General features: G+C 37.9%; 2 pseudogenes; both read right to left on the bottom strand.

Annotated features, from left to right (window-relative positions):
* Positions 1–51,397: 51,397 nt before the first annotated feature.
* On the bottom strand, positions 51,398–51,986 carry LOC149167201 (putative E3 ubiquitin-protein ligase ATL44; annotated as a pseudogene).
* Positions 51,987–52,070: 84 nt separating this feature from the next.
* Positions 52,071–117,773, bottom strand: LOC149167200 (UDP-glucuronic acid decarboxylase 4 pseudogene; annotated as a pseudogene).
* Between the last annotated feature and the right edge of the window lie 26,406 nt (positions 117,774–144,179).

Genomic DNA, 144,179 nt, shown 5'->3' with positions numbered 1-144,179 from the left:
AATTTTCTTTGTATTGAATTCAAAGGAGAACAAGCTTACAACCTGGTTGCCTTGCTGTCACAAGCCTCTTCTCATGGTCTCCAATCTTCTCCTTGGATGACAAGCCTTCTAGCCCAATTTCAATAGCATAGGTTTACTTTCAGTGGTCCCCCTAACCCTCTAGCCTACGTTTGATTTATAGGCCAAGAGGAGGAGGTTTGAGATCCTCTTCCTAAGGGATGAGATCCTCAAAAGGTGGGATTAGGGATCCAAAAAGAGAGGGAATTAGCTCCATGAAGAGAGGTATCAGGCTTGAGTAAGCATTAACTTGAAGCTTTTAGTTTGGAAATATTCGCCCAACAAAGATTATCGAATTTTATTTTTTATTTTTACTTCCGATGAGTCATGTGCACAACCCACAGTGTAAGACAGAGCACAATTTTGTGCCGAATTTAATGGTCAAGTCTGCATATGCATAGAAACTGGCTAGGGAATCGTGTGGGTGCTCAAAAATAGGTTTTTAGACCATGTAATCCAGAATTATCATTCTCTTTGGGATTTTTTAGCTTATAGCCTTGTAGGGGAATGCTTTGGAACACTTTGATGGATAGTGACAGATCCAGATTGATGGTAATTTTCCTAATGGTGAAAAAATGGCGTGTAACATATTCCCCCCTAAATTGAAAAGTCATAAAATATTTTTGAGGAATGAAGTGCTTTATCGTGCCAAGCTTCAGATTAGAGACCATAGTTGTAGACATGAAACAATCAATCAAAGGTTACAATACACTATATAATCATCACTGAGGTAGGCATTCCCATTCTCAGAGTACAAGTATATCAAAGAATTAGTATGGAAATACATCTGAAAATCCATGTCAACAGAAGACATAATATGGATGCAACCATTAATGGATCTATGTTTAAATCATGAATATTTAATAATTCCATGCACCCTAGATGGATGAAATTAGATCCAGGGTCTTGATCTCCATCTCTTGATCCATAGTATGAATTTAACCATGTGAGTGAATGTCTCGTAGTCGAACATGATATAAACCACTTGATTACAAGTCAATGATGTGAACCATTAACAAGTTCAAGAGAAACCACCAATAATAACAATGGTTCTCAAGGTACTTCCAATAAAATCTATGAATTCTGAAAAGATATCTTGAATTCAATCACTCATAAAATCATTCGATTGAAGGTCAATGATAAGAACCTATCATTTAAGGCGAGAAACCTACCATTAAGGCATGTAGGTTCCAAGGTACTGAAGAAAGTTTCTAGATCAACCTCCTAGATAATGAGTTGAAGTTGATAGGAAGCGACCCATCACTGGAGGGCCTACAACATGAAATGGGTATTAAGCTTTGAAGAAAATATTTGGAGTAATCCAGGAATAACTCATGGATGGACCACTCGATTGAAGGCTATAAATTGCAAGGTAATTTTGACTGAGGTTGGACTTTGCTTGAACATATCCGGTGACATGACATTTTGACTTGGCTACATTTGAATAAAAAATAATACCCAAAACCCACTGAATACTTTCAATGAGATATGGTCAACTGAGAGACAAATGGATTTCCCAACCTGGTGATGAAGTGTCATGTTCAAGAGAGACATTCTGCCTTTTGTAATATAAAAACAAACATTGTTTCCTAACTTTGCCCCATCATTAATGGAAAATATCTCTTTATTTTTGTGCGAGCTTAAGCATGATAACATTGTTTGTCTTGTAAGCTCATGCTTTGGATGAGTCCTTTGGAGTATTTTTAATGAACCCTAGGAAGGAGTGGTTTAGTCTTGTCTTGATTAATGAGTCCTACATTGTTTATGTTTAACGTGTCTAGCGAAGGGGTAACTTGATGTCATTTTCATATTTAAAGAGTTTGAAAAGACATGAAAATAAAACTCTGTTGGACACCTAATCCTCTAAGGGTTGGTGTGGAAGCTGAATAACCAAAAGTAGTCCAAGGGACCACTTGGAATATGAAACCAAGGGTCACTCCTATGTATTATAAATATGTATCATTGTGAATAAGAAATGTACTCTCCTGATTATCATATATATTCTATTGTTGCCATGTCTGTGTTTAACATGGTATCAGAGTAGGCAATCTCCTGCCCTGCTCAACTGTGAGCCACTTGTTTATGTGAGCTTGTTTTTATGTGGCCTTTATGTGCATGTGAGTCTTGCACCTCTACCCATAATCCTGAAATAGTGAAAATTGGCGTCCTAGGTCGGCAAATTCAAATGTTTTATATCAGCCTACGTTACCAGGTTTGTCATATGCTCTATTGAATGTTGAAGTTTTGTTGATACGCTAACGGTCTCTTTGTCCTTGCGTTACCTGTTTGTCAACACAACATCATCTTTGAAATCCATGCATGCTTGGTGCTCTCACTTTATTACAATTTCTCTGCCACACTGCCAATCAGTTATGACCTTCTGGTCCAAATACTCTCCTATTTCATTGCTCTGTAGAGAAACACTCCTTCACTCAGCGTTATTTGTGGCCATTTCTGTCCCGCCATTCTGAATTTGCTAAGTCGTTTCTCTGTAATAATTTGCTCAAAAAAAAAAACGCCATTCTTGTCAGCTTGTCAGCGCTCAATGGGTGTAGGCACTGCTCCTATTCCTTTAATGCTATCTTCTGTGAGTAGAGGTCAAGGTCGTTAAACGCTGGTGTGCATCCAAGGATATTTTCTCCTGTGGCACTACCAAAATCCATAGGCAATCACTGCCATACCTCCTGCAACAGTTATCGATGTCATTCCAATAGACATACCACTTAGGTTGGTTACGCAGACAATTCTTGGTTGGTCATCAAATAAAGGATGCACCCTCGAGGCTGAGATTCTGTCAGCATCCCCTCGCTCGACAACCGATATGCATTCCATCCCAACAAACAGAAAATTGAATGACCGTAACCCCGATGTGCAACCTTCTTCTTGGTCTTCAAAATCTTCATAGCATGCTGGATTAAGCTCACACAATCGGGAAACCTCTTCCCGAGCTTTGCACTGACCGCAATGCAAACCAAGCACTCGAAAACGCCACAATTGCAATTCCGTTCATAGAATTGCCTTAGCTCTTGGTCCTCCTCAAAAAGCTTCACGAAAAAAAGCTCTGGGAATTGGCTTCCTTCCTTATAGCACCGCCACTTGGCACAGAGGAAGACCCCTCGTCAAAAATTCTTTGAAAGCCCTAACAACCTTATGGTGAAGATTGATATTTGCGACATGCAACTGCTCCCCTTCAGTCAAGGGTTCTACCAATTTTCTGTTTGATGAATGTTCCCAAAAATTTGTAGATTGAGTAGGATTGTTGGTGTCCCAATACGAAGCAATCCAATTTTTATTGGCATTTTCAGTATCCTCGAGTTTTTTGGGATCCTGAGGTTTTCAATTTAATCGATCAGCCCACCACCTCATGGCACCTCGCTGAAAGTCCCAAAGACAACAATGTACCAGCTCTCGTTTCCATCATTTATCGATGTGAATGAAGATCGAGACAAATTAAAAGAGCCCCGTGCTGTGAATAGCTCTTAGAGACTACAGTGAGTTTGAATGAAGATATGCTGAAAGGATTGTAGAGGTTGGCTTTCCAGTTAATTCCTAAGTAGAAGCAGCAGACTGCGACCAAAATGAGGGTGAAGGAGTTGCTCAGTCAAGGCTTTGTGACCCAAAATTCAGACGCCATTTTGGAGTTTGAGAGTAGGATTTGTGCATCGATATTAAATTCCCATGGAGAATTTTAATCTTTCATTGAAGTTATTATATGCATTGGCATGTCCCTCAATTATTTAAAATTCCGGCATATGCATTGGTTAGTTGATGTGTTGAATTTAGTGGCATACTCATTGCACAGTTTGTGTAGTAGTATTTAAAGTGTTGTTAGTTGCAACGATAATCCAACAAATTTTGTGCAATTTCTAGCCTAAGGTATTAAGATTGAAGAAAATGGCTAGGATTGATAGAGTTGTTGTTGGTGTAAAACAGTTCTTTTTGGATTATTGACCGCTTTAAAGGGCTATTTCACACTGGTTATTTGTTGCACATTTACAAAATATTTTGCAGTGACATTGTATTGCGAGTGAGTGTTAGTTCTTCTCTACAGGTTCATAATTGTGATAAGTTTTAAGTGTAATTTCGACCATGGATAAAATAACCAAAACTGGTGAGGTATTAGAGTTCTTAAAAACTCTGATACATTCCTTTAATCATGACACAATAAGAATCAACAAAGCTTCTCTTGTTGACATTAGAACCTATTTGCAAAATGCACAAGAGAAGATAGAATTTTTGGAGCTTGAATCTCAGCTTCAACAAAAGGAATTAAAACAGAGTAATCATCATTCTGAACTTGTTTCTGTTCAGAAAATTGAAATAGACTCCCATAAGAAGCAGATTGATTCAGATCCAGTACCCAATGAAGCAGCAGAATTACATGGAGATGCAGAAATTCAGTTTGCACTTCCTAAGCCCATCAGACCTTGGGAAGAGCTTGTCAACAACAAGCATAGAACTGGTCTTGGATATGACAAGGACATGTCCTTTCACAATCCAGACTACTCAAAGCCCATTTATTTTCAGAGTGCTAGATTTCTTCATGATAGTTCATCTTCAGCTGTTCCAGATTCTGCTCCTCTTCCATAGCAACAACAACAGATTGTGAAATGCCAACACTATGACCAAGTTGGCCATCTGAAAGATCACTATTTTTATCTTCATCCATGTAAGCATTGTCATAAAACAATCATTCTTCAAACAGATGCTTCAGAAACAAACCTCCTGCAAGAACAAAGATTCATCTTGGATGGATTGCTTCTTGGCAATGGGCATCAACAACCAAGAAGATATTCTAGTCACATGTCAGAACTTGTTCTAGAGTATTGAATAGTCTTGTAGTTGAGTTTTTTCCATCATCTCACCTTATATCTGACAAGAGGGGAAATGATGGTCATTTAGAAGCTTCAAAGCCACATCAAGCGAGCCTGAGCCACAACTTGCCACACCAGATTCAGAGTTGTAGCCAGAGACAAATATGCCCCTTGAGCATGCCTTTAGTTTGTGACACCTCTTCAAATAATTGGGGACACTTCCTCTAGCAAAAGACTTCAGCTTCTTTCCAGTTTTGGAAGAGTTCCAGGAATTGCATTAAGCATTCCAGAGTTGGTGGTAATCCTTAAACCATCACAGGTTGAGACTTCCCTTTTCAGGTTGAGGTTCTCCCTTTTATGCAGGGTGAGACCTCCCTTTCATGGTTGAAGGTTTCTCTCTTCAAAACATCAGGAGCACTTCCTCTAGTAGAAGCCTTGAGCTTCATGCCAGACTTGGAAGAGTTCTAGGAACTGCACTAAGCATTCCAGTGTTGGTGGTCATCCTTAAACCACCTCCCTTTATACCAACATTTTAGAGAGCACATTCAACCTAGTGCTGCCATGCATTTTTGCGCATTTTGTATTACAGCTCTCTTCTTGGACTCATACATAACCCTTCAGATTAAGGGGGGGAATGTTGGACATCTAATCCTATAAGGTTGGTGTGGAAGTTGAAGAACCAAAAGGAGTCCAAGGGACCACTTGGAATATGAAACCAAGGGTCACTCCTATGTATTATAAATATGTATCATTGTGAATAAGAAATGTACTTTCCCGACTATCATTCATATTTTGTTGCTGCCATGTGTGTGTTTAACAAACTCATTCAATTATTTCAATGTAAATTTTTAATGAGCCTGGAGAAAGTAAAGCTCAATGTTTTTTAGTTTTAGGGAGTCAAGAGAAAAACACAAGTAAAATCCACAGTGTCCATTTTCATAAATTTAGTCTTTCAAACCCAAAAAAGGGTAAAATAATGCAAGAGAGAACTCTATTAACCATGATTAGTCAACATATACCTTTTTCATAAATAGTCTAGTTCATTCCGTAAAAGGATCAAACTTATATTGAATATACCACTGTTCATTTACTTTTACAAGTTCGAATAGTCAAATACTCAACAATCTTTTCATATTAAGGGATTCTAAAAATGACTTAAAGAGAACTCCAGTTTTCCAATTTTTTGTCAATTTTAACAAGTCCGAAAAAGTGATAAAAATGTACTCATTGCCAAAATGATTCATTTTCCAAACTAAACCTGTGTTCTACACGTTTAAACTCAAAAATCATCGTAACTGTTGAAAAATCATAGTAAAAACATTAGAATTTTCAATTTTCAGAAGCTAAAGGAAGAAGAATAATATTTTAATTGGTCTAAAATTCTTATTAAAATCCAAAAAGTAAAAATGTTTTTACCATTTGAGAGCCATTGAGAGTGCATTTTTACTAAAAACTTCAGAGGTGGATTCTGACCAAACTGGTGGACAAAATCGTGAATTGCTTTCTCTAGGTAAGATATATTTCCATTATATTTGCTTTGATTGCTTTTATTTTACATTTCACTGTGAATTTACCATGTTTAGGAGGGTTTTATGAATTTAAAATTCGCCATCGGTGTGCGCAGTACTCCTAATCGAGTCTGCAAACATCGACCCTTTTTATCACACTGAAAAACATGATTTGCATTTCTTTTCAAATAGGAACCGCACAAATTCGCTCTTTTTGTAAAACATGGTCGTGCACAACACAAAGGGTTTTGAAAAACTTGATAAAACAACCAAATATTTTGCAAAATTTATCACATTGTTTTCTGATCATCCTCCATGGTTATTTTCAGGGTTTTGATTTATAAAAATGGAATGGATGGAGAGAGAACATGAATATCAAGATACAACAACTCTAAATAACCCAAAAACACTACAGGCCTTGAGAGATTGTGTTCTATACAAGTTTTTCATGATCCCGAGTTTGAAGGTTCGACTAGATTTGCTAACATGGATGGTAAGAACATGGAATGTTCAGGAAGAGTGTTTCCATATTGGAGATGATAGAATTACCATAGATGCAGATGAAATCTATTTCCTGACTCAGCTTTCACATTATGGGGTTGATATTTATTTATATGGGCATAAATGAGGTGGAGAAACAAAAATAACTTACCTACAACAATTTTTTTTTTGAGGGTGTGAGCTCAAAGATGGATGGATTAACATCAAAATTAGTGAGAGGCTTCCATTGAGGACCATTTCTTTAACTTTTGCATGATTGTGTGGAAGTGAAGTGCTTTATTTTCTTACTAAGTCTCAAATACATATTTCTGTGGAGTGTTTGCAGCCTACCATTTTCAACATGTGTGAGGGGGTTGTTGTCAATCTCAAAGGGAAAATACTAGAGTAAAGACCGACAAACTCAAAAACTTTGGGTATGGTGCCATTGTAGTCTCATTTTCTCTAGAGAGGATTCTTATTCTTTCTCCACATGTATCTATAAATATATGAGGACCTTGAGATCCTCGTATATTAAAGTGGGTTTCGTTGATTGCACGCCACGAAGGTGATGATGGCCCAACTGTGAGATACACTTCTAAATTTTTTGGGTGGCTGGAATGCCAAATCATCACGATCGAGTAATTCCTGTATGCGAGCATGGATTACACTGGTGATCTAGATATACCACTTCCTGTAGGAATGTAGTGGGGTGACATAGGTAAAAAGTTCACATTTTGGTTGTTTTGGGTTTTTTGATTTATTTTTTGACATCCAAAACTAACTATCTAAAGTAATCATGTAGACGTGGGCTCAGTTAGTCGAGAAATATTACTTCAATTTGATAGACGTGGTGAGAAGCCAACAACTCCTGTGGTACAGAACCCTAATGCAGTAGAGGTTTTAGTTGAGCTTGAGTACAACCTGGAGAGGTTGACTCTAGATATCCCAAATGTTGGGATTGATGATTTTTCTCTTCATTACCAGAGGCATACAGTGGGAGTTCCTACGATGATCAGTCGCTTTCTACGATGAGTATCTCACACCATCATCTATTACCATGATCACCATGCTTAGATGCTAGTCATAGGGCTAGGTTTTGTTTTTTGATATATTGATGTCTTCAGATAATAAAGGCCACAAGGCCTTATATGTCTTGGATGACATTTTGTAAAGCCACACATTTTACAAATATTTTGAATAATGGAAAATACTACTATTACCTCAGTTTATCTTGTATAATATGTGGATGGATATTTTTCTTCTTTCTTACACATGTTGCAAATGTCGATTGAACACATAATTAGCCAATGCATAAGTTAATGTTTTTAAATGTCTTGGAATGTGTTGATATTCAATGTAATCAAATTCTTTCTCCAAGAGACGAACCCATAAAAACATCCTTAACATTGTGGAACTTCTTATTAAATAGACACCATTTAAATGTAATACTATGAGTTTACAATCTAACCTAATGATCAATCGACGAATACCAATTAAATGGAGTTAGATAATAGCTCAATAACCACACTATATTCTGTGACGTTATTCATTGGTTGACCAAGGCATATTCCATGAATACTAACTAACTCATTAGTGGGTGGATAAAAATCCCAAGTTGCGGAAGACAAATTCCAAGTACTACGACTTGTGCCGTCGACAAAGCCAATGTAAGCTCAAGGGAGCATCGAAATCTGCAAATCAAGCGTAACACAAGATAAGAAGAAGGAGTAGAACACAATCGTAAAAAGATAAAAATTATTGACACACACAAAACATGATACAACAATTTACAATGTGCCCATGGAGAGGCACATGCCCCCTAGCTTCGTTTGATCTTCTTAAGTAAACGACAAGTTACCAAAAAGAAGATAAAATCAAGGTTCATTGATAAAATCAAATGAAAGACTTGATTTAGAGGGGGATTTGCTTCATTTTTTAACGAGCTTGAGACAAATCTATGCTCATAAATTTCATAGATGGGTTTCATTTTTATGTGATCTTGAAAGGAAAATAACTATGCTCAGACTTTGTTTCATTTTTTTAGTGAGGTTCACATAGTAAAGAACTATCCTCATAGGAACTTGTTTCATTTTTTAATGAGGTTGACATAGTAAAAGAACCATCCTCAGAGGAACTTGTTTCATTTTTTAATGAGGTTGACACAACATTCATTTTAATGTTGTCTACATTTCGAGTATAGAACAAGACTCATCCTTAGGACTGATTCACAAAGAAGAGAAATGGGAGCTATAAATATGATATGGTGTGTTGTCAAGTTGGGGAGCCAACCAACTCAAGATGAATGATCACTTATTATTTAAGCAAATTTTTTGTTATTTCAATTCATTATTATTATCTTGTTATTTAATTAATAAATTATTTAAAGTTCTCATGAGGAAAGATATCAAAACTTCATTCAAATCCATAATGATTATTAAACAAAGAATGAAAACTGTCAAGGACAACTCGGAGCACCTGCAGTAGAAAGGTGTTTATATGATCAATTGTTCTTGTGTGGAACAATTTATTGGGGAAACATGTAGGTCTGTTAAGATCAGGATCAAAGAGCATGGTGCAGATATCCTTAATGAAAGAAATCGTTCTTCAACTTTAGCTGAGCATGCAGGAAAAACAAACCACCATATCTTCCTTGAAGACACAAAGGCCATTGCCAATGAAAAGCATCATTTTAAATGTAAAATGCAGGAGGCACTTGAAATCATCAAGCACCCACACAACCTCAATAGGGATGGAGGCTTGGAAGCTAGCATAAATTGATTTCCCTTCTCCTCGACATTGAATAAAATTCTCTCCCTTTCACATCACCCTTACCATTCTTCATTATTCCTGCCCTCTGCCCCCTATCCCTCACAATGATCTCCTATATCACATCCCCCCTCTCCTCCTAAAATTTCCCTATCACCCTCTCATGCTCCTCCCCCTGTGAATTTTAACCCTCTCCCCATTGAACCCCTCCCTTCTTTGACCCAATCCTTGGTTAAACCAGCTCCACCCCTCTCCTAACCCTAAAAATAATACTAAGCATTATTAAGAGATACTACTTATATAAGCTAGTAACATGATTTGATATTAAGTATAATTAAGATTCATATTAGAATATATTAGCAATAAACTAATAACATAGGCTTAAATAAATAAAAAATCAAAATATTAGTAAAGTAATATATTAACACTTCTCTCCTATAAACAAAAAAACGAAAGAAATTATAATTTAATTAAAATAAAAATAAAAATAAAATATAATTTATTAAAGAATCAAGAAAAAAATTATTACAATAATTTGAAAACATAAAGGTAGTAATGAAATTAATAATATCATGATTTATATTATTAAATATAATATAACTCATATTAAAATATATTAACAATAATTAAAGCATTATTCCATAAATCATTATTAAAATAAAATAGAGTATCATAGAGAGATTTATAAATAAATAATTTATTAATTAAATAACAAGATAATAATAATGAATTGAAATAATAAAAAATTTATTTAAATAATAAGTGATCATTCACTTTGAGTTGGTTGGCTCCCAAACTTGACAACACACTAGATCATATTTATAGCTCCCGTTTCTCTTCTTTGTGAATCAGTCCTGATGATGAGTCTTGTTCTAGACTCGAAATGTAGACAACATGAAAATGAAGATTGTGGAATATCCAAATCGATAATCTCAAAAACCACACCACAGAAATCTACAAACCATTATTGAGGTTGACACAGTAAAAGAACCATCCTCATAGGAACTTGTTTCATTTTTTAACGAGGTTGACATAGTAAAAGAACCATCCTCACAAGAACTTGTTTCATTTTTTAACAAGGTTGACACAGTAAAAGTACCATCATCACAGGAAATTGTTGCAATTTTTAATGAGGTTGACACAGTAAAAGAACCATCCTCACAGGAACTTGTTTCATTTTTTAACGAGGTTGACACAATAAAAGAACCATCCTCACAGGAACTTGTTTCATTTTTTAATGAGGTTGACACAGTAAAAGAACCATCCTCACAAACATTTGTTTCATTTTTTAACGAGGTTGACACAGTAAAAGAACCATCCTCACAGACACTTGTTTCATTTTTTAACGAGATTGACACAGTAAAAGAACCATCCTTACAAGCGCTTGTTTCATTTTTTAATGAGGTTGACACAGTAAAATAATCATTCTCATAGTCTTCTTGATCATGGCTTCCATTTGGAAGAAACACATGTCAAGGGACATATCTCAATCATGGATTCAAAGAGGTCTTCATCAAAAGGAAGAATAGTTCTCTAAAAAGAGCACATGTGAAGAGAATCAAAATGGGTCAGAAAATTGATTTCAAATTCCTCCATAGGGTGCAGCATGTGAATTACTGTATTTAAATCAAAATAAGTTGAGCAAATAGTGAGAGGATCACTTTCATTGGTAACCATAAACATGGGACATGTTGCCACATAATTACTAGTGGTGGGTAGGTACCACTTCCATATAAGGAACATTCAGGGATGTCGGATGACTGGTAGTCGAATCAAGATCAACAAACAAAAGCTGGTCAATAGTCACAATGTTTTCATTATGAGGGAAGGACATCACTTGAAAGGGTGTGGACATGATCGCTTTCATGGCATAAACATAGTCTCGCCCAAGGAGAAAATTTAAATCCAAGGGGCCTTTGATTACCATAAGATCGATACAGACAATTTTTCCTTCCATAGTAATAGGGAAATTAGGAAGGATCCCTAATGGCTCGCTAACAGTTCTATTAAAAGCTAATAAATTCTATGTAATTGGCATAAGATGAGGGGAACCCAAATCTTTCCACTCGATTGAGGATAAAATACTGACAGAAGCACCTTCATCGACGTTTGTGCGATGCACATTATTACCATATGCTTTCACAATGATTTGGAAAGGGCTAGAAGAAGGAAGATGAGGCCCTGTGAGTCTACTCCAAGAAAAGGAAATAACCTCATTACCTGGAGGGGGTTCAATGGAAACAGGTGAAATTCCCCCATGTGTAGAAGAATTTGAACTAACAAGAAGAACCTAAGTGGTGGAATTTCATTCTCTACAAAGAGAGTGGGATCAAATCAATATGGAATTGAGTTGACCACTCGATCAACCAAAGGTTTATCAACTTCAGTTATATGAATTTAACTCTCCAACGGAAGAGTGGGATTTACTGTACTTGGAATTAGATCAATCACTTTGTTAACTAATGGTAGGTTGGGAGAAATTTTACGGTAACTAGTTGGAAGTTGTTTCTTTGAAACAATAAGTTTTCCAACAATTTTGAGGCTTCATCCATATGAGGTAAAAGGTGACTATGATGAATCCCTTTGCATAACCTACAAAGAAACCTAACTTTACCCTTTTTCTATGAAAGCTGACAATCACTAATGGATCAACAATAAGTTGATAATAATTTTTTGACCATACTTCCAAGACCTTAGGAATACCAGGACAATTGATAAGGAAGTGTCACCCTTAAAAAGATTGCAAGGGTATTTGGGCTCGTGATACATGTTAGAAGATTCCTCAACATTACCAATACTTACAACCATGGTTGGTTGGTTCAATTATTTCTTATCTTGCTTCTTCTTCCTCTTCCCTTTCTTCTTCTTCTTAGTCACCCGGCAAGTAGCATCAAGGCTTTTACCAAGTGAAGAAGAAGAAAGGGAGGAGGACATGCTGGGTGAATATGGTAAAGGGTCAACACGAGGTTGGTGATGTTGAGATGGTGAGCTCAGTTGAGGTGAATAACTTGGTTGAGGTGGAACAATTTGGGTATTTGGGATTAAAGAAGTTGAAAACAACCACACTGGTAAACCTATCGCGAATTTGAGAAGTGACAACGTAGCCATATAAGGAGGACTGACATTTGCAAAGTCAGGAAAAGGACTAGGATTCCCATTAAAAGGGGTTTCTTTATCGGTAACTTTCTAGGTTGTTGCTATTAGATTCAACTTAGATAAATTTATTACCAATATTAACAATTCAAAATCACAATCCATGCTTAAAGTCTTGTAAAAAGTAAAAACAAGCAAATAACATTTGCTATAAATCTAAGGAATCAAACCATACAAACAACCTTTTCACATCGAAATCACTAGTTGGTGATGAAATCTAACGTCATTGAGATCAATGTGGAAATTGAATAAAGATAGAGCTGGTGGAACCACATACACTGACAACCTACTTAATGAACACAATCTAGTGCAAGTAACTTCACTTATGCCATCTCAAGTGAAGAATACCCTCTAAAAAGGTCCAAGTGACTCTAGCCAATGTCTGTTCTAGGTACAATAGAGAATTCCCCTTTGTCGTCACCTTGGGTAATAGCCCTAAGTTTTTGGTCTCTAAGGTTACCGCTTAAGACAATTTAACCGCAGGGGACAGTCGTAGATCAGACGTACATGCAAGGGCGGAGTAACAAAGCTCAACCCCCTTGAAAGTTCCTCAACATGGTTAATCTAAGGTTTACCTTCAAGTGACTCCCAAGCACCTTTCAACACCGTTTGTAATACATATAATTCACTTTACCATACTAATGAAGTGGGGTCGATCACTCCACTAGGTCCAATATTATCTCGCACTTAACTCCTTTGTTAGGGGAGCTTCCTAGAGCCAAACTGTGATAAATGGATTTACTCCCTATCACAAGATTTTAGTGTTTGTTTGTAGCTTTGGAAAGTTAACTCACTTCCCTATTCCAAATCTCTACAACCTAATCTAATGTAGGTGGAAAGAGCCCTAAAATAATAAACATTATAATTTATTTTATTAACATTGTTTTTAAGTTGTTGTTTACTTAGTAGGTTGATGGATGTGAAACTGGTGGTGCTATAACTTGACTCAAAGTTAAATGCAACCGAGCATGATAATGTAATCTTTTGACTACAATGAATTCTAACTAAAGTAAGTAAATCAATTTCATTTACTTCTCAACAATACAAGAATCAATGGATCATGTTCAAGATACAAATCAAAGAGAATGAATAATACACGATTCTTGGCCCTTTTTTGAAAAATGCAACCTAGACTATTAAATATTAACTCTAGAAATTATAGATAATATTATAGCAAAATAACTCACAAAATCTACAAGGATTAATTTATTAATTAGAAAGTTAATTAATGAAATTAATTAATTAATCAAATAAAACAAATCAACCAAATAAATAAATAATTAAACAAAGAAATAAATATATATAATTAAATTAATAGACATATTAACAAATAATAAATAATTAAATCTCCCGGATGCGGGTGGTTATACGGCATAGCAGGTTCGTGGCTCGTCATAAGGGCATGTGTCCACCCGGACGAGCCACGTATACCAGAAGGATTCGCATTAGTTGTAGCAGCATGCAACATTTAAGAATGCAGGTAATGGTTCATGGCAGACGAGCCCCTTCGGCATTAACTGCACGTCTTGGTAACTGGAACATGGCGCTTCAAAGCCACAGCTTCTCGGACATTCTCCCGCAATTCGCGTTTGCTCATGCTCTGGTCCTGAGGGAGGTGGTGGTGGCTCACTGTGTGGGCTCCTGTTCGGGTTCTGAGAGCGGATGTGGAGGTTCTGAGGCAGCGAGGGGGTATTCCTTCAATTCGAGCAATTTGGGGAAGTATGACATCCCTGTCATTCACCCGCAGTCTGGTATAAGGATTGGGAACTCGGCGGTTGTGTATACCTGCTACCCGCAGTCTGGTATAAGGATTGGGAGTCTGGTTCCGAGGGAGGCTACGCAAGAGTATACCTGCTACCCGCCCAATTCAAGGATGCAGCGAGAGTGCCAATGAGGGATCAGTAGGCGCGGGAGTTATAGAGGCAGGGTCTCGTCTCAGAGGCAAGCCCCCTCCCCCTCCTCTTCAATCGAGGTTTCTTCTGAACGAAGACGAACCAGGGGAAGGGCTGTGGGCAGAGGAAGAGCAGCGGAACACCAAGAACGGATGGAATGTGGGCACTCTGAGCATCCAATGGTAAGATACCGCATTCCATGTACACTGTCAAATTCCACTTTCTTTGTAACGGTTTCGGTGGAGCACTGCAGCAATCCTCGGGGTCAAGAAGAGGCTCCTCATGCCAGCCCTCCGCGGATTCCTGGGTTGGCTCCCACAGTTGATTTGCAACTTCCCGCCATTGACATGCTGCGCCCTGTTCAAGATAGCTTCTCCCCAGATCCTGGGGCAGGCCCTAGTGAACCTGTGCTGCGCAACGTTCCCACCGAATCGGACATCCACCAACCTCCCAGATGCAAAATGGAGAACGACCCGCACACCACAAATGATGAATAGTTCGCCCAACATTTCGCTACAGGTTTCTAAGCAAGGAATTTTTTCACTGTCTGCTCTCACCGCTATCTTATATGTGTCTGTTCTATGTCATTATATAATTTTGTCCTTCTCTGTTACAGTGTCGGCTATCTATAGCTGTGTCAGACTCCATGTGTTTTAGTCTCGGCCAAATATGTATGTCGGTCTCATGAATGTCGATTTGGTTCAAGTGTCAGTCTTTTGTAATTCTGGAGATGATTATTCCTGAGCTTACTGTCAGTCCTACGACAGGAATCACAGGGCTTCGGCTCTGTTGTAATACTGCTGATGTAATTTTTTCTTTTTTGTAATATAATAGCTTAGTCTTATTCAGAAAAAAATAAATAAATAATTAAATCAATCTATTCTTTTAATTAATTAATCAAACGAATTTGTTAAACATATTAATAAATTAATCAATCAAATTAATTAAAAAAATTAGTTTTACATAAAAATAATACACATAATAATTAATTCAGCAAATAGCAAAATTAAGTAATTAATTTATCCCTTTAATAAATTAATAATTTAATAAATTGATAATCATATTAATAAAAAATAAATAATTAAATTAATTAATTTTATTTATCAAACAAATTAATTAATTTATTAATCAAGGAAACTAATTAATTAAGTAATCAAATCAATGAATCAATTAAACCAATTACTAAAAATAATCAACAAAATTATAAACATAATAATTAATTCTATAAATACTAAAATTAATTAATTAGGTTATCCCTTTATCTTATTAATAAATAAATAAATTAATTTATCCATTAAACTTATTAATAAAAAATATATAGTTATATATAAATATTGAAATTAATTAATTAATATTAAAAAAATAAATAATAATAATAATAATAAATACATAAATAAATAAATAAATAAATCTAGTAGGATAAGAGCCGACCTATTTCTTATTTCTTTTCTTTAATAACATATATATATATATATATATATATATATATATATATATATATATATATATATATATATATACCCTAAATATAGCTCTTGATACATCATTAAGATTTGGAGAATATCTATTGACGCATCCCCTGATGATGGACTCACTTGGTAGTCCGAAATGTTGGGTACAAAAAAAACTCTATAACAGGTCATTCCTACTCTTCTAAAACTATCCTCACCTATATGGATTCATTATTTAACAAAATGCAACCTAATTTCCTCAAAATCTAAGTTACAAAAGGAAAAATTTTAATCTTAACAACTTTTTGCACACCTAAAAACAAACAATGAATTCTTCCTCCAACAGACACAAGCCATAAATTCAACTTCATGTAACGAATTATAAATCAATGTAAGAAAAATATTATGTTGTCTTATAGAGAGAAATAATTAGTATTCACTTTGAAAACAATAAAAATCTCCATATCACAAGTGTTGCCTTGAAAAACCCTAAATTTTTCCTAATACTAATGATTCTTTGCAATTATGAAAAAAAAGTACTTAATCTGATCTTTTGACAGAAAAATGAAAAACTCAAGATATCTCAACAATGACCGATCCTTCTTTTAACTAATCATCAATTCACAAGATCAAATCGTGAACCCTAATTTGCAAATATAAAGAATTATTCAAGAAGGCAATTCAAAACATTGAATCAAAATAGAGAGGACATTTCTAGAATGTAAACATGTCTAACTAAACACAACAATCAAAAGTTCATCGACTTAGCAACTAGAAAACTTAAATTTTAAAAAATTTCTAGCATGTGCGTAGGCAATCAGTGTGATTCAATGTGCATACGCAATGGTGCTAAGGACTAAGTGCACAAATGTGCGCTTTGTTGGTAAAGATAAAATGTGCAGTCTAAGAAAATTTTAGAAAAAATAAAAATAAAACCAAAGAATTCATAAAATCTAAACTTTTAATATCTTTCATACGCTTAGATAATGCTATGAGAAAAGGTTCAAAATTCAAAACAAGGAGATGATGAGGAATGAGATGTTCCCTAGTATGGATGCCAATTTGTTAGGCGAACAAATCACTTCTCACGGACAAGAAGGATCTCCCTAGATTTCCAACAAAACTTAGTAACAAACATCAAAATAATTGTTACCTTTCCTTAGCTTATAACTAAAACATGAAACATGTAGTATGCAAAGAATCACTTACCTATTTAGCGAAGTGCTTATTGAAGTCCTTTCAATTATTTCCACAACGAAATTTTCTTCAATGACTTAGAGGCTTTCCCAATGCTTTCCAAATCTTCTCCATGATGTTCCAAAAGAGATCTTCATAGAAAAAACATTCAAAGGGATCAAAGCATCTTGCATCTAAAATCAAAGGTAAATGAAGTTCTTAACTTACCATACAACATATAGTTGAATCGATAATCAGTTATAAACCATGCGATTGATCAAGGAATATCACAAATAACATTAAAATAGACGCAATTAGGAAATAAAAATTTATTTGTATTGAATTCAAAGGAGAACAAGATTACAACTTGGTTTCCTTTTTGTCACAAACCTCTTCTCATGGTCTTCGATATTCTCCTTGGATGACAAGCCTTCTAGCCTAATTTCAACAACATAGGTTTACTTTCAGTGGGCCCCCCAACCCTCTAGCTTGCGTTTGATTTATAGGCCAATAGGAGGAGGTTTGAGATCCTCTTTGTAAGGGATGAGATCCTCAAAACGTGGGATTAGGGATCCATAAAGAGAGGGAATTAGCTTCATGAAGAGAGGGATCAGGTTTGATTAAGCATCAACTTAAACATTTTATTTGGGAAATATTTATCCAACAAATCTTCTAGAATTTACTTTTTTATTTTTACTTCCGTTGAGTCGTGTGCAATCCACAGTGTAAGACAAAGCACACTTTTATGTTGAATTTAATGGTAAAGTCTGTGTATGGACAGAAATTGGCTAGGGAACCACTTAGGCACTCAAAAATAGGTTTTTATACCATGTAATAAAAAATTCTCATTCTCTTCGGGATTGTTTAGCTTCTAGTCTTGCAGGAGAATGGTTTAGAGCACTTTGATGAATAACGAAAGATCCAGATTGGCGGTCATTTGCTTAACGGTGATAAAATGATGTGTAACAACCCCATTTTGTTGTTTTTGTGCCCATGTATCACCCACGTTGTTATTTTTGTGCCCCATAGAAGACCACTATTTTTATTGTTGTGCCCTTACATTATTATTGTTATGTAGGCTCTAATTATATTGTGACCCCTTAGACTCCTATATATACCAAGCAGGTCTTATCATGTGTATCATCCAATAATGGTTCATTTATGTAATGTAAAGGATGTTTCCCCCTAGAAGATGATTATTTTTAAGTCGTTGATCTATCTTTTCTTCTATTTTGTGAGCTAGTTGCATAACATTTGGTATTAGAGATTTGGATTTTAGGGTTTCAATGCTTCAAACAGGTTTATCTTGGTATTTTCATTATACGGTTTTTTATACGAAGCTTCAACAGAAGAAATTTAGACCACGTGGAGAATAAATCATGGTCAACATCGTGTAATAATTTCAGAGCTTGGTTTGCTATATTTTCGGAGATATGATTTGAGGAAGTTAGGGTTTTTGCAGGCTCTAGAATTCAATTTCAAACAGGTGACCTAGGTAAAATTGTCATAATTTTCTTTTCGATCATCATATTTGAATATTGTAAAAATTTGCTGAAAGTGAAAAGACTTTTTTTTCGTTTGCATCATTTTCAGGGGTGAAGGTTGCAACAGTGACACGTGTCACTCCATACAAGTTCACTCTATTGAACTAGTCTATAATCAGGTCATCGTGGAAGATTGAGCATAACTCTTTCTTAGAGAATCCAATCTCAGTTTGAATAAAAATTTAGAATCTTTAGGATCCATATCATTTTTTCAGTATATTCAATAGACCATAGATCTGAGAGACTTCTGAAAAATAACTTTACTTTCATGTTAGGCAAAGGATATACCTTTACCAGTTCAGCATCTAGGCCTAAAGACATACCCACATTCTTGGATTGCCAGGCTTGGAATTTTCTGATCCAAGTGTTTCTTCTCAGTCTCATTCCCACAACTTTCTTGATTTCTTCTGCAAGATGGCTTACATGTCCTTCAAGTAATCTGAATTTGTCAACAAATGTATGAAAACTATTGTCCTTTGGTCCTTTTCTTGGAATGGTAAAACACGAACCTGAACAAGTAATGAATGCTTTATTCATATCCCTAGTTAATGAATCTGTCAAATAATTTGAATTACCTAGGATCCATTCAACTTCAAAATCAAATTGTTGGAACCAAATCTACTATGCAAGAATTCTTCCTTTTCCAATTTGTCTTGATATCTTGGCAAATAAAAAATATTTAAAATTCTTGGAGTATATTCTTATTAAGAATTTCACAGGTGTAAGGTATAACTCAAACCTTTGTATCCCATTGAATATAGCTAGTGTTTCTTTTCTTCTATGAAATAATTCTTCTGGCTGGGTGTGAATTCACCTGATGCATAGGCATAAAGTCTTTCTTCACCTTTCTCCCTTCATTCAAAAAGAATGGCTACCCAAAAATTTAAAGAAGCATCAGTTTGGAGTATAAGCAGACCATCACCTGGTGGTTGGAGTTTTGGCAGTTGCTAACATTCTACTTTCAACTGTTTAACTGTTGCTGTTGCTTCTAGTGACCATCCCTCTTTGAGATGTTTTCTTATTGGAGCTGATTTCTCTGTCAATCTTGGGATGTACTTGTGAATGTAATTCAGGACTCCTAAGAACCTCTGAATTGTTTTTGTATCTTTCAATTCATCTAGAAATTGGGTTAATTTAGTCAACACATGTGGTTGCATCTGAATTGCACCATTGACTACATGAATTCCTAGAAAATCTATACTGTCTTGAAATAAAGACATTTTTCTTTTCGATAAAACTATGCCATGCTACTGAACTTCTTTTAGAAAAATTTCTAAATACTCTAGATGGGTTTTTACATCTTGACTATGAATAAGAATGTCATCAATATATGTAACAATAAAATCATACTTGGCAAAAATGAAATCCATTCTTCGTTGGAAGAATGCAGGGGCAGTTTTCAAACCAAACGGAACAACTTTCCATTGGTAAAATCCAACAGGACAAATAAAAGCAGTTTTATGCTGGTCCTCTTTCTGTATTTGAATCTGATAGTATCTAGATTTCATATCAAATTTGTTGAATACTTTGCTGTGCTGTATTTTCTGCATTATGGTTTCTGGTCTTGGCAGTGGATAATTAAAACTCTGAGTGATTGCATTTAGAGGTTTGTAATTTATCACCATTCTAGGTTTACCTTTGACTATCTTAGAATGATTTCTTACTAGAAACGTTGAACAAGAAAAATGAGACTCACTTGGCTCGATGAGCTATATTTCTAACAATTCTTTAATTTGTCTCTTTATTTCTTTCTCATCTGAAGGAGTGCAAGGAATCAGTTTACCTTTGACTCCATTATCAGGCAAGGTCACAATCTCTTGCATTGGACTTTCTACTACCAAAAATTGTTGTGGATTTTCTGAACAGCTTTTTATAAGTTTGTTATGGATAGCAGTTTGTTCTGTAGACCAATTGGGATCTATGCATGCCATTTTTTTTGAATTAGATTCTTCTCTTGATTCATAGATTTGCAAAACTTCCTGCCAATCATTAGAATCTTTTAATGGCTTTCTAGCTCCTACTCTTTTCTGGCTATTTTCATGTCTTGCTTCTGAATTTGCAATGAATAATATAGGTACAACAATATCCTTCTTCTTCAGATTTATAATCAACTTATCTTGGCTAATTGTTACTGGAAGCACATAATTTAAGAATTTCATTCCCAACATTAAACTAGCTGAGGGATCAAAATGCTGTATTGCAGAAATCTTAACTATACTCCCCCCAACTTTGAATGGAATATTGTCTACATAATGAGTTAAACTCACAGATCCTCCTATGGTTTCAGACACCAATATATTTTGTAACGGTTTCCACAGAGATTTAAACAGAGATGGTCTAGCCAAATTGCTCGATCCACTGGTATCTATGAATGCATCAACAGATATCCATTCATTTTTTACTTGAACTTGAACTGGGATATAAATAAGGCTATTAGTCTTGACTATCTTCTTTAACAAAGTATTTTCCTCTATTCTATTGATCTCTGGTTTTGGAGGACTGGTCGAGGCTGTGGTTCTTTTCTGAAATGGACAGAAAGAATTTACTTCTGGAAAAGATAACATAGATTGCTTACCCTGCTGCTCTGATCGTGAACTTTTGGATTCGTCTTCTGAAACATCTGATGTTTCGCTAGTGAATTCAATGTCACTTTCTTCTTCACTTTCTTCTTCTTGTTCACTGTAATGGAGCTCTTCTGAAAAATCATCATCTGAACAAGATAAACAGATATTCATCTTCTGAACACACTCTTCTTCTTCTGCATCCGATATTTCAGTCAAAATATATACATCTGAAATATCATCTTTTGATTCTACTATAGACCAATCATCTTGAAATTCTTCTATATCTATACAAGCTTTAAGCTTACTTGATGAATTTTGCAGGCACTTTCATGTGAAATGTCCTTCCTTTATACAAATGAAACAATAATTATTGTTTCTTGGTTATGATATTTTCTTCAAAAAATTTATACTTTCGGAACAACTTTCTTGGATTTGAGACTCTCGTGGTTTTAAATCTACCATACCTCTTTTTTTTCTTTTTCTTTTTGAATGGTGTCTATGGTAGCATGATTTTGCAGACATCTGAACTCGGTGTGATGTCATGCACCTTCTTTTTCCAGCATAAGTATTTAACTTTCTCTGTGATCCTGAAAAGAAGTTCAACCCAATAAACATGATCTAGCCTTTTGTTCTGTACATCTAGATCTTTGATAATGAGGTCTCCTAGATTGCCTGGTAATTTTGACAAAAAAGAAAATTTTTGAGCCACATCATTTGAGAGATTAGCTTTGAAAACCTTAGCCATGAAATCTTTACTAAATTGATCAAAGTACTTCAAATCTTTAAATTCCATTCGACTAAGATCTGTTATCAATTGCTTTTTCTCATCAACTGGTTCTAGCACGAACTGTGTCTTTAGCAATAATTCTAATGTAGACAGTCCGGCTTCCATGACGGCTCTTCTCTCTTCTTCTGATGGTCCCATCCACCAATCATAAACTATACTAGTCATGCACTTTTTTGCTAGGACCATAATGGATACATTATCCAATTTTGTTGTAACCTACATCTGATACAGAGCACCTATCCAAATCCGGATTGATTCTCCATGGTTTGAAGAATTATCAAAATCTAGGATATAGCCACTTGTATTGGCAGCATACAGATCTTCTTCAACACGTGGATATTTATTTGCTTCCTTCAAGATATGAGCCTTGTTCTCGTTATTTATGGATGGCAAGATAAAAGAAGGAAATTTGGAGGCAGCTTGATCAAAGGTCATCACTTATTTCTTTGAAACAAAAGGCTTATTTGTTTTATATGCTTCCTTTTTTCACTGGTTAGTTTTCCAGTGTTCTTTGAAGTGGACTCTTCTGGACTAGTCGCAGTTACTGTTTCTTCTGATTCTTTTTCTTGTTCCTGATCCCAAAAATTGGGTGCACTCATATCTATTTGAAACTTAGGGATTTCTTTGCCCTTTTTCTTCTGTCTCCTTCTTTTTCTTTCTTCCTTTTCTAACTTTTATGATTGTTGCTCATCATAGAGAAATTTCAGATTAGCATTTATCAAATCTACTTGTTTGCCTAAGTCATCTACAACATATTCAGCGTGTGAACACCAAGTGGTTAGATAGTTTCCTATCTGGTATACTTGGTCCATATCATTTGGATTGTGTGAATTTTGTTCCAGTAAAGGAGTGCAGTCAACTCTTGTTGCTGGTTGTCTAGTATTGGATGAAGAAGTACTAAATTTTGTTTTAGGCGGCCATTTACCTCCTTTTACAAATCTACGATTTGCAAACTGGAATTCATCAACAGGTGGAGTATTACTAACATATGTTTGGAACATCTTATTTACAACAAAGAAGGGTTTTTCTTCTGGTATGTACAATTGATTTGTAGGCAGCTGTATAGTAGCAGAAGAAATGGCCTCATCTAGTGAAGGAATATGACGATAAAAATATTTTCTATCACTGACAAGAGGTTCATTTTCTTGAATGGCTGGTAACACATGTTTTTCTGACATGACTATAGGTCGAGGTACTTTTGGTCGGTGTGGAAGAATTCTAACACGACCATCTGATACAAACATTCTTTTAATATTGCTCTTTGAACTGTTTGCGGATGCCAGAGATTTATATTGGATATACCAATCATTAGGCAAAGCTTCTTTGTCATAATGAACACCTTCTACTTGAGCATTTCTCACACCTACAGCAACACAATCTTTTAAAACTGGCTGTCTTAGTTTAGGATGTACAGTATTGGTCAGCTGGAAAGAGGTTTGGATGTACACAGATAAATATTCATTGTCTTGAACCATTTCTAGACCTTGTACTCCAACTAATGCTTTCCAACAATCTTTTAAGTGAACATTAAACAAACTAATGGCATAATCTGGATAGATAATGCCATATTGACATCCGGAGGATAGATTTCCAAGTATTGTTCCGATTCGGGCATGCTCATATATATTATGTCTGGTGTCGAAGACTTCTGCTATACAAGGAGTATTGAGACCATGATGGAATAATGGAGCTAATCCAATTCTAATTCCCCCAAAATGAGAATAGGAGAATTTATTTTCAGCAACATATTTTCGGAATTTTTTAATTTCATCTTCAGAAAACAAATTGAGACCAACAATTTGTATAGAGGGACCTGATATTTTTATCTTTAGTTCAACCTCTTTTAGCCAAACTTTTTTGGATAGACTAAACAAAGATGGAACAGGATAAACTTCTTTAGAGCTCAAAACTGGCGGGTTCCAACTTTCTGGATCTTCAACCTTTTCATGTTCTACACTGTCAGATTCAAGGGATCTACAATCTACTTCAGATACAGATCGTCTATCGATATTTGAGAATGATCTTAAGAAATTGGCCATGTTGAACTTTTACAATCTATTTCAGAGATTGACTGAAGCAGCTTTTATCTACACAGCACTTGTATTACAAATGCTTTTCGAAGGCTTCCTGGCTAACTTCAGACTCTGTCTATAGAATGTTTCGTGTCCAAGGAGCGAGCTAAGAGGGTAGGGTAGAGAGGTGACAGGGTAGTGCGTGGAGTGCGTGGAGCGCGCGGAACTGTAGCAGCACTATAGCAGGCTTTACTAGACTCAGCGCAAATTATAGAACCACTTAACTGGAGACTAAGCACAATGCAGCAATAGAAAGCCTTGATATTGAAACTTACTTCTGATCCAAATCGAAGACTATTAAACAGTAGATCTGAAGTGGGTTACTCCTCCTCAACCGAACATGCACGTGCAACTATGACCTCTCTCCACGGGTCTTCAAACACCTTCGCCTTATAGTTCCAAGTTCTTTTGGATGAAAGAAACTGTCCTCAGACAGGTGGCCCAGTAGGCTTCGATATTAATAAAGACAAGAAAAATACATAAGGCTTATTACAACATGAGATCTCAGAGTTCTCCATCAAGCGATGTCTTGAACATCTGCTGATCTCTCTTTTTATAGACTCTCTAACTCTACACCTCTAAACTATAATGAAAAAGCAGAAATAATTGAGGGTCCTTTTGGCATATTTTCGCCGATGGTGTCTACTCAACTTTTCTGGTACATACATACAAAAGATTCTACCATGGTTCTTTCGGAGTTCTATCTGAATCATAGTCATTATCAAAATCAAATTCTTCTGAAGAATCATGTTCTGGCCTGGACTCATTGAGCATCTTTTGGTAGTGATGTTCAATCAACTTAGAGTACTCTTCATCCCAATCTATATCTGCTGGGTCCTGGGCATCCGGATGCTCGTCCTGTAAAGTAGATTCTTTTTCTATTCCTTTTCCTTTGGCATCTTCATCTAAAATTATTGTCCTTCTTGATGATGCTCTTGATGACTCTCCCCTTTCTGTATTCGTCTTTATTTGGTGGAGACCCTGTTGCTGAGGTGTGTACCTAGCCGATTGTTTTCCCCACTTGGTAAGGAAAGATAGAGGACTGATCTCGATATCTAGGAAAGAATCTTTAAAGACATTTCTGATCGTGGGTGACCTTTGTACTGCCAATTCGATGCCGTTTAAAAGTTCCCATTTAAAAATTTGAAACATATTAGTGGAACTTTCAATTGCATGCTGAACCCATTCTCTGCAATTATTACTCATAAAATCTTTGTTTTTCCAACCTAATTCAAAAATCATAGATGTACAGATTCTATTTGAAATCATCAGACTAATAATATGGATTACATTGTTATTCCAATTACTTGAAATAACGCTGATAGTTACCAAAGCCTTTTGATTAATTATAAATCTTAATGCCTTTGGCTCTCCTTGTAAATCATCCATTTTTTGTAGAATCTGTAATTTTTCTATTAACCTTAGATTTCCGAATTCATTGAACCATCCAGCATGTTGCTTAATAATTTCTTCATTATTGCTGGTGTGGATTTCCCCGATCCGCTCATGACTAAAAACCTGTGCAAAAGGATTAGGAGTAATACTTTCCCTTAGTCTGAGACTATGATAATCCCATGGAGATGAGAAAGTTATGAGATATTGTAACGTCCTTTGAATGCACTGAGATATCCTAGTGGTTGGCTTTTTTCTGCAGAAACCATCTTTTATCTCCCAATTAGCAAATCCTTCAAAAATTTCATATTGAGGAAAAGTGTCATTTGGTGCATAATTCTCGTCAAACCTTTGCAGAAAGGCTGCTTCTAATTCCTCAAAAATGTCTGGGATTTTTAGAGATAGAATGTATTTCTCTATTTCAGGCTTAAAAGGAATGGTTTCAAGATCTAAAATTTTTTCTCTTGTGAAAATGCTGAGACAAAAATCAATTCCTCCAATAAGTTGATAAAAATTTAGAATCTTTAGGATCCATATCATTTTTTCAGTATATTCACTAGACCATAGATCTGAGAGACTTCTGAAAAATAAATTTACTTTCATGTTAGGCAAAGGATATACCTTTACCAGTTCAGCATCTAGGCCTAAAGACATACCCACATTCTTGGATTGCCAGGCTTGGCATTTTCTGATCCAAGTGTTTCTTCTCAGTCTCATTCCCACAACTTTCTTGATTTCTTCTGCAAGATGGCTTTCATTTCCTTCAAGTAATCGGAATTTGTCAACAAATGTATGAAAACTATTGTCCTGTGGTCCTTTTCCTAGAATGGTAAAACACGAACCTGAACAAGTAATGAATGCTTTATTCATATCCCTCGTTAATGACTCTGTCAAATAATTTGAATTACCTGGGATCCATTCAACTTCAAAATCAAACTGTTGGAACCAAATCCGCCATGGAAGAATTCTTCCTTTTGCAATTTGTCTTGATATCTTGGTAGATAAAAAATATTTGAAATTCTTGGAGTCTGTTCTTATTAAGAATTTCACAGGTGTAAGGTATAACTCAAACCTTTGTATCCCATTGAATATATCCAGTGTTTCTTTTTCTGCTATGAAATAATTCTTCTGGTTGGGTGTGAATTCACCTTATGCATAGGCACAGAGTCTTTCTTCACCTTTCTCCCTTCGTTCAAAAAGAACGACTACCCAAAAATTTAAAGAAGCATCAGTTTGGAGTATAAGCAGACCATCACCTGGTGGTTGGAGTTTTGGCAGTTGCTGACATTCTGCTTTCAGCTGTTTAACTACTGCTATTGCTTCTAGTGACCATCCCTCTTTGAGATGTTTTCTGATTGGCGTTGTTTTCTCTATCAATCTTGGGATGTACTTGTGAATGTAATTCAGGACTCCTAAGAACCTCTTAATTGTTTTTGTATCTTTCAATCCATCTGGAAATTGGGTTAATTTAGTCAACACATGTGGTTGCATCTGAATTGCACCATTGACTACATGAATTCCCAGAAAATCTATACTGTCATGAAATAAAGACATTTTTCTTTTTGATAAAACTATGCCATGCTGCTGAACTTATTTTAGAAAAATTTCTAAATACTCTAGATGGGTTCTTACATCTGGACTATGAATAAGAATGTCATCAATATATGTAACAATAAAATCATACTTGGCAAAAATGAAATCCATTCTTCGCTGGAAGAATGCAGGGGCGTTTTTCAAACTAAACGGAACAACTTTCCATTGGTAAAATCCAGCAAGACAAATAAAAGTAGTTTTATGCCGGTCCTCTTTCTGTATTTGAATCTGATAGTATCTAGACTTCATATCAAATTTGTTGAACACTTTTATGTGCTATATTTTCTGCATTATGGTTTCTGGTCTTGGCAGTGGATAATTAAAAATCTGAGTGATTGCATTTAGAGGTTTGTAATTTATCACCATTCTAGGTTTACCTTTGACTATCTTAGAATTATTTCTTACTAGAAACACTGAACAAGAATAATGAGACTCACATGGCTCGATGAGCTGCATTTCTAACAATTCTTTAATTTGTCTCTTTATTTCTTGCTCGTCTGAATGAGTGCAAGGAATCAGTTTACCTTTGACTCCATTATCATGCAAGTTCACAATCTCTTTCATTGGACTTTCTACTACCCAAAACTATTGTGGATTTTCTGAACAGCTTTTTATAAGTTTGTTATGGATAGTAGTTTGTTCTATAGACCAATTGGGATCTATGCATGCCATTTGTTTTGATTTAGATTCTGCTCTTGATTCATAGATTTGTAGAACTTCCTGCCAATCATCAGAATCTTTTAATGGCTTTCTAGCTCCTACTCTTTTCTGGCTATTTTCATGTCTTTCTTCTGAATTTGCAATGAACAATCTAGGTACAGCAATAGCCTTCTTCTTCAGATTTATAATTAGATTATCTTGGCTGATTGTTACTGGAAGCACAGAATTTAAGAATGGCATTCCCAACATTAAACTAGCTGAGGGATAAAAATGCTATATTGCAAAAATCTTAACTATACTCCCCCCAACTTTTAATGGAATATTTTCTACATAATGAGTTAAACTCACAGATCCTCCTATGGTTTCAGACACCAATATATCTTGCAACGGTTTCCATAAAGATTTAAACAGAGATGGTCTAGCCAGATTGTTCGATCCACTGGTATCTATGAATGCATCAACAGATATCCATTCATTTTTTACTTGAACGTGAACCAGGATATAAATAAGGCTATTAGTCTTGACTATCTATTTTAACAAAGTATTTTCCTCTATTCTATTGATCTATGGTTTTGTAAGACTGGTTGAGGCTGTGGTTCTTTTCTGAAATGGACAGAAAGAATTTACTTCTGGAAAAGGTAACGCAGATTGCTTACCCTGCTACTTTGATCATGAACTTTCGGATTCGTCTTCTGAAACATATGTTGTTTCGCTAGTGACTTCAATGTCACATTCTTCTTCACTTTATTCTTCTTGTTTACTGTAATGGAGCTCTTCTAAAAATCATCATATGAATAGGATAAATAGATATTCATCTTCTGAACACACTCTTCTTCTTCTGCATCTGATATTTCAGTCAAAATATATACATCTGAAATATCATCTTCTGATTCTACTATAGACCAATCATCTTGAAATTCTTCTATATCTATACAAGCTATAGGTTTACTTGATGAATTTTGTGAGCACTTTCGTGCGAAATGTCCTTCCTTTTTACAAATGAAACAACAATTCTTGTTTCTTGGTTTTGATCTTTTCTTCAAAAATTTATACTTTCGGAACGACTTTCTTGGATTTGAGACTCTCTTGGGTTTAAATCTACCATACCTCTTTGTTTTCTTTTTCTTTTTGAATGGTGTCCATGGTAGCATGATTTTGCAGACATCTGAACTCGGTGTGATGTCATGCTCCTTCTTTTGCTAGCATAAGTATTTAACTTTCTCTGTGATCCTGAAAATAAGGTCAACCCAATAAACTTGATCTAGTCTTTTGTTCTGTACATATAGATCTTTGATAATGAGGTCTCCTAGATTGCCTGGTAATTTTGACAAAAAAGAAAATTTTTGAGCCACATCATTTGAGAGATTAGCTTTGAAAACCTTAGACATGAAATCTTTACTGAATGGATCAAAGTACTTCAAATCTTTTAATTCCATTCGACTAAGATCTGTTATCAATTGCTTTTTCTCATCAACTGGTTCTGTCACGAACTGTGTCTTTAGCAATAATTCTAATGTAGACAGTTCGGCTTCCATGACGTCTCTTCTCTCTTCTTTTGATGGTCCCATCCACCAATCATAAACTATACTAGTCATGCGCTTTTCTGCTAGGACCATAATGGATACATTATCCAATTTTGTTGTAACCTGCATATGGTACAAAGCACCTATCCAAATCCGGATTGATTCTCCAGGGTTTGAAGAATTATCCAAATCTAGGATATAGCCACTTGTATTGGCAGCATACAGATCTTCTTCAACACGTGGATATTTATTTACTTCTTTCAAGATATGAGCCTTGTTCTGGTTATTTATGGATGGCAAGATAAAAGAAGGAAATTTGGAGGCAGCTTGATCAAGGGTCATCACTTATTTCTTTGAAACAAAAGGTTTATCTGTTTTATATGCTTCCTTTTTTTCACTGGTTAGTTTTCCAGTGTTCTTTGAAGTGGACTCTTCTGGACTAGTCACAGTTACTGCTTCTTCTGATTCTTCTTCTTCTTCCTGATCCCAAAAATTGGGTGCACTCATATCTATTTGAAACTTAGGGATTTCTTTGGCCTTTTTCTTCTATCTCCTTCTTCTTCTTTCTTCCTTTTCTAACTTTTCTGATTGTTTCTCATCATAGAGCAATTTTAGATTAGCATTTATCAGATCTGCTTGTTTTCCTAAGTCATCTAGAACATCTTCAGCATGTGAACACCAAGTGGTTAGATAGTTTCCTATCTGGTATACTTGGTCCATATCATTTGGATTGTGTGAATTTTGTTCCAGTAAAGGAGCGCAGTCAGCTCTTGTTGCTGGCTATCTAGTATTAGATGAAGAAGTACTGAATTTTGTTTTAGGTGGCCATTTAGCTCCTTTTACAAATCTACGATTTGCAAACTGGAATTCTTCAACAGGTGGAGTATTACTAACATATGTTCGAAACATCTTATTTACAGCAAAGAAAGGTTTTTCTTCTGGTATGTACAATTGATTTGTAGGCAGCGGTATACTAGTGGAAGAACTGGCTTCATCTAGTGAAGGAATATGACGATAAAAAGATTTTCTACCATTGAAAAGAGGTTGTTCATTTTCTTGAATCGCTGGTAACACATGTTTTTCTGACATGACTATAGGCTGAGGTACTTTTGGTCAGTTTGGAAGAATTCTAACGCGACCATCTGATATAGACATTCTTTTAATATTGCTCTTTGAATTGTCTACAGATGCCAGAGATTTATATTGGATATACCAATCATTAGGCAAAGCTTCTTTGTCATAATGAACACCTTCTACTTGAGCATTGCCACACCTACAGTAGAACAATCTTTTAAAATTGGCTATGTTAGTTTAGGATGTACAGTATTGGTTAGCTGGAAAGAGGTTTGGATGTACACAGATAAATATTCATTGTCTTGAACCATTTCTATACCTTGTACTCCAACTAATGCTTTCCAACAATCTTTTAAGTGAACATTAGACAAACTAATGGCATAATCTGGAAAGCTAGTGCCATATTGACATCCCGAGGATAGATTTCCAAGTATTTTTTTGATCCGGGCATGCTCATATATATTATGTCTGGTTTCAAAGACTTCTGCTATACAAGGAGTATTGAGACCATGACGGAATAATGGAGCTAATCCAATTCTAATTCCCCCAAAATGCAAATAGGAGAATTTCTTTTCAGCAACATATTTTCAGAATTTTTTAATTTCATCTCCAGAAAACAAATTGAGACCAACAATTTGTACAAAGGGACCTGATATTTTTTCTTTAGTTCAATCTCTTTTAGCCAAACTTTTTTGGATAGACTAAACAAAGATGGAACAGGATAAACTTCTTTAGAGCTCAAAACTAGCAGGTTCCAACTTTCTGGATCTTCAACATTTTCATGTTCTACACTGTCAGATTCAAGGGATCTACAGTCTACTTTAGATACAGATCGTCTATCGATATTTGAGAATGATCTTAAGAAATTGGCCATGTTGGACTTTTACAATCTATTTTAGAGATTGACTAAAGCAGCTTTTATCTACACAGCACTTGTATTACAAATGCTTTTCGAAGGCTTCCTGGCTAACTTTAGACTCTGTCTATAGAATGTTTTGTGTCCAAGGAGCGAGCCCCATGGGAAGATTACAGGTGGTGACAGTTGATATTGAAGGTGCGAGCATGTTGGTCGATTTTGAAGTGATAGAGATTGTGGATGACAACAATCCCTACCCTACGCTCCTTGGGATCGACTGGGCTATCAACATGAATGAGGTGATCAGTTTGAAGAAGCGGATGATGTCATTTGAAAGAAAATCGCTCCACATAGTAGTACCGTTGGACCTTGCAGAAGGCCGCGTTACATTGAACCCCTCCATGATCATGAAAGTGATGATGATTTGGATGAGCTTTGTAAGATAACAACGCGAGATCAAGATTGGGTGAATTCGACACCTGATGGACATCTTGAATGGGACCGCGAAATCTCCTACACATTAGATTCGGACGAGGAATTGGAACATTGGCATAATAGATTGCATGAAGTGTCTATGCTATGATGTAACATGATGACGAAATCACTATGCTGCATATCATTGGAGGTAAGAACCATGCCTTACTATGATGGTTTAACTGACATTGATAAATTTATGGATGCATTTGAAAGGGAAGTGCCGAAGAAGCATCTCTTCCAAGCCTTGGACTTGGCACTGCGCGATACGCCAACAAGATGGTGGGGTATGCATAAAGGAAACTTCGATGGATGGCGCGAATATAGAAGAATGATGAGGGTGTGGTTTGGTCACCCAAAGGTTCGATTGACAGAGAAATATGATGGAAGGAGTAACCCACACTATCACTTAGCCAAATGGATCGATGCTTATGGAGCAGAACTGAAACCGGAGTGGGTGCATTTGTTCTGTCACACCTTGGATGTAATACATATGAATTGGTACTTGGAGATAGAGCTCCACCATGGCATGGACGAATGGGATATTTTGAGACAGGGATTCTTGATGACATTCAGCTTTGAAGATGGATTTGAGTGCATTGATGAAGTACTGTAGGAGGTCAAAGTAGCGATATTCAGAATACTGCGGGATCCCTTGGATTTGATTCAACCGAATTGGACCACCCAGCTATGCCACGCGTTGGAGTGCTACAATGTGACCACTGAAGAGGAAGACAAGGATTCGAGGAACATTAATATCCCAGAAACAAAAGGACACCGTGAAGTTGAGGGACTGCAGATAGAAAACCCAGATATCACCGCACCACTGAAAGCAAGACAAGTGAACATTGGGACAGAGGTAAAGCTGAAGTTTACAAAGATAGGGGACTACTGAGATAATGCTACTTGGATAAGGTCACTGAATTGCTCTGCGAATACTAGGAATTGTTCCCTACAAAGTTCTTAGACTTAAAGGGGATAATAGGGAACGTGGGAGCTATGAAAATTATGTTGAAACTGTACGGAAGCTAATCAAGCAAAGGCCTTACCGCCTTAATCCAAAGTATAAAGAAAAGGTCCACTTAGAGTTGGATAAAATGCTTGCAGTAGGTATTATTGAACCGGTGGAAGAATCTGATTGGGTGATCCCAATAGTAGTTCAGGAAAAGAAACAGAAGGATGAAATAAGGATATGCGTAGATCTCAGGAAGTTGAATAACTCTTGTGTACATGATCCTTTACTCCATTCACCGATGAAGTTTTGGATAATGTAGGAGGACAGGAAGCATATTCATTCACTGATGTGTTCTCAGGGTACCATCAGATCGAGATCGCATCAGAGGATAGAAGTAATATGACCTTCGCAACCAAATGAGGATGATTTTAGTATACTGTAATGCCTTTTGCACTGAAGAACGTGCCGACTATATTTTTCGCACATAGTCATCGCGACAATCAAGGACTTCATTCACAAGTTTCTGGAGGTATATTTTGATGATTGGACAATGTTTGGGTTGGTGAAGTGCCATGTAGCTAGCCTACACTTGATGTTGGATACACGCTGGAAGTATCATATCATGCTCAATTAGAAGAAATGTTTGTTCTATGTTCCTTTCAGAATCTGGTCGGCCATGTTGTATGTAGACAAGGATTAATGGTGGAGCCAGCTAAGATAGCAGTTATAATTAATTTGGAGGTGCCAAAAAGGTGTGAAACAGCTACACACAACATTGGGGCATACAGGATACTCTAGAAAGTTCATCAAGAGTTATGCCCAGATTAAGCGCCGATGGAGAAGCTACTAAAGAGGGATGCTACATTATGTTAGAATGAGGAATGCTAGCAGAGCTTGGATGTGTTAAAGGAAAATATGGTCACCACACCAATCCTAGTCTTTTCGAATTGGAAGAAGGAATTTCATGTGCATGTGGATGCGTCATGTATTGCGCTCGAAGAAGTGATGACACAGGCTGGTGAGGGAGAGTTGGATCACCCTATAGAGTTTGCAAGTAGGAAGTTGTCTAAAGATGAGAAGAATAATTCAACAATAAAGCACGAAGGTTTGGCTATGGTGTACGCATGCCCGAAGTTCAGACACTACTTGCTAGGTGGGCACTTTAAGATGTATACAGACCATTCTGCATTGAAGTACCTGGTTAACAAGCTTGTGTTGGGGGGAAGATATGGAGATGGCTATTGTTATTTCAGGAATATGATTTCAAAGTCATTATGAAGCAGGGACGATTGAATGCAGGACCAGATCATCTGTCGCACATTGAAATAGGAGAGGAGCCTACTAATTTGGAGGAAGGATTGCCTGATGCGCAACTCTTTTTGGTGCGTTTAGCTGACAATCACTTTGCAGATATCATACACTTATTGACAACGATAATGGCTCTAGAAGGGTATAATAGTCAACAAAATAAGGAGTTGGTGGTGCGCGCGGTAGAATTTTCTGTCATTATAGGACATTTATATAAAATGGGCTTGGATAAAATTCTACAACGTTATGTACCTGAGTTTGAATGAAACAATATCCTCGCTGAAGCTCATGGAGGAGCTGTGGGAGGAAATTATGAAGGAAAAGAAACAATGCAAAAGATTTTGCGAGCTAGGTTGTGGTGGTTGACACTGCATAAGGATTCCAAGACTTATTCTAAGGCATATGATGCATGTTAGAGGATGGGCATGCCATCGTGGAGGGATGAGATTCCTTTGAATCCACAAGTGTCGTTACAGCCATTCAAGAAATGGTAAATTGATTTTGTAGGACTGATTCAGCGTCCAGGAAAGAAGATGAGTGCACGTATATCATCACCGCGATGGAGTATTTGACCAAATGGGCAGAGGCGCAGTATGTAAAGGATTGTACAAGGGTAACAATAGCGAAGTTCCTTTTTGAATATGTGATGACTAGGTTTGGTTTCCCAAATATTTTGATGAGCGATCGCAGTACACATTTCCTTAATGAAACGATCAGCGCGTTGATGGAGGAATTCCAGGTTTATCATCAAAAAAGCGTGCCATATCACCCACAGGATAATGGGATGGTTGAAGCATTTAATAAGATATTGGAGAACGCGATAACAAAGGTTTTCAATGCACAAAGGAATTATTGGGATATGCACGTACTCGCGGTGCTATGGGCTTACATAACTACTTGTAAGAAGCTAACTGGATAGACACCCTTCAGGCTGGTCTATGGCATAGAAGCTGTGATACCAATGGAGTATATTGTACCCAGTCTATGTATAGCGGTGTTCATAGGATTGTAGGATCACGGAGCCCTGGAATAGAGGCTTGCACATCTGACAGAGCTTGAAGAAGATAGATTTTTGGTTGGATTCCATCAGCAAGTTCAGAAGGAGCGCGAAAAGGCACGACACGATCAACACATCAAATTGCGCACCTTCAAGGTAAACGATTTGGTTTTATTATATGACAGCAAGTTTGATAAATTTCTAGGAAAATTTCAGATGCATTAGTTGGGGCCATATGTCATCAAATAGATTACCGATGGTGGAGCAGTTCAACTGGTGAAATTTAATGGAGATCCATTTCCCAAAAAGGTAAATGGCAGCTGGTTGAAGCCATACATTGTGGATCTGACCAGACGACTATATGATGGAAGCACAGTATTAGCACTCTAGGTACTAAAAGGAGGCGCGGGACTATAAACTACTCTGCCTGGGTTGTAGAGTTGCGTGACCGGGGGACTGTGCGGGATGGAAGAATGTCCCAACATCAACATAAGCACAACGGGAGTTGCGCTGTAGAAGGAGAGATCATGCAATGCAGCCAGAAAGTGACCGTTACGGTCGCTGTTCATGATTTGACATTGATAAATGGCTAAGAGGAGCAGGGGGTGGCATTTAAGGCTGAAATTAAGAGCGATATCTTTGAAAATCTGCCCCCAATCTAACATTTATGAGTGGATTTTGGTGGGAACGGTTGAATTTGAATTCAAATTTACCTATAAATTACAGATGGTTGCCCAACGGAAAACACTTTACATGTTGAAAGCTTTTGTGTCATGCTATTGATTGTGCATGCATCCTGCAGTTTTTGAGGATTTGGTGGCTAGTTTAGTGTTTGACAAGTTGCCTAAGGAAACCCAAGGGCTCCTGAATAGGCTCATGTCAATGCTCATAGAAACTGCAAGTGATGGTGAATCTATGGCCTTTTAGGGATCTGCTCGTAAGGTCGTAAGTGTGGAGATGCCCGCCGTAGTGCCAAAATTTCCGAGGTCACCTAAGCCGAAGCCTACGCTAGTAGGACAGGCTCAAAAGATTAAGAAGGAAAAACAGAAAGCGACACAACCGATGCGTGAGTCGCCAAGGAAGCACCAGAAGAAATAGAAGCCCACCACACAGGAGAAAGGCAAGGTGGTAAACCTAGAATCCAATGAGGGCGCAAAAGAAATTGGTCTGGGCGCAAAGGATATTGATATAGAGGGCGTAGACCCTATCTCAAAGCTACCAGAATACATCCCTCCACGTCGGGGTAAGGTGAAGGTCCCAAAGGACCTAGATGAGGGAAAGTTTCTTCTTAATACATCCCTGATGCAAGAGAAGATCACGTTTGAAGGACCGTGCTTGGCGCGCATCCCCCATCTAAAGCTTGAAGATTGGGACTTGGCGGACATGGAGTAGTCCCCCCACCTAGCTACTGATAATTTCATGTAGAGGGTATTCTATAAGGATTTGGGTGTCACCGCGCTAGAGCCGATGAAGTGGATCTGTGGGGTGGAAAAGGCAATATTTCCAAACCTGTTATGGGTGCCGCATTACCACCGCACACCCATAAATTTGATAGTTATCAAATAGTTGTTGTGCCTGGTGCACGATGGGTGCCTTTGGATGGAGGAGCTGATCCCTATAACTAACATATTGATCCATAGGATCACCCTACTACCCCATTCGGGGCTGAATCTAGCCATGACATTTGGTGGAATGGTGGGTGAACGTGACCTCGTCGAGAGAATGAAGGACAAGTTTAAGCTTGTCAAGAAGCCATGCAGATATTCAATTTCAAGCATAACTGACCCCGCAATGAAGGTAGCCACCTAGATCTTGGCTGGGAAGGTAATGTGTAAGTGTCGCGCAGATGAGGTGCCGACACCAGTTATTTCATTAGCATCCCAGTGTGTGGAGGGCATACACTTCAATTGGGCGTGCTACTTGTGCAGCGCGTTCCTCGCAAGTTGTGAGGAGGCACCAAACCATAGCAAAAAATTCCACTATTCATGGTTGTTGTTGTTGAATGTGTTGGTCGCTTGGAAATTACCGGAGGAGATTCAGTTTCCTCTTATCATGACAAATTTTCTAGAAGCAGCGAAGTTTGCTTCGTTATGGGCCACGAAGGACGCTGAACGGTTCCGTGAGAGCAAGGTATTTTGGGTATTAATGGAGATGATCATAAATATGACCATCAACTACAAGCCAAGACTATCACCAACTGTCTTCGAGCAGTTGTCAGGATACGTGGAGTTTAAAGAGGACCTCCACTGTATCTCCATCCAGGCGCGGAAGGACCCAGAACATAAGTGGTATGATCTCCCATAGTTTGTGACAGGCGATGCCATAGCAGTGGTCCTAGATCATTGGCCATCTGAGTGGCATACAACCTTAGATTTGTCAATCGGGTCTAGTAAGTCCACAGGAAAGCAGAGGAAGGAAGAGGCCCTATCGAAAATGTAGCAGTTGGTTGAAAAACGGAAAAAGGAGGCTAAGGAAAAAGAAAGAGCAGAAGTGGAGCACACCATGAAGGAACAGGGGGAAAGAGAAGGACTCTAAAAGAAGTCAGAAGTCTCCTTCACCGCAGATGGAGGAAGAGGAGCAATCTAAACAGGGTGGTGGAGACCAGGAGAGCACCCCCTTTCGGGTGAAGCGAAATTGGGAGAAGGAGAAAGAAGGGCCGCAGAAGAAGACCAAGGCTACTAAGTCGTCACTCGACCTGATCACCTTGACAAAAGGTGACTTAGATGACATTGGGGATAAGGTCAGGGACGCGATTGCGGAACTACTGCAGCAGTTTGAGCAACAGCAGAAGCAAGCCTTGGTGGCCATTCAGATGGGTCTGCGCAAGCCGCAGATCCAAACTACTCAACTATAGGTCAGTGTAGGGCGGAGCAGCGCAGTGTCAACTATTTTGGCACTGGGGACCTCTCGAGCAGTGGAGATGGTTCGCTCTTTGGATCCTTGGGCCATCGCGGTGCCTGATGGAGCCCTAAGCGCAGAGATAGATGCTGACAAGGATGTTTTAAGGAACATTGGTCTCAACTTGGCCACACTCCCAAGTGAATTCCTTCACACACTGCAAGTAGGTGTGATCGCAGAACTTAGGGCCTGAGAGCAGTGCACGTTGAATGTGATCAGTGAGTAGAAGGTTAACAATGAACAATTGTTCGTTGAGAAAACAACAGCGATAGAAACCTGGAAGAAGGTTCAAGAGAAGAATGAGCACACCGTAGCAGTGGTAGCGGAAGCATGCAAAACTGTTCCGGAACTGCACATCCCCTGAAGAGGCACCTGTGGAGGCCAAGATTCGGAAGTTGGCTGCAGGTGTGCGCACCATCGCCATCACACAGAGATTGGTCAAGATGCAGGAGGTAAAGGAACTGAAAGAACAGGCGGAAGCAGCGTAGCGAAAAGAGGCAGCCCTCAAGGCTAGATTGGCACCTTGGCTAGATGAGGCCTATGTACTCTCCACCACTGTTGGGTAAAAGTTGGTCAGCCTACAGACAACAAAATAGAAGATCCAGACAGATAACGCAGGACCAGCAACAAAGCAATTGGTGGAGTAGGTCAAGCAGGCGGCTACGCAGTGTATAGCGGAAGTTATAGTGGTAAAAGTGGAGTTGGGAGGTCTTCACAACAAGATCTCCATGCCAGCAGAGTGACTCGGGGGTGAGTCACCACATTTGTGTTGGGGATCTGTTGGGACAGGGTCCCCTAGGGTTGATTTTAGGGTTAAAAGCCCAACTTTTGGGGTAGAAATCCCAAGTTTTTGTACGTAAAGTATAAAGTCTCCGCAATTTGTGGTCGTGGAGCGCGTAGATGTAAAGAGTCATAAAGGGCTTCTACCCTTCCTTTATGTAAGTTGTGTAGGCTTTAGAAGATCCACCCATGGTCCACAGACCATGGGATTGTATAAAAAAGGAGAGTCTTAGAAGATTCTAAGGCAGCAGTGGAAGTTAGATGATGAATGTAATGGGTCATTAGAGAAAAGTGTGAAGAGTCTTAGATTAGAAGAAATTCTCTGCAACTATGTGTGCAGAGGCCTAGGGTAGAAGTCCGCAATCTTGAAGCTGCCCTTGCCTGTCATTGATGCCGAGTATCAATATATATGGAGAAACCATTGCCTCTGTCCCAACTGAGTGCGCGGACCCCTGCAGCTGAGTGTGTAGGGTAGTTAGAGTCTATAAGAAGATCTGAAGTACTAATAAAGAAGATTACTCTAGAAATATCTATGTTTTGATCTATTTACTTCTGTTATGAATAAATACGATTATGTTATGTTGAATAATGGTTTCATGATTTAATGCTATATTGATGCGCAAATTTGTATGTTTTACATTGTTATCTGAATGTACGGGATAATATCTGTTTACAAAAAGAACATATTAATGCATATTGAAGTTATCAGATACTTAAGCTGACTTGGGTAAATATAAAAGTAAGATTAATTATAGAAGCATGTAAGTGGTTGATTCCCCTGCTTAGGGTTCGTGAACAGTAGTTGTAGACCTTCGCAAATGTCTAGAGGCTGATTAAGAGAAGTATATCAATAAGACATAAAAGGCTTATCAATTTGCGCGAAGGTAGAGTTAGGGCATAAAACGACATCACTACCATATATGGGTGCAGAAACTTGGTTCGAGCACCCCCCGATACTTCTTCGGGTGAAACTTCAGTTTGTGCTCGGCGGATTGATGCTAAAAGGGCCAGTATTGTAGGGGTTTGCTTGGCTAAATTAACGTTGAACCTAGGTCAGGGCCCACTAAGCCAACATTAAGACAAAAAGTTTCCTTCTTAGGATTTTGTGACAGGAATGAAGTCCCCTCGAATGACATTGCCTTGGCATTGTTCGCTTACACATTCTAAGGGAATGTTAAGAAATGGTGTTTCACATTTATTGCAACCTCTATTCACTCTTTTAATCACATCATCAGAGAGTTAGGTAGTGCTTTCCTTCTTTATGATCGTAAAGCACTTAATAAAAAAATCTAGAATTAAGAAAAGCATCTGATGAATCTATTATGCAATTTTAGGATTGCTTCTATAATATTGCTTTTCAAATCCCTGAAGATGAAATTGATTGGAAATTTCTCAAAGAAAGATTTCAGTATCTTCTTCACATATATGAAAATACACATGAGTAAGAATCATTCGAACACCTCCCAACATACCTCGGTGTTAGAGCTTCCAAATATAAGGCAGAGAAGGTTGTTGTCACAAGTGACCCTCCATACTCTTCTCATAAAACAACTCTAGCTCCATAAGATGAGGTGGGAGAAGATGCGAACCAATCTATTGAACTGTCAGCTCCCCCCACCCCACCTTCTCTGGATATCTCCGCAGATTTGGAATAAAACCTTGATGGTTGTCACATGATCTCGTTCTCTCAACCTCCATCCTCTAGTTCCTATGATCATATGGATTTTACTGTGTTGTGTTCATCCATTCCAGACTCCACATCTATTGTTCATAAGGATCAAGTTATGGACAGAGTTGGTGTTGAGAAGCCAACCTGTGTTGTCATTTTTGATGAGTATGTGTGGGAATCTAAAGAAGAGAATGTAGTGAAGGATGACCTCCTTCCTTCCACACCTTATCTTCTCTATTCTCACATCTTCTGTGATTTTTCTATTTCTATTTTTCCTTGTGAAAATTTATACCTGGATGTTTCTACTTCCGATCATTCATAGGACACACAAGATGTTAGTCCATCATTTGATTATTAAGAGGACAAATATTTCTCCAGAAATCTACCCAATCTGCATCTTTCATTTATAGAAATTCATAGGGTGAAATTTTTTATTTCTCATCAACCCCTCTATATGATTTGTCAGATCATGAGGATGTCGATGCACATCTCGAATTTTCTGATCATGGCTGTTGTGATATTTTTACTCATTCATTTGATCACAATTCTGATTCACTTGTTGTTGATCTTTCTAAGCCACTGGTCTTTGATGATACATCTAATGAAGTGGATAACCCTCAAGCTATCGAGGCACTTTAGCCCGAGTTGATGGTTATGACAGGTTCTCGCTTTCCTGAGGTCAGTTCCACTTCTGATCAGAAATCTATTGAAACACCTTAGGCTCCTAATCATTCTCTTGTTTGCATTGAAAATCAATCTCATCTACAGAAATTCACATCCTCCACCAAAATCACATGATCCTATCACTCATGCATTGGAGGAGTCATCCATAGCAAGTGATCTTGTGAAACAAAAATTTTCTTCTTTTTACTTGTTTTCTTGTTTTTCAAGATCGAAAGAGTGTACATGTTTGTTGTTTGAGCACAATGTGATGCGACACCGTGGTACCTCTACATAGTGTCTTTCATGTGATTTTTCTCTTTTATTTTATATGGGTGCATTCAAACTTCGAACATGTTGGGTCTCATTTTTTTTTATCTTTCTTGCTTGCTAGTTTGCCTAAATATCTTTCTTTTCAATCATGCCTTTGGTTACATGGGCCAACCAATGTGCCAGTGGATGCATTGGAAATATCATTTCACCTAAGAAGGCTCATGTATTGTTTAGCTTACAAGTAGGAGTAGTGTTTTATTTCTTGTTTTCTTTCACTTGTTTTTTTTTCGTGTTGCTACTTTCCTTTGCTTGTTTTTTTGTTTATGCACTCGCAGGATTAGTTTCCCATGAAACCGTGTTTGGCTTCTTGAGACAAGTTGAGTTAAATACAAGAGGACTTGTACAAATACCAAAATTTGGTCATATTTCTATTCCATATCCTTATGAAGATCATGCATTATTTTAGTCAATGATACCTTGATGGAAAATACATTCATTTCAGAGTGAGTCTTGGTGAAAACACAACACTTGCACTTTTAACTAGTTCCACCTACTCTAATTGGTTTTCTATATTCGTTTAACCCTTTTCAACTAAGCCAAGTAGAGTAAGGTGAGGGGGAAACCTCAACAAGTATGTCAGGGGTATATATAAACATCCTTCTCTGAAGGGATAGCCTCTTCTTCTCTCTATAAGTTGGGATCCCTCTTTTGCCTAATGAATAAATAAGTGCCTATGCACAGTTATTTGAAAAATGAAAAAATAAAATAAAGGCGAAAGAAGAGAAAGGCTTCCTGCACAGGGAGGTGAAGCAGGTAACTTTGCCAGGGTAGTGTCCTGGCTTGCAAGTAGCGGAGCAATTCTTGTGTTCCTGAAGTGAATTCACTGAGCTACTTTCCAGGCCTGCTGGTAGAAGAGAAACTTCAGAGATGAAACTTAAAATATGTCAGTCTATATTACTTGTGTATCAATATACCCCTCATTCCCAATCGAAACAAATTAGTTGACTTTGCTTGGTATGTGTGATGATTGATCAAGAGAATGGAAGTGACTATATCTTTAACTTAGCTAGTGAAGGAGCCACGATGATCAAAGAATCGAATAATATTTTTGGAGGAAGTAGACTCACTTTACACGAGACAAGGTCCATATAGAGAGTTGGAGTTCTAGAAATGTGTTGCCAATGTTGTAGCAACTACAACCACCCTCCAAAATTTTTCATTATCTTCATGTTGGAGCTTACCTACTAAATTCCAAACAGCTTACCTTACACTACCCAGGTACTTATTCTTTCATTTGAGTTTATATTTCACTTTACAACTTGTGTTGCTTACTTGTTATGTTGTCTAACCACAACATGACCCTATGTTCTAGCATTGCCTTGATGATCTGTGTAATCCTAGAGGGAAACCAACCTTGCTCTCAGGAAATGTGCATTTCAACCCAGTACTGAGCTTTGGCTCCAGAAATGTGCAGACCCAGCTGGAAGCCTGTCTTCAGCTAGGAAACTATGTAGAGAATGAGAGGCATCTAGAGCCACTCAGCCCATGAATTTTGCATAACCTACTATGCTTAGAAATTTCTCAGTGCATGAACTAGAGAGTTGCCTGATCCTTCCCAGAACAGTGTAATCTTTCCAGGCAGTGCATGGCAGATTTCTCGAAAATAAAGAAGCTAAAAGGAAAAGCATCCCTAGGAGGTAGGGATCTATTACTAGTTTCCCGAAGGTGACACATTTCCCTCTTTAGAAGTTTCTTCCAAGTGTCGTTGTTTTCATTGATCTCAAGCATAAGCGTCATGAATTCCATTTTTCTCAACTCTATGTAATGGATGCCTCTAGAGCTCACTTATATAGTCAATGATCAACCTCTAGCATTTCGTAGGAGATCAAGGAGCCTTCAGAGCATTACCATAGCTTTTTAGGGTGTTTTTTTCTTTTATCGCCTTTTGCTACTTTTTCTGTCTCTTTTGTCTATTTAGCTTGTGAGAGTGTGGTTTCACTCATTTTTTTGAATGACCGTTGGTGTTTAACTTGTTTTAGATTGTAGAAGTTTTGTTTCAAGTTATAGATTTCCTTTCTCAAGTGTCACTTGAGTTTTCCAAAAATTTTCACCAACGCTCGCCATTGCGATGACTCTCTTCATATGCTTCATGTTCCTTGTTTTACATGAATACATATATGCTTAGTTATATCTACACTCATCCTTCATATTTGCTTGTTTTCACACTCCCCATGGACAGGTATGGGCTCCTCCTGCCTGGATCTCACACTTCAATGCATGCACTGCATAATCTAGGAGCTCAAGGCCTTTGACTTGGCTTCTGTAATTGCACAGAGCCTATCTTGGGCTGGCTCCAACTGTGCACTATGCAATTCGAGGTGCCATTTTCTCAGCCTGGTCACTGAGACTATGCAATGTGCAGTCTCTTCCAGGCCTTGAACCAGATTGAACTTCACATTGCACAGTTCTAATCATAGAACTTCCACACTGTCTGTTGGGACTGTGCAGTGCACAATTCCCACAGTTAGTCAGTCACACCTGTCAGAAAAAATCGCACAATTCCTCTCATCAGATGCCCTGGTTGCTTCTTGATCATGATGTGAAGTTATATTTGTAAGAGATAATTTTTTCTTGCCATGAGTGTCATTTATGTCCCACAGGTACCACACTCATGAAGCACTTCTCTCCAGCAGTCATTATACGATGGAACTAAACAAACCTACTTCAAGAGAGACCACTGAAGGAAGTACTGGGGAAGCAGTTGAACAAGCACCAATTTACTTGCCAATATATGCAGATGCCCAACTAATTATAGAAAAGGAATCAACACTAACATGGAAACAAGATCAACAATAGTGGCAGAAGGAAGCAATCCAGTATAAGATTAGGGAAAGAGGAAATTGCTGACACAATAAAGGGAGAACAAATATGCAGAGCAAAATAGAATTCAATATTCATGCAAGAAAATTTGAAAACATAAGCAAAAGGAAGAAGAGGACACATACAATAGAGCAGAGGAAGAGACAAGTGCAGATCTTGCAGGTAGTGGAATTGAGATTGCATCAAGCATAATAAGAACATAAGGAAGAACGAGAGACAAGAAGGAAAGAATATGAAAAGAAGCAGAAATAGGAAGAAAGAACAAGGAAAAGGTGCAGTGACAAAGAAAACAATGCCAATACAGTTTGATGAACCGAAACAGGCAACAACTGAGGAAGAGAGTGTACAGATGTAGGTTCCATTGCCAAAGCTAAGCACAAGAAACAGGTCTGTTTAGAGGTTGATAGGTACATGGAGAAACTAACAAGAGGCCACCAGGGGTGACTTGGAGCTGAGCGCACCAAACTTGCAGAAGCACACTGGTAGTCCTGTCATGATCTACACCATGTTGTACATGCTTCAAGACAATATGGACACAGGTTCCAATAAAATATACCTAGATGCTATGGAGGCAAGAGTTTTCCATCAGGAAGACACCATCAAATAGTTTGGGGACATCATATCATAGTACCAAGCTTGGCATTAGTACATGACCAAGAATCATCAAGTGGAGGTTGCCAAGTTGGTCTTGCCCCAAACTTCAGAGTCACACTGTTTTATCTTGTTAGGCTATCTCTAGCATATTTTGTCTCACATGGGTTATGTGAAAAATGTATATTATTTTTAAATATGTTTTAAGTGAAATTCCAGGTGTCATTAGTGGAATGTGAACAATCACTATGTAATGTAAAGAGTTATTTGTAAAGAATTTGGAGAGTCATTAGGGTAGTCAAAGAGTCACAAAGGGGAATGTCAAGGGCCATCGAACCCTTTGTTATAAATAGAACTTCATACCTTATAGAACAAGCTTTTGGGAGCCAATATTTTGGCTAGGAATTACTTAGAGAAGGTTTGGAGAGTATTGTGACAAGCCTTAGATTCTCTACAGTGTAGAGCGAGTATATCTCTTTGGAGGAGCAAGCGGTGTTGACTGTAATGTTCCACTATTGGGGCTAGTGGTTGTCAATGGTGTATGTATGGATGGAACTTTCACTTAATAATATAACTCAACCAACACATTTTCATGCATATGTTGTTATTGTAGTTGGACTATTCTGGTTGCTTTAACAATATAAGTTATTCAACTTAGACATTTGTGTATGAACTATTTTGTATGCAATTGTACGAGTCTTGTTGGAGATGTGTTGTTGGATTAGCCCGTCACTTTGGATTGTGGACTATTCTGCTTCCAACTTGTGATGTCATTCCGCTCATGTGTTCCTTTCAGGATGTGTACTATTACAGGATTCTATGGAGTACACTTCCTTTCCCCTCCATATGTTAGAACCCCCATGCATCTTACTTGAATCATTGCAAGGTCACACACTTGCTTCCAATAAATTTATGATACTTACCTCTTCGCGCTACCACAGTCAAGGAAATACTTTACTACCCACTTTTGGGACTCCTACTCCAAACGGTTTGAGGTCTAGTTGGGACTTCTTACCAGGGAGATCCATTGACATGTTGGTGGATCAAACACCGTCAAAAACACCCTTTTATGCAACTAGGCTTTTCCTGCATAGTTATAACCATTCTCACTAATGTAGGTTCCTTATTACCCTATAAGATTCTCCTTTCTCCATCATCTTCGACGCACTCAATAGCCTTATCATAGAAATCTACCTTAGTCTTGTGAATGAACAACCAATCCATCCCCAAAAGCATATTGTATGATCCCAAAGGAAGCACATTTATATGTGATGATGTACGCATACTATTCAACTCAAATGCACAAGTTCTCACCCAATGATGAACTCTTTTCTTTGTCCCTGTGGCCAACTGCACAAACCAAGATTTTACATGCACTTATTTATTCAAGCACCACTTATCCACCAAGTCATGACTGATATAACTATAGTTATATCTAGGTTTAATATAAATAGAAAGAGATTGATCAAAAAGATTACCTTCCATCTCAATAATGGATGCCTGATGATCAACATGTTTGTTATCCACTATTGCATAAATATGAGGAATACTTTGCCCAACATTGCCAACTATTTTTGCCTTTTGAGCACTGTTATTATGAGGTCTACTACCCTGATGCTATGGACAATCTCTCCTATTCTCTCTGCCACAAATCCATAATTGTAAAGGATTCCTACCATCACCTTTTTTCTATTCCTGATAATGAAATCCATGTCCTTTATCAACTAAATTGAACTTCCTATGCATTGCTATAATCTCCTTGTCACCTACATCCTTAGGTCTTCCTCGCTTATTAACCCACTTTCATTTAGTCTTTTCATTACATTCCTAATCCCACTTAGGCTCACTACTCATAAAAATTCTTCAACTTTCCAATGACTTCCCCAAATTATTGAGGCTCATCATACTCAATCCGATCCTTAAATGCTAATGGAGGTCCACTGATGAACCTTTGAACCTTTTTATTCTCATCCTTAAGATATGGAACATATCTCAACAACTCCATAAACTTAGTTGGGTATTCTTCATCTATCATAGACCCCACCTTAATCTCATAGAACTCCTTGGCTTTTACATTGTAATATCTATCAGACAAGTACTTATTTCTGAAGGACCTTTTAAACTCATGCCAACTCAACTTTGTCTTGATGCCTCTAACATGCTTCACGTCTTCCCACTATATCTTTTATTTTCCCTTGAAACTAAAAATAGTTATATTGGCTTTCATATTCTCTGTATAATCATGCAATTCAAAGAACTTCTTCATCCCAAGTATCCATGATTTTGCATCTTCCAGTTTCTTCATCTCTCCATCAAATGTAGGAGGCTTAGATCTATTGAACTCATCTGGAAAGTACTACGTCTCACTCCTCGTATAAGGATGATGATGGTGATGACCACGATGTCTCTCTGATAGCACCATGTAACCACCTCCTCCCACATTACCCAATTTTACAAGCTCACTAAGGTAAACATGAGACGAGTGTCACTATGACACGACACAACCTCCAAGTTCTAGTTATGGAAGTGGGGATGACACACTGACACTTACAAACATCCTACATGGACTATAGATCACTCAAGAGTTGAGAAACCACCCCAAGTGATCAATCCTTGAGCTGGAACCCTCCTTCAATGACCCAACACCCCAACTAGATGCATAACAAGGGAAGAGTGTGGTTATGAGGCCCCAGCCACACACATAAGCATGCGTCCATGTGGTTATGACCTAAATTCTCTAGTTCGGTGCTAGCAGTTCTGAGATCTGAGCCACTTTTTCAAGCTAGCCTCTAGAATACTACCCATAACTGCTTGTAAATTTCAAAAATTAAATCAAAGGAAATGAAAATGCTGATAAATCAAAACTCTAACAAGAACTCAGCCTAGAATTGCCTAGTCCATGACATACATTTCATCAAACATATGGAAAACATGTAAGCTATAGGTCATGAATTCATATCTGATCATAAAATGATAGCCTTCATCTGAGAATCACCAAGAAGGCTCTAAACCCTCTCTAGCTAGTTGAAATAACACTTGTTAGTCTATGCATTCATCAACCATTCAATAATTTCTAAAAATATGATAGGAGCCATCGATAAAATACATCATATAATCAACACATAACCAACAAATAATGTAAACTTTGAAACAAGAACTGATACTGTCACCCGTTTCGTAGAGATAGCAAAAAAGTGACCCGATTTTGAAAAGGGGTAATGCAAAACACATATTTTTTTTAGAGCATAGTTTTTGGCACTTTAATTTTTTTATGTATATTAAGTTTTAGAATGTTAGTGATTTGCATGTTGTTTTAAAAAAGTGGTGATTCTCCATCATGCCCTTTTTTTTACTTTATATTTTCTAATGTATGAAATGTAAATAATTATTTTCTTAATTTAACCATTTTTGACACTTTAAATTTGTTAATGTATTAAGTGTAGATATTTTTTTTAAAGTTCCATTTTTTATACAAAAAAATATTTATGTCAATTTTTTTTTACATAAAAAAACAAATATAAAAATATATATAAAAAGACAAAAAAAAACATAAAAAATGTAATATATATATATATATATCGTAAAAAACAAAAAAAAAATTAGAAAAAAATAAAACAAATTTAAAAAAACTATAAAATCAAGTAAGTAAAAATAGGAAAATTATAAAAACAATAACAAAAAAAATAATAAAAAGTAGTTAAATTAAGATTAAAAACAAATATATACTCCAATAAAAGAAAAACAAAAAACAATTAATATATATATATATATATTCGAATTTAAAAGTGAAAAAAAAAAAAAAAAAAAAAAAAAAAAAAAACATTTAGAATTAAAAAAATATATCTATTTTTGATTAAAAAAAAATTTAAATTTTTTTATAGAACCATATATCTTTTATTAAAAGATATTAAAATTAAAAATATATATATTTTTTATTTTTAGAAACACAAATACATTTAATTTTTTGTTTTAAAATAAATATTTTTTATTAAAAAAAAAAAAAACCTTTGAGCATTTTTTTGATTTTTTTTTAAAGAAACATTTAATATTTTTTTTAAATATAAATTTCATAATTAAAACATTAAATTCTTTTTAAAAATAAATATTTTTTGTTTATGAAAATTATAGTTTTTTTTGAAATAATTTTTTATTTAAAAAAAAGCGTCACTCGAACCGCTGTCTGACCGCCGATGGGAGCGCCGAGGGTCGGGCCCCCATAAGGGGGTGGGTCCGCCTAACCGCCGGTGGGAGCGCCGAGAGCCATACCCCATAAAAAGGTGGGTGACAGCTGAGCAATTCCAAGAATCCCTAATATTTCTATCACACTACTTAGCCTAGCCTAGATACATCAAAAACAGATTTAGTGATGCACTTTCCACATATCTCCTCCTCTATATACAAAAGTCACACAAAAAGCCAAGCCACACATTTACTTTAAAATAATTATAAATATCAAAATAAAATAATTGAATGGGAATATATGGTTAAGACGAAATGATATTTTTAAGACAATAATTATTTCATCTTCAACAAATGTCTTAAATACTCGCTTCATGTAGTAGTGTTACTACTAAGAGATGCTTTTGAATATAAAAATCATTCTTTTATTGCAATGATGAAAGGGTAGTTTGGCTCGACCAACGCTTACAATAATTTTGATCGTTTTAGTATCATATTTTTTTAGTTTTTATGGGAGGACTTTTTTATTTATTTAATCATAATAATGAAAGTTGGTAAATTTTATAATTTTAAATAGTTATTTTTTTAATAAATGTTAAAAATGAAATATTAGATTTTTTGAAGTTTAAATTTATTATTAATATATAGGTTAATAAATTAATTTTAGAAGTTAATTATTTTCTAAAAATAATATTTTTTTTAATGAATAATATGATGATGATGGTTAATGTCCACTGAGACCAAACATTGGTCTATTGGACTTAAAGAAACAAATTATTTATTTTGATTTAAGATTTTATCCCTATGCTCAAAAAGCTTGGAGAGAAGCCTCCCGAGCTCACTATAATTTTGACATTGTAAAATGCTAGGAAGGTCAGTGTTGTAACAAAAATTGTGAAACTGAGATCTAATGTCGTTGTACATGGGGCACTCTGAGAGGAAGTGGTTTTCTTCCTCGATGTTCCTATTCCCACATATATGGCAGATCCTTTCCATCCATGGCATTTTAGGAACTGCCCAATGACCTGTTTCACTATGGAGCTCATGAGAATTAGTTCTAATCTTTGCTATATTAATTTTCTTCTTTGAGCTAGTTAAAATAGAGAGATACTTTTGATCTTCTAGAGGCTATATAAACTTATTAGAATTTTAAGTATTTTTATAAAAATATGTTTTAACGTTTTAAATAACAAAGTTTGAAATAATTAAAAAAAAAATATTCCAAACCCTAACTTGATTATAAATATAAAGATTAACACTAACATTAATACATTTAGTGATCCATTAACTCTTTATTTTTGTAACACGTTAGGGATGATTACTTCTGCTATTAAGATATCGACAAACCCGTAATTAGGAAGAGCCCATGTTAGGTTCAAATTTTATACCCAACATATAATTAGACTATAGGATCAACAGGGTGCCCAGACTGATACATTATGCAACATGGTTGAAACATCTGTTCGATCCAGAGGTTGGTGGCCAACTTATAACTAACAGTGGAGCTTAGATTGTCCAGACTGATACATCATGCAACATGGCCGAAACATCTCTACGATCCATAGGTTGGAGGCAAGACCATAACTGGCAGTGGAGCTTTGACAGAGATCAAATAGCCTTCCATATCGAGCTTGAGCTTGCGGTTGTATCGTTGGGAAGCCAAGGACGTTGACAAGAGCAGAAGAACTCTGCGTTTGATAGATTGGGCATCACAATCACCAAATCTTAAAGTATATTAAACAATCTACTGTGGTTATTGATCGCCATGCAAAATTAGCTTATCATACAATTACTGACTTAATCACCTGTGAGATTTGTATTTAAAAATCTACATACGAGTATCGATTAATGAAGGGTAAGATTTGTATTTAAAAATGAGAGCATGATTATTAAAAGTTTTGGTTTTTTTCATTAAATTAGTAAGAATTTTTTCAATAATAAGTTAAATTTTGATTATTAAAAAGGAAGTTTTGAACGTATATATATGAATTCAATGTATATATGCTAGGTGCTCTTACTCTTAAACATTTAAATTCTACCTATTATATAATTAAAATTCAGTTTTCCAGAAAAACTACCAAAAATGGTCTTGCAAAAACATCAAACAGGTAGACTACAAATAAAAAAAAATCAATTTAAACAATGCATATTGAATCGTATAAAGATAAACACATCTCGCAGTGACAAATTCCTCACGTTTTTAACGAGCGATATAATTTTATTCTATATTAATCTAGAGTGGCTTGTGACCTTAATTAAATAAATCTGAAGCATTTCTTTGACGACAATCATGTCTATAATCTTGGTAACCACAGGTTGATATGCTTTCAAACTGTCTGGACCAATGCCGCCCTTTCCATTAATAGTATACTCAAACACAGGTTGCCCTTTCAGGCAAAATAACATAACTATCCATGTCGATGATTTCGCTAGATTCATAAGCTCTAGCTTGATGAATCTGCACTCCCAGACTGTCCGATTTGTTGGGCATAATGTTGTTTTCCACCCTTTTACAGCTACGGTCAACAACATAATGCCTACAAGTAGGGCATGAAGAACGAGATCGAATCCATTTATCTACACATTCCATGTGAAAGCCATGGTTGCAGATAGGCAAGATTGTCACACCATCTCCTTCCACGAGTTCTGCGAAGCGAATAGCGCAATCCGTTGCAAACCTTGACATTGATTTTCCATAGATGATGGAGGGGAGTGCTTTTATGGATTTCGACTTCATACCGGCCTTAAGCTCATCTAGTGGCCATGTAATCGTGGCATGGCCTCCAAATGTAGTCCCGTGGAATGATTATAGCCAGTCCCGTGAGAAATATCATTGTGCACAGCAATGCAAGAAGACCAACTGTCACACGTTCAGCCATATGGGGACTAACCATCACTTGTGGACTTTCAAATGACAGCTCTACTGGCGCTAGCATATCGGTTGCGCCATCTAAAACCATTCTCCTCTCAGGAATCAAAAGAGCATCGAAATTCTTCAGAGTTTGTTGCTTAATGGACCATAAAAGACTTGTCAGATAAGGATTTCATATAACGCTTACTCTCTCACTGCAAGAAGCTGCGTGGCCTGCAAGCAGTAGCGTCGCCCAGGGCCGCACCCCAATGGGCGGCCGGCACCTTTTTTTTTAAATAAAAATTTAATTTTAAAATATTTTTTTTAATTATATGTATATATTTCTAAAATATAAATTTTTGAAATATTTTAAAGATATATTTTTTATAAATGAAAATTATATATATATTTTTTTATTTTAGATTTTTTTTTTTTTAAATCAAAAATATATTTTAAAGATATAACTCTCAATTTTGTCATGTATAGAGTTTTCACAAAAAATAATATTTACAGCCAAAATAACTTAATATTTGATAGAAATAAAAATGATTTCTTTCTAAATGAATTAAAAACTAATTTGCTTCTTTTATTTAGTATAGACAACACAGAAGACCTCTATCATAATTTTACTACAACCTTATCATATTCTATTAACAAGTTCTCAATTGAAGTTTCAAATAATAAAAGAAATAGCAAAACCAATCCATGGTATGACAAAGATTGTAAAAGTGCGAGGAGAGCAATTAAAGAAGCTGTTGATGAATCTCTTAAAATGGACAAGATAAAAATATATAAAACCCTAACTAAAAGGAAAAAGAGGTAGTACATTCGTCAAAGATAGGATAATCTCTTACTCTTCTCTAAGGTAGCTCCTATGAAATTTTGGAGGGAGATTCTGACTAGGAAAACTAAAGATAATAATAAAATTTCTCTTCACAATTGAAATTCCTATCTTAAAAAGCTTTATGAATCTCCAAATGTCATGGATAATTTGGAAACCCTGCTCACAACGAAAGAAGTTTTCTCTTTAGAAGACATTAAGTTTAGGGTTAATCGCCTCGCTAATGGGAAAGCTAAGGACATTGAAGGTTACCAGGTGGAAATCTTAAAAATTGGAGGTCCTGTCCTCATCCCCTACATCCACAAACTTTTCAATCAAGCAGTCAAGCAAGGGTTCCCTAAACCTTGGACTAAGAGCCTCATTATCCCTATTTTTAAAAGGGGGGATACAAATAACCCCTCTAATTATCGGACAATTATGATTATCCCTTTCTTATCCAAGTTATATGGTAGTATTTTGGAAAAGAAGTTAAGCATATGGCTTGAAAGTGAAGGTAAGCAAGCTAAAGGCCAAGCATGTTTCAAAATGCATCACTCAACAATAGACCACCTCGTTATGCTTAGGATGATTGCGGAGGAATGTTGTAATGATAAATCCAATTTATTTTGTTGCTTTGTGGACTTTAGAAAAGCTTTCGATACAGTTCCTAGATACAACCTTTGGAATAGATTAGAAGAGCTAAAGGTTCCTCTCGAGTTGAGAGCTGCTGCTATAAGGTTATACGAGAATGTAATTGCCAAGCTAAAGAGCAATGAGGGGTGGTCGAAAGATATTAAGTGTAACATCGGGGTTAAACAAGGTTGCGCCCACTCCCCTACCCTATTAGGCATTTACATCAATAAGATCGAAGACTATTTAGAGGAAGCAGGATGTAATGGCACGATCTTAGCTGGGATAGTCGTCATCCTTCTTCTCTATGCTGACGATATTGTTCTTTTGGCAAGGTGCCCATCTAATCTTGATAAGCAACTCAGGCTTCTTAAGGATTTCTGCTCTACCATGGTATGACTGTTAACACTCACAAAACAAAAGTTATGATTATCAAATCCAAGAAGGACACTTACGCCAATTTTATGTATGACAATAATAACTTGGAGGAAGTGTATTCTTACAAGTACCTAGTAATTGATATTCATCACAAGCTCAACTGGAACCATAGCATTGAGAAAATGATTAATGGGGGGTGGAAAGCTTATTTTGGTCTTGAAAATAATTGTAAAACAACAAACCTTGTAATGTGGGATAAAAAGAAGTTCCTCTTTGAAACTTTAGTCACTCCTGTTATCTTATATGGTTGTGAGGTTTGGAGTTGCAGCATCTCTAGAGAATCATGGAGAAAGATTGAGAAAATCCAGAAGCGTTTTATAACTTATAACCTGAGAATTAAAAGTAATATATCCTATCATATTCTCCTTATAGAAGCAGGTATTTCCCCTATTGAGATTCTAGCTATGATTAGGTTTCTGCTGTACAAGCACAAACTCAATAACATAGACGATCAGAGACTTCCTAAGCTAGCTTTAAATTTCAGCCAAAACCACCTAAGGCTCAATCGGGGGTGGCATAAAAACACAAGGGCCTGGTTAAAATATTGGGAGATCAATGAGAATGATGCATTGCAAAACATAAATAACATTAAAGATATTGTTACTTCTAAGTTCAAAGAAAAAATGTGGTGTGAGAAAGATTTAGCGGCTAAAAGAAAATTAAGTTATTATAAGAAGGTCATTAACCCCACCCTAGAAGATCAAAAGTATCTCTCTATTTCAACTAGCTCAAAGAAGAAAATTAATATAGCAAAGATTAGAATGAATTTTCATGAGCTCCAAAGTGAAACAGGTCGTTGGGAAATTCCTAAGACGCCATGGATGGAAAGGCTCTGCCATATATGTGAGAATAGGAACATCGAGGATGAAAACCACTTCCTCTTAGAGTGCCCCACGTACAACCACATTAGATCTCAGTTTCACAATCTTTGTTACAATACTAACCTTCCTACCCTTTTACAATGTCAAAATTATAGTGAGCTCGAGAGGTTTCTCTCCAAGCTTTTTGAGCATAGGAATAAAATCTTAAATCAAAATAAATAATTTGTTTCTGTAGGTCCCATAGACCAATTTTTGGTCTCAGTGGATGTTAACCATCATCATCATCATCATATTGTTTTTTTTATAAATTTGAAAATAGGTATGCTTTTTTTTTTTTTTTTTAAATTTGAAAATAGGTATGTTTTTTAAAATTTTAAATGGTTTTTGGTTTTTTTTTTTTTTTTTTTCAATGTTGATTTTAGTAGTTTTTTTATTTATTTTTTGTTAATTTTCTATTTTTTAATCTAGTTAAAAAAAAAAAAATTCTTAGTTTTTGTATATGCTTTTTAAATTTTTTCTATTTTTACTTTTAAAATTTTATAGTCTTTTAAATTAAAAAGTCTTCTGTGGAAATCACATGAGAGATTTTTTTGGTGGACCCTTTTTGAACCAACAAGCGTCGTTCATCATGAAGACTAGATGAAGAGCCACACCATGGCAAAGGCTTAAATAGAGAGCAATGTAGAAACATAATTCCAAGTAACGGCGATATTTGAACAATAATGTTTAAATTATAATATTAATTTATTAATATATTAAAAACAAATATTATTAACGAATATATTAAACGGCAAATTTTTGAAAAAAAATATTTAAATAATAATATTATCTCATTAATTTATTAAAAATATTAATAGGTAACAATGGCTAGTCTTTTGAAAAATAAAATTTAAATTAATTTATTAAAACCAAATATTACTAGTTTTTGAAAAATAATATTAAATTGTGATATTAATTTATTAAAAACAAATATTAATAAGTAACTGCTATATTAAACAGCGAGTTTTTAAAGAGTTTAGACTTCTGTGATCCATACTAGATTGTGAGAATGATTTCAGCAAAATCATTCTCACAAGCTAGTTTTTAAATTAAATAAATAAATAATCAAAGTCAAACTTTAAAAGAGGTGAGTCAATTTTTTTTTTCACATAAAAAATGTAAATTTTTTTTTTTAAATATGTTTTTCTTATTATTTAATTTTTTTTTTTTTTTTTTTTTTTAATTCTTATCTTTTATAAGGGTAATTTGTTTTTTTTTGTTTTTTTTTCTACATTTTTATGATTGATTTTTTTTTTTGTTAATTTTTTTTTTTTAATGTTTGCTGCATTTTATTTATTTTTTATATTTGATTTTTTATTTTTTATTTTATGTTTTGTTTTTAATATATATTTTTATTTACGTTTTGTTATTTATTTATTTTTCATTATTTTAATTTTTGTTTTTATTTTTAATTTTATGTTTTCATTATTCTTTTGAAATTTTAATGTTTTTCGGAGTCATAATAAAATCTTTTACACCATTATTTGAAAATGTTCTAAATTTACCCTAGAAAAAAAAAGTGTTATTCCAACATCAACACTTTTCGTTTTGAGGGTGTTTTTTGCACAATTTTTGCACATAAAAATTCGGTTTTACTGGCATTTTTTAAAAATGTTGAAAATTGACCCTAAAAAAGAAGTCGTCATTCCAATATCAACACTTTTCATTTTCAGGGTGTTTTTTGCACAATTTTTGCACGAAAAAATGATTTTCATTGCCATTTTTAAAACATGTTCAAAATTGACTCTAAAAGAAAACCATTGTTCGAGTATACACACTTTTCATTTTTAGCACTGTTTTTCATGTTTTTTCGGGGTTTTTTTGGCCAGAGTTCCTGTTTTGAGTTTATAGTTCCTGTTTCAAAGTTTACATTGTTGATAATACAGATAGTGGAATTTTTAGCTGAGACTTTCCCCTGAGTATTTTCTATGTTTCATGTGCATTGATTCTTCTTATAGTTATATGTGTTCAGCTCTGATTCAACTAGATCTTTAAGCTTTCACAAGTTTGATAGTAAAAGTAAACTATAGTATTTTGCTTTGGTATATTTCATTATCGAGTTAATCTACAGTCAGATTTTCTACATAGATCTCACAGGTAGATTTGTAGAGATTTTGCAGGAAATTCTACATGGTATTAGAACAAAGGTGATCAAAACTGTGAATAGCATATTGAAAAGGGAAAATTCGAAGTTTTAAGTTCGGGGTTGTAGGTACAAAACGAATTCATCTCATACTTCAGGTTGGTCAATTGCGTTCTATGGCTTGAGACTCGAGTATGCCTTGGATGGCAGCTTGAATTACATAGCATGGAAAGATCGCATGGAAGCTGTATGAGAAGATAATGGTTTGAAGGATTTCATTGATCAAGAAATCCCAAAGCCAGCTTTAACTAATGCACAAGAGTTGGCTGAGTGGAAGAAGTGTGTGGCGAGGGCGAGATTGATCATCCTTGAGGGAATTCGAGACCATATTGTCTCGAGTCTCCATGGGAAGGATACTACATATTCAATGTGGAAGACATTGAAGGACCTCTACCAGAACAGTAGCGACCAGAGGAAACTGGCGCTCAAGGGCAAGCTTCGAAGAATCAAGATGGAGAATGGTGATACTATTTCCACATATTTGAACAAGCTCACCACCTGCAGAGATGAGCTTGGTAGTGTGGGAATAACTATTGTCAATGATGATATGGTGAGCCTTGCTCTTCTCGACCTTCCAAGAGTTGGCATAGTTACCAGGACTCTATGAATGGAAGGGAGAAACTGCCAGATTGGGAACGACTGTGGTCGGATCTCATGTAGGAGGAGATCAGGAGGATCATAGGAGATGGTTCTTCATCCAAGGAGGATAAAGAAAATTTGGCCTTAGCGAGTAAGGCAAGGAAAGGGAAGGAGAAGGATTCTCATCCCAAATCGAATTCATCTCATGGAAGGAAGAAGGTTGACAAGTCTAAAGTGAGATGCTTTAATTTTCATGAGGTGGGACATTATGCAACTAATTTCCCATCGAAGAAATCCAAGAAGGGATCCTCGGAAGGATCTGAAGGTGAGGCATTAGCCTCTCAGTTCGAGATGGACTTCACCCTCATCGCTTGCATGGTGTCATTGATGATGTGTTGTGGTTGGTTTCTTGACAGTGGAGCCTCATTCCATATGACCAATAATAAAAGTTTATTCAGTGCCTTGGAGGAGAAAAACATCAAGGTTCGCATAGAGTTGGGTGACGATGAAATGTATAGTGTTTCAGGAGTGGGCATGATTGCTTTTCAGAGGGAGCATGGAGCTCCTATCATCTTGACAGATGTGAAGTATGTTCCTGGATTGAAGAAGAACTTGGTATCGATCGCGGTATTAGAAGACCGAGGCTATGATGTGTTTTTTAGTAAGGGAAAGGTTTTCCTTAGACACATCACCACGAGATAGGTGAAACAGATCGGTTCACAGGTTAAAAACCCGTATGCTCTTGAGGTTCAAGATGCATGTAAAGCCTTAAGGAACAAGGAAATTGTTAGAGACTTGGTGGTTGAGAGGGAGAGTAAATTACCTCTCAACATGCAGTCCCAGAAGAAGTCTTAGACAATTGTAGAGGAACCACAATTGGAGAAGCAACTTCAGGGAGTTGTGGAGCATCCACAACTAGAGAAGTTGAGAGGAGACTAGGCGGAGACATCCAGTCATGCAGAGACCTCCAGTAGGGGGAAATTTCGAGCCACGTGGGTAGAGGGATCACATGTAGCCATACCTCCAGGTGTGAAGTGGGGCGATATGGTGTGATAGTCCAAGAAGGTTGAAATTGGGCAGGGTCCATTCAGAGGTTTTATATCATGGATCGTACCTTGCTACAGGAAGCTAAAGTACATAGTAGCAGGAGCAATCAGTGGGATTGATGCAGTCAGAGATCAAAGTGACAGAGGCTATAGCAGTTAGATATTGAAGAGCACAGAGGCGGTGAATTTTCAGTCGACAGAGGCAATATCAGTCAGAAACTTTGATGACAGAGGCATCATTCTGATTCAGGTTGGATGTTTTTTTTGTTTCTGGAGTTGCTACAGCAACAACACTAGAGATAAGTGTTGCATGCAGGACATTCCAAAGGTTCAGGATTGGGATCGAGTTGAGTTCCTTTCTTGTTAAGAGGGAGTGTTGAAAATAGCAACAAGAAATGCTAAAAATAGAAATGCCAGAAATAGAATATTCCAATTTTAATTTGTCCTTGAATTAAAATTGAGAATTAAAATTCGAATTTAGTCTCACCAGCTACTTGAAAATAATTAATTAATTCATCTTGGATTAATTAGTTGGAGAAATTCAAGCTAGAAGTCTTTGTGAAGTCATGCAATAATTATCCCTTAAATTAAGGAAGTTATCCATTAATTAAGGAGATAAGATTAAGTTATATTTGAGTTGTAATTAGTTAACTCAGTTTACTGAGTTAAGTCCAGTTAAATTAGTTCCAAATTGTTTGTGGAATTAATAGAGAATTATCATTCAATTGATGCATGCATGCATGCAACTAGTGCTACTTAGTTAACTAAAGATTCTCTCATGAGAAACTCATGCATGTCTATTCTGAGAAAGACCCAGTTGAGATTAAAAATAAAGACAGTGTACTATCAATTGCTTATGTTTACCTATAAAGGAAACCAAAGAATGCAGTCAAGGCAAGGTTCCTTAAGGATTGTGCAGCTTTACAGGGTGTGAGATTAGTGTGAGTGATCAGTGTTACACTTGCTAACATGAGGATCACCCAGGAGAAATTGCGCAAGGAAATAGGAGGCTTGGAGGGTAGAGGAGAAGGTTTGTGAGAAGCCTTGTTTGCGTGTGAGCATCTAGGAAGATTGTACTCAGATCTAGCTGGCTATGAGAGCTAAGGCTTTGTATAATCTCTATGTACTTCCACCTTCATCTGTGAGGATTGTACTGAGAGCTGGCTAGTTATGTAAGAGCTAAGGCTTTGTATAAATCCTATCTATGATAATGCAGATAGTTGGGTTTTTTGCTGAGGCTTTCCCCTAAGTATTTTCCGTGTTTCATGTGCATTGATTCTTCTTATGGTTATATGTGTTCAACTCTGATTCAGCTAGAGTTATAGTATTTTGCTTTGCTATATTTCATTATCGAGTTAATATATAGTCAGATTTTCTACATAGATCTCAGAGGTAGATTTGTAGAGAATTTGCAAGAAATTCTACAGATTCTAGAGAACCTCTATAGTGAACTCTACATGCTTTGCCTTCATGAAGAAACTCCCATTGTGCCTCTCTTCATGAGTAGATCATTTCCCTTTTGCACCATTTCCCCTGAAACTTTTGTTTTGCCTTGTTTACAAGACCTGCACTAATGGCCTTTGTCTTCCCCGTGTTGATCTGCATATATTAGCACTACTCCTTGCACCAACTGGAGTGACTGAGCTATGTTCCAGTTGCGCTGGTCCTGTTATGGATTTTTTTTTAAATTAGAGCTGAAGCTTCCAGCTCTATAAGCTTTGTAACGAAAGTCTGGTTTATGGTTTGGCCAGATGGGGTTGAGGATTACAGTTTGGGCTCATTTCCCCTATAATGATGGAACTACCTCAAGGGATAAGTCCTTCTCCCATGAGAAGAGGATCCATCTCCCATCCATATTTCCTATATAAACCTCCCTTCTTCCCAAGCACAAACTAGTGTTGGTGTTATAGTTGCAGAGTTTTGGTTGAGTGTTGATGTTATTTTGGCTGTGTGTGAGTATAATATTTTGATTAGACAAGAAAGTTATTACTAGTTGTAGCCACATAGTTGCATGAGGGAGAAGTGCGTTTGGTTTGGAGTGAAGCCTAAAGGGAAGAGCCTTTAAACTATTGTTGTTTGAAGCCATCATGAAGTGCTAGCAAAAGTGTGTGGGAACCTGGTCTTGTTAGAGGAAGACTGCAATGTCAAGACGAATGGTTGTAATCTCTCTTTGATATTAATATATACAACTATTGAATGATTTCCTACATGTTTTGTAATATTACATATTCATGTCTTAATGTTTCTTGACTTATTAAGTAGGTTGAATTGCAATTTGTCTATTGTTATGTTTGTGTGTTGTTGTTGTTTACTTGTTTTAGGAGCTTGAAGAAGGAAGTAAGAGATTGTTGGAGCAAGCAAGCGAGGACATCATCAAGTAGGATAAGCGACCAAGAGGTAGGCCCTCTTGATTGATTCTAACCCAAGGAAATCTTCCATAGAATATATCTGTTGTGGCTATACCCATTATCGGGCTAGAGGAATTCATTCGTGTCCGCACTTACAATTTTACTTCACCACAAATTGGTGACTCCGCTGGGGATCCTAATCCTTTTGTTTGTTTTGGATTTCATGATTTCATGGGAACTTTTCTAGTTCCACTTTTTCACTCTAGTTTTGTTTTTTGCCTCCTGCTTACTGGCCTAAGTCTAAAATTCATAGTAGCAGATCTGGTCCCTGTTTTGATTTTTTTTTTTTTTTTCCTTAGCTACATCATCAGTGCACTTAATCCACTGATAGTCATGCTGACCAATGTGAATTGCTGAGAAACAGTCGTGCCGACCAGCCTCTGGTGCTTGTTGTCAGTTAGGTAGTTACGTTAATGCCTGTAAGTCAAGATTAGGGCTTGACCCCAATCTTGGACAGTGTGTTCTGCTTTTATGATTCTAATCCCGTAAGCCTTTTAGACAATTTTCTCCCTAACTGGAAAGCTTCATTTAGCTTGCTTTGTGTGCTTGCTTGGTTTAGCCCACCCTCTAATGTGTTAAGTCTAGCTCTGTGTGAAGTTCTTTTTTATTTTTTCTTTGAATCCCTCGATCGGCGCTATTTTTGGCCAAAATGTCATGTCAATCAGCCATTAATGCTAGTTGTAGTACTAGTCAATCATGGCGATCGGCACTAATTTGGCCCAAAAGTCTCTGTGGTCTCAGGGGTAAGAAAAAATTAGAATTTCTCCCATTACAGTGCCAGTGTGTCTTGACCCCCAGACTCTCTTCTTCCTCCCAAAAGTGACTAAGATGCTTTGTTTTTAATTAAATGAGTAAAAGAGTCTCGTTTGTTCTCTTATTTCGAGTGCCTCTTTTCTTTTTCCAAGCATAGATTACATTTCTTGGTTTGTCGATTGAAATGTTTATGTGTTTGGTTTGTTCAATTCAGGGAAGAAGTTGCTTTTAGTTTCATTTATCATGCTTTGGGTTTGATTGATGCTTGTTTGTTCGGAATTGTGAAAACTTTCATTTAAAGTGCTTTATTTGAAAGATTCATTTTTCATTTTATGAAAATAAGAACATCATTCTAGTTTACTTAAGTGCACATATTGCATTAGTAGCATTATTGAGAAGCTATAATTGCATCATCATAAGAATTGGAAATGAAATGAAACTTCTTTTGTTGTTAAATGAAGATTAAGTGCATTTAGGAGATTTATTATAGAAATGTTTGAATATTTGATTGTTGCATTGATTTTGAGTTCCCTATCTCTCAATTAGTGTTAAATTTCATTGAACAAAAATCTCTTTTCTCATATAGTTGCATGTAGGAGTTTTGTCAGATGATAATGGTAGGGCCTTGTAATTGAAACCTAATTCAATATCAACTGTTAAAATCTATTGAATTCACCTAAGGAAGCCTTGAAACTTAACGCTCACATTTAATGGTCTAGGCTAGAGACGTGTTTCGATGTCTTTAAACCTAGCAGATGTCATTTGCTTCAGCATTAGACATCACTAGTATGGACTTGTGATCCCCATACCATCATGTATATAATTGGAGACCCCTCTAGGCTGCAATCCTTTATCCATAGGAAGCCAAGTCAGCCACCTTGCAAACGTGATACACTAAACACAGCATTCGGGGAGTTTGCCTACTCGTACTCGATTCACCGAAAGCTATTCTGCAGTTCACGGTTGCTTGGTAATCATGTTTACCTAGATCATCAAGAGCAGTCATTTGATATTTTTGATCATTAAATTTAAAAGATCATTCGAATGCTTGTCCTTTTGAGCTCGTTTCCAATTGAAAGTGATAGAGTCACCTTTCATCATTTTCTCGACTCTTAAAACATGAAAAGTCAAAGTTTTGTTTTTCCAGTTTCTTGAAATTAACTTCCCACGAAGTATTCCTGGTTAAAGTTATCTTCCTTAGTGATTCTTTAGGGTCGATTCCAATGGAAACATTCCCATAGTCTACGAGTCAAAGGATCCCCTCGGATGGGAATCTCGGTTCTTTTCCTTCTTTTGGAAATGTTGGTTCTGATTATATGGTGACATTGTCCCCCCCTGGGTTAACCATTGGTCTACCTATCTGTTTGTTTTCAACCTCGATGGTCTCAAGCATCCTGACTCCTGTCCAATTGTCACTTTCATTTGAGTAATGTCACGATGATTCTGAGGTTGACCCCTTGCCTTCTTCCCATATTTCTTCACCCTATTCTTCTACTTCGCCTAATGAAAGTTTGAAATCCAGTAACTAGGAGGCTAAGAAGAAGAAGAAGAAGACGAAGTAGAAGAAGTCAGATAAGCGAGAGGACAACCATGTAGTTGTTACTCCAAATGGAACTCCCATAGAAAAACCTTCCGATCCTCCACAAAAGTTCAAATTCCCTTGCAATCTATGTAAGGGTGACCATCTCCTTCGAGACTATCTTGGCATTCCTAGAGTCTTAGAGGTATGGTCTCAAAACCTACACTGACCATCCCCATCGACCTCTGGAGATCATATCGATGTTATGCCTTCAACTAATGATCATAAGAATAAGGGAAAGATTAGATTCCCCTGTAGGTTATTTGAAGGAGAACATCTTCTTCACCTTTGTCCTCTTATGGATAAAGCTTCCAAATTTTTGGAAAACCTTGCAGCTCCTCAATCCCAGCTTCCTGTTGGTTATCGAAGGATTTCTTCTGACCCTATCCCAGTTGGTAAAGAGATTGACTTAGATTCATATCTGACCCATCATGTTCTTCCCAAGAAAGAATCTCTTGTGTCTATTCTTGACCAACCATTGGTGGAAAAGAGTGTTGACTTGGATCTCCCTTTATTTGTTCACTCTGTTCCCAAAGAGAGTAGTGATCATACTGCTCATGTTCTTCTTGTCTCCTTAGATTCTAATGAATCGAAGAGTGACTCTCCCATCCCAGTTGTTCAGGAGATTACTTCTCCTATTCCTGTACAACATGGGGGCAATCATATGATATCCCCACCAAGTAGTTCTGTTGTCTCTTTCGATTGGGGTCCATTGTCTACTTTCCGCCTCCCATCTTATGTGCCTTTCTAGATCACAGTAGAAGCCTATAATATGGTAGTACTTGACACTATATTAGATGAAGGTGCATTTGTTAGCATCATGTCTTCTACCACTTGGCAAGCTTTGGGTTCCCTGTAGCTTGTGCCTGTCACCCAAAATTTGTTGGCTTTTAATGGAGGAACCAGCCAACCCTTAGGGATCCTTCCAAAGTTCCCTATTACTTTGGGAGGAAAGACATCTATATAGCTGTGATGGTAGTCCAAGGTCCTTTAGATTTCAATCTTCTCCTTGGACACAACTATGTTTATGTCATGGGAGCTTTTTTTTCTTCACTTTTCCGTGTTGTTTGTTTTCCACACAAAGAGAGAATTGTGACCATTCATCAATTGCCATTCATTGGTCACCAGGCACCTCCTTTGCAACCATCATCCCATATCAGCTCTTGTTTGCAAGCAATACTTTCCCTACCACAGGTCAATTATGTAGCTACCTATTCCATCTCCACATCTGTTGATGATCTCACAGATGGTATGGTACATTATCTACTGGGGGCATTAGAACCCAATCTATATTTCATAACAAATGACATGTTTTCCTCCTAGAGCCTGGTCCTTCCATCTAGTGAAGACCTCTTGGGATCCATGTTCTCGTACGGTCCATGAACAAATGTGTGAGCATAGTTCCTTGTCTTTTGTAAAGCTTGTTAAAAAAATGAAACAAGGAGTCATGAGGATATTTCTTGGTCTTGTGTCAAACTCATTAAAAAATAAAACAAAGGGTGTGAGCATAGTTCCTTGTCTTCTGTCAAGCTCATTAAAAAAGTGAAACATGGATTCATGAGGATAGTTCATGGTCTTGTGTCAACCTCATTAAAAAATGAAACAAAGGGTGTGAGCATAGTTCCTTGTCTTCTGTGAAGCTCGTTAAAAAATGAATTAAGGAGTCCTGAGGACAGTTTCTTCCTGTATCAACCTCAATAGAAAATGAAACTGATGTCTGAGGATGGTTCTTTTACTATGTCAACCTCGTTAAAAAATGAAACAACTCCCATTTCAAAATCGAGTATTTGATTAAGTTCTCGTAAAATCCTATTCAAGTCTTTCCAAGATCTTGTAAGTGAATCTTCATTCCATCTGTTATCACTCAGGATTTCCCAAAAGTTGTAAGAAAGGGAAAAGAGGCCGAGGTAACCACAAACCAATCTTTTAGATACAGAATCTAGCCAATCTGTATCCAGAGAGGGCTCCCTCTTTATGATTTAGCTTTGTTTTTAAAGGTATTAGGCTAGTTATGAGGTTTAGGAGTTTTGTTTGAGTTTGGGTGGTGAGATTCAATACAATAGAGAGGTAAATAGAGTAGTTCAGTCCATTTGGCTAATGGAGTCAAAGAATATGGCTTTCTAGATTTGGTTTCTTAACAGAGGATGGTTTCACAGAGCAAGGTGGTCAAATAGGGAGCAAATAAAGACTAGAAACAGATGGAGTGGCTCAAATTGGGTGAAAGGCAGTTAAGGATCCTTCAACCTATTTAAAGAGGGAAATTGGATGATTACTGATAAGGAGCAGTTAAGTTTTCTTTAACAAATAATCAACATGAAAGAATTAGCAAACAGGAGCAACTAAGATTTCACTGCTTACCCTAATTCTGAAGAAAAACACAGAGAACAATAATGACTAAAAATAGAGTGCAATCAGGCATATTCTAAAATTAATCCTTTAACATTCAGATTGTGAAACACAAATAATATAATAAACTAAGAAAACTTTAAAACATAAGATATAGAGGACTTATTGATCCAGTGGTCGATTCAAGAAGTTTGTGACGAGTCCTCTGCTTCAATTCTTCATCCAGTAAGCCATGCAACAATTGATTCCAACATCTCTTTATTCCAAAAAATCAATATTACTGCAAATTTTAGGAATCCACACTCAATACTCCATTTGAGGGGGTATTTATGTAGAAAATTATACAACAAATGTCTCAGTGAGATAATATCTAGGATGACTAAAAATAGTTTACAAAAAATAGAAACAGGTAGCCTTGAAAGAAGGGAAAAGATGAACTGATGTTGTGCTGGTCCTGTTTTTGTTGAATGTGTTGGAGGCAGGCCCTAGGATTCGGCTTGCAGCTGTCTTCTTCAGTTACTCTGCGTTGGCTGCTTGTCTTAACTAATACTCTTTGACTGTGATCTGATACTCTTTGACTTGTTTTGACCCCTGTTCATCCTGCTCTGGTAAAAATCTCTGTCTGGTCATCTTTCCTCTGTCAATTTGTGCCTTTGAAGGTCCACTGGTTAGGGTAGCAATCTCCCGGTATCTCTCTTTATTTCTTTCTTTTGCAAGCTTGGAAGTCCCTTGGTGTTGGTTTAAACTACGTTAAAGAGGAAGAAACTGTAATTGCAAGTTGAATGGCCGGCACGGAGCTCGTTGCTAGAGTCTTTGTGGTCGGGCGCCGATTTGTAACTGAATTGTTGGCTCGAAAGTTTATTATTATGCCTGGAGCGCTATATGCAGCAAACTACAACAAAAATGGCAATTTTTTCGGTTTTATTTGAAAAAATGAAGGTTTGGTGGGACTTTTTGATTTGATTGGGTAGATGACGTAAGCGATACCAGAGTGATGTCAGCGGAGTGGAGGGTGGTAAGCGGTTTGATTGCACCGCTTTTGGGGCTGAGCAATTTCGGGCCGGGAGGGAGTGAGCACACAGAGCGGTCGACACGTGGCAGAGGTATGGCGGAAAACCACCGGGCGGTCGTGAGTTATCACGCGGTCAAAAGGGGGTCACGATATCATTTTCGGTCGTTGGATGAGCGGGGAATGATCGGACGACTAACGGGCTTTGGAGACAGCGGGGAGTTATGCTGCGAGGCCGACACAATAAACAACGTTTTAATTATTTTGGGTGCAATTCTATTGGTCAGGGTAATGGTTAGGGATGGTTATTAATTAACCCAGATGGTTAATTAACTCCAAGGTTGCATGGCGGGGAAAGGTTATTAATGAATTTATAATAAATCCGTTAATTCTTGTTAAACAGTGCTATGATTATAGTCGTAATCGACCGAGGGTGGGAAATGTATTATATCAGGGTTTTTAAATATATTTATATAATAGGGGAATAGGTAAATGTTTATCTAGGTGTTACATAAAAATATCGTCACCATGATTATTTGCAGTCAGTATGGGTCTATCATCACTTGTACTGTCCTCCTAAGCAAGTCTAAGACCTTAACTCTTCAAATCAAGCTTTAGAAGTGGGAGAAAGACATTAAATATCAATGTAACTATGGTTCCGCACTTTCTCTCATGGTCACCTACGGTCCCGCACCTTCTGTGTACAAAAGCTGCGTACCTACCCGCTCTGTTCCTAACGGTGTAGGTGCGGACCCCTGTGAAAGTGAAAAGGCGCAAGTTTTATCTTAAAAAACTCACTTTGGGTTAATTCAAGAGTTTTCTAGAAGGAATTTTGACGTGGATTGTTCACTCTGAGGTGGTTCATGCATCCCAAAAGAGAAGGAGCTAATCCCTTGACTAAAGGAGCTATCCCTTTGAAGGAGGGCTTTATCCCTTTGAAGGAGGACCTAGTAATTTCCCTCCATTGCACTATAAATACAGGCATTGGGGTGAGGACTAAGGAGGTTAGAAGCTGAACATTTTGAGCGTAAATGCTGGTGAAATTGAGACTCTTTGGTTGAGCTTGAGAGGAGAGATCACATACCTCTTGGTTCCATTGGAGAGTGAGTGAAACTTGTCAAAGTAGAGGAGACATCTTGTTGGACCCTGGGAGGAGCTTGTACAGCGTCAAGGCAAAGGTTGTAAGGTTCTTCTTCTTTTGAATTAATACAATCAAACTCATTTTTCTCAACAAGTATCTTATGTTATTTGTTTCATGGACTCCTTGACTTTCATGTTAAATATGTTTTATGTAATTGGCTTTTCAGGTGCTATTTAATTTGTTTGCCTTGTTTGTGTTTGCAGATTCGCGAAGAGGAGCTCATTTGGATCAAAGGAGCGAGGGCATCCACAAGCTTGCGTTGGATCAAAGGTAGGCCCTAAAAACACTTGTTTGCTATTGTTTATTAAAGCATATTTAGAGAAAGATAGTGTCTGGTTGGTTTGCTTGTCGTTAGGTCTTCTTTAGATTCTAGGAAGGTCTATCTTGTCCGCAAGATCGACACTTTCCGTGCGACAAAATGGCGACTCCACTGGGGACTTGATTGTTTTCTTTGTCTATACTTTGACCTGAGAAACTATATTTTTTGCTTCTGTTTTTGACTTGATGATTGTGGGATTGGGTGAATTTAGTTAATTTTGAGTTAGTTTTCATTTTTCATAATTTTGGGAGAGGTACGCACCCTCTGAGTTAAGCACAGTGCATACTTGTACGCACTTTTGCTTTGTGCACCGAGCGTAGATGCACCTGTGTAAACAGGTTTCCTGCGTACCCTGTCAAAAATTTGAAAAATTTTAAATTTTTCTCTTTTTTATCAGTTTAGAATTTGTTTATAGGTTTTAGCCATTGCCCAGACCTACTTGTTCCCTGTCAAAAACTTTCCTTGGTTTAATTTCATTAGCATTAGGGTTTTAGGTGGAATTCCTAGGAATTTTGCTTGTTGGGTTTGTTTTTCGTTTTTGGTTGTGTAGTGGCTCTGAGCTTAGAAGCCCTAGGGACCTCAGGTTACCTTGGTGTCTACCAGTCTTCTTATGAGTCTGACCATTGATGAAATCTCCCCTTGTTGAGGAATTCGCTTTGAGTTTTCTCATTTCAAAATTTCGAAAAGCTTGTAGTTGAAAGTTTGGAATTTTCATTTTTTAAAAAAGAAAATGAAAGATTGGTTGTTTTTTGACTAATTGTGATTCTGCATAAATTAGTCCTTAGCTCACATTTAGCTAAGTAAAACATCCTCAAAAAGACTTTTAGTAAGTTTTGACTTCAAGTAGCTTTTTATATAGTTTGTAGCTCTCAAAGTTAGTCGTTTTCATTAGTTTTGAGTGTTTTATTTACAAAATAAAAAAATCTCTTTTGGAAAAGTTTGTTTTTTGCAGTGATTGAGCGCTTTGAAAAGAAAAGGGAAAAGTGTGTGAAATAGCTAGTTGTCTCGTCATTGAGTGCTTTGGAAAGGAAAGGCTCTTCTTTAAATTTGTTTAATTGAGAAAGATATGTGTTTACAAATTATTTGCATTCTCAAACTCTTTCTTAGTTGAGAAGTTCATCGAAGAGAAAAGATTGTTTAAATCATCTTAGGTGCATCTTTTTAGTGATTTCGAGTCGAGTCTTTACACCACGAGTTTCATCTCCGCCACCTCTTGACTTAAACAACAACCACTAAAATTAACGCTTAAAGTAAAATTCACCTAGTAACATTTTATTTCTAGGGCTCTGATACACCAACTTAGCATAGGCTAGTGTCTTGGAGTAGGAGAGTAATTAACTCTCCAAGACAGTAAAAACAAACAAGTAGCTGTATCTTATGGTAGGAAGAAATCCAATTGTTGCATTTATGCTCTGGGAAAGCTCCTCTTAAAGGAGAAGCACGAGATCGTGTCCGAACCAGTGTGGGAATCAATCCTTCCTCATTGGGAACGACGCCAGATATTCACGTATTAAAAACGGTAAACCTCGGATTAACCATTGTCGAGGAGCCTGGGGTCACTTGTTGGTAAACCTTGGATTATGTCAAGGAGCCTTCAAGGGGATTGAGCTTGCTACTCTGCCCTTGCGTGCGTATCGGATCGTAGATTGTTCCCCCAGGTGTATTTGTCTCAGTTGGTAACCTTAGTGGCCATATTCTTTAGGATTCTTCCAAAGGTGATAGTGGTGGGAAGATCCCACTGTACCTAGAGCAGACGTCGGCTAGACTCACTTGGATTTTATGGGGGGTTCACTTCACTCGAGACGGTTAAGTGGAGGAACTTGGTCCAGTCTATTCATTAAGCAAGTTGCCGGGTAACTGTTCCAACCGCCATTTCTGTACTGAATTCTGCGACGTTGGATTTCATCACCAACTAGTGTTTTCGGTCTGGAAAGTTACTGTTTGTGTGTGTTTGATCTCTAGATTCTTTAGGTGTGTGATTCAAATTTGTTTGGTTCTTTAGAGGCTTTAGGTGTTTTTCATTGAGATTTTACTTTGTTTGCGTGTGAAGTGGTTAAAAGTTTTTAACTGTGGCTGAATTACCAAGACAGTCCCGTAGACTTCGGGGCCAGTCTCCTGAGTTTGTAACCGTGGCTGATTTATTGAGGAAGTCCCGTAGACTTCGGGACCAACCTCCTGAAGAAGTCCCGAGCCATCTTGAAGGCTTGAAAGTCCTCGTAACTCCTAGTGGCAGTAAAGTTGGGTCACCTGAAGAAGGAGAGTCTTCGTTGGTTATACATCTTGATTACCAAACTCTAGTAATAGGTTATAATCCTGAATCTATTTCGGTTTCCGAACCTGCTAGTAGCTTTTCATCTACTAGTGATATAGGTGAAGAACCTGAGATATCTGAACCTGTGACTCCAACATCGGGTTTGTCTCTCCAACTTCTAGTGGTCCTAATTCACCTAGGGTAGAAAGAGTAATCACCGAAAATCTTCCTTCTGGTTTGATAGCTATTGAAGAACTTGCTCCAGAAGAAGAAGTAGGCATCCCTATCCCTGAAAATCAACTGGTTATTGATCTAAGGGAGCGTGAATCAATTTTTTACAGTCCACCTAGAAGTACTACTTGGTATCTTTCTTTGACTAATTATTTGGAAAACCCAGTGTTAAGTTTTTCACCACCTCGTGCTCCTTATCACCCTAGAGGTTTTTATACTACCGTAAATATGTCAGGTCAGTTGTCCATGTTTAATCAATCGCCTGATTCAATCTTTTTTGTATGGCGATCCTTCTATTCCCTCTGGGTATCAGTCACTTTCTGGTACTTTTTCGGGAGCATCTCTTCAACCCATTGAACAAGGGTTATTTACTGGAAACAATGGTGCAAAGCCGTTGAGCGTAGAAGACATTCTTATGATGTCAGGTTCTATTCCCAATTCTCAACCTCAAGGTGGCCAGTTATCGCCTGGGGAGCAGCCTCAATTAATGCCTGTTGGGCAACCTCAAGGTACACAATTTGCATCTGGGGGGCAACCTCAAGGTACACAATTTGCATCTGGGGGGAAACCTCAAGGACAGTACGTACCTACGGTACAATACGTTCCTCAAGGTCAACCCCAGACTCAATATGTACCCCAAGGTCAACCCCAGTATCAATTTATACCTCAAGGTCAACCCCAGTATCAGTACGTGCCTCAGGGGTATCTACCCCAAGGTCAGTACTCGAACCAAGGTTTCCAACCACCCCAATGTTAATCTTATGTTCAAGGAACGAGAAATGTACCTTTCAATTATCAATCCTACCCTCAACCTGGTTATGGTCCTCAATATTCTCAACATGTTATGGGTCAGTACCCCGGAATGAAAATAGTGTGGGATCCATCGCAAACTCAACAGGTGTTGCAGCCAAATGTACAGTTGTCATCTCAAACTGGACAACCCTTAGTTTCTGGTTCACCCCAGCAACCAGTCCAGTCTAATATTCAAACTTCTGTACCTTCGGTAGTTTCTCAGTCCGGGCCTACTGCGCCTCGTACTCTATCTCAAATGACTGTTGCAACTGCTGCAACATCTGTTCAATCTACCCCACCTACTTCTAGAGTATCGACCGCTCTGGTTTCTACTGTTCCTGTATCTACTGCTGAGACATCTTTACCACCATCTGGATCCACGATTCAAACTACGGTTCAGATGCCTGTAGGACAACCTGGTTTAAGTATGGTTGTCACAAGTCAACCACAATTCACCTATCAACCGTACCAGGGACAGTACCAATTTAGTTCTGCTGTCCAACAGCCAGTTTATCAGTATCAACTGTATCCTGGGTACACTTATCAACAACCTCAACAACCCCAGTACGGTCCGGTTAATCCTGGTTTTCCAGGAGGATACAATATCTCGAACGCGATTCCTATTCCTAGTTATCCTGGATATCCTCCTCCTGGGGCTGGTCTCATGACCCAGAGTTTTAGGGATCCTAATCGGCAGTTACCGTTTATCGCAACTTTGGACTTACCAGACTTGTCGCGCCTAACGAACGATCTGATTAATTATCTTCCGTTTTGGCCGCCAATGCCGAATAAGTTGCCTAGTGAAATTCCCAAGTTCGAAGGTAAATCTGGAGAGGACCCGTTGAACCATGTGATGACTTACCACCTCTGGTGTGCGTCTAACTCCATCACAGATGATTCAATCCGTCTTAGACTTTTCTAGTGCACTCTAATTGGTCTCGCGGCCAAGTGGTACATTGAGTTACCGCGAGGAACTTTTTATAATTTTAGTCAGTTAGCTACCTCGTTTTTAACTCTTTTCCAGTTGCCAGTCCGATATGACAATGGCACGGAATTGTTAACTTCGCTAAAACAATCAACATCCACGTATATTTCAGATCATATCCATGAGTGGAGACGTCGACGACGTTTAGTGAAGGTATTTATTCCGGATCAAATCTTGGCTGAGTGGTTTGTAAAATCTTTGTTGCCAAGGATCACTGAAGATGTTGCTAAAGTCGGAGTTGTTACTGAGGAGCAAGTGATTGCTCAAGCACAGTACCTTGACTTGGTCTATACTCAGTCAGGTACGTTACACGAAAAGATCCCCGATCTTCCCAAGTCAAATCAAATCACTGCAGCTCCTTCGGGATCTCATGCCGCTGACAGTATGATTGGTATGATTAACACTAAAAGTAAGAAGAAGTCTTCCAAGAATTCTTCTCCTATCATAACCTTGCTTGATTCCCCGACAGGAGATTCTTCTGCAGAGGTTTCCGCTAATATTCACGTTGTAGAGTCATCTACGGCTAAATCAAAATCCAGTGGGAAGAAGAAAGGAAAGAAGAAGAATAAAACGGACAAAAGTTCAAAGGAGAAACCTGAAAAGGCGGAATCCAATGATGAAAAGCGCAAACCTCGTTATCCATGTCTCATTTGTGACGAAGAACATTTTACAAGAGACTGCCCTCATCGAGCAGAGGTTGCGAAGATCGTCAAAGGTTCCTAAACTCCTGCTGTCTTGAAGGATCCATTTCCAAGTCACGACAGTAAGATGATAGGTTCTTCCTCGAGTGCCAATGAAGAACCCATATTGATGATGTCCCATGTAAGGATTGCGACTCGATCGCAAGATTATGGCAGTAAAAGTCCTGTTGATGGTAAAGAAGCAGAATCTTCTCATTCTAATCCATCAACCTCAGCTCCCGGTTCCGATCCACTACAGATCGAGAAACCTAATCCAGACTTAGCAATCAAACCGCCCGCCAAGGGTATACTTCGAAAGTCAGCTTTCAATCCACATGCGAGAGCGGCTTAGAATTATAACATTGTTGAGGATTTAGCTGTTTCACCCTCAGCAATGTCAGCTTTGGAAGTGCTGCAATCATGCCCAGCACAGTGTAAATTACTTTTGTCGGCTATAGGAGCTATTGATGTTCAGGACCCGAACCTAATAATCTTTGATCTAGAAAATAGTACACCGCGTTTGCCTCATCAAATGGCTTTCTAGATCCCAGTGATAGTCAAAAACAGTCCTATTCATCGGACTGTAATTGATGAGGGAGCCTCAACGTGTATTATGTCGATACAGTGTTGGAGATCGCTTGGTTCTCCTTCACTAAATCAATCCTCGACAATTCTTAAGGCCTTTGATGGCCGTGGGTTTCATCCTTTTGGCATTCTACAGGATTTACCTATAGGGGTTGAAAGAAAAATCGTTAGTCTAGATGTGGAGGTGGTTGATGCCCCTCTAGACTACAACCTTCTCTTGGGTCAAAGTTGGTCATACGCTATGACAGCGGTCGTTTCATCGGTCTTTAGAGTCATAAAGTTTTCACATAATGGAAAGATCGTAACAATAGACCAGCTGGCTTACTTTTCATCCGACCCATCCTCTTCGGAGAGTATTCAGCATGTCGGTAAAACGATTATCCCATATAAGGATGTTGGAGTGGGATTAGTTAAAGATGCCGGTTTACTGGGAACTTTTCCTTTTCTTGCAATCAACGCATCATCTTCATTTGCAACCATTCATATGATTACATCAGACACTATTTTTTATGATGATCCTTGGATCGTTGTTTTTGAATCTGAAATAGACTCATTTGGTAATTCCATGCCTTTGAGTCCATATGAAATTGCCTATGAAGCCGTGCAGTCTTTTGCCGACCCATGTTCAACCGAAAATGACTTAATGAATGTGGTCCGTGAGGAATCACTTTTCACATCAACCTCGGATTTAACTACGTTTTCTGAATATGTTCACTCTGATGAGCAAATTCGTGAAATCCTATGTGTAGATGATTTACCATGGGAAGATCTCCATCACAGATCTTCGTTTCTACCTGAGGATGATCGTTTTGAAAATGATTTCTCATCAATCTTTACGACTGAATATGTCAAGGAACCTCAGAATACAATGAAACATCCTGATTCAGAGTTAAATTTGGGAAACATCTCTCGAACTATTCCCATTGACATTTCGGTTAAGCCTGGAATTGTTGAGAACATTCATATAGGTGCCTCGTGTACAGATGACGAAATTAAATTATATAAGGCCCTATTTCAAGAATTCTGCGACGTGTTTGCCTGGTCCTATGAGGAAACGCCAGGAATTGATCCCGCGATTGTTGTTCATGAGATCAAGACTTACCCGGACGCTAAACCCGTCCGGCAACGTTTGCATCAAATTCACCCACGAAAAGCTGCTGCAATTAAAGCAGAAGTTGAAAAACTGTTGAAAGGAGGTTTCATTTATCCGATCCCGTTAACGGATTGGGTATCGAATATTGTTCTGGTTAACAAAAAATAGGGGACAATAAGAATATGTATCGATTATAGGGACATTAATCAAGCCTGTCCAAAGGACAATTACCCAACTCCCTATATCGATCAAATCATTGATGATTGTGCCGACAGCGAAATATTTTCCTTTATGGACGATTTTTCCGGATACAATCAAATCAACATTCTACCTGCCGATCAACCAAAAACGGCTTTCATTTGTCCATGGGGGACATTTGCTTATTGCAAATTACCTTTTGGGCTTAAGAATGCTGGAGCAACTTTTCAGAGGGCGATGTCTTATGCGTTTCATGACATCAAGCACATTGTGCAACCCTATCTCGATGACTTGCCTGCTCATTCATTACATCGAGCTGATCACCTCGTCCATTTACGAGCAATCTTTATGAGGTGTAGGCATTATCGTATTCGGTTGAACCCACACAAATGTGTCTTCTGTATAGAAACGGGTCGATTGCTGGGATTTGTAGTTTCGAAAGCCAGCATTCACGTTGATCCCTCGAAGGTCAAAGCTATCATCAATTTGCCTCCTCCTTTGAGTCTTCGCCAACTCCAAAGTTTGCAGGGGAAAGCAAACTTTTTACGACGATTCATTCCTAACTACGCCGAGGTTACAAAGGGTTTTACACGGTTGTTAAAATAGAACACTCAATTCTCTTGGGATGAGATAGCTCAGAAATCTTTTGATGCACTCAAACACGCGTTGACCCATGCACCGTTGTTGCATCCTCCCAACTACAACCAGGATTACTTTTTGTATCTCGCCACCTCCCATTCCACTATTGGAATGGTCTTAGTTCAGGAAGATGAATTCGGAACGGAACATGTGATATATTACCTTAGTCGAACATTAAATCCAACTGAGCTAAAATACTCACATGTGGAGAAATTGGCATTGGCAGCCGTTCAAGCTATCCAACGTTTTCGTCACTACATTTTACTACGTAAAACTACGGTAATTTCGGATTGCAACACTATGATCTACATTTTGACCAAACAATTGCTAGGGGGCAAGTACTCTAAATGGATCGTTATCCTGCAGGAGTTCGACTTGGAGTTTGAGAAATCTAAGTCTAAGAAATCTTTAGTTTTTGCAGAGTTAATGTGTGACTTCCTGCGTGCTGACACAGAAACTGTGGCAGAGGAGCCCATTGCGGACGAATCTTTGTTTCTAATCAGCACTTTAGATCCGTGGTATGGGGATATCATCGTCTATCTCCAAACCCAATCCTTTCGGCTAGAAATTTCAAGGTCGGAACGTCGGAAAATTTGCTTCCAGTCCTAACATTTCAAAATTATTGGAGATACTCTTTATCGCCGTGGGGCGGACTCTATTTTTCGACGTTGCTTAACTCACGAAGAAGCTGAAAGGGTTCTAAATGACTGTCACTCTAGAGCATGTGGCGGTCATATGTATGGGTATGCCACAGCCCAAAAGATATTGCGCGCTGGCTATTTCTGGCCGTCCTTGTTTAAAGATTGTATTACGGCGGTCCGAAAATGCCACAACTGCCAGATTTTTGATCGTAAGATGCGCCCTCCACCTACTCCTCTCCACCCTATAATTGCCGTTGGTCCTTTTGCCAAATGGGGTATCGATTTTATTACATGTAACCCTCACTCGGCCGGGGGGCATGCGTATATCATCCTTGCGGTAGATTATTTTACTAAGTGGGCCGAGGCGATGCCTACATTCAAGGCAGATGGCAAGACCGCTGCAATTTTCGTGTTCAATCATATAATTGCTAGGTTTGGTGTCCCACAAGCAATAATCACTGATCATGGGCATCATTTTCGAAAGGTTATGATGACCGAACTTACAGGCCAGCTTGGTTTACATCACGATAGTTCAACTCCTTATTATCCACAAGCGAACGGTCTGGTTGAATCCATCAACAAAGTTTTAGTTATCATGATCCAACGAATCATTAAGATTCATCGGTCGAATTGGCACAACATGCTATTTTCAGCGCTTTGGGCGTACCGAACTTCAGTAAAAACATCAACAGGGTTCACTCCTTTCCAACTAGTCTATGGTTTGGAAGCTATGTTACCCATTGAGTGCGAAATCCCGTCACTGCAAATGGCCATCGAGTTACTTCCAGCTACTTCCGAAGAGGAAAAGCGTTTGTTATACTTAGCTCAATTAGATGAGAATCGACATGATGCTGCATTGGCGATCGAGACTCACGCAAAACGTATGAAAGCTCAGTATGATCGGAATGTGACCCCTCGAAATTTTTCGGAAGGAGACCTAGTGTTATTGTATGATCAAGCTAATGATAAATTAGGCATTGGGAAATTCGTTCCTATGTGGCATGGTCCCTATATTGTTAAGCGAAAGCTAGCAAAAGGGGCCTATGAATTGGTAGACTTTGATGGGGACTCTTTGGGTAAACCCATAAATGGCCTTTACTTGAAGAGGTACTATGCTTAAAAGAATGGGGTATGGAGATTTTTAGTTCGGATAGTTTTTCTTTCTAGCTAGTGTGTTTTAGTTTACAAAGTGTGCTTAGTTTAGAGAGTGTTTTTCCGTCATTATTCCTGCTTATCTTGGTTTTACTCTTGATATTGCAGATGTCGATGCCTCTCCAAACATACATTGGATTTGCTGATGGTGCTTGTCGTAATACACGAAACATCTCTTCTGCAACTTGGGTTATCTATTCGCCCTCTGACGAGTTAGTTTCTATGCATGGGGTAAGTCTCGGTCAAACAACAAACAACATTGCAGAGTACAGTGCAGTGATTGAGTTATTGTCTGAATCTATTTCATTTGGGATTCAGAGTTTGATAGTGAGGTTAGATTCTGAACTCGTTGTGTTACAGCTTAATAGAGTGTATGCCATTAGAAATCCAGTGTTATTAAGATTATTTTTGAGAGTGCGTCTCTTGGAACGTGAGTTTGATTACATTGAATATCAGCATATTCCAAGGTCTTTAAATACATTAGCAGATGCAATTGCTTCTCGAATGTTAAATAGACATTCGCAATAATCATACATGTAAATTTAAAACCATTCCATAATATGATTTACAAGATAAGCCGGTAATAGTGATATATATATATATATATATATATATATATATATATATATAGGAGTGTGTCAAAAAATACATCGTCTTCGATCATAGGTTGAAAAACACCTTATGATCGGCAAAAATGATAAGTACAAAAAACAAAAATGTCACATGTGCCCACAAAAGGCGATCATCCTATCACTGGTGATGATCTCTATAAGAAACCACTGCCCGGGCCACCTTGCAAAGGAACCTCCTAAAAGGTCCCGAGACTCCAATCACATAGCGCTGAAGTCGACGAGGAATGTCGTCTATAGTGGTCTCAGGAATATCCCCTGTCAAGCGCTCAAGATGACCCTCCAACTCGGCCAAAACCTCTGTTGATTCGTCCTGTGGGGTTGGCGCGGGTGCAACTGGTTGCCTCCTCTCGAAAGGCCGGAGAGCGGCTGATTGCTGTGGACCCACATCTGCATTTGAAATTTTTACTATCAGTTTTGAGACGATGAAAAATATAAAAAAAATTAAAATAGGAAAAGTTGAAAAGGATTTTACCTGACTCATCCCACTGCTCTCCTAGTGGAAGAGCCATGTCTGGGTCACCACAGAAATCTATCCCAGTGTAAGGGAAATCCTGAATGGAAAAGACTTGGTTTTCCAACCATTGGAAATACTCAGGTTTGAACCGAGCAACTTCTGTCCTCTCGTCCGGGTGACGGGCCATGACTGCAACCCATCGCATCAGTTTGGGCTCTCGAGGAAGCCCAACTCCAACAGTAAGGTGCTGTGGGATCAGCATAGGAACCCTCTCCAGGCCAAAACTCACGACCAAAGCCCCATAACCAAAGGTCTTTAGTCGTCCGCTCTTGGCCCTGGTTAGTTGGCCTTTCACATTGGCCAGCACAGCATTGCACCAGTTGAAGATGGTGCCTCGAAAGCAATCAACTGCCATACGCATCTGGGATCCGGTGGCAACATGTAATGCGGCAGCTCCGCAAAGTCTGGTGACGGTAAACGCAATTACCATGAGCTCAGGACGGGATATGGTCTTTATGTCTATCCCTTTGTCTTTAGCCTGGCTATTGCAGTACTCTAATCGGAGGCTATCGATAGACTAGCCACCTGGCCTAGTCCCGAATAGAGTCAAGTCTTTGCCTCTCTTAGGCAAACCAGTCAAGAAATAAATGTCCTCCGGCTCAATTTCGAGCCGGTGCCCGCCAATGAAGAAAAACTGGTCCTGTATGCTCCATCTGTCAACCAGCCACTGCAAAAAATCTACCTGAGCCCTCATGCAAGGAATGGTCCAGAATTTGTACAGTCCACATGCCCTCAAAGCATCAAGTGAAGGTTGATGATTCCATGCGGCAGTATCCACGTCCTCATGCTCCTGTTCACGCCAATCTAGCATGATATACTCTCTGCATCAAGTATAAAGATTAATTAGATTGCTAGAAAACATTTTGATTGGTCCATTTTTGAGAAATTTTGGGTTCAAAACCCTTGTTGCGGGGTACGCACCCTCCACGTTAGACACAGTGCATGGGTCTGCACTTTTTCTACACGGAAGGTGCGGACCCCGAGCTTTTTCCCAATGGAGAAAAAGTCGGGGTCCGCAATGGTAAACCTGCGGACCCCCACGCGCGGGTTTTGCGCCTAAAAACCCTCCCAAAAAATGAAATGAGGGACTAAATCAAAAAACTAAACGGTTGAAAATGAAGAGTAGGATGATGTGGATTACTTGGAGAAGGCGGCGCTCGATTCCGACGGTTGGATTTTCCACAATCTTCACGGGAAGTTTTCTAAGCAAAAGCACTATTTTCTCACCCAAACTCGAACGGTAAAAATGAATTGACAAAGGCCCTTTTTATAAGTTTTTTGAGTAAATAAATCACAAATTTGTTTATGTTTCACTTTGAAAAGGTATTTTGCAATGCTTTTATCCATTTCAAATAGGTATGAGTAATGTTTGTGTTTCTGTGCAGAATAAAGGATTATTCAGGTGAAATCTATCATTTTCAACGAAAAAACAAGTAGAGTCATCTTTAAGCCCTTTTCTGACTCCTAAAATATGAAAAGATTGCCGAGCGTTTCTTTTACACTCGTTAAAATGGAATTAAAAGACCGTCTACTTATAGCTCTTTTTCGACCATAAAAATACGAAAAGATTGCCGTATTTTTGTCGTTTCAAATTCGATATTGGTTATAAAACGACGTTTCGTTGATCGCTTTTTTACTTTTTCGGATCAGTGACACTAATAACGAAAAGTACTCCTTGGTCGTAAAAGATCAAGCGGTTCTCTCAAGTATTATTTTATACTTTTTCGGGCTTGGGAGACACAAATTTACGAAAAAGGTCAACCCTGGAGTCTTCTTAAGTTTTTTCAGACTCTCTAAAATTGAAAAACGCCGAGTTTCTCCTATACTGGACTCGTTAAAATTTCACAGTAAAGGACTTGTTCAATTACAAACAGGAACGAACCACTCCTTCTTAGGGTTCGAATCTAAACTAAGTTGGACTCATCCGAAGGATGAACTTATAATCAAGAAAATGTTATCCTCCTCAAGCTTGTCAAAAATAAAGAGGTACTTGCCAGAAATGGTGGGGGAAAAGAGAGAAAAATAAGTTTGTTTGTCATACCGTGTAACCACTCTTGAACACTACACTTTTATTCACCTGGGTTGGGAAATCCTTTGCCTAACAGTTGATCAAACCACATTGAAAGTCTTCAGCCGGTTTCTGGGTATTAACTTTGGGTCAATTGTCACCAAGCCGTCTGTCGTGTCGTTATGTGTTCAAGAGGTCACTGCCAGTAAGCCATTCTTATGTAAAAATATCTGTCATCCATCTTGACCATCCCTGAGTCAGTCCTTGCAACTAAATTTCTTCAAACTTGATCTATGATTTCGTTTGGTGGGCTTGCCTACGATGGATCGCTTTCTATCGACATCAGCTCATTATCTAGAAAGATGATCTAGAAATCGTCAGTACCTTGAGATCTGCATGCCTCAATGGTAGGTTTCTCGCCTTTGATGACAATTTACATCATTGACTTTCGATCGAAGGATTCCGTGATATGTTCAACATCAACACATTTACTCACATCTCATGGATTGTACTGGGTACTTTGAGAGCCATTGACATCACTGGTGGTTTCTCTTACACTTGTTAACAGTTTACATCATTGACTGGTAATCAAGTGGTTTCTACCATGTTCGACATCAACATATTTATTCGCATGGATAGAATCGTACTATTTCGAGAAGTAGAAATGAAGACCCTGGATCTAGTTTCCACCATCCAGGCTGCGAGGAATTTTGTATTCATTATGTTGTGGACTATTCATAAATAAATGGCTGCGTCCATACTGTGTTCACACGAGTCTATACTTATGATGTTACAAGATCATTCCTATATCAGAGCAGTAGATAGTTTTCTAGTTAGTTTTGATCTGAGTATGGGAAGGCCTACCTCAGCGATGATATGATCTCATATATATATCTTGCATTGAATGTTTTTACAGGTTCCGACCGGGCTCTCCACAAGATGATCCTCGAAATGATAAAGTACTTCACTCTTCCTATATGATAAATGAAATCCTCATCTACTACAGACTTCGCACTTTAGGGGGCAATCTGTTACATAAAAATGTCGTCACCATGATTAATTGCAGTCAGTATGGGTCTATCATCACTTGTACTGTCCTCCTAAGCAAGTCTAAGACCTCAGCTCTTCAAATCAAGCTTTAGAAGTGGGAGAAAGACATTAAATATCAATGTAACTCTGGTTCCGCACTTTCTCTCTTGCTCACCTGTGGTCTCGCACCTTCTGTGTACAAAAGTTGCGTACCTACCGGCTCTATTCCTAACGGTGTAGGTGCGGATCCCTGTGAAAGTCAAAAGGCGCAAGTTTTATCTTAAAAAACTCACTTTGGGTTAATTCTAGAGTTTTCTAGAAGGAATTTTGACGTGGATTGTTCGCTTTGAGGTGGTTCATGCATCCCAAAAGAGAAGGAGCTAATCCCTTGACTAAAGGAGCTATCCCTTTGAAGGATGGATTTATCCCTTTGAAGGAGGACCTAGTAACTTCCCTCCATTGCACTATAAATACAGGCATTGGGGTGAGGACTAGGGAGGTTAGAAGATGAACATTTTGAGGGTAAATGCTGGTGAAATTGAGACTCTTTGGTTGAGCTTGAGAGGAGAGATCACATACCTCTTGGTTCCATTGGAGAGTGAGTGAAACTTGTCAAAGTAGAGGAGACATTTTGTTGGACCCTGGGAGGAGCTTGTACAGCGCCAAGGCAAAGGTTGTAAGGTTATTCTTCTTTTGAATTAATACAATCAAACTCATTTTTCTCAACAAGTATCTTATGTTATTTGTTTCATGGACTCCTTGACTTTCATGTTAAATATGTTTTATGCAATTTGCTTTTCAGGTGCTATTTAATTTGTTTGCCTTGTTTGTGTTTGCAGATTCGCGAAGAGGAGCTCATTTGGATCAAAGGAGCGAGGGCATCCACAAGCTTGCGTTGGATCAAAGGTAGGCCCTAAAAACACTTGTTTGCTATTGTTTATTAAAGCATATTTAGAGAAAGATAGTGTCTGGTTGGTTTGCTTGTTGTTAGGTCTTCTTTAGATTCTAGGAAGGTCTATCTTGTCTGCAAGAACGACACTTTCCGTGCGACACCAGGATTTATATAATAAAAGTTAGATTTAATATGAAAATGAATTGAAATGAAAACTGCCAAATTTTATGTTAAAATTTTTTACATTAAAACTTAGGCTAAAGGGAAAAAGGGGTTTATATGAGAAATGCTTGCCATTTTCCTAAGTAAAATAGGGTTTTACTTAGGCAATCTTTATGAAATGGAATGAGTGGTTTATGAGTGATATTAAGAACATATCTTAATATTTTAGGGGGAATTAGTGAATGATTAGGGAAAAATATGAAGGGGAGTTAGTTATTCAACCTTGCCTCACCTCAGCTGCACCAAATATAATGTCTGCCATTGCACTAGTGATAGAGATAAATATTAACATTTTTAGAGATATAATCTATCACAAGTATCATTTTGCAACACCATCTACCTACCTTGCCTACTTTGGCCTAGCATTTTTTCTTCTTTATTCGGGTGCACTTAGACTGGAAAACCCTTATCAATCTTCTTTTCTTTTCATAGCAAGCCTACCTAAGTCTGCACTTATTACATCCAAGGGCTCAGATTTAATTGTTGAGCTCCTTTTTATTTATTCTACCGATCTACTTATCTGCAAAGATTAAACAGTTTGGTCAAATTTTATTCTCTATTTCTAAAACAGGAAATTCAAATATGAACTAGCCAAGATTAAGTTGTTTGGCCATTCATCAATTGTGGCATAAATTAACAAGCTACACACAATGCTTTATTACAGAAAATGAAAAAGTAGTGGCATTTCGGACTTCCACACTTTCCTGGTCTATTTTTGTTTGGGGTTCATTTCTTTCACTTTTTTGACCATTTTATTCTTTTTTTACCCTTTGGATTTTCTTTTAGGGCATACCCTCTTTACATTTTTTTTATTTTTTTAGTTTTTTGATAATATGGAAAAACTTTTCAACAAGGAAAGGGATGAACATATTACAGAGCTCATCAAGTCAATCATGAAATATGAGACCTATTGGTATAGGAGTATAATAGTGGCTCCACTTAGGGATGGATTTTCCTGGTGGAAAGTCATGAACAACAGGTCAGATGACCTTCTGAATAACTTATACTATGCTCTAAAATCTCCTTTTGCTGGTTGCTTTATTGTATATATGACAGCACACTTGTGAAGCTTAGGGCCTTTTCTTCGGGCTTCAACTGCAGCAAGTTACTATCCAATCCAAACTTTGACATTATCAAGGATATAGTATGTACATGTTAGAGTTAGAATACATTAAAAAACTGAAACAAATTAACGTTTCAGCATTTGACCATTCATTGGTACTTCTTTTGTTTCTGTACCATCTAGGCTCTTCAGAAAGTAAGTGTTATTCCCTTGCAATGCGTGGATGATAAATGGTCCTTTCCACAAGAAGTCAAACTTCCCATGTTTTCCTTTGTCTTCTCTCCTGGAATCCCACCTTAGAACTTTGTCTCCAAGGTAGAAGTCTTCTGCTTTGGTCCTTTTATCAAATATTTTCTTGAGTTTTTCTTGTAACACTTGGGATCTTTGGTGCACTTCCTCTTTGGTCTGCTGCAAATGGATGGTCTGATTTATTCTCCTTTGAATGTCATTGGGTTCCACCTGAGCTTCTTGCAGTAATTTCATTACAGTAACTCCTAAAGATGAAGGAAATACAACCTCCATACCATAAACTAACTCATAAGGGCTAGTTCCAATAGATCTTTTTGTAGTAAGCCTGTCTGCCCATAGTGCATTTATGAGTTTCTTGTGCCAGTTTTTCTTGTTCTCTTCCAACAATTTCTTAATAATATTAATCAAGATTTTATTGGAAGACTCAGCTAGACCATTACCTTGAGGGTAATAGGCTATGGAATGGCCTAAAGTGATATGGTATTTGTTATAGAAATTAATCATTTTCTTGGACTTGAAGGCAACAACATTATCGGTTATGATTTTTTTTGGATAGCCAAATCTAGACAATATGTTGGTTTCTAAGAATCTTATAATCACTGTATCATTGGCTTGTCTAGAAGAAATGGCTTCTATCCATTTGGTGAAATAGTCTGTGGCAGTGAGGATCCATTTATGCTGGCCAGAAGAGGGAGGGTGTATTTCTCCAATGAAGTCCAAACCCCATTGTTGAAAGGGCTTTTTAGTGGAAATTGGTCTCAAGGGTAAGGGTAACAGTTTCCTTTTTCCTTCAAAAATTTGGCATTTGTGGCAAGTAGTGACAAACTTCTTTACATCAGCGAATAAGGTTGGCCAATGAAATCCAGCCCTTAGGATTTTGTCTGCAGTTGATTTCTAGTAAAGTTGTCTACCACAGTCCCCTGTATGAAATTCTTTGAGAACCTTGTCAGCTTCTTCTTTTATTAAACAATTCAATAGAATACCTTCATGATTTTTCCAGAAGAGAGCATTATCTAAAATATAGAATTTTGAAGCTTTCATCTTTAAAAACCTTTTCTTTGTTCTGGATAACCTTGGAGGAGCCTGCAGGTTTAATAATACTTGAGTTATATCAGCATACCAAGGTGATTCTAAGAAGGCTTGGCTGATTTGTGGAGTCATCATCTCCTATTCATTATCCAGTTCATTAATATCTAGGGCTTGAAAGCTTGTTTCAGTCATGAGTTTAGCCAATCCCTGTCCTTTTATAAGCTTTGTAGGTTTTATCTCAATATCATACTCCAATATATTAGCTATCCATTTACCTTGTTTGCCTTCAATTCCATCCTGAGTCAGGATGTCTTTGACAACAACATTTGGTACATAGGCTATTACATGGGAGTAAAATATACAGACTTTGAAGTCTTTAATAGCTTTCACCAGTGCAAAAGCCTGTTTTTCTATGATTTTGCAATTTAGAGGGGCATCTTTAAGTGCTTTACTGAAAAATGCTATGGGTTTTTCACATCCTTGATCATCTTTTGGCAGTAAAACAGCTGCTATAGTGTGTTCTGATGCAAATGAAAAAATTATGAAGTCTCTATCGAACTTTGGACTTGTAAGGACTGGTTTTCTAGTCAAAGCCATTTTAATTTCTTCAAATGCTTGTTTGGCTTTTACTGTCCATTTAACATTTGAATCCTTTTTTAACATATTTTTCAACAATCTACTTAATTCAGCCAAATTAGATATGAATATTCTTAAAAATTTAATCTTTCCTAGGAAAGCTTGAAGTTCTTTAACATTTCTTGGGTGGGGTATTTGCAGAATAGCTTCTATTCTAGCAGGATCAATTCTGATGCCATCTTTGGAGATGATATGGCCTAACAGTTTGCCTTCTTCTAGACCAAACAAAGATTTTTTAAGATTTAATGAAATACCATACTTTCTGCATTTTAAAAACACTTGTTTGAGATTATCTAAATGTTGTTGATCTGATTCGGAAAATACAGTCAGGTCATCTAGATATATAACCAGAAAATCATGAATTTATTTTGCAAAACCTATGTCCATTGCTCGTTGAAAGGTTGCCCCTGCATTCTTAAGTCCAAATGGAATTTTAACATATTTGAATGTACCCCATGGCGTTGTAAAGGCAGTCTTTTCCTGGTCATCAGGATGAACCAGAATCTGATTATAACCTGAAAACCCATCCACAGTGAAATCCTAGAAGCACCTACTACCCTTTGTAAAATATGATCCATCTTAGGTAAAGGGTAATTGTCTTTCAAAGAAACCTTGTTTACATTTCTTAAGTCAACACATAATCTGATTTCTCATGTTTTCTTCCTGGTAGGCACTAAATTAGACACCCACTCTGAAAATCTGATTGGAGCAATTATCCCTACATCATGCATTCGTTTGATTTCTTTTTCAATTAAAGGAAGCAGTACAGGGTTAATTCTTCTGAGCTTTTGTTTGAATGGTTTTTGATTTTCCTTGAGGGGTATTGTATGTTGAATTACAGAGGTGTCATAAGACTTCAGGTCTTCATAGCTCCAGGCAAAAACATCCTGGAATTCTTTGATTAGTTCAACATACTTAAGTTTTTGATCAGGGGGCAAAGATTTGGATAATTTTACCATTTTTGGCTTTTCTTCAGTTCCTATGTTATAGTCTTCAATGTCTACTTTTAGAGGTTCCATCTTGGGTTTCTTTGGAATATCGTTGAAATCAAAGAGATCTTCCAAAGGAGTTAATCCTTTGGGAAAATGATTGTCTTTCAAATTGATAACTTCAGATTCTCCTTCAATAATCTCATCAATGTCTATTTCTTTAAGATCCTATATTTCCTTTTTGGTAAATTTCGTTGGATGAAGCATTTGAGTTGCATTTTCTGTTGAAATGTCTGTTTCTATCTAATTTGTTGGATCAGACTCACTAACTGTATCTATATCTATGTTAGTGCTAGAAAATTCTTCTTCTAGGGTTAAAAAATTGTTGATCTGATTATCACTGTCAAACACTTGCTAGTTCTTTACATTATCAGGTATGGCTGGCCTGTGTCTAATTTCAGCTGTGAATTGATGATTTCGTTCAAATGGTAATTTACAGGTGCTGGAAAACGTTGCCAGGCTATGAGCTTACAAGTTATGTTTTCTCGGGATTTTGGCAAGCTGAGTTTCTAGAAATGTATTAAGGATCTCTATAGCTGTTCCTCTGTACTCTCTTAATCTGGGATCATTTGTTAAGAACTTCCCTTTTATCTGTTGAATGATCAAATCATAATCTCCCAGGACTGACACTCTAGTTGCTCCCAATTTCTTGACCAGTTTAAGACCTAGCAATAGAGCTTCATATTCAACCATATTATTAGTGCACCTAAAGTTTAATCTATAGGCATGGCCTTCAACATGATTGTTTTCAAGATTGTGCACCCAAACTCCTGCTCCTGCTCCTAATTTGTTCACAGAACCATCAAATTCTAAGTACCAAAGGATTTCATGTTCATAATTAGTATCTGGAGTTTTAGGGATCTGTTTAATAGGGAGATCTGGTTTTTTGGTTTCTTCTGGTTTATCTCTTGTTTTATGATTTTCAGAAATTTCTTGGATTCAGACACTAGACTTTTGCCTTGTAATTTTTTCTGTTTCATCTGCTAAAACTTTTATTTCATGTGGGGGATCAATTTCAGCATTGTAAAGGATAAAAGAATCCATATCTGAATGTATTGAGCGGACAGGGAAATTTTGAGGTTTCTCTTGACTACTTACTACATACTTCATTAAGGTTTCTCTGTATAGTCTCTTGGGTTGACCAAACACTGAAATAGTAGTGTAAGACATGTCTAACTGTAGAGATCCTTGAAGATTTGCACCCCAAGATCTAGACAATAGCATGCCATAATTTGGTGGAATTTCAGCTACTATTATGTCCATTAAGATGGTTTTGGCAGGATATTGGACTAGTGACACACATAAGTCTTTGATTAAACCTAAACATCTGACCTGACTTGAATCAAAAGAGAAAAGGTATTTACATGGCCTATTGTCAAGGTCTAGTCTCTCCATTACAGATTTAACCATTAAGTTATGAGAAGCACCAGAATCAAACATGGCATTATGAAGTATTTTATCATGTATATTTAAACTTACATAGAAAGGAAGAACTTCTCCCTCTACTATTTTTCCATTTACTCCACGGCCAAATATCAATTCAGGCTGGTCATCAAAAACATTTACTGAACCTTCGTTCACAGAAATTTTGAGTGATCTGCTGATTTGACTTCTGTAGACATCATGCCTAGCTAATTCTGATAATGGAATAGCTATCTTTAGTTTGCCTACTTCTGTCTCAATATTAAAAGGTTTTTCGGTCTGAGTCCTTGTATTTCAGACAGATGGATTTTTTGCATTTCTCTCCTCTTCAAGAGTGGGATTATGGGCTGAAGTTGTTTCCAAATCAAGTTCTAGAGGCTCTTCTATGTTTCCTTTAGAAGGAATAGAAGTGGAAGGTTGTCCGTTAGGTGGTTGATTATCTGATACATCTTCAACAATTGGGTTATAGGGTTAGGATCGGTTCTAGAAAGAATATGTACAGGGGGGCACTAATCTTACCTTTGTTAGGCTGCTTGGTATCTTTCTGTTTACTAGTTTCAGGGATATCTATTATTCTGCTCCTCAGATTGTATTGTTTGTGGACTTTATAAATGGCTGTATCATATCCCTCCCTAAAGTCAAATGATTCACCTGAGTGGGTTTGGAATTGTTTAAGAATGTGAGCTTCTTGATCCTCTTGGGTCAAGAAAACTTGTTTTTCATTGTTGAGTCCCATCAAATTAATTTGAGTGTCTTATGTTGGTTCATCAGAAGTTGAGGCTTCAACATAATTTTCTTGAAATGGGGGCCTAATATTTTGGTCAGGCCCTATCTTTCCAGTGTTAGGATTTTGGTTTTTCCTGAAATTTGGATTTCTCCCAGTATTGCCTGGCTCACCATCCCAAGGGGATTTTTCTCTTGATTGTTTCTACTCTATCTCCAAGTCTATCCATTCCTTTAATAATAGCATCTAATTTCTGTTCAAAGGTAGACGGTTCTTCTTTGGAAGGTGTCCTCCTTTCAGCTCTGGCTCTAGATCATTTAGATATCAGGTTGGCCTCAACACTGAGAGCTATACTTTACATCTCTTCTAAGTTTCAAGGAGCTCTTTCCCTAAGTTGGTATTCCATATAAGAATCAAATACATCAGGGAATTTGATCAAGGCCAAATCTAGAGGAGGTCTGAGATATTGAGGAATAGCATTGTAGACATTATTGAATCTGATACAGTAATCTTGGACAGTTTCTTGTGTGCCTCTTCTTAGGTTTTCATATTCTGATAAAATGTGGAGAGGATCTTTCTTCTTTTCCCATCTGTTCAAGAAGGTCTGATAAAGAGCTTGTGGGTCATTGATACTATTTGTAGGGAGGGCTCTAAACCAGGTTCTAACATCTCTAGTCAAACTTTGAACAAATACTTTCATTCTAACATCATCAACATAAACCTCATATATTTCAAAATAGTCAGTCATTTTCTTGGTATGTTGTTGAGCTATGTAAGTCCCAGTACCTTCAAAAGAAGTGATTTTACTTTGATAGTCTTGGGGCATAGCCCCTGGATTGGTAGGTAAGTGCAAGGGAGTATATCGGTTTTCCATGGTTGCAGAAATAGATATGACAACTGGAGGAGTAGGGATAACAATGGGAATGTGTGTTGTAGATGGAGGAGTGGAAAGGGTGGTTGATTGTGAACTTGGAGAAGCTGTAGTAATCACAGAAAGGTTTGCTGTTCTTTCAGAGGTAAGCTCAGATTGAATGGAGTTCTACAAATGTCTATCAAGGTGTGCAGTAACAAATTCAATTTGCAAATTTTCAATGAATATTGGATTTTGAACTATGTGGGTTAACCCAGATTCTGAAAAGGTCTCAAATAAAAAGTTTTCAAAATACTCATCAAAAGTTTCGTCCTCAGGGTAGATCCATCTCACAAGACAGGATCTTGATCTGTATAGAGGTCGAGAACTAGCAGAATTTTCTTGGCTCTCTTCTCTTCTAAGAATCCTAGGAATTAGATTAGGATTTTCAAACATAGGTGGGGGATTAGGATCAGGATTTGATTTGATGTAATAAATCCTTTTTGAAGCCAGGTTTCTAGATGTGTTTTTGGTTTTTTTTTTTTCTCTTGAAATAGGTTTGACAATACAACTTTAACAGTCTCTTCTAAGAAGTTTTAGATGTGGGAATTTTGAATTTTCTTAAAGACTTATTTGAAAAGAGGAACTGATCAAGTATCTGAAACCAACTATCCAATCTATAAGCTGGATCGGAGATAGAATGAAGTAGCATTCATTTACTTCTGCAATTGCAAAGAAAAAGCATTTCAAAGGGTACCTGGCTAACTTCAGGCTCCGTCTGTAGCTTATACAGAAAACAGTAGTAACAAACAAATTATTCAGGTCCCCAGCGGAGTCGCCATTGATGTTATCACTCAAGTTCTCCCAAAAGTTGTAAGAAAGGGAAAGGAGGCCGAGGTAACCATAGACCAATCTTTTAGATAGATAATCTAGCCAATCTGTATCCAGATAGGGCTCTCTCTTTATGATTTAGCTTTGTTTTTAAAGGTATTAGGCTAGTTATGAGGTTTAGGAGTTTTGTTTGAGTTTGGGTGGTGAGATTCAATAGAGCAGAGAGGTAAAATAGAGTAGTTCTATCCATTGGGCTAATGGAGTCAAAGAAGATGGCTTTCTGGATTTGGTTTCTTAACAGAGGATGGTTTCACAGAGCAAGGTGGTCAAACAGGGAGCAAATAAAGATTAGAACATATGGAATGGGATCAAATTGGTGAAAGGAAGTTAAGGATCCTTCAACCTATTTAAAGAGGGAAATTGGATGATTACTAATAAGGAGCAGTTAAGTATTCTTTAACAAATAATAAACATGAAAGAATTAGGAAACAAGAGCAATTAAGATTTCATTGCTTACCCTAATTCTGAAGAAAAACACAGAGAACAATAATGACTGAAAATAGAGTGCAATGAGGCATATTCTGAAATTAATCCTTTCTTTAACATTCATATTGTGAAACACAGATGATATAATAAACTAAGAAAACTTTAAAACACAAGATATAGAGGACTTATTGATCCAGTGGTTGATTCAAGAAGTTTGTGAAAAGTCCTCTGCTTCAATTCTTCATCCAGTAAGCCATGAAACAGTTGATTCCGATAGCTCTTTATTCCAAAAAATCAATATTACAACAAAGTTTAGGAATCCACACTCAATACTCCATTTGAGGGGGTATTTATGTAGAAAATTATACAACAAATATCTCAGTGAGATAATATCTAGGATGACTAAAAATAGTTTACAAAAAATAGAAATAGCTAGCCTTGAAAATAGGGAAAAGATGAATTGATGTTGTGCTGGTCCTGTTTTTGTTGAATGTGCTGGAGGCAGGCCCTAGGATTCGGCTTGCAGCTGTCTTCTTCAGTTACTCTGCGCTGGCTGCCTGTCTTAATTGATACTCTTTTACTGTGATATGATACTCTTTGACCTGTTTTGACCCCTGTTCATCCTGCTCTGGTAAAAAGCTCTGTCTGGTCATCTTTCCTCTGTCAATTTGTGTCTCTGAAGGTCCACTGGTTAGGGTAGCAATCTCCCAGTATCTCTCTTTATTTCTTTCTTCTGCAAGCTTGGAAGTCCCTCGGTGTTGGTTTAAACTGTGTTAAAGAGGAAGAAACTGTAATGGCAGGTTGAATGGCCGGCACGGAGCTCGTTGCTGGAGTCTTTGTGGTCGGGCGCTGGTTTGTAACTGAACTGCTGGCTCGGAAGTTTATTATTATGCCCGGAGCGCTGTATGCAGCAAACTACAACGAAAATGGCAATTTTTTCGGTTTTATTTGACAAAATGAAGGTTTGGCGGGACTTTTTGATTTGATTGGGCAGATGACGTAAGCGGTACCAGAGTAAGCGGTGGAGGGCCGTAAGCGGTTTGATCACACCACTTCTGGGGCTGAGCGGTTTCAGGCCGGGAGGGAGCGAGCACACAGAGCGGTCAACATGCGGCAGAGGTATGGAGGAAAACCGCCGAGCAATTGCAAGTTATCACGCGATAAAAAGGGGGGTCGCGATATCCTTTTTGACTGTTGGATGAGCGGGGAATGATCGGACGGCTGACGAGCTTTGGAGATGGCGGGGAGTTATGCTGCGGGGCCGACACAATAAACAACATTTTAATTATTTCGGGCACAATTCTATTGGTCGGGGTAATGGTTAGGGACAGTTATTAATTAACCCGGACGGTTAATTAACTCCAAGGTTGCACGGCGGGGAAAGGTTATTAACGAATTTATAATAAATCCGTTAATTCCTATTAAACAGTGCTATGATTATGGTCGTAATCGACCGGGGGCGAGAAATGTATTATATCGGGGTTTTTAAATATATTTATATAATACGGGAATAGGTAAATGTTTATCCGGGATTTATATAATAAAAGTTAGAGTTAATATGAAAATGAATCGAAATGAAAAGTGCCAAGTTTTATGTTAAATTTTTTTACATTAAAACTTAGGTTAAAGGGAAAAAGGGGTTTATATGAGAAATGCTTGCCATTTTCCTAAGTAAAATAGGGTTTTACTTAGGCAATCTTTATGAAATGGATTGAGTGGTTTATGAGTGATATTAAGAACAGATCTTAATATTTTATGGGGAATTAGTGAATGATTAGGGAAAAATATGAAAGGGAGTTAGTTATTCAACCTTGCCTCGCCTGAGCTGCACCAAGTATAATGTCCGCCATTGCATTAGTGATAGAGATAAAGATTAACATTTTTAGAGATATAATCTATCACAAGTATCATTCTACAACACCATGTACCTACCTTGCCTACTTTGGCCTAGCGTTTTTTGTTCTTTATTCGGGTGCACTTAGACTGGCAAACCCTTATCAATCTTCTTTTCTTTTCATAGAAAGCCTACCGAAGTCTGCACTTATTACATCCAAGGGCTCAGATTTAACTATTGAGCTCCTTTTTTTTTACTCTACCTATCTACTTATCTGCCAAGATTAAATAGTTTGGTCAGATTTTATTCTCTATCTCTTAAACAGGAAATTCAAATATGAACTAGCCAAGATTAAGCTGTTTGGCCATTCATCAATTGTGGCATAAATTAACAAGTTGCACACAATGCTTTATTATAGAAAATGAAAAAGTAGTGGCATTTTGGAATTGCATACTTTCCTGGTCTATTTTTGTTTCGGGTTTATTTCTTTTACTTTTTTTTTACCATTTTATTCTTTTTTTACCCTTTGATTTTTCTTTTAGGGCATACCCTCTTTACATTTTTACATTTTTTTATATTTTTTATATTTTTTGATAATATGGAAAACCTTTGCAACAAGGAAAGGGATGAACATATTACAGAGCTCATCAAGTCAATCATGAAATATGACACCTATTGGTATAGGAGTATAACACCGTCCAACCAGTTGACTGAAATGAAGCTTGGGGAGCATTTACCTCGATCAAGTCATTATGCTAGGGGTGTGCAAACTTATAACAAGCATAGTTTTTCATTTCAAGCTTGTGTAAACATGAAATCAAATCCAAGAAGAGTTCTCCATGGTTTAAGCTTGTGTAAAAAATGAACCCATACTTGATTTACATCTCGTGATTGTCATTTTAATCAACTTATTTATGCTAGATGATTTTGGTTGTTTCATTCTGTTGCCACCATCTCTTTGGTTGATCATATGCTTTCACTTGGTTGTTTTTCCTTTCTCGAGGGACCACATCGATGAGTGGTTTTATTAGCCAGCCCCTTGAACATTACATGTTTTGAGTAGTTCCACCATTGTTGGAATCAGTTGCTACCCTTTATACCACTCGTTCCTCCAAGACGAGTCACCTTTAAGCTCTTTTCTGACTTGTAAAAACTAAAAATATTGCTGAGTATTTTTCCCTTTTTGACTTGTTAAAGAGAACAAAAATGGGGGGTCCACTTTCACTTCTTTTCTGACCCTTTAAAAATGAAAAGATGGATGAGCCCTTGTCATTTCGAACTCATTAACGGATGAGAAGCATCGTGCGACCAGTATAAGTTTACCCCTTTTTCGGGCTAGGAGGCACTATTGACGAAAAAGGTACTCCTTGATTGAAATGGTCAAGCGGCTCTCTCAAGTATTGTTTTCTACCTTTTCGGTCTCGAGAGACACAAATGTATGAAAAGGGACCATGTGGAGTTTTCTTTTACGTGTCTTTTTCAAACTCTCTAAACATGAAAAATATGTTGAGTTACACCTTTGTCGGACTCGTTAAAATATTAAATGACATCGGATTTGTCACCATGATGAACATGGGCTTCTCCCTCCTAGGGCTAGTTAAACTTACTAGGTTGGATTTATCTGAAGTATGAACTTATCGTGCAAGAATATGTTATCCCCTTCAAGCTTGCGATTAAAAAATAATTGGGCTACTCGCCAGAAATGGTGGGGAAAAAATTTGGAAATCTATTAGTCGTGTCGGCAGCTCACTCTTGAACATGACACTCTTTGCTTCGTGTTGGGTTGGAACATTGTCCTTTGTATCATTGAACTTCCCAGGTTTGGGCCGTTCATTTTTGCCTTCCATTTTATCTCTGCCATGTCATCATGACCATTGATCCCATAGATCCAAAAGCTGCCAAACTTCTAGTTGTGTCATTGATATGTTTAAGAGTTGTCCTTCTGCAGTTATACTTACCTTTGATTCTTTGTATCATCCAAAATCATTTTGCATCCTCTCATCTCGCGCTGATGATGTGGGATTCATCATGGCCCTCCTTTGACATGATCACTTTCCATCGACTTCAACTCATTATATGAGAAGTTGACCGAGAGACTCCCTTCGAGTACCTTAGAGCTTGCACGCCCTACTGGCAAGTTCTTCACACTCAACTAAAAGTTCACATCATTGGCTTTCGATCAAGTGATTTCGCAGGTGTTTGACTTTAGTTCCTGTATTCATATTCCGTGGATTGTACTAATAGTACCCTAAGGACTATTGTCATTATTGGTGGTTTCTCTCATGCTTGTTAACATTTTACATCATTGACTGGTAATCAAGAAACTTCTAGCGTGTTCGATGTCAAAACATCTATTTGCATGCTAGGATCTGTGCTTTGATCGGGTCGTTTTGGAGCGCAAGACCCTGGACTCAGATGACAAAAGTCCCGGTTGGTAAGTGATGTGACATGGTTATGATGATATGCATGTCTCTTTCAAATGGCTGGCTACGACTAGACCGTGAGTTATCATATGTGATCCTTCTAATTATTGGATGGCTGTGACCATACCTTGGTTTCATTATGATCCTATTTAATGGATGGCTGCGGCCATACTTGGATCCATTTAGAGGATCATTCTTTGGATGGTTACGTCCATACCATGATTCATGTATCATTTGATAGAGATCTTAGTTTATGCATATGTATCTGTACTTTCTTACAGGTTTTCCGACGGGAGACTGGTTCCCTGCACTGATTTATAAACCATTTCATCCCTCACTCCAGCTCGACCTTCACGCTTTAGGGGGCATCTATTACACAACATTCTGTCACTATCCCTATACTCCCCGTTCCTTGATCCTGGAGAACCTTTACATTGAACCCCACATTCTTTGCCTTCATGAAGAAACTCCCATTGTGTCCCTCTTCATGAGAATATCATTTCCCTATTGCACCATTTCCCCTGAAACTTTTGTTTTGCCCAGTTTACAAGACTAGCGCTAATGGCCTTTTTCTTCCCTGGGTCGATGTGCAGATATTAGCACTACTCCTCGTGCCGACTGGAGCGACTGATTTGTATTCCAGTCACATTGGTCCTGTTATGGGAATTTTTTAAAATTAAAGCCGAAGCTTCTAGCTCTAAAAGCTCTGTAACGAAAGTCTGGTAAATGGTTTGGCCAGATGGGGTCAAGGATGACAGTTTGGGCTCCTTTCCCCTATAATGATGGAACTACCTAAACGAATAAGTCCTTCTCCCAAGAGAAGAGGATCCATCTCCCATCCATATTTCCTATATAAGCCTCCCTTCTTCCCAAGCACAAACTAGTGTTGGTGTTATAGTTGCAGAGTTTTGGTTGAGTGTTGATGCCATTTTGATTAGACAAGAAAGTTATTACTAGCTGTAGCCATCTAGTTATGTGAGGGAGAAGTGTGTTTGGTTTAGGGTGAAGCCTAAAGGGAAGAGCATTTAAACTATTGTTGTTTGAAGCCATCATTAAGTGCTAGCAAAAGTGTGTGGGAACCTGGTCTTGTCAGAGGAAGACTGCAACGTCAAGATGAATGGTTGTAATCTCTCTTTGATATTAATATATGCAACTATCGATTGATTTAATACATTTTTTGTAATATTACATATTCATGTTTTAATGTTTCCGGACTTATTAAGTAGGCTAAATTGCAATTTGTCTATTATTATGTTTGGGTGTTGTTGTTGTTTACTTGTTTTAGGAGCTTGGAGATGGAAGTGAGAGATTGCTGGAGTGAGCAAGTGAGGACATCATCAAGCAGGATAAGTGACCAAGAGGTAGGCCCTCTTGATTGATTTTAACCTAAGGAAATATTCCATAGAATGTATCTGTTGTGGCTAGACCCATTATCGGGCTAGAGGAATTCGTTCGTGTCTGCACTTATAATTTTACTTCACCACTTATAAAGGATTTTTGTGTTCAAAACTTGTTTCTACGTGATTTTTTATTATCTTATTTGGTTTTGTTGATTCTTTAAATCGTAGGTTGAATCCTCTGTTAAATACAGGAAATTGTGTGTGAAATTAAAACCTTTGGTGGAGTCTGGCGTTTGAGGATTACCTAGACAAAGGCTTTAATTTGTTGACCACTGATTGAAAGCGGACAAAGATTGAATGAACTGATAAATCATTGTTGATCACAAGGTGGATCAATAATAATCTATTTGGGAGAAGATGGACGGTGTTTTCTTGTGAATGTGCACACACTTTAATACAAGAAACGGACCCGATAACATTATAAAATTGAGTTAATTGATAAATCTATCATGACCATTGGAGTGATCCAATGGTCATCACATCAGAAGATGAACACAATTTAATCCAGCTTTTAGACGTGATATTTTATGGACTATGATTTAATCCAGCTGAATTCCGGATCGATCATAGCCGTTCATTATGAAGGGACAAGATCCGATGGATATCTCTCTGGAAGATGCATGTTGGTTAACATTTGACTCATATGCAATAAGGTTTGAACTGGACTTTAATTTGTTTGGGATCCATGCAAGAGATCGGGGTCTGATAGTTTGGTAAGCATGGATTTTAATTGTTTAAATTCTAGATTTGTGTATCAGTGCAACTTCACTTCATCAAATCTAGAGTACAACATCTGCATGACTGCCTTGAGTGATGATACTTCATCCGGTATCTCTCTCCTCAAGTCTTCTCTGGAAGATGTTGTAATGTTTTCTCCTCCTTGCTTGGCTGCTTGTAACTCCTTAGCAATATGCTCATTCTTTGCTATCAAGAATCGAACACTCAAGCTGGTGGCTTCAACATATGCTATGGTAGCATCAACAGATGCTACTGGATGCTTGCGCAAATCGGATATGATCACTCATTCTTCAAACTACACAAGAGATATATGGACATCCAAGGTGGAAACTCTGCACAACTGCACAACTCTATGTTTTGACTTGTCGAAAGATATGTTCTGCATCTCTACTTCCATATTATCTTGAAGGATCTTTGTGTCTCCTTAATTACTTGGGACTTGCTCTGCTTTCAGATCTAGTGAAGTTGGTGGGGTGACCTCTTGGTTTTGAGGTGTGAGGTCAATATCCTAATCTAGCTCTAGATGAACCATATTTGTGTCCATCTGTTCTAGCATTTGTTCAATTTCTTGAGAAAAGTCCTGCTCCTGCAACTGCTCACCCTGTCTCCTCTATGCCAGCTACTCGGATGAGTTTATAACCTGTATGGTTGTAGTTTCATCAATCTGTACATGTTGTGCCTCCTGTTGTACTTATGTATGTTGCACTTCCTTCTCTCTTCTGCACAATTCTTGTTCTTCCCTAAATTGCTGCTTCAACTACCATAAATCCTTTTATGTTTCCTCCATCCTTTATTTTTCTCTTTGCCTTTGTGCGATCCTCCTATCGTGTTGTCACCTCTTAGTGTCAATATCCCAAGCTTCTTTCAATACAAATGGATATGATTTGAACTTGCAACTTTGCTCTACCTCTACATTGTCAACAACCTTTCTCTTTCCTTTTTCACGTGCAGGTCTACCTCCCTCTGCTGCTGATGATGATGCTACTCTTTGAGATGCTACTTCCCTCTGATTTGCTAACCACTCTACAACTACATTGACCGGTTCATTGATCTTGGAGAAGTGATAACAATATCTCCATGGGTCTTCCTTAGGCCAATGACATGCCCCATGGATCAAAGGATGTTGCACTCTCGTACAGTGGTCCTTCACTAGGCAATGTGGGTCATACAGGTTGAAACTTTTAGTGTTGTAGGTGAATATTTTGAATTCCTCTATCTCAGCCTCAACAAGCTTGAGATTTCATATCTCATACAATCTGATCCACAAAGGAAGAGTGGGACAAGGTGCCTTCTTCTTCCTATGCAGTCTTGCCGACAACCCTGTCGAGATGTGATACGACACTTCTTGCATGACGCACTTGTCCATGGAAAACTTCGGTAAAACATGTGGAGCCTTCTCCATGTTGTGCATCTGTATGAAGGTGCCAAGGGGTGAGGCATACCAATCTTCTATGTCGATCAATGCCTCCATCACTACCTGTAGCATGCAAGGCAGATCCTGCTCAAATATCATTTTATACATCGGGGTGACAAACTGGTCTAACAACTATATGATAACTCCATGGAAGCTGCGTTCAGATAGCAATCTACAATAAGTGTGCACGTAGGTTTTTGAAGGTGTCCATGCCCAACCTAAGCCTGGGAACTACTGACGGGCATAAACTGCATCCAGTATGTAAGTATACATGTATATCTTTGCTTGCTACCCCTTGGGAAAATGTCAGTTCCTTCAACCTGAGATCCAAGATGTTAGACCTGTTGCAAGGTCTTCCTTCGTTGGAAAGTTCACCTAGTTCTTCAAGATATCTCTTGAGTTTGTACTGTTGTTGGGTCTGCTAAAGGGTTTCTCCATTATGATAATCGATTGTGGCAAGTGATACATCTGCTGAAAGTCGTTTTCCCTGAAGGTAGCAAGCTATGTTCCACTGGCACTTCTCAACACCATTGTCATGGGATTAGTATGTGATACAATCCAATGGATCATGTCTGTGCATGGAAATGTGGGAAACCTACATGCAATCCAGTACAAGCCAGACTTGTGAATGTTGACATAGGCCCTGCGATCTTCTAGATTTTCTTGATGTGTTTGAGAATGTATCATTGATGTCCTATCATTTCATCTTGATATATTTGTATATGAACAACTTGGTGTCTTCATAGATAGGCAATCTCATAGACACTTACTCAACTGCATCTCTAGTTGCACTTTCAATGATGTCCTTTGACCCTGCTCTCTTGGAAGCCATTGTACTTGTAGTGCTGAGAGATGGATGAACACCTATGATACTTGGAGACATAGAAACAATCATGGAAAGCAATATTTCAGTCGAAAACCAAAACAACTTTGAGGACTGACATGCAACATACCCGGGTGACTAACTGGGAAGATTGCACAATTTTCACCGGGAGGCTGGGAGACTTATTGTCAAAAATGTGCAAGGAACAGTCTGGGCTTTTAGGAGACTGACTAACTACTATAAATATGCAATGCATAGTCCATCCTAGTCTACTAAAGATTGAAACTGTGCAATACACAATTTCAGTCAGCAAGGACTGCAAACTAGCAACTGCATTTCTGCAGTTTCTAGGGCCAACAAGCCACTACCTCTTAGAATTACACAGAGCAAGATGAGAGGCTAGTGTTGGGCCATATTTGTGCAATTAATAGGAGGAATTCTGAGCCTTCACTCTCATAAATGTGCATTGCCATCCAGGCAAGGCAAGGTCTGGAAGGCAACCTAGACCCGTCGACAAGCGACTGAAAACATGAAAAGTTTTGAATTCCTGGCAAAGCTGAGTGAAAACAAGAGTAAATGATAATTCATGCAAATAGTGAGTGCAAGATTAAAAAAAATGGAAAATAAGCATGTGTGTGAAGCGAGTCGCTGCAATGGCAACCATTAGTGCAAAAACATTGTCATGCATGCGACAACAATGAGATGTAATGAAAAACTTAAAACTGTGCTTCTACAAGCTAACATGCATTAAAACAATAGGAAATGTTCAACCAAACCAAGTAAACAACATTCACACAAAGTGAAATATAAAGAATGACAGAAAAGCAACAAGAGACATGAAAAGCAGACTTTCCCAAAAAAAGTTGAGATGAATGTGCCGAATTATCCTAGATGTGATGTGGGATGTCAGAGCTCCAAGGTCGATGTGAGGAATGAGCTCTAAAGCATTGAATAAATAAATTTGGTAAGATCGAGGCTTATGACGTGCGTTCCACAAATCTAAGAAACAATGACACTTGGTGGGAGGTTTCTAAAACGACTTTTGCATGTAACTTCCATCTCCTAAAAATAGATCCATAAAATCTAGGGATGCTTTTTTGGTTTTTTTCCTTTTCGGGAAAAATAACCCATGCATGCAAATCAAGATTGGTTAGTCCTGGAGGGGACCGGTAAACCTGAAAGAACATGCAACAACCTGCAAACCTAGGAATGAAACTTTCACAGTTTCTGGGCTGAGCAAGTCTGGTTTTCCCTCATTCATTATGAAATTTCTAGACTCAAGCCCTGGCTGATAGTCAAAATTGCGCAATTTTTGAGCTGAAGCCTAGCACTGGGCTGAATTTCACATTTTTTAGAGGGAAGGTTTCCTGACTGGATTGCACATTTCTGGAGCTCATCAGGTAGCCCAAATAGATTACACAATTTTTGGAGGGAAGTTTGATTCCCCTCTAGAATTACGGAATTTCCTAAGCAAGCATCACAACCAGTAAATGGTTAAATCTTGGAGTGTTATCCTGCGGGTGGGAGACAAACAAGTTGAACAACATAAGCCGACAAGCCATTGAAACTCAACTAAAGCATTTGTACTTAGACAATGCAAGACATGTTGCTGAGGATCGTTGGTAGGGAGGCTCCAAAATGAAGCTAAGAAAAACTTTTGGAGGGTGGTTGTAGCTGCTACAAAATATGGTTTCTAACCTCTGAGGTCTATACATCTTCCAAGTGACACCAACCAATGTCATCCATGCCACTTATCAAACTATGAGAGGTCCACATGTCACCTATATGTGTCTCCTATGTTTACTCGAAAATTCCCAAACTACTTGCCACGTGTCCTTGAAGGTGTCATGCTAACATCATCTCCACTTTGATGATGAGTTGTCATTTTTCTAGGTTAAGGAGAGAATTTTCCCTCGGAGACTAGATTCACACTTGGTTTCACTTCATAAAATAGGGACCCTTGACCCTGTAACCCTTTAAGAAACAATTCACCCAACACTCTTGGGTATCATCCCTCTGATCTTCCAGGCTAGCCACCTTCAGTAGCTTCTCCACCTGATGGATCCCAGTGACAGAAGAAGTATCCATCATCGTCTCTCAAAAGAAACCTAATGCCTTTGATGTTAAGTCTCTGATTCTAATTTAAATTATCTTCTAGGATTCAAACTCTACGGCCTTTTTGCCTCATCATTCTAACCAATCACATGAGGGGAATCTTGTTCCACCAATCAGAAGCCTTCCTTGAGTAGGTTTTTGACCATCCATATGATAAGGTTAGACAAAAATGATCCTATAAGTTCATGGGGTCACTCCACTACTCTGGAACAAGTCCTTCATCCTTATTCTCACCATGATGTAATCAAAGGATCTCGACTTTGCATCATGCACTGTCTTAGGCCGAGAGCTCTACAACCTCCCAGGCTACAAGCTTTGTTGCCAAACAATATTCTTTGAGCTAGTCTTGTTGACTATGGCACCAGCTTAAGTGTAATATTCTCAAATAACTCACAAGTATTCCCTTCCCACAAGGATGGAATTCTACCTAGGGCAGCATAGGCACTCCTATATGGTTTTACCTACCATGGGATTGGCGAAAAGTCTTGAGAGATTCCTACCTCTCCTGCAACACATCAATGGTAATAGACCCTACATCGATCTTATAAGTAGCTACATGACAATTTGTAGAGCCTTCGAGTTACTTGACAACCACCCTAAGATGCCAACAACAAGAATCCGACCTACTAAAAATGTAAGGTTGAAGGACATTAAGGTAAATATGGCGGCTCAACTAGTTCCAAGGAGAAACTCCCTTAACATTAATGTGTTGCCTACCATATAACAACACAAGTTGTAACTTGGCCAACGATGATGCACAAGCAAATACAGACCCTAATATGTAGAGGGTATTCTATGTAATTCTTCATACTAATAAGAAGGGTATCAGAACCAACTATTCATTCTCAAGTTTACTCCAAGCTCTCATGGTTTGACCATGACATGAGCAAGTTTTGTCTCTTTCTTAATAAGTTATTTATGTGCTACTTCTCACACTATTAAACATGTTTTTCAATCTAGACTCAGCAAAGTATTGTGGTTGAATCTTTATTACCATGTAGTTTGACATGCCTCTTATGCATTAGATATTATGTGTCTACCATTAGCAATCATTACACTTATTTTTTCTTTCAACTTTCACAGACATGCATCTATATTTTCCACACACACACACACACACACACACATATATATCACATAGGCAAGAATAATCAACACAATGCAGTTTCAGAATCTAGAACCATTATCTTCAGCACAATGCCATGATTCAATATAAGATAAACAACATAAAAAGATACTTATGTTTGAACTTGTAGGGAAATTGATTTCAGGACAAGGAATCTCACCCAACCATAAACAGTTGTAGCTATATATATGTGTGTGTGTGTACCACATATGCAAGCATAATCAACATAATGTAGTTTCAGAATCTAGAACCATTATCTTCAACACATCGACATGATTCAATATAAGATAAACAACATAAGCAGATATTTATGTTTGAACTTGTAGGGAAATTGATTTTGGGACAAGGAATCTCCACCCAACCATAGACAATTGCAGCTACACTCACTTGCAGTCATCACCCCTCAGCCAGCTTCTAGATTCTAGGGATTGCTTGCTTCAAGGACTAGCAGACCACCTGTTGTTGATTCAGGGGTTCTAGAGTACTTCCTTCCTCAACCTCACCCCCGAGTGTGCACATTGTGATTCACCCACTTATAGGCAGTATAGAATGCATTGTAACATGCATTTTGTAACCACAAGCCTTTATTCTAATCTTCTTTTGCTTCTACTTAAGGATGGTCTCTTACCAAGTTGTTACAAGGCTCTAGAGTCTGATATCTCACCCACAACCTCTAAAGGACCCAAGCTATTACAGGTCTCCATAGATGCCATCCCAACCCACAACCTCTAAGGACCCAAGCTATTACAGAGCTCTAGAGACGTATGCCTTAACCCATAGTATTTAGGGACCCAAGCTATTATAGCGCTCCAGGGATGCTATCTCAAACCATAGCCTCCAAGGACCCCAAGTTGTTATACATCTCCAAAGACTGCCAAGTTACCCCATAGCCTCCAAGGACTTTGTTGGCATTATGACATAGGTTTGGCACTATGAAAAGGTGTTGTCCTTGATGGTAACTCACTCAAATGATAGATCATAGTTCAGGCTCTCAGAATAAAGGAAAAGGAGGTATACACAGGTTCCCATTGATGAAGCCGCGTATACACACAAGTTCACAGACCAAAAGGTGCGTATGCGTATACATGCACTTTCATGCACAGAAAATTGTGTACAGTTTGGAAAACTTGGTTTTCGTCCATGGTATTTGGTCCGAAGTATTGACCCCAGGTATTGGGTCCAAGATATTGATTCTATATGGTTTTGGACCATGGTATTAAGGCGTAAGACTATAAAAGGGAAGGAGATCATTAGGAAAACTCACTCAAGTATTAGATATCTTATGAAGAACAAGATCTAGAATACTGGTCATTGGGTGATGGTGCATAGCTGGATCTGAATCAAGGAGGAACTTAAGTGCTAGAAGAAGGATAAGTTCTATTGATGGGTCAAGATCTCAAGGCTTGAAGAGAAGTATATTTGTGTGATTTTAATCTGTTATATTTAGCGCATGACTTGATCTATAAATCTGATGATCTGGGTATAACTGATGTCTGAATATTTGAAAAAGGGTAAATTATCTTTTATAGATCTGTACACAGGTTCCGCATAGAAAAGGCGCGTATGTACGCTAGTTAGGTATATCAAAACTGTGTATACGTAGGTTTGCCTTAATATAACAGTGTATGCACACAGGTTATACATATTGAAGTAGCGTACGTATCTTGAAATATGTTTTAGCTACTTCTGTTTATTGCTACAATGTTCTGGGTTCAGGATTGGTTTCTGGTTGCAATTACTATATTCTGGTTACAACTTTCAAAGAAGTGATTGTTTGATTCAATTTTGGTTGGTACAAAGGAGATTGGTTGATGCATATGTATTTGATGGTTGATTAATGTTATTGATGGATCTAGTCTAAAAATTTATGAAATGTGGTCCCTGAAAGAAAAAGAGAAGGTTGTAGCCTTTTGTAGGTTAGCACCTACGTACTAGTACATCAGTTAGAACAAGAGCTAAGGGGGTTGTAGCTCCCTTCCAGGAGAAGCTGGAGAACAAGAGAAGGTTGTAGCCTTCTGCAGGTAGAAGCCTGTGTACTGGTATAAGACTGCACCGGTACAGAAATATTGTAAAAAGAAGTTTCTTATTTAAAAAGGATATAGACAAATTGTAGCAGGTGGTTTTCACCCACACTGGGTTTCCACCTTATGTCTTGTGTTCATGTGTGTGATTTCCTGTACTGTTTACTGGACTTGATAACTATTTTTATGGTTCTGAAACACAGATTAAGATCAGCTAACTAAATTAGAAGTCTGCAAGATATACGCGAGTTTCTCTAAACACAGTTGCGTATATAGGCAGGTTTAATTAACAGAAGTAGCGTATATCAATTTGTTTATGGAAATGAAAAATTATTAAATTGCTAATACTGATTCCACCCCCCCCCCTTCTCAGTATTATTTCCAACAATTGGAATCACAGCAGGTCCTTCAGAAGAAGCTTGATCGCTTGAAGGAAGATCTATCATCATGAGCAACTACGAAAAAGAGGCATATATCAGGCCACCAATCTTTTATGGGAGCAAATTTGTCTATTGGAAGGTAAGAATCACAACCTACCTTCAATCTCTTGGTACAGAAGTTTGGGATATCATGGAAGGAGGATACACATTTCCATCAGCAACTCCTACAGATACGGTTGGTAAGAAGCAATATGAAACAAATGCAAAGGCTATCAATACTCTATTAGGGAGTTTATCTCAATCAGAATTCGTCAAGGTTATGCAGCTCAAAACCGCCAAAGAATTATGGGACAAGATTGTTCTGAGCTATGAAGGATACGATCAGGTAAAATGTGCAAAACTACGATCTCTTAGAGTTCAATATGAAACTCTTAGAATGCACAATGATGAAAGTGTGGCTAATTATTTCTTACGTATAGATGAGATCGTTAATCGTATGAAAAACTTGAGTGAAGAGATAAAAGAAGTTACTTTGGTTGAAAAGGTTATAAGATCTTTGTCTTCTAAGTTTGAATCAAAAGTTTCTGCCATAGAAGAAAAGCAGAATCGACAAAGTATTACCATGTCACAGCAGCATGGAATCCTAACTGCTTTTGTAATGAGAAAAGGGGGTCCATCAGACATGAAAGAAGCCACATTCAAAGCTTCAAGAAAAGGAGAAATCAATGAGTCAGGACATAAGTTAGAAGGAGAGGAAGAATCAAACTTTGTCAAGAACCTTCAATGGGGTTCTGGAAGATTCAGAGGTAAGCTACCTTTCAAATGCTTTGACTGTGGAAGAGTCGGTCACTATGCAGCCAAATGTCCTCCTAAAGACAAGTTTGATAAACGTAAGGAGCCAGTTAAATGGAACATAAAACAGAACATAAGTAAGAAAAACTATTATACACATGAAGACAATGATGGATTATCAAATAGTGATGAAGATGAACATGGTAATGATTATAGAATTTTGATGGCTTTTGAAGATGATGATTTCTTGGATGCTATAGATGAAGATGATCTCTGTGAAGAAATTTCTAAACTTAAAATCTGTTTAGAAGAAAAGAGTATGATCATAGATACTCTGACATTCCAACTTGCTAAAAGGGAAAAACAAAATGAAAAGTTAGAATGTGAAATTGTGGGACTTAGAAAAGATATTGAGAAAACAAAAGCTCTTAATCTTAGATTTGCTAAAGGATCTGAAACTTTAGATGAAATTATCAAAGTATAGTGTTCTCCTCTAATCAAGATAGGTCTTGGATATACTGAAGAAGCATCTGAAGCATAGAAGCCATCCACCTCCAAAAGTTATCTTGATGCAGCAAGGAGAAGTGAACAGGTTGACAATCGTCAGCAAAGGCATAAAGCAGATCACCAGGTAAATCGGGGTCAATCTACTTCTAGGATGAACAGAAGCTACAACCAACCACAGGTAAATCATTCTCAATTTGCCTCAAGAATGAATGTCAATGGAAACTACAATCATTTGGTTGGTAGGTTTGATAATTGTGGGGATTTCTTCAATGGCCAATGTTTCTCTTGTCATAACTTTGGACACAAAGCTGCTCAATGTGTTTCCTATAAGACCATCATGACTAGAGAAGCACGAAATCAAAGGATGTGACTGGGATCACGAAAGGGACCTGCAATAAATTTTCGGCTCTTGAAAATGAAATAGAATGTTCTATTTGTAACAGCTTCGATCATGAATATTCTGAATGCAGGAGTAGGTTTCGGAAAACATCTCAGAAGGAGAAAGATTCATTGGGTCCCAAAACATGGAGAAAGAAAGAACCACAATCAGAAAGATCTGGTATAGCCTTATATGTGGAAGGATAGGAAAATCAGTGGTACATCGACAATGGATGCTCAAAACATATGACAGGTGATAAGGAAAAGCTTTAGTCATATAGTGCCTTAGAAAAGGAAAGGAAGGTCTCATTTGGAAATGACACCCCTGCACTCATAAAAGGTAAAGGTTGTGTTATTTTGAAAGAAAAAGTCAAAGATGGAAATTATATGTATGTTGATGGCTTAAAGTATAATCTATTGATTGTTAGCCAAATGTGTGATCAAGGAAATGAGGTAATATTTTGATCAAATGGATGTATTGTTCATGAGCTTGATACAAGAGAAACAATGATCAAAGGCATAAGAACTCCAAATAATTTATACATACTCAAGGGAGGACAACAATAATGCTATCTAAGCAAGAATGATGAACACTGGCTATGGCATAGAAGATTGGGGCATCTAAGCTTCCCTCAGATAAGGAAAGCATGCAAATATCAGGCCGTTCACGATCTTCCCAACATCAAAATTCTGGACAATACAATATGCAAATCACGTCAGTTTGGTAAGCAAACCAGAACACACTTCCCTGAGAAGGAAGGCTTAGCTAGTAAGCCACTTGAACTTGTCCATACTGATTTATGTGGTCCATCAAGGAAAAAGTCACCTCATGGAGAAGAATACTTTATATTGTTCATTGATGACCTTTCCAGGATGTGCTAGATAGGAATTCTGAAGCATAAAGATGAAGCTTTCGAAAAGTTCAAAGCTTTCAAAGCCTTGGTTGAAAATGAATCAGATCGCAGAATCAAATGCCTCAGGTCTGATTGAGGAGGGGAATTTACCTCGGATGAATTTTTTGACTTTTGTGAAGAACATGGAATAAGAAAGGAATTCTCTACTGCAAGGACTCCTCAAAAAAATGGAGTAGTGGAAAGGATGAATTTGAAAAATGGCTCGTGCTATGCTTGATGAGTCTGGAACTCCCACAACCTTCTAGGGTGAAGCTACATTTGCTGCTGTTACTATTCTCAACAAAACAAATGTCTAGGTGAACAACACTCAAACTCCATATGAACTTTGGTATGGTAAGACTCCTATGGTAAAATACTTCAAATTTTTTGGAAGCAAATGTTACATCAAAAGGATTGATGAAAAACTTGGAAAGTTTGAACCTAGAGCAAATGAGGGCATTCTCCTTGGTTACTCTTCTCGAAGTAAAGGATATATGTGTTACAATAAAAGACTTGGAAAAATTGTTGAAAGTATTGATGGGGTGGTTGATGAAGCAAGAAACAATCCAAGGCAGATAAAATCTGAAGATTTCAAAGATGATGAGGAATATCCTTCAACATCAAATCAGATTAATGATGAAGAAGAAATCTATGAGGCACTAGAAGAACAGATAAGGGTAGAAGAAAAGACTCCATCCAGGTACATCCAGAAGAATCATCTAGAGACTCAAATTTTGGGGCAAAAAGAGGCAGGTGTACAAACAAGAAGAACTATTTCAGAAACTTCAAGCTATCTAGCATTGCTCTCCTTCATTGAACCACGAAATGTAAGTGAAGCATGCAAAGATGAATGCTGGGTCAAGGCCATGAATGAAGAACTTGAGCAGATTGAAAAGAATAACACTTGGGAGTTGGTTCCTAGACCAAATGATAAGAATGTCATAGGGACAAAATGAATATTCAAAAACAAGCTAAACGGAAATGGAGATGTTATTAGAAACAAGGCCACACTTGTTTGTAAAGGGTATGATCAACAAGAAGGTATAGATTTTGAAGAAACTTTTGCACCAGTTGCTAGACTTGATGCCATAAGAATGTTCCTTTCTCTTTTGAGCTTTCAGGATTATAAAGTATATCAAATGGATGTGAAATCTACCTTTCTAAATGGAGACTTAGAAGAAGAAGTGTACATTGAGCAACCAGATGGATTCATCCTTGGAAATGATCCAAAACTTCTATGCATACTCAAAAAGGCTCTCTATGGCCTTAAACAGTCTCCAAGGGCTTGGTATCTTCAAGGAACACAAAACTATGGCTTATGGTATCCTAGAGACACAGATCTCACACTTCATGCATATACAGATGCAGATTGGGCAGGAAGCGTGGATGACAGAAAAACCATTAGTGGTGGTGCATTCTTTATGGGTTCTAGACTAGTATCTTGGTTCAACAAGAAATAAAGTTCAATTGCATTATCTACAGCTGAAGTAGAATATGTGGTTGCTGCATCTTGCTGCACATAACTCCTTTGGATCATGCAAACACTATAAGACATTCAAATCACTTGCACTCCACTTGTATCCATTCTATGTGATAATACAAGTGCAATTAGCATTTCAAAGAATCCTGTCATGCATTCCAAGACCAAGCACATACCTATTAAATATCATTTTCTCCGGGAAGAATTGCTTGAACAAAAGGTCAAATTGGAGTATGTCCCCTCCAAGGAACAGGTTGCTGATATATTCACCAAACCACTGCCCAGGGAGACATTTGAATACCTCAGACAGAAGCTGGGAGTAGTTGATGCATCATCTTGCTATTGACACTTATCTGTTTCAGAAGAAAGTGGGTGCACACAAGTTTGATGAAGAGTATCCACGTGCATACGCATGTTTCTATGGATACAGTCGCGTATATGTTGGTTTGAAGACAAACAGTGGGCCAGACTCAGGATGAGAAAGTCTGATATGGGTCTAACAGAGACCATCTGGCACAGGTTTAGGGGGAGCATATACTTCTAATAATGCATTGTTGGCATTATCTTAGAAGATCTTGGTTCAATTTCACAGTTGTTTTTGATTCAGGAGGAATAGGTGCAGAGGGAGAACTTGGTTATTGGTCTGGATGGTGATACTTGCTGATGACTATCATAATATTGTCTTATATATTTAAGTCTCTATGTCATGTATTTATTTTATTATGGTCATGTAATGACCTATCTTGTTTCCCCACTATTCCTGGGATGGATGATGTAATGTTCTTGTTTTTATCATGTATAAGCTTTTGGTATATCCCCACTTGGTTGGGAGATGGAAGGTCATTTATGATGTATAATGTCATGTTCTTCTTATAGAACATCTTTTTGCAGACCTTGACTACAGTTAGGGGGAGCATGGACAACACAGTAGAGCAGAGAATTCAACATGTGCTCAAGGGGAGCATAACACTTTGCCCTTGATTACAAAGGGGGAGAATGACTTTGAGTGACTTGGGGTTGCCATCATGTCCAAAGGGGGAGATTGTTGGCATTATGACACAAGTTTTGCACTATCACATAGGTGTTGTCCTTGATGGCAACTCACTCAAATGACAGATCACAGTTCAAGCTCTCAGAATAAAGGAAAATGAGGTATACGCAGGTTCCTGTTGATGAAGCCGCATATAGATGCAAGTTCACAGACCAAAAGGCGCATATGCATATACATGCACTTTCATGCACAAAAAAGCGCGTACAGTTTGGAAAACTTGGTTTTGGTCCATGGTACTTGGTCCATGGTATTTTGGTATTGGTCCATGGTATTTGGTCTGAAGTATTGACCCTAGGTATTGGGTCCAAGGTATTGATTCTATATGGTTTTGGACCATGGTATTGAGTAAGGCCTAAGACTATAAAAAGGGAAGGAGATCATTAGGCAAAGTCACTCAAGTATTGGATATCTTATGAAGAACAAGATCTAGAATACTGGTCATTGGGTAATGGTGCATAGCTAGATCTGAATCAAGGAGGAACTTGAGTGCTATAAGAAGGATAAGTTCTATTGATGGGTCAAGATCTCAAGGTTTGAAGAGAAGTATCGTTGTGTGATTTTAATCTGCTATATTTGGCGCATGACTTGATCTATAAATCTGATGATCTAGGTATAACTGATGTCTGAATATTTGAAAAAGGGTAAATTATATTTTATAGATCTGTATGCAGGTTCTGCATAGAAAAGGTATGTATGTACGCTGGTTAGGTATATCAAAACTACGTATACACAGGTTTGCCTTACTGTAACAGCGTATGCACACAGGTTATACATATTGAAGTAGCGTATGTCTCTTGAAATATGTTTTAGCTACTTCTGTTTATTGCTATAGTGTTCTCGGTTCAGGATTGGTTTCTGGTTGCAATTATTATATTCAGGTTACAGTTTTCAAAGAAGTGATTGTTTGATTCAATTTTGGTTGGTACAAAGGAGATTGGTTGATGCAAATGTATTTGATTGTTGATTAATGTTATTGATGGATCCAGTCTGAAAATTTATGAAATGTGGTCCTTGGATGAAAAAGAGAAGGTTGTAGTCTTCTGTAGGTCAGCACCTACGTACTAGTACATCAGGTAGTACAAGAGCTAAGGGGGTTGTAGCTCCCTTCCATGAGAAGCTGGGGAATGAGAGAAGGTTGTAGCCTTCTGCAGGTAGAAGCCTGCATACTGGTATAAGACTGCACTAGTACAGAAATATTGTAAAAATAAGTTTCTTATTTAAAAAGGATAGAGATGAATTGCAGCAGGTGGTTTTCACCCACATTAGGTTTCCACCTTATATCTTGTGTTCATGTGTGTGATTTCCTGTACTGTTTACTGCACTTGATAACTATCTTTATGGTTCTGAAACACAAATTAAGATTAGCTAACTAAATTAGAAGTCTGCAAGATATACACGAGTTTCTCTAAACACAGTTGCATATATATGTAGGTTTAATTAACAAAAGTAGCGTATATCAATTTGTTTATGGAAGTGAAAAATTGTTAAATTGCTAATAGTGATTCACCCCCCCCCCCCTCAGTATTATTTCCAATAGAATTAAGTTGTCCAGGGACTTAATTTGTTATAGGAATTATGAATAATTTTCATGATTGTAGACAAAGGTGAATTCCATAGATCTAGTGGTATGATCTATAACAAGAGAAAACAAAGAGATACAAATTTTCCTTAGAGAAATTAGAAAATGAGAAAGAAGACTACCTGGAATCTGTAGCAAGCCTTCATTTCCTCCCTTCTTATAAGAACTAACTCTATCTCCAAGTGTTATAATTAGAACTTGTATACATGACTAAAACAGGCAAATGAATCAAAATCCACATAGCATAATCTAAAATCTCTATTCAATGAGTCAACATGGAATTGAAATACATGATTAAAAACATAACACAACAAATATAGGAAAACAAGATGCTCTTGGTATTAACAAATATAGGAGAGAGTTACAACCAAAAATAGAAGTCTGACTTTGTAGATGTGGCCACAAAGCACACCTCAACATCAACCCTAATGCATAAATGTGATGACTCCTTAGGCTCAAAGTAGTAGCATAAGGGTATTATCAATCTCCAAAAGCCAACCCTGAAGCTATGGAAGGCAGTAAATATATAGGGTAAGAGTGGTAATTTAGGATTTACTATTCTATGCCAGAGATCCACATATGATGGGAGAATGAGCTCAAGGGATAATAGATAGGTCCATTAGAGTAGGATTAGATAGGAATTCAATATCTCTATCCATGGTAAATAGTTAAAACCACTTTGGAAGATTATAGAAGGAGAGGCTTCGAAAATATATTTTAATTTTCCTAAAATTCTAGAATGAGAATAGTTGTTCAGTTAAGCAAGGTTCCCTGTAGTGCACACTTAGAGAAGGAGAAGTTGCATTGCAATGCAATTTCTCAGTTATGAAGAGTACATTCGGCCCAAAATTAGGGTTTAGGGCCCTATAATATCAGTTTTTAAGTGTTTAAAGTCAATGAGAGGCTTAGCGATTTGCAAAGGGATAATGATAAACTGTTCAATGATGTTGATTGATATATTTTTCAATCCTATTGAACAGATGTGATGAAATTTCATGTAATAGATTGCCCCCGTAAATTACAAAGTTAGAAGAAATAACTGAGGTTTGAAACACTTTACTTTGTGACAAGTCTGGATCAAGAACAATTTGTCGATATCATCATCTGTTAGAATACTTTTTATCTTTACGATATCATTGCTGTGGGAGGCATACCCATACTCAAAGTATAAGCCATATTTCATGTACAATGATTAAAAAAATTTGTCCATTGATGAAACTGTGTGGGCCCATACTTGGATAATATCTTGTATGATCATAGCCGTCATACTCTGTGATCTCCTATGAATCATGAAAAAGCAGCCCAGATGGATAAAACTAGATCTGGGGTCTTCTATCTCCTTCACTCAATCGTTCGATAGTATGAGACTAACCATGTAATTAAATGAGTTGAAGAAATGGTAGACACCATCTTATTATCAGAAAATGATGTAACTCGTTAATAGATGTGAGAGAAACCATTGATGTTGTTAATGGCTCTCAATGTACTATAGTACAATCTATGTGGTATGAGTAGATGAACTAAAGTCAAACACCACACAAAACCTTTCATTCAAAGGCCAATGATGAGGATGTATCACCAAGAGAAAGGAAACTTTCCATTGATGTATGCAAGCTTCAAGTTACTACTGTGGCCAGCAACAACCTCCCATTTTTTATTTAACATTAGTAATAAAACTAAATAAATGGGGACCCTTATCTAAAAAACTAAAAAGCTAACACTTATATTTCCTTTTCAATAAAACACACTATCATAAACTTAGAAAAAAACATCCGCATAACCCAAAAACTTAATTTTTATGATAATTTTTGAATAAAATCATTCTCTTAACAATAAAATATCGCATCGCAAAGGGTAATGGAGGATATCATATAAACAAGCTTTCGACATTGTGAACATGCGAGATCACGCGCCTTAAAGACTCATCGCACATCACATATTTCATATGCTGCAAGTATCACCTAAGATAAACTATCCCAATTTGGCGATATGCGATAAGGCATCTCGCAAAATTCATCTCGCAGATGCATAAGGTAATAAGTGATTGTTAACAAAAAGGATTAGCGATATTGCAATGTGCGATATTGCGATCTGCAATATTGCGAAGCAAATCACAAAATCGATTTATCACAGATTGGTAGGGCTCATTGTTCAATAAAGTATTTCTCGTAATCTGATATCGATTTATGGGTATTAATGTCAATTTAGTGGTTAGTTGATCGTCATTTATGAGATAAGATTTAGATCTGATCGAAAGATTGTTTCACGTAGGGTGATATATTTGATATGATTTTGGAATTAAGAGCTTTTCCATCACCTTATCTCTTACCATTATTCTTTCCTCACTTGTAAATTTGCAGGAGCGACAAGTAGAATAATATACGCAGTAGCGTGCAAAACGTAATGAGAAAGAAGGGAAAAGCTCCAATTGCTGAGGACAAAGAGATGACGCCCTTATTCACAGACACCACCTATACCAGAGATGCTGGCATAACCACTTGGGAAGGCATGTATAGTCTGCTCGAAGAAGAAAATCCCAGAGTTATGGAAATTAAAGCAACAACAGACTCACACGGGTCATCTGAGGCATCAATTATTGAATTTGCATGTTCATTCCTTCATCGAATAGCGGCAAGGCCTAAAATACTTTGATACACAAGCATGGTCAAGTGAGTGTTGGACAGTGCCAATATAACATATAAACAATTCAAGTCTCAGAGCCAAGACCTCATTGGGTCATTCACCCCACAAGATTTAAGGCTTATGTATCATCTACCAGAGCCACAGGCAAGCTACAACAAATAGTACATGGAGAACTTCACCAAAGAAAATGAAGATTTAGCGGAGTGCACCAAGAACTGGTCGGCAAGGGAAGAACCATTAAAAAAGGACAAACATGGTATGTATAATACTGGTTCCCTCTCCTCCCCTTATTGTTTTGCTTTTGCTATGCTATGTAGGCTATTTGGAAGGCCCGATATCAACAAATTTTCATCCAAGTGGCTACCCCTATTAGATGTAGCCACTAATGCCACTATTATGGATTGGGCTCAAATATTGTCTGATAATTTAGCTTTAGCTATTTTGAACTGCCGGTCTAAAATAACTCCCTCTCAGAAGATTTATCCTCCTTTATTTTTAGTTTCTTATGTTATGGATGTAATCTGTTATGTTTCCAAATTTCCTTTAATAGGTTGGAAGTGGACTATACAGAATCCCTTGCCCATTCACATTTATCATAAAGAATTGTGGGATTCCAAGTTCATCCTATATTTTTACAGAATTTGTCATGGAATTATGTTACCTCTTCACAAAATGTTGTATAATAGGGATGCCCCAAGATTTTCCCCCGAAGTGGAAGTTGATATTCTCCTTGTCAGAAGATGTTTTGGGGAAGAATTTTTCACCTATGTCAGAGTATTTGGAAGCATTGCTTCCCCTCATGTGTTATCCTTATATGTTCATGATATGTTATTGGCTCGAGAAATTTCCTACCAGACCTGCGGGGTGGGATAAATGAGCAAAGAGTTGAAAGACAAGAAGGCCATCTGGCTACAATTTCCTGTGGCCTGTGGGGCCTTTTCACTGTTTGATTTAAGTCATGCATTCAAAGAAGTAGACCATATGTTGAGTCTATGACTGTTCAAGTTTCCAGGGAGAAAATTCGACCCCTTTGATGTCGTTAATAATTTTACTACTGTTGTCAAGATAAAAGTATTTTTCTAAAGAAGATGATCTTTTTGATGATATCTTCCAACAGAAAAGCACACTGAAATAATTTTTGCATATGGCTCAAATTAAATTCCCCCCAGTGGAATTCCAAGAATTCAAATTGTACAGAGAAAGGAGACTTTCTAACACCCCCTTGGATAAGTTGTGCTTAGAACCAATAAGGGAGACAACTCCCAGTATCAGTTTATGTGGAAGTTCGGGTACAAACAAGTCCAGGTCTAAGTCTAGGAAAGAATCACCAAAACGCTCTAAGCAGTCCGATAGCAACCATAATAAAAGTGAAAATGAGTTACAGCTCACAGGTGAGTATAGCACCTGGAGACTGCACTCAAACAAAGAGAAATCTCTCCATACACTCTACTTACATCAAATGAGCAATTACACCATTAAGTACTTTACTAGAACTCAGGAAGTTGCAACCAAACTCCTAAACTCTAGGAACAAATCCTAAACTAAGGCGATACGTTACAACTTGTGTAACCATTTCTCCATTAATACAAAATAATATTAATTATTTCAACTCCCCCCCTTAATGGAGAAAGGATTATCCTGATCTGCTAGCATCCCTCTAAACAATTCAAACTTTACACGCCCAAGAGGCTTAGTAAACATATCAGCCATGTTATCACAAGTTTTACAATATGCAACACATATCTCTTTTGACTGTAGTTTCTCTCGATGAAGCAGAGCTACAGTGCTCTGCTTTTTGCTGCTCCATGCTATGACCCCGGATCCAATGCTGAATGCGTAACCTGTGATAGATCTTCGATCATCCAAGTTACCTACCCAATCAGAATCTGAAAAACCTGCTAGAATAACCATTCTGAACCTTTCCAACAAGCTTCTGGCATACTTCCCTTGAGTAAGAAAGGTTTGTCCAGAGTCTTTCCATCTCATACACTTGTGACATTTGATTTCTTTGATCAGATTGTTAGCATTCCCTGTTACAATCATATCATCTACATACAAAGAAATCAAACTAATTTGCCTCTGTTTATTAAACTTGGTATACAGATTTGGATCATTCAAGCTCCTATGAAAGCCATGTTGTACAAAAAATGAGTCAGTTTTCTCATACCACAACCTGGGTTCCTGTTTTAAACCATAAAGTACCTTTTTCAATTTACACACAGGATGTTCCTGCCCCTTTTTCACAAAACCTTTAGGCTGTACTAAATAAATTTTTTCCTTCAAGTCACCATTCAGAAATGCAGACTTAACATCTAGCTCGTGTCGCTGCCATTTGTGTTTTGTTGCTAAGGAAATTAACATTCTAATGGTGTTTAATTTGGCTACAGGAGCAAAGGTGTCATTGAAATCTATTCCCTCTTTCTGTGAGTAACCCTTTGCTACCAGTCTAGCTTTAAGTTTCTCTATACTCCCATCTGCATTTATTTTTGGTTTATACAGCCATTTGCATCCTATGGGGGTTTTACCTTCAGGAAATTCAACCAAATCCCAAGTATGGTTTCTGTTTATTGATTCTATTTCCTCATACATTGCAACCCTCCATGCATCAGAATTACTTGCTTCCTCATAATTTGCAGGTTCTACAATGTTTAAAAACTTTGACATTAATGCATAGTCTTTCAATTTAGAAGGTAATCGAGTATTCCTACTTGATCTCCTTGGTAGGGGACTTACCTCAAATCTGTCTATTTCAGCCTTTTCTGGGCTTGCATTATTGATTACATTTCTTGTTACTTCTTCTTTTTGTTTCTGCTCCTGCTCTTCATCTTCTTCATTGTTTTCTCCCATTAGCAATGGAATGTCCCAATCACTGTTAGAGTCATCCTTTTCTTCTTCATTATGTTCTAGTTCTAACATTGTAAATTCCCTAGGATTCCCAAGATTGAAAGGACCAACATGTTCGCCCTCCATTAGTCGCATAAGGCCTTCAACTTGATCAGAAACGAACTGGAAGCTCCGTGTTTGTTTCCCATTTCCAAAGACTGTCAAAAGCTCCTTGCGCAAAGCCTGAGCAACAAAATTATTTAAAACCCAACCATCATCACGACACATTCGCAGATTAAAAATTCGAGCACTTCGAACCTCAACATTTGCTCCCATAGTCAGAGTTTCGGCTGTTCTCTTACCCTCATAATCAACCTCCAACAATAAGGGTTTCACAACATCATGTTCAAACCTCAGATTGCAAAAATGATGCAAAACATTCTCCTTCCTTCCTGTGAAGAAATTGTCAACAACAATAACATTGTCACCTCTTGTCATGAGCCTGTCAGCTCCACTCGTCACGACAACTCGCAGGGACTTTCTCTTCAAACCTAGGAGTACTTTAGCCCCCGAATTCACCATCGAACCCAAATGATACTGAGCACACCGAGAAACAGGTGTCTCATAAACAACCCGATGAGGTTTTTTGGGCACAAACCTTCCATTTTCATTAACATTAGAAGCCAAAAAACCATGCTGAAGGATAAATAAAGTCGATGCGATGGCGATTCCTATCAAAATTAACAACAACCGTTGCTCCCTAAGAAAATAATCTACTAGCCTGATAATAGACCACGTCTTTTCTGGCTTAAGAGACTACTAATCACTGTTATTCATATTGGACTGATAAATTTCTGATCCTCTGATGAATCAGTCTTCAATGAGCCACCACCGGGCAAGTCTAATTTGCTGCCATCAAACAGATCAGAAACTCCAATGCGCCACCACTGGGCAAATCTGATCTGCTACCACCGAACAGATCAGGAACTCCAATGCGCCACCACTGGGAAAGTCTGATCTGCTACCACCGAACAGATCAGGAACTCCAATGCGCCACCACCAGGCAAGTTCGATCTGTTGCCACCGAACAGATCAGGAACTCCAATGCGCCACCACCGGGAAAGTCCGATCTGTTGCCACCGAACAGATCAGGAACTCCAATGCACCACCACCGGGCAAGTCTAATCTGCTACCACCAAGTAGATCAGGAACTTCAATGCGCCACCACCGGGCAAGTCCGATCTGCTGCCACCGAGTAGATCAGGAACTTCAATGTGCCACCACCTGGCTACTCCTATATGTTGCCACCGAACAGATCCAAAAATTCAAAGTGCCACCATCGGGCAACTTTGATCTACAAAAAATTGCAGTTTTTTCAAAGAGAAAGAGGTTGGCACTCTTCGACAGCGAAATACCCACGCCAGAAACAAAAACCACGCGTCTTACGAAATTGGCGCGATTAAAGCTTGATTTTCCGCGCCAATAGGACTTTCTGGTGCGCTGGCGTGCTTATCACCCTCAAAACCACACCAAGTGGTGCGTCTATTCCTTAAAAAACCGTGCCAGCTCTTCCTTCCGCTCAAAAATGGCGCGACTGTTCGCGACGAAACCACGCCAACACTTTCTTGCACTCAGAGATGATCAGTCATCTGAGACCTATGCTCCAGGTGTTACTACAGTCCACCTGATCCTACGAATGCTTTTGTACACTCCACTACCACTACAGTTCTGTAATCAATGATGCATCCTAAAAAAAATTAAGGCTATCCCTACTCTGTGCTCTGATACAAAGATAAAAATCAGACTTGAATTGAAAAAGAAGGAGTTATAGCTCACAGGTGAGTACAACACCTAGAGACTCAAACAAAGAGAAATCTCTCTGTACACTCTACTTACATCAAATGAGCAATTACACCATTAAGTACTTTACTAGAACTCAAGAAGTTGCAACCAAACTCCTAAACTCTAGGAACAAATCCTAAACTAAGGAGATATGTTACAACTTGTGTAACCATTTCTCCATTAATACAAAATAATATTAATTATTTTCAACTTAGTTAGAGATATTGCCCAATCTAAAGGGCACCTAGAGCAATAGGTCTTGACTACACCATAGGTAAAGGTTCCCCCTCCCCTCATCCAGCCACCAAAGCCAGTGAGAAATGAGCTGGATAAAGAGTGGGAAACATGCAATGAATTGATTAATACTGAGGAGCAGAACACTAAGACACCTGAGAATATAGTGTAGACAATGACATGTATGGTCATTTGAATAGTCATCAATGCTTCAGAAATGGAGCATATTCCCATTACCCCATCATCCAAAATCATGCTCAAGATAGAGGAGATTCCTCCTCTAGATGTATTTTATAGTCCGCAGCACAAGGCAGTGGTAAGAAGACAAAGAAAGAAAAGGAAATTGGACAGCGTGCTCTCACCTGAGGCAGAGCAGCTAGATGTCCTTTGGGGAGACCCTACTACCAACCCTACTGAAAATATTACTAAGTTATCCCAAATCGCAGGAGCCTGTGCTTCTGCTACCATTGATAAATCATCTGAGGTACAACAATTACTTAAGGATAGAGAGGAACAAATCCAAGTTTTGCAGCAACAGCTATAGCAGGCTAGTGCCAATTGAGAAGTAGAGGAGAAGTTAGAAAAATTACAACAAGATTTTAAATAGATGCAATTGGGGTATCAAAACAATTTGGCTGAAAAGGAAAATCAATTACAAACTATGCTAGAATTGCATAGAGATGACCCAAAAATTACAAATTTTGTCTCAGAAGCCCTTGCCTTAAACGAAAAAATCTTGCAACAGCAAGAGGCATTATGCCAAATAATATCACAATGGAGTTCCCACTGCGAGATGAGTGATAAAATTATAAATCAAGTCATGGATTTGTGACTCGATTATGATTTGATTGATAAAAGAATTTCTGATTATTTGAAATGGCAGGAATCAGAGGAAGGGAAGAAAGTAGGCTTGCTTAGAATCAATGAAGCCCACAAAGAAATGCTTTTCCATAAGTGGGATGCACAGATTAAAAAGGCAGAACAGGTAGTGGATGAAGCAACGACAATGGCTAACAATGTCATTGACTATGTCAATGAGAATCTTCATAGAGCAAACCTGATATAAGAAACCGCTTCAGGATTTCTCCCAAAGGCACAACAACTGGAAACAAGCCAGAGACAGAAAGATGAGGAAAAGGCAGAGTCCATCAAGAAGTTAACCAAGTTGAATTGGGACACTTCCTGGAAATACTTGGTTAAACCACATAGTCAATGCATGACTCTCAAATTCCTTACAAACTCTACCGAGAAGATAGTGCCAGCACTTGTCGATTCTATTTTCGTAAGACAACTGAAATCGAAGGTTGGCCAACCGATGCTCCTCGAGTCGATGCTGAATGCTTGTGATCTCAGAGAATAGATACATAGATAGTTAATTTCTAGATACAGTTTTAGTTTTATTTTTGATTTATTTTTGCCTTAGATGAGGATGGTCATTTAAACCTCCTCCTATATTTTTGTAATAAACTATTTTTAGTATTTAGGTAGTAGTATTTTAACCCCTCTCATGCATTTAGAGAGGGGTCCTAAAATTTGTCAAAAACATTTCCTCAAAACATGCACTTCTACACCCTCAGAGGAGGTTTTGATGAATGAATGGAACAAGATTTATTGATATCTGTGTTTAATGTCTGCTACTGAAATGCATTTTTGTACTCTTAGTAGATATTGAATTAGGAAGAGATAAATCTATATTGTTGAAGCTCATGAGTAGAACTTGTTATCAATGGTACTTTTATCTCTTAATAATTTCTGCTTATGTGTCAAAGTAATATTTTATGTTCAGTTATTTATATATGAAGCCTTGAATGTTTGAGTTATCATTTGGCACTTTTGTATAGTGATGACTATTCTATTTATGCTTAATGTATGAATGACTTATTATGCGATATGCTTCTCACAATTGTTTCAGCTAATTTCTTATACGAAACAATTCATTTTTAATGAATTCTTTTCTTGTAGTGATTGAATGATCTTTATTACCAATTGCTGTTAGAAACTATTTTAGATCACATAAGTGAAACGTTAAATTCCGGGTTAGTTTTAGAATTAGATGTTTCTATTCATTAGAATATAATTGCATGTTTTAAATTAGACATAGATTAAATGCATTTTATTTAGAAATCTTTAGAAAGGGAAACATCAACTCTTATCACACACACACAAATTGGGAAACTGGTCCCATTATCCCCAGACGGACCCACCATCCCAAACGGAAAAGGAGCTGCTTTCAAGGTCCAGATCGGGTGGGTATTCCCCTTGTTGTAGACCTGATTTTTGGGGCTTCAACAGGTACCAAAATGGAGTTTTTAAGTCAAATTCCTAGATAATGTGCTAATGTCAATAAGAAGTGACCCATAGTAGGAGGGCCTTAATATATCCCCCATCAAAAACTTGAAATGGGTATCAATATTTGAGACAAAATGATGCTGATGAAAATTTGGTCCAAGAACAACAAACATGAAACGAAGGCTTAGGAGTATCATAGTAGACATTAACTTAGGGAATGCTCTTGAACATATCAACGACACTTTATGGAGTTGGAAGCATTGACACAAACTAATGATGGAGGCTTTTGATATGGTGTAATTAACCAAAGCGGCAAGCAGATTACCTGAACCAATAGTCACAAAGATGAACTAAAAGAATGTCATGTTCAATAGTGACTCGCTGCCATTAATAGGTTAAGTACACTATTTTTCCAATTTCCCCAACCATTTCTAGTAGTACCTCTTTATTTTTTATAATCTTGAGTAAGACAACATATGCTTGATCTATAAGTTCATCCTTTGAGTGAATCCTTTTGAGTATTTTTAATGTAACTTGAGAAGGAGTGGTTGGAACTCATCATGTTCCATGAGTCCAACACTGTTTGATGCTTTTATGAGTCTAGTAAAGGTATAACTTGGCCCCTTTTTCATATTTAGAGAGTTTGAAAAAGAGGCAAAAAAGAAAAATCTAAAGGCTCCTTTTCATAGAATTGTCTCTTAAGTTCGAAAAGGCAGAAAATTATACTTAGGAGAATCTCTTAGCCATGCTTGACTAAGGTATTCCTTTTTCATAAATAGTCTATCCCATTCTAGAAAAGGGTTAAACTTAAACTGGGTAGACATATTTTAATTTACTTTAACAAGTTTGAAAAGACAAGTGCTTGGCAATATTTTCATTTTTTGGATCTGAAAAGAGCTCAAAGAGGACTCCTCCTAGAGGAATGTGTTGTATCAAGGTTATGTTGGAAATAATACTGAGAGGGGGGGTGAATCAGTATTATTAAGTCAAATATTCCTTTTTCAAAATCAACTGCTATACGCTACTTCAGTTAATTAAACCTGCGTATATACGCAACAATGCAGAAGAAAACCCGCGTATACAATGAAAACTTTTAATTTACTTTATATTTCTGATGTTGATTGTTAATTTGAGATTCAGAAGCAAATAACAAGTAACCAAAAACAGTAAAGCAGAGTAGAAAGACAATCGCACACAAGAACACAAGATATAAGGTGGAAACCCAATGTGGGTGAAAACCACCTGTTGCAATTCGTCTCTATCTTTTCTTTAATTAGAAAATTATTTTTACAAATGTACTAGTGCAGTCCTTTTACTAGTACACAGGCTGCAACCTGTAGAGAGCTACAACTCTCTCTCATTTTTCCAGCTTCTCCTGGAAGGGAGCTACAACCCCCTTAGCTCTTGCACTAGCCAAGATACTAGTACGTAGGTGCTGGCCTACAGAAGGCTACAACCTTCTCTTTCTTTCAAGGACCACGTTTCATAAATTTTCAGACTGGATCCCCAAATAACATCAATCAACCATCAAGAATTTCTGCATCAACCAATCACCTTTTCACCAAAAACTAAATCAACGTAAACACCTCTCTGACGACTGTACCTAGATCACAGTAACAGTACCACACACCAAAACTGAACCCAGAACACTGCAGCAATAAACAGAAGTAGCAAAAACACAACTCAAAATGTATACGCTACTTTAATGGCCTGAAACCTGCGTGCATACGCTTCTGCGTATGGAACAACCTGCGTATACGCTGTTTTCCTTCATTGAACCTGCGTATATACGCGCCTTAGCTGAACTGAACCTGCGTACAGATCTACAAACATAATTCACTCTTTCAAGTATTCAGATTAACCCAGATTATTAGATTTATAGATCACGCATGTGCCAGATATAACAGATCAAAATCATGCAAGGATATTATCATTCAAGCGAAGAGATTATGACCCATCAATAGAACTTATCCTTCCTTTCGCTAAGGTTCCTCCTTCATTCATATCCAGATCTTCTCCACAATGCTAATCACCAATATTTCAAATCTTGAACATTATCAGATATTCAATAATAATTCAGATGATACCTTGTCACATGATCTCCTTCCTCTTTTATAGTTTTAGGCCTTCCACAATACCACGGTCCAAAACCATAATAAACCAATACCAAGGGCCCAAAACCTGGGGTCAACACTTCTGACGAGATACCTTGGTCCAAAACCATAGGTTCAAATTCCAAGGACTAACAACCATGGACCAAAAATAAGTTTCCCACCATGTACGCGCTTTTCTGTGCATAAAAGTGCGTGTATACGTATACGCGACTTTTGAACGTATAACCCATGTGTATACGCGTCTTCGGCAAGGTGAACCTGCGTATACAAGATTTCCTTCATTATGAGCACCTGAACGGAGGTCTGACACCAAAGTGAGTTGCCATCAAGGACAAAACCTGTACCATAATGCCACACCTGTGCCAAAATGCCAACAATCTCCCTCTTTGGACTTGATGGCAACCCCACAATCCTCAAAGTCATTCTCCCCCTTTGTCATCAAGGGCAAAGGGCTGTGCTCCCCCTGAGTACATGCTGATATCTCTGCTCTGCTATGCTGAACATGCTCCCCCTGTAGGCGAGATCTGCAAAAATACGTTCTTCAAGAAGAACCATATACATCATAAAAGACCTTCCTATCACCAAAAGACTCAATACATACAACCATCACCCAACCAAGTGGGGATACATCAGAATTTTACATATGAAAACCAATCACATCAATCATCCCAGGCATAGTGGGGAAACCAAAATAGGCCGTTACATGACCTTGATAAAATAATATACATGACATAGAGACGAAATATCAAGACTTATGCAAATGACCAATAACTACTATCAGCAGCTTCTGACAATCACTGTATATATCAGCAACCATGTTCTCCTTCTGATCTCCTTTCTGCAGCTGATCTACATGAACCAAAAACATATTGAGTACTAGAACTAAGAGCTTCTAAGGTAATGCCAACAATGCATTATTAGAAGATTATCTGCTCCCCCTGAACCCATGCCTCATGGTTTCTGACAGACCCATATCAGACTCTCTTCAACCAGAGTCTGTCCTTGCTGATTTTCTCCAGATACGCGACTGCACCTGCATAAATCGGCGTATGTACGCATATTCCCCTCATCCAATTCGTGTACACCAATTTTACTTTGATACAGACAAGCTTCAACAGCAGGATGAAGCATCAACTACTCCCAGCTTCTGTCTGAGATATTCAAAAGTTTCCCTAGGCAGAGGTTTGGTGAGGATATCGGCAATTTGTTCCTTAGAAGGAACATACTCCAACTTGACTTTTTGCTCAAGCACTTGTTCCCGAAGAAAGTGATATTTGATAGGTATGTGCTTGGTCTTTGAATGCATGACAGGATTCTTTGAAATGCTTATTGCACTTGTATTATCACATAAGATAGAGACAGGTGGAGTACATGTGATTTGAAAATCCTACAAGGTTTGCATCATCCAAAGAAGTTGAGTGCAACAAGATGTAGAAGCCACATATTCCGCTTCAGCTGTAGATAAAGTAATCGAGCTCTATTTCTTGCTGAACCAAGATACTAATCTGGAACCCATAAAGAATGCACCACCACTTGTGCTCTTCCTGTCATCCACGCTTCCGGCCCAATCCGCATCTGTGTAAGCATGAAGTGTGAGATCTGTATCTCTAGGATACCATAAGCCATAGTTTTGAGTTCCTTGAAGGTACTTGAAGATTCTCTTGACTGCCTGAAGATGAGTTTCCTTTAGATTTTCCTGAAATCTTCCAACTATTCCCACTGCATGCATGATGTCTGGTTGTGTGCCTGTCAAATAAAGTAGACTTCCAATCATCGATCTATAGGTTGGTTGATGTACTGCTGCTGATTCATCATTTGCACTGAGACTGCATCCTGTAACCATAGGGGTACATACTGGTTTCAAATCTTCCATGCCATATTTCTTCAGAATCTGCTTGAGGTACTTGGTTTGAGACAAGAAGATACCGCCCTCATTTTGTTGGATTTGCAATCCAAGAAAGTATGTCAGTTCTCCAATCAAAGACATTTCGAATTCTTTCTGCATTACCAAGGCAAAGCTTTGACTCATAGCTTCTTCGTTGCTGCCAAAGATAATATCATCTACATACACAACAAGTATTAGCAATTTGTCATTTTCAATTTTTATATAAAGATTTCTATCTGCTGATCCTTTTGAAAAACCTTGTTGATGAAGGTATTTGTCCAAGCGGTAGTACCAAGCCCTTGGAGCTTGTTTAAGCCCATAGAGAGCCTTTTTTAGTCTACATACAAGATTTGGATCATTCCCAAGGATAAAGCCATCTGGTTGCTCTATGTACACTTCTTCTTCTAAGTCTCCATTCAGAAAGGCTAATTTTACGTCCATTTGAAATACTTTGAACTTCTGGAAGCTAGAGAGAGCAAGGAACATTCTGATGGCCTCAAGTCTCGTCACAGGAGCAAAAGTTTCTTCAAAGTCTATTCCTTCCTGTTGAGCATACCCTTTACAAACAATTCTTGCCTTGTTTCTAATCACTTCCCCATTTTCATTCAACTTATTTTTGAAGATCCATTTTGTTCCTATGACATTTTTGTCTTTTGGTCTAGGAACCAATTCCCAAGTGTTATTCTTTTCAATCTGCTCAAGCTCTTCATCCATTGCCTTAACCCAACACTCATCTTTGCATGCTTCTTTTACATTTTGCGGTTCAATGGAGGAGAGCAATGCCAAATAGCTTGAAGCTTCTGCTATTGTTCTTCTTGTTTGTATACTTGCTTCTTTCTGCCCCAAAATTTGAGATTCGGGATGATTCTTCTGAACGTACCTGGATGGAGTCTTTTCTTCTATCCTTATCTGTTCCTCTGGTGCCTCTTGGGGTTCTTCTTCATCATCTGTCTGATTTGGAGAGTAGTCTTCATCCTCATCAATATTTTCATGATTCACTTGCCTAGGGATGTATCCTTTTTCATCAACCACTACATCAATGCTGTCAACAATTCTTCCAAGTCTTTTATTGTAACACTCATATGCTTTGCTGTAGGGAGAATAACCAAGGAGAATGCCTTCATCTGCTATAGGTTCAAGTTTTCCAAGTTGCTCATCAGTATTCTTAATATAGCATTTGCTCCCAAAAATTTTGAAATGCTTTACCGAAGGAGTCTCACCATACCAGAGCTCATGAGGAGTTTGAGTGCTGTTCACTCGGACATTTGTTTTGTTGAGAATAACAACCGCAGCATATGCAGCTTCACCCCAGAAGGTTGCCGGAGTTCCAGACTCATCAAGCATAGCATGAGCCATTTGTTGGACTGTTCTGTTCATCCTTTCTGCCACTCCATTTTGTTGAGGAGTCCTAGCTGTAGAGAATTCCCTTCTTATTCCATGTTCTTCACAGAAATCAAAAAATTCATTTGAGGTAAATTCCCCACCTCTGTCGGACCTGAGGCACTTAATTTTGTAATCTGATTCATTTTCAGCCAAGGCTTTGAAGGATTTGAATTTTTCGAATGCTTCGTCTTTGTGCTTCATAAGTCCTAACCAAACAAACCTGGAGAAGTCGTCAATGAATAATATAAGGTATTCTTCTCCTCGAGGTGACCTTGTCCTAAATGGACCACATACATCTATGTGGACTAGCTCAAGAGGCCTGCTAGCTGATCCTTCCTTCTCAAGAAAGTTAGTTCTGGTTTTCTTACCAAACTGACATGATTTGAATATGGTGTTGTCTAGAATTTTGATGTCTAGAAGACCACGAACTTCCTGGTATTTGCATGCTTTCCTTATTTGTGAAAAGCTTAGATGCTCCAACCTCTGGTGCCATAACCAGTGTTCATCATCCTTGCTTAAATAGCATTGTTGTTGTCCTTCTTCAAATATGTATAGATTATTTGGAGTTCTTCTGCCTTTGATCACTGTTTCTCCTGTATCAAGGTCACGAACACTACATCCAGTTGATCGAAATATTACCTCGGTTCCTTGATCGCACATCTGACTAACACTCAGTAGATTATGCTTCAAGCCATCAACATACAAAACATTTCCAGCCTTGACCCTTTCTTTCAACTGAGCAGTGCCTTTTCCTTTTATGGCTGCAGGGGTATCATTTCCAAAAGAAACCTTCTTTCCCTTTTCTAATGCAGTATATGATTCAAGTTTTTCTTTATCACCTGTCATATGCTTTGAATATCCGCTGTCGATATACCATAGATTTTCTTGTCCTTCTGCATAAAAGGCTATCCCACATCTTTCTAGTTGTGGTTCCTTCATTCTCCATGTTCTGGCACTTGAGGTTTGTTCCTTCTGAGTTGTCTTCCAAAACCTGCTCCTGCATTCAGAATCTTAATGACCAAGGTTATTACAAATAGAACATTCAACTTCATTTTCAAGGGCTGAAAAGTTGTTATAAGTCCTTTTCGTGATCCCAGTCATATTCCTTTGTTTTTTAGCTTCTCTAGTCACGATTGTCTTATAGGCAACACATTGGGCTGCTTTGTGACCAAAGTTATGGCAAGAGAAGCATTGGCCATTGAAGAAACTCCTGCGATTATTAAATCTATCATCCAACCGATTGTAGTTTCTACTGACATCCATTCTTGAGGCAAATTGGGAAGATTTTACCTGAGGCTGATTGTAGCTTCTATTTGTCCTTAAGGTAGCTTGCCCCTGATTTTCTTGATAGTCTTTGTTTGTTCTTGAGGTAAACTGTCCTTGATATACCTGATGATTTCTATTAGGCCTTTGCTCGCTCCTCCTTGCTGCATCAAGATAACTTTTGGAGGTGGATGCTTGAGATGTTTCTTCATTATATCCCAGACCTGTCTTAATTAGTGGAGAACGCTGCACATTGATAATCTCATCCAGAGTTTTAGATCCTTTAACAAATTTAAGATTAATAGCTTTTGTTTTCTCAATCTCCTTTCTAAGACCAACAATTTCACATTCCAAATTTTCAAGATGTTTTTCCCTTTCAGCCAGTTGACATTGCAGAGAATCAATAATCGCATTTTTCTCTTCTAAGCAAATTTTGAGATTAGATATCTCTTTATAAAAACCTTCTACATCTATAGCATCCATGTAGTCATCATCTTCAAAAGCCATTAAAAGTTTATACTTATTACCTCGTTCATCTTCGCCACTATTTAAAAGTCCATCACTATCTTCATGAGTGTAATAGCTTTTCTTATTTGCATTCTGTTTCTTGTTCCATCTAACAGGTTCCTTCCCTTTGTCAATCTTATCCTTGTGAGGACATTTGGTAGCATAGTGACCGACTCTTCCACAAGCAAAGCATTTGAAAGGTAACTTACCTCGGAACCGCCCAGTACCCCGTTGAAGATTTCTGACAAAATTTGATTCTTCTTCTTCTTCTAACACGTGTCCTGACTCATAGTACTCGCCTTTGCCTGAAGCCTTGAAGGCAGCTTCTCTCCTGTCTGATGGACCTCCTTTCCTCAGTTCATAAGCAGTTAGAATTCCATGCAGCTGTGACAGTTTAAGGCTTTGTAGATTCTCTTTTTCTTCTATTGTAGAAACTTTAGATTCAAACCTAGGGGACAAAGATCTTAGAACTTTTTCAACCACAACAGCCTCTTTTATTTCTTCACCCAAATTCTTCATACAATTAACAATCTCATCTACACGAAGAAAATAGTTAGCCACACTTTCATCGTTATACATCCTAAGATTTTCATACTAAATCCTGAGGGTTTGAAGTTTTGCTCGTTTTACCTAATCATCTCCTTCATAGCTCAAAACAATCTTGTCCCATATCTCTTTTGCGGATTTAAACTGCATTACCTTGACAAATTCTGATTGAGATAGGCATCCTAATAGAGTATTGACTGCCTTTGCATTTGTTTCATATTTCTTCTTTTCATCCGGATCTGTAGGAGTTGCTGATGGAAAAGTATACCCTGTATCTATGATATCCCAGACTTATGTACCAAGGGATTGAAGATAGGCAGTAACTCTTACCTTCTAATAAACGAAGTTTGTCCCATCAAAAATCGGTGGCCTGATTGATGCTTCCCTCTCGTAGTTGCTCATGATGAATGATCTTCCTTCAAGCGATCAAGCTTCTTCTGAAGGAGCTCCTCTGATACCAATTGTTGGAAATAATACTGAGAGGGGGGGTGAATCAGTATTATTAAGTAAAATATTTCTTTTTCAAAATCAACTGCTATACGCTACGTCAGTTAATTAAACCTGCGTATATACGCAACAATGCAGAAGAAAACCTGCGTATACAATGCAAACTTTAAATTTACTTTATCTTTCTGATGTTGATTGTTAATCTGAGATTCAGAAGCAAATAACCAGTAACCAGAAACAGTAAAGCAGAGCAGAAAGACAATCGCACACAAGAACACAAGATATAAGGTGGAAACCCAATGTGGGTGAAAACCACCTGCTGCAATTCGTCTCTACCTTTTCTTCAATTAGAAACTTCTTTTTACAAATGTACTGGTGCAGTCCTTTTACCAGTACGCAGGCTGCAACCTGCAGAGAGCTACAACTCTCTCTCGTTTTTCCAGCTTCTCCTGGAAGGGAGCTACAACCCCCTTAGCTCTTGCACTAGCCAAGATACTAGTACGTAGGTGCTGGCCTACAGAAGGCTACAACCTTCTCTTTCTTTCAAGGACCACGTTTCATAAATTTTCAGATTGGATCCCAAAATAACATCAATCAACCATCAAGAACTTCTGCATCAACCAATCACCTTTTCACCAAAAACTAAATCAACATAAACACCTCTCTGACGACTATACCCAGATCACAGTAACAATACCACACACCAAAACTGAACCCAGAACACTCCAGCAATAAACAGAAGTAGCAAAAACACAACTCAAAATGTATACGCTACTTTAATGGCCTGAAACCTATGTGCATACGCTTCTGCGTATGGAACAACCTGCGTATACGCTGTTTTCCTTCACTAAACCTGCGTATATACGCGCCTTAGCTGAACTGAACCTGCGTACAGATCTACAAACATAATTCACTCTTTCAAGTATTCAGATTAACCCAGATTATTAGATTTATAGATCATGCATGTGCCATATATAACAGATCAAAATCATGCAAAGATATTATCATTCAAGCCAAGAGATTATGACCCATCAATAGAACTTATCCTTCTTTTCGCTAAGGTTCCTCCTTCATTCAGATCCAGATCTGCTCCACAATGCTAATCACCAATATTTCAAATCTCGAACATTATCAGATATTCAATAATAATTTAGATGATGCCTTGTCACATGATCTCCTTCCTCTTTTATAGTTTTAGGCCTTCCACAATACCACGGTTCAAAACCATAATAAACCAATACCAAGGGCCCAAAACCTGGGGTCAACACTTCTGACGGGATACCTTGGTCCAAAACCATAGGTTCAAATTCCAAGGACTAAAAACCATGGACCGAAAATAAGTTTCCCACCATGTACGTGCTTTTTTGTGCGTAAAAGTGCGTGTATACGCATACGTGACTTCTGAACGTATAACCCGCGTGTATACGCGTCTTCGGCAGGGTGAACCTGCGTATACAAGATTTCCTTCATTCTGAGCGCCTGAACTGAGGTCTGACACCAAAGTGAGTTGCCATCAAGGACAACACCTGTACCATAGGGCCACACCTGTGCCAAAATACCAATAGGTTACAAACTTCTTTTTGTCATGATGGAACTGCTCATAACATATAAAGGTTAAGAGGATGGATAATAAGACCACTCATTGCAGTGGTTCCTTGGGAAAGGTTAAAACAAACAAGTGAAAGAGCATGATCAGCCAAGAATATGGTAATGATGGAATGAGAAAACCAAGATTCATTTGGTAGAAAATGACTAATAAAAATGGAAATCATGTGAGATAGAATGAGAATGGTTTCATTTTTACACAAGCTTTAAACATGGGAAACTATTCTTAAGAGTACTTGAATATGGTTTCATTTTTTCACAAGCTTGAAAGATGAGAAAAAAACAATGCTTGAGAGTGCTTTCATTTTAACACAAGCTTGAAATAGAGAAAACCCATGCTTGAAATAAGTTTTCATGCCCCCATCATAATGACTCAATTCTAGGCACATGCCTGCCAAGCTTCACTTCATTCACCTAACTGACTACTGGTTACTAACATGTGGATGGAATGAAGGTTAATTTATGAGATCAAGTGAAAAAATCGACTAGGAATTTACTAGATCTAATCAAAGACTTGAATTAGAAGGGGATTTGTTTAATTTTTTAACAAGTTTGACATAGGAAAAGAACTATGCTCATATACCCTATTTCATTTTTTAATGAGATTAACACAAGAAAATGAACTCTACTCCAAGGACCTTGTTTCATTTTTTAACGATATTGAAGAAATAAAAGGAACTCTTCTTTAAGGACATTGTATCATTTTTTAATGAGATTGACACAAGAAAAGGAACTCTCCTACAAGGACCTTGTTTCATTTTTTAACAATCTTGACACAAGAAAAGGAACTCTTCTCCAGGATCTTTGGTTATATTAATCATGGCTCCCCATAGACCATGTCTTCTAAGAATATCTCATCATATGGGAGAACAATGTTCTGGAAGGGATATAGATCAAAGCATCCAAGGGAAAGATAGGGCATTAGTGCTCCTAGTACATGATGCACTACATCACCTACTATATCATTAGTAGAAACGAGCATGGAATAGGTTGCCACATAATTAACATGTAGCAGGGGAGATATCACTTACATATAAGGACCATTCAAGGAAGATGATTGATTGGGAAACAAATTAGGACCAATGAACGAAAGTTGGTTAATGGTCACGATTATTCCTTCATGTAGGAAACACATCACATGACAAAGTGAAGAGACAAGAGCTCCCATGTCATAAACATAGTCATGCCCAAGGAGTAAATTTAAATCCAAAGGGCCTTGGACTACACTCGCATTGATATAGAAAGTCTTTCCTTCCAAAGTAATAGGAAATTAAGGAAGGATCCCTAATGGTTGATTGGTTCCTCCGTTAAAAGGCAACAAATTCTAGATAATGAGAACAAGCTACAAAGAACCTAAAGCTTTTCAAGATGTTGAGGAAAAAATACTAATAGACATGCCTTCATCTATGATTGTGTTAGGTTCAACCATAATATAAGCCTATACTATGATCTCAAATGGCACGTAAGCAGGAAGACGATAACCTTTGAGTCAACTCTAATCGAAGGAAGTGACCATACTACATGGAGGGGGTGTTTTGGAAATGGGAGAACTCTTGCCTTGTGTTATGGGAATGGGGGAACTACTCCCCTTTGCTATGGGAACAAGAGGATTACCCCCAAGTTCATTGGAATATAAAGAAACTAGTAGAACCTAAGCAGTATGAAGTTCACTCTCTGTGGGATAGGTATAATCAACTGAAGGTGGAGTTGAGTCAACAATTTTCTCAACCGATGGTTGGTCAAGAATAGACTCATGGGATTCATGTTTAGTAAGAGTGGGATTGACTGGAGATGGATTATTATCAATCGCTTCATCAACTAGTGGAGGATTGGGAGAAAGCTTTCGATAACTAGTCGGAAGATGAGGTTGAGAAGATGTAAGGATTTCCAACACATTTGAGGCTTCATCGATATAAGGACAAAGGTAAATAGGATGATTCCCTTCACATAACCTACACAGAAACATAACTTTACCCTTTTTCCTATGGACCTTACTATCACTAGGAGATGGTTTGTCACTAGAATGGTCTTTAGAAGCTAATGACAAAGGCTAATGTGAGCCTGTGGACCACACTTCTAATATCTTGGGAATACTAGGACAATCTCTAAGAAGGTGTTCATACTTACATAACTTGCAAGGGAGTTTAACTTTGTGGGGATAATTGGAAGGTTTCTCCATATTAGTTTCATTAGTAGCAATGGTTGTTTAGTTGCCCCATTCTTATTTTGCTTCTTCTTCTTTTTCCTTTTCTTCATCTTCTTAGCCTCTTGGTTACTAGAATTAGGACTTTCACTGGGTGAGGATGAAGAAAAAGATGAAGAAATAATAGGCAAAAAAGGCAAAGGTTCCACTTTATGATCAACTTGAGGTTGATGTTGGTCAGGTGGAGGAGTACTTGGTTGAGGAGAATTTTGCACATTTGGAAGCATAGGGGTTGGAAAAATCCAAACTAACAAACCAATGGTAAATCCAGGAAGAAACAATGTTTCCAAATAAGGAGCACCAATATTTCCAAAAGAAGGAAAAGGAATAGGATTCTCGTTAAAGGGGTTTCCTTGATTTTTAGACTCAAGAACTTTCACCATTAGTCTCAACCTAAGATACACTAAGGAGTTGTAGCATGGTGAGGATGTTGTTCCGTGGTCAATTAATTTATTTTAGAAATTAAAGAAAAATAAAACAAAGGGGTAACTAAGCAGATAAGGATTTCCAAGTCACCGTGAACTGTGATATACCACCTTGGTGAACCAAGGATTTATGTATGGGTAGGGAATCTCCCTAAATGTTGGGTTTAATATATCATAGTGTATAAGGCAGCCGACTTAGATTCCTAAGGTTGGCTTGAATTGTATGGTTGACTTCCAAAATATACCCATAGGTACATGGAAGCATAGTTCATATTAGTGTTTTCTGTTGTGTAATCGTTTAATGAGAGTGTTCTAATATACTCAGAGTACAGGGAACATCATTCGATATACCTAAAGGTATGTGGAGAATGATACGATATACCTGACATACGTGGAACGAGATATCATCCACGGAATGTAACACTGACAATTAATGACAACTCCTGTGTTTAAAGACATAGGAACATATCTATAGCCTAGACCTCTATGTGTGTCAATAAGTTTCAAATGCTCCTTAGATGAATTGAGTGAATTTAGAGTTTACCTTGAATTATGTTTCGATTTCAAGGCTCAAAAATCAATGTCACTTGAACATACCTATGATGCAACTAATATAAAAAAATAACTCTTTTCATTTTCATTTTAACAATGAAAGGCCTAAATAAGTAGGGGAAGAACAAATCAATCGATAATGCAAAAAACAAGAGATGCAACAATCGATCTCCTCAACTTCACTATTTCAATCAAAATCAAAGCCCTATATGTAATGAAAATAATTATTTTTCTTTTCTTTTCTCTTAATATTCAAATACAATGAAAACTAAGATGCAACAAGATCATTGATGTTGGGAATGGGTCCCGTAGTGTTCAATTTTGGGGTTAAACACCCAAGTTTTGTGGTAGAAGGCCCCAATTTCCTGTAAAGAAATGTAAAGTCTTCGCATTTTGTGGTTGCAGAGCATGAAGATGTCTAAAGTTAAAAGGGTTTTCCGCCCTTAGTCTAAGTAAGTTGTGTCAGTTTTGGAGATCTACACATGGTCCGAGGACCATGGGATTGTATAAAAAGGGGAGTCTTAGAATATCTAAGAGTACAATACAGTAAGGAAGTTAGAATTCATGAGTCATTGGTAAATTTGGGTAAGCTAAGAGCGAGAGTCTTAGCATGGGAAGAGGCTCTTCATCTGAGTGCGTAGAGGCCTAGGGTGGAAGTCCATAACTGAGTGTGTGGACCACTGCAGCTGTGTGCACAAGGCAGATAGATTCTATATTGGGAACTTGAATCATAAATAAAGAGAAGTATTTTGGAATCAATGTGTTTTCTGTCTCTGATTATTTCATGTGATTATGATATGTTAAGTTTTGGGTTTACATTATAATGTCAAATTGATGTGTGAATGTATCTATTTCTATTTGTTATTTGAACGCAAGTAATAATGTATGTTTACACGAGGGTAATCTTAATTGCATGATAAAGTTGGCTAACCACTAAGATAATTAGGGAACAAGACAGTAACATAGTCACAGAGGCACATAAGTGCCTGAATCATTGTTTAGGGTTGCGCAAAGGATAGTTGGATACCTTCGTGGAGGTTCTGAAAGACAGAAGAGGAAATACATTGATAATCCATAAAAGGATTATCGATCTGCATGAAGGCAGGGATTAAGATAGAAAACTGACATCACAACCATTTCAGGGTGCAGAAACTTGGTTCTTGCATCCCCCCATACTGCTTCATGTGAGATGTCAGTCCACGCTCCACAAACTGATGTTGAAAGGGCCAGTAGTGTAGGGATTTTCTTGGCTACCTAACGTTAAACCTAGGTTAGGGCCCATCAAGCCAACAAATGGTTCCATTGGTGGAACCAGGATTTGCATAATGAGATGTGTGATGTTGTATTGGAATCAAACTAAGAAAGATATCGAAAATTGGTTGGATAGAAAGATCCTCGAATTCGCAGTGCAAGAAAACAAGAATATGCTATTAACGAAAGAAAACTTGTTAGAAAGATACCAGTACATATAAATACACAAAATCTTCTTATGTTCCTTCCCGGTTGAGTTATATGAGTGGATTGCGAAGTTGGCATATGACCAAGGAAGGTGGAGGCTTGACACTCTGATTGTTTGGACACCGCAGATAGTAAGGATATTGGAAGCATCTAAAGATAAGATCACGCGCGCCATCAATGATTGGCTCGACCGCATCATAGGAGGATTTATGACAGAATTCATGGTCGATACCTTTGTTAGTTACAGTGAAGCATAGCGATGCTTATTTAAGGGACCGCGAGGTAGGTATTTAAAGTCACTAAATACTTGGATTAATATGCTCTTGTGTGAACAATGGGTTATGCAGTTACCTTGATGATTGGAGCTACACAAAGTGGAAAGTCTTTCAGGGATGGAGGAAGAAAAGGTCTTGAGTATAGCCCGTTGATCAGGCCTCCTCTAAGTGACGACGAAGGAGCATCACAGACTTCTCCCCTAAGCACTAGTCAGTTGATAAGAAAAGTGTTCCTGTGAATACCTACACTACCTCCACCCTCATCTCATCCATCTACACTGCCTCCATCCTCACCTCCACTACTCACCCCATCACTGACACCACCACCACCTTCGCCACTATTCAATATGGAAAACTTCATAAAACTAGATGTATTCAATGGCATAGCAAATGAAGATCGGACCAGTTCTGGTTCGTCGCTAAGGCTATATGGGAAGCCCAAGGTATCACGGATGACCAAATGAAGAAATCCATTCTGGTTAGTGTTCTATAGTACTGTGCAATAATGTGGTACATTAACTACAGTACTGATAACCCAATGTCTGTGTTGGAAGATATCCAAGCTGCGTTGAATAGAGAATTCAGTAGACTTAAGTCTCAAGCACAATCGATTGTGGGATTCAAGGAGATCATGATGAATCCAAGGGAGACACCTTGGGATTTGGATCAAAGACTGAAGTGTATGATCCGTGAAGCCAACATGAACCTAACTGACGAGCAGCACTGCAAATGGTTTGTAGCCTCGCTCTTACCCCACCTAAGGGTTGCATTATCACAACAAAATATTGGGACCCAAGTGGAAGCTCTAGAAATCATGATGAGGCTGCATGAGACATCGATGTAAAACACTAATTTGGGGGTTCAACAGATTTGTGCATAGTTGCAAAACCTTTGTCTTGAAATGAAAAGTCTAAAGAATGACAAAACAACTCGGCTAGAGGCACGCAAATAAGTTTGGTGCCTAAAATGAAATAATTAGGGGCATGACAAGGATCACTGACCAGTCTTCACGAACCATGTTGTAGTAGGGGGACCAATGCCTCTATGACCCGAGGTTGCGGCAGGGCTAATTGTAGGGTCCGCGTTATGGTGTGCTGTACACCAGGTGGTTGGGCAACATGCAGCCGACAATTTCCATTTGTTGTAGAAATTTGTGCAGACACCACGACAACTCTTTTGCAATTTCTATCAATCAGTAGGTCACGATGACCGCAATTGTCATAGTTACAGATTAATGATGGATAGGACACCTGCATATAGGGTGCAGGCAGAAACGCGGCCATTAGACCAAGGCATTGGGGGAATGCAAGGTGAGTATCAGGGGCGCAACCGAGGCCGAGGTGGAGGAGGGCCTGGTAGAGGCCAAGGATAACTAATTTGTTACAATTGTGGAGGCCCAAGACACTATGCAAGGGACTATTTTAATCTGACTCGATTATCATGCCACTACTGTACTCAGTTTGACCATGCTACTGAGGATTGCCAATATTATTGGCTAAGATTCACAAAAAGGGGGCACAACCTCCACAGTCAACATAGAACCTCTAGATGATGAGGGTTGAGCCTTGCGAGGAAGACCCTAAGGTAAAAATTATGCTGCGAAGCGGAAGTACGACGGGGGAGGATAAAGGAAAGCAGCTGGCAGAAGGCGAATGGGTCCACAAAGCACCAGAAAAAGAGATTGGGTTTGATCTAGAATGCACAAAAGAAACATTTAGGGAAGCAAAGAGAAGCTTCGCTGAGGCCTCTACCTTAGGGAGTTAGGAGAAACTAGTTGAAGAAATGGACCCATCCATGATTACCACATTCTTGGAGACTTGCATGAAACTGCTCCGTGATAGTAAGGTTGTAAAAGGCTCACAGGAACTGATCAACCGCTGCACTGTTAAGGATGGTGCTACTGGTGAACCGCGCGTGGCTAGGAAGCTTAGCAAGCATAAGGAAAGGACCAGGCGTGAGATGAGACTCACTGCACAAAGAGGGGAATACGAAATGGACCAAGTTATCCTGGAACTGGGGTTCGATGTGAATGTTTTTCCAAAATAGACTTGGGAAATAATGGGGAAACTTGTACTCTAGTGGTCTCCGATCTAGTTAAGAATGGTGAATCAACAAAAAATTATCCCAATGGGGAGGCTGCAAGGGATAACAATTCACAACAAGGGTGCGAGCACACTGGTAGATTTTGAAGTAATAAATATTGTGGATGATAGCAATCCCTATCTTGCACTCTTTGGAATCGATTGGGCCACTGACATGAATGGGGTAATCAACCCGAAGAAGCGAAATATGATATTTGAGAAGAAGTCTTTCCATGTGGTGGTGCCACTGGATCCTACAGAAGGACCGCGCTATACAGAACTCGTCCGAGATTATGAAAGTGATGACGATCTGGACCAGATTTACAAGATAACAGCACAAGACCAGGATTGGGTAAATCCAACAGTAGACGGACGTATTGCATTGGACCACTAAATATCTTGCATGGCAGATTCTGACAAAGAATTAGAGGACTGGCATAACCAGCTACATGAAATATCTACTCTGCGTTGTAATATGGTGACCAAGTCATTCCGTTGCATGTCATCCAAAGTCAGGGATTTGCCTTATTATGATGGGCTAACTGATGTTGATTTCTTTTTGGATTCATTTGAAAGAGAAGTACTAGAGAAACAACGCTGCCAGGCATTGGACTGGGTATTGCACGCTATGCCCACAAGATGGTGGGGTATACATAAGGATAATTTCGGTGATTGGTGCGACTATAGGAGGATGATGAGAATACATTTTAGGCGGCCAAATGTGTGGATGATAGATATGTATGATGGAAGGGATGATCCACATGATCACTTGGGAAAATGGACTAAGGCTTATGGAGTGGAGCCCCATCTTGAATGGGTGCATATGTTTTGTCATACCCTGGATGTCATACCAATGAATTGGTACTTGGAAACAGAGATCCGTCATGGCACTAAAGAGTGGGACATCTTACGCTAGGGATTTATAATGACGTTCAACTTTGAGGATGGGTTTGACTATATTGATGTGGCACTACAAGAGGTTAAAGAAGTGATCTTTAGGATACCACAAGATCCTTTGGACCTGGTCCAACCTGATTGGACTACCCAGCTGAGTCATGCACTGGAATGTTATAATGTGATCGCTAAAGAAGAAGATGAGGATCCCACAAAGATTAATATTCTAGAAAATGAAGGTCACCACGAGGTTGAAGGTCCACAGATAGAGGATCCAGACATAACCGCACCGCTAAAAAATAGGCAGGTCAACGTTGGCACAAAGGCAGAACCAAAATTTTCAAATATTGGGGACTATTAGGATGATGTGACAGTAGACAAGGTCATTGAGCTCCTCTACGAATATCAAGATTTGTTCCCCATGAAGTTTTCTGATTTAGAAGGGATAATTAGAGACCTGGGTGTCATGAAGATCACCCTGAAACTGGACGTGAAGCCTATAAACAAAGACATTACCACCTTAATCCTAAGTATAAGGAAAGGGTTCGTGCTGAGTTAGATAAGATTCTTACGGCAGGAATTATTGAACCAGTGGAAGAATCTAATTGGGTAAGCCCGATAGTGGTTTAGGAAAAGAAACATAAAGAAGAATAAGGATATGTGTTTGCTCCAGAAGCTAAATTTCGCTTGCATGCATGATACTTTCCCAACCCCATTCACTGACGAGGTCTTGGATAATATGGGCGGCCAAGAAGCATACTCTTTCACTGATGGGTTCTCTGGGTACCATCAGATCAAAATTGCGCCTGAGGATAGAAGAAAGATGACCTTCGTGACTGAATGGGGATGCTTTTAGTACACTGTAATGCCTTTTGGACTGAAGAATACGCCAACAATATTTTGTGCATAGTCATTGCGACATTCAAAGACTTCATTCATAAATTTTTGGAGGTAAACTTTGACGATTGGACAGTGTTTGGATTGGTCAAGTGTCATGTGGAAAGTGTGCACTTAATTTTAGATACATGTTGAAGATACTAGCTCATGCTCAATCTAGAGAAGTGTTTGTTTGGTGTCCCTTTTGGGATCCTACTGGGGCATGTGGTATGAAGACAAGGATTGCTGGTGATCCCACAAAGATCATGGTGATAATCAACTTGGAGGCACCAAGGAATGTGAAACAGCTAGGCACAACTCTAGGGCATACCCGATACTATAAGAAGTTCATTAAGAGCTATGCCTAGGTGACCGTGCCCATGGAGAAGTTGTTGAAAAAGGATGCTACATTCTGTTGGAATGATGAATGCCATAAGAGATTAGACGTGCTGAAAGAGAAAATGGTCATTGTGCCAATCCTATTCTTCCCGAACTGGAAGAAGGAATTTCATGTGCACGTGGATGCCTCACATATTGCACTGGGGGTCATGCTAACATAGGAGAGTGAGGGGGAATTGAACCATCCTATAGCATTCATGAGAAGAAATTTGTCCAAGGTTGAGAAGAATTATTCCACTATAGAGCACGAAGGACTAGCCATGGTCTACACGCTCCAAAAGTTTAGGCACGATTTGCTGGGTGGACATTTTAAGATGTATACAGATCATTCTACATTGAAATACTTGGTCAATAAGCCTATGTTGGGGGAGAATATTTGCAGATGGTTTTTATTGTTCTAGGAGTATGTTGAGGGCCCCGAGGTCGGGTCAACAACAAGGGGGATACCCACCCGGTCCGGAACCTGGTTGGCGGCTCCTTGCCCGTTTGGAGTAGCGGGTCCGACTGGGGATAATGGGACCAGTTTCCCAATGTGATGGGTGTGTGTGTGTGCGTAGAGTCTGATGGTATTAATCTAAGGAAGGGGGGGAAGGATTCTTCTAATCTAGTCTTAATTCTAACTGCTAAATTAACTCTATGCTAATGTAATCTAATGAAGAAAAATACATCTAATCTACGCTAACCCGGGGTGTTTTTCTTTTGTTATGCGATCTAGAAAGATTTCTAACAGCAGCCGGTAATAAAGATCATTCAACTGATATCAGAATATAAATCAATAAAGATAAACCATTCTGCATAAGAAGTTAGGCAGAGTAGTTGTGAACAACATATCGCATAATCAGTTTTCTATATGTTAAACATAAATAAATGACCCCACCGTACAGAAGTGCCAAATGGTAATACACACATTCATGCAATAACATACAAAGAACTCAGCCACATATCACTTTAGGAATACTAGCAGAATCTAGCCAAGAGATACAAGTACCATTTATGACTAAGTTCACTAATAAACTTCAAGTAACAATGATTTATTTCTACTTGTTCTAACATCTGCTAAGAGTACAGAAGTGCAACATCAGTAACAGATATTAAAATGCAAACATAAATAAATCTCGATCCATCCATTCATCAAAAACCTCCTCTGAGGGTGCAGAAGTGCATGTTCTGAGGATAAGTTTTTTGACAGATTTCCGGACCCTTCTCCAAAAACCATGAGAAGGTTTAAATACTACTAACTAATCAATATTAATTACATGAAATTAGGGAATCGGCCTCAAATGACCGCCCTTTTACTAAAAGCAACTTTATTTCTAAACTTAAAATCTAATTTCTGACCGTTTCTGTATATTCTCTTTAGTGCTGTCAACAGTGTAATGCTTTCCTGGGAAGAGTTGGCTAGCCGCCTTCTTGTTTCGCTCGGGAGATAAAAGTGGAAATAGCAGGAGCTGGCACTTCCTTCCGGCAGACCAGAAGATATTTTCGAAAACCTTTCTCTAGCTGGGTGTATTCGCCGCGTGTATACTTAGCGTGTCCCAGTTTCTTCTCGAACTGATTTTGCTGTTGCCGTTTTTGGTTTCTGGTCGTGCGAATGACTGAGTGGGTTAAGAGTGATGCTGCATGGGCAACTCCCTGTGTCGAGAATTTCTTCCGTTCTTTGTTCCAGGTTTCCCTAAAGTGTTCTCCTTCCCATGCGCTTCTTTCTCTGCTTCACTAAGTCTTAGCTTCAGGATCTTTTCTGAATATGCTGCTTTTGTGCGCCTTTGACTCTGAGTCCCGGATAGTCTAATTTCATCAGTGCCAGTTGGCTGATAGCCTGGAATCCGCGGTTCTGCTGCATGTGGCATGCACTTTGCGAAAGCATTCTCTCTTTGCTGATTGGCGCTTTCCTCTTTCCTTCAGATGTTTCCTGCATATAAACTTATATCAGTTGCGTGTCTTGCAGTCTACGCAAAGGAGAAGTGAAATGAAAAGACTTGACGTGAAAGCATTAATCTCTAATGAATACATAATTCTGACATCCATCATCACTTGACTCTTCGATAAATGTAACGCAATCATTCCTAGATACTTAAGCATGCGGTCATTAAATTCTTTCCAGGCGCGCGCTTAATGCATGGGTCTATCGTGTGGTAAGTCTTTTCAGATCGCAAGTCGCAGATCGCAGATTGCTGCCATCGCAGATCGCAAATCGCAAATCGTAAATATCGCAAGTTCTCGTTTAATGGTTATGTCGTATAACGTAATGCTTGCGATTTGCGATATCACAAATCGGCGATCGCATTGCTCGAAGGTTTTTCTTTTAAGGGGCGCGTGTGAGGTATGCGATGCGATGAACTTCGCATCGCAATTTCACAGTATTTGTTTTTTGCGCTCGAGTTATGCTTCGGCCTTTCTTTGCGATGCGATTTGAGCCTTAGGGAGAGAAATACAAAAACTTTAGAAAAAGTATTTTTTTGAGATTTTCGTTCAGGGTCCCCTCTTCGCTTGACGTTATTGCTAATGTCAAGTGAAAAAAGGGGGGTTGTTGGTGACCACAACAATGGCGATTCACTGTGAAGAACCAGTTATCTCTGCTTGTTCTATTGCATTTTCACTTCCAAAACAGAAAAGTTTTCTTATGCCTAAATTTTGTTATGGACATATAGAGTATTACCTTTTATCCTGTCAATAATGCTTCGTCACAACTTCTTATTTGATTCTGATTGTTTGTTTCCCCTGGGTTATTTTTTTGTATTCATACCTAGTCATTACTCAGTCTCCTCAAAGACAAAATAAGGTCTTCTCTGCGTACTGGCTTTGTAAAGTATGCTCATTTGTCGCAGGTAGAGCCTTTGCTTCCCGCAGGCGTCCATAGCCTCGACAGGGTTACCATGTTATCCAACAATGATCCTTTTTCCTGCTTGAGGTCATTTACAACATTCCAGAGAAAAATCCTTTTGACACTTTTTCTTTCTTTTTTGATTTTTTATTCTCTAAAGAACAATGTCTTGGTTTGGTGGCCAAATTATGACACAATCATTCACTTGATTTATACCTTTTGCTAAACAAGCTGGCTCGTGATGAGACCCCTTGTCTTTCGATTGCACAATCTTGAGTCGTTGCCCTGTTTTGGTAGACAGTAGTGGCAAAGTCAGCAAGTTATAATATCTGTGATCATGATAAGCTGGCTCGTGATGAGACCTCTTATTCTTTGAGATATAGTGTTTTCTTGGATTGTCTCTCTGGATGCTGCGATTTTCCTTAGCAGGGAGGAAGTCATTGTTTTTCCTTAAGAAAGCTCTGGACGACAATAATAGAGTTTTAAGAACAACAGTTTTGCAGAGAATACCTATTTTGCTATCGATGATACCTTTCATAGCATTGGCATAAAACAATTTTTGCCAAAAGTTACTCTCATCCCAGGTTTCTTTGTGAAGTTTGAAACTAACATCATATTCAGGTTAAAGCTAACTCTATTTGTCAATAATAAAAGTCAGATTTTTCGAAAAGTTTTGCTATTTATACAAGTGAAATCAAAATCTGATACAGAAATGGTATGTTTCTTCATGAATACTATTTATGATCATTTACAACCAGCCCTATCTATGAAAAATGAAAACTAACATGAAAATTTAAAACTATCCTACAAAAACAGAAGGATGACCTTCTATGGGAAATACATTTTGAGGATTTGTCCGTTTACAGGCAGAGAATCTCTTCTGCCTGTC

Source organism: Pinus tabuliformis, chromosome 5_1, assembly GCF_031772625.1.
Source record: "Pinus tabuliformis cultivar Carrire ecotype Pingquan chromosome 5_1, CPIR1, whole genome shotgun sequence".
Classification (NCBI taxonomy): domain Eukaryota; kingdom Viridiplantae; phylum Streptophyta; class Pinopsida; order Pinales; family Pinaceae; genus Pinus; species Pinus tabuliformis.
Note: the sequence above shows the minus strand (reverse complement) of the source record. Positions and strands in the feature narration are given on the sequence as shown.